The 129,350-nt window shown below is 40.6% G+C and overlaps 1 protein-coding gene and 1 pseudogene across 1 annotated transcript; both read right to left on the reverse strand.

Moving 5' to 3' along the window:
- Window positions 1-61,952: 61,952 nt before the first annotated feature.
- On the reverse strand, window positions 61,953-86,884 carry LOC135363360 (rho GTPase-activating protein 20-like). Its single transcript, XM_064583903.1, has 10 exons — window positions 86,841-86,884; window positions 85,653-85,820; window positions 79,077-79,226; window positions 76,567-76,608; window positions 75,845-75,929; window positions 71,406-71,483; window positions 68,899-68,965; window positions 65,836-66,024; window positions 62,337-62,546; window positions 61,953-61,999 (listed from the first exon to the last, which is right to left on the reverse strand). Exons 1-10 carry the CDS (start codon window positions 86,882-86,884, stop codon window positions 61,953-61,955), a joined length of 1,080 nt encoding a protein of 359 aa, XP_064439973.1.
- Window positions 86,885-98,615: 11,731 nt separating this feature from the next.
- LOC135363359 (mitotic spindle assembly checkpoint protein MAD2A-like) lies at window positions 98,616-119,977 on the reverse strand (annotated as a pseudogene).
- Between the last annotated feature and the right edge of the window lie 9,373 nt (window positions 119,978-129,350).

A 129,350-nucleotide genomic window follows, 5' to 3' on the forward strand; every position in this document is an offset into this window, starting at 1 on the left:
CGGGGAATGGGCTTGGGCTTCTCCCTCTCCCTCTCCCTCTTCTTCTGCCCCTGCCCCGCTCACGCTCTCTCTTTCCCTCTCTCAAATAAATACATATCAAAAAATAAATGAAACAAGGATAATTTTCAAAGTAGCCTACCTTATTAAAGTTTACTTATTTTTTGCTTTTAAATTTTGTTTCCAGTTTTACTGAGCTGTAACTGATGTATACCATCTTATGAAACTTTATAAAGTATGAACAAAAACTTAAGAAAACCATTTCTTAAATGAACAAGTATCACAAAGCTGGGAAGCAGGGATTTTGGTGGGGTTGTGAGGGAAAACCCACACAGCTGGAGAGAAAACGTATCTGTCTGTCTAACTTCAGTCCCTTCTCACGCATTGCTTTGCCTCATGCTCGCTCTCTCTGGGTGAGCTTGGGGAAGACCTGTCATCTTATTAGGATAGTCTGGAATCTCTTGCTAGTTTCCATATGACGTAGCAGAGGTGAAATAGTAGCTGAGTACTTTTCTAGATGAGCCACAATTGGCAGAGGAAGGCCAATGTGTTTGGAGGCATGGGGGCTCATATTGCCCAGGCCACCCAGGATGTGCCAGTGATGACCGGAGGAGCTGGCTGTTGTCGCCATTGTGTAGTGAGGAAACCATGGCTTTGCCCAAGGTTACGAGTCCCTCAGGGATTAGGCTGAGAGTTGAACCTTGACCGGTGAAGCTCCAAAGCCCAGGTTCTTTCCTATCGTATCACACGACTCTTCTCTCTCTCTCGTTTAGTCAGTCTAGTGTTTAGTCTCCTGGAGGGGGAAGAAGTGACTCGACTGCTCCGAGTTTCCCGTTTAACGACACCCCTTCCCAGACCCCGCCAGAGTAGCATAAAGAACTCTGCCACTCCACAGGGGCCTAATGAAAATGTGCACTTCACAAAGTTCCTTCTGTCAGAGTTACTACTGCACATGTCCGGTTCAAAGTAGGGATTCTACCCCCTGGGGGACAAAAATGAGAGCTCTCATTACCTTTCTTATCAAGTTTTCTTCCAATTCCAAGGGGCCGGAATCAGGTGGGTAAAGAACGCTTGGGACTATACAGACGGATAAATTATAAGCTGTCATCTGATTGGATGAGGAATGTTGCTCAATGTTGTATAGCACTCCAAAAAGGTATCGCAAGAGAACAACATTTGCTCTTGGCAGCTGGGCTAAAAGCCTAAGGTCAAAAAAACACACTTTTAAATTAGGCAAGTGATTCCACTTAGGAGGTTGGAAAAACAGAGACAGGGAACAGGATACATCCTTGTATATCTAGCACACAACCCGCTCTAGCAGAGTTCCAGGCATGAATGTAGACAAAATCGTTGCACTGAATTCAGTTCCTGAGCCAGATAAACACTTCTCTGGTTAGTTCAATGTCTGACAGACTTTTAAGGTCATAGCCCTGGCAGTTGTTGCTCTTGATCTGTCTTGGACCAGGGAATTTTGTCTACCGGTTTCAAGGATCCACAAGGTGTAAAACGGCCAAGGAGTCCACATTAATAAGATCAGGAGAAGAACAATAATAGCCCTAAAGCGTGCCTCTATTCTGAAGCTGGGCCCCATGGGTGTGAAGACTTGAAACTCTTTGGCGTTGGTCATGATTATAGTGGGCAAAGCTGGAAAACGTAAGCCAATGTTTTCCTCATAGTATGTTGGGTGTATTTTGGAGATGTGACCAGAGTAGAGTAATTATTGCATCGTTACCTCCGAGCTGCAGTTATCATCTCCTCTTCGTTGCCTTGATCAATAACACCGAGCCATTTGTCATAGAGATCAGATAAAAATACACTTCCTGGTATATTTCTTAGAAAGTCCTTAGGGAGATAAAAAAAATATGTGTATATATTATAGAAAATATGTATTGGAAATATTCCAGAGAAAATATGTAGTTAAAAAATTCAGTTCAGCCCCCACTTCCTTTACAGATACCCAAACTGGGACCCACACGGAGCTCGGCTCTGACTCTCCATTGACTTGCACACGCAGGAGCAGGTGCTTGGATTTTCTCCCGCTAAAACTTAGAGGCATAAAAGCAGAGCTTAGCCTGTGGTGGCAATGAAGATAAAGGTCCCTTCTATCATCTGGAACTTATTTTGTGTGTGTGCTTTTTTTTTTTTTTGCAAAGTACCACAAACTGACAGGGTCTGGCTGTAGACCATCCTAAATCCTATTAGCTTCCTGGACAGAAATACACATACCCATGTTGCTTGTTTTAGACAAGGTGCTAGCTCTTAACTCTAGCAAGAAAAGGCCTGAAACAATCAAAACACAAACAGGTGGGCTCTTGCACACATATTAGGAAAGAACTAGGTCTTCTCACTCGGGGTATGTGTGCTCCCTGGAAGAAAGCTACTCGCACAATTGCTTCATTCTTCCTTTTCTTAACTGTCTAAAAGTCGAGAGTCTAAAGGCAGACTCACTGTGGTCCTGAGGATAGATTCATTTCTAGTTTAGGCCAATTGTCCAGTTAGTTTGCCATGATATTATCAAGGCCAAGGTCGCAGAGTCTGATTCTCCACCAAGATCCGTCAACTTCAGGAAGAGAAAACTTTAGAAATGTCTAAGCACTCTCCCCACAAGTGCTCACCCTCTTCCTAGTCGGTGCTTATAACACGGAATCAGGAAAGAACCTCCTAACTCTTGCTAGAAAATCGATTCCATGTGTGCACCTTACAGAGGGCAACACTCATCTTGCTACCTAGTGTATCATCATTCTTCTCCTGTCTCCTGATGCCTGTATGTATATTACTACTGGATATCACTATGGCCCCAGTGTAGGAGTGGTTACCTAAGACATTTCTGGACCTTGCTATTGATCCCATCTTCGAACATTAACGGGGGACAAGGGAAGACCAAATGTGACTGAGATTCTACGACTGTAGTCATTACTACGTTAACATAGGGTTGTTCAGAGCTGTTCATAAGTGCCAAGGTGGATGGATTAAATTCTTTCCCTGTTCTATTTCTTTGGGAAAGTTTGCCTTCATTAGGAGGGTGGTGAGGATGTTTTCATGGGTAAACTGTGTGTATGTATCGGTGCGTATTTCGAAATTTATTATCATGACTAGTAGTCATTTCAGTATTAGTATTTTGCATGGAGTCTTCAGGAGTGAAGGTGGGGAGGGCGGTGTGTAGTGAAAACAGAAAGTATTTCTAACACATGGGGCTTTTAACTCCTAAAGTAGCTTCCTTACATTTTGATTTTGTCAAGCGTTTTTCAGCTTGTCAGGTTCTTAATCTATTATGCCCGTTATGGTTCTTGAGCAGTCATGATGAAGGACACCAATCATAGCTTCAGTTACTCGTGTGTGGATAATGCTAGAACCTTCCCTACCTTTAAGACGGTTGCGACCACATGAACAGATTCGCTGTACGGGTTCACTTTGACGCCAGAATTTAGTTTCTCCTTTAGGACATGGCAGGATTTTATATCGGCTGAGTCTCTGAATATGCCTACTGTGAGGGGCCCTTTTTGATTAATAAAGGAAAGCATACCCTGTAGGAAGAAAAGAAAAGTATATGGCATCTCATATCCACAAACGCAGAGCACAAGCTTGCCTCCGTTTTGAAAGAGGAGGGGAATGTACTGGTACACTGTTTTAGAGCGGGAAGGACCAAAGTCAATTTAGATTGGTTTTTTTGTTTTTTTTTTTTTTTCAGTGTCTCTCTCTATACTTTCTACCCAAATATCCATTTTACAGTCATACACTGAAACATTTTAAACACTTCTTTTAATCAGATTTTCCTTTCCATTGAGTTTCCTCTCTTAAATCAAACTTCTCTGCTCCAAGGCCTTTGCGGAATCACCGTCTGTTTCCTACTTTACCATTCTTTTCTCATTATTCCCCTACGTAGATGCTCTTCCCCAAGTATGGAAGTCTATTTAGGGAATACTCATTTCCCATTTGTTTATTTCTCTTTAAGTGACTGTATACTCCTTTCCTACTTGTTCTATTTCCTTCCCTCTTTTAAAGCCAGGCTCAGAAACTCTCTTGTCCTTCTCTGATTACCCTCCCTTCTCATGAGTCTTAAATTGTCTTTTGCTCTATCTTCATGTCCTCTCTCTGCTGTGTAGAATCTTAATAAGGGCTGGACTCAGGGAATCCAACGGATCTGAAGTCTATTATGCTCCTTATCTATTGTGTGAGCTGGGGCACATACATCCTGTACTGAGGCTTCTCTGATTCGGTTAGGAAGTGTGGAGGATGATAATCCTAGCTAGCCCCTAAATTTGCTGTGATGCAAGGACCTGGGGTAGTAGCTAGCAGGTAACAAAGTAGCTAATAGGATACATTTCTTCATAGCTAGCAGAACGTTCCCTACATCCCGGACAGTGCTTGCAGAGACACCGAATACTCAGTGAATGTCCACACTGACAATTCACTACAGCAGCTTGAGATAACACAGGCCAAACTCTGTGGCTTTCATTTGACATATTCTGTTAGGATTAACAGATTCCTATTTGCCAGAGGATGAGTCTATGCTCGTGTCAGATGTTTGCAGTTGTTAGACTGAGTAGACTCCGTTGAAGGAGACTTGAGACTCATGTGAGTGCAGGAAGGCAATGAAGGGAGAGTGTGAAGATGAGGTGGACTCTCAGAGACTCACATACACAGAGTCATTTTGACTGATCTGAACAGGCCTCGGTGGGTCTTTGCGGAAACAAGACCCAAGTGGAATGGACAAGAATGTCTTTTCCTGTTGTATTTGCCTCATGACTCTGCTGGACCTAAGTCAGATTCTGTTCCTTGAAATAACAGTAACAGAGCTTCTCAGCCAAAGCCAGGGGCTGTCTAATGACTTCTCCATTTGGGGATAGATTTGGATGAGGACACGTGGCCTCTCAGAGTGTCCCCTCCTCAGGAGGGCTCTAGAAGACCAAAAGGAGATGACCTACCAGAATTGGGAAGGGCAGGTTGTCTTTATCACACACATCCATGAGGGGAACTCCAAAGAGCTGTCCTGGCTTTGCGGAAGGTGGGGCTGTGCACTGGTTGTGCTGACAAGTGCTGGAACCCTGACAAAAGGCCCTGTCACTGAGAAAACGGCGTGTCACAGTCTTCCGGCCGGAGTCTAAGGAAGAAGAGAGAGTACTAGTAGTAGTAGTTGTTGTTTAATACGCTGAACCTTCCTTTTCCTTTTTTTTTTTTTTTTTTTTTTTTACAGATTTTATTTATATTTTGACAGAGGGAGAGAGACAGCGAGAGAGGGAACACAAGCAGGGGGAGGGGGAGAGGGAGAAGCAGGCTTCCCTCGGAGCAGGGAGCCCGATGCGGGGCTCGATCCCAGGACCCCGGGATCATGACCTGAGCTGAAGGCAGACGCTGAATGACTGAGCCACCCAGGCGCCCCAGACACGTCTTAATTCCTGATGACTTGTATTTTCCTAAAGATTTCCTCAAAGCAATGTGGTAAGCATCATAAAACCAAGAAATGTCAGAAATATGGAGGGATTGATGATACGTGTCTCCAGGTTCTGAATCGAAAGTCTACCTTCTAAGGTGGACTGCTGCCAGGTAGCTGTGATTAGCTAGGCTCAAATCGTACTAGGTCTAGTCTCAGGGGCACTTCTCCTAGTCCTATTAATGGCTTTTTTTGGATTCCATCCATCATCGTATTTAGTGTTTACCACAATTCTAAGATTTAGACATTATTTTTATCCACATTTTAGAGATGAATAAACTGATGCTGAGCTAGAAAAACCGATCAAAGGTAATATAGCTGGTAAATGGGGGCACAGGACTTTACACTCTGGAGAGGTTTTTTGACATCAAGTCAAGTCCTTTTTTCTCAATGATGCCAGTTCTTTTCAACCTGTTTCAAAGGGCACTGGAATCCTGTGGTGCCTCAAGAGCCCCTGAGCCAAAAGAGGAGGGAGGGGAAGAAAGGCCCCTTGCTCTGGCTTCAACCAGAGCACATCTAATATACATAAATATATATACTATGGTTATATTTATATAGTATAAGTATCTAATTATATATTATATATATATATATATATAACTACATATATATGTATGATGTTGTATATATATATATAGATAGATATATAGCACCCACTTAGAATTTTGTTAGAAAAAATTCCCAAACACTGTAGCATACCATGATGAGTCCTAATGCCCTTATGATCTACACTAGAAACTTCTTGAAGTCAGAGACCTCATCTTATCCTTTCTTTGGTCTCACAACAGTGTGGAACCTCCCTTGACCTGTGAGCCAGCCTTCGGAAGAAGGAGCCCATGGAAATCCTTGCCCTGGCGATGCTCTGGGCTCCAGAACAGCTCTGTCTAAGCATCTCCCATGACCCCTGGCAACCTTGCTGTCTGCTTCTCACTAAAGCCAATTAAATTACTCCCAGTACCTGCAGCCTTCTCGCTGTTACCACGACTCATTGAGTTCTCGCCCAAGAGGGAAGTGATGTCTTCTCCAAATATCCTGAGGCAATTTTCAATGAGAAATTCTACAAGACAAATCTGTAACACAAAAAGACAAGAATGGGGTGCTCTTTTCCATAGGGCATAGTTATAAATCACATTTTGTATACAGACCTTGGATCTAAGAAAAAATGGGAAGGACTTCTCAGAAAAATTCAGAGTTGATAAAAATATGTAGAAACCAGGGGCGCCTGGGTGGCTCAGTCGGTTAAGCGTCTGCGTTCGGCTCAGGTCATAATCCCAGGGTGCTGGGATCAGCCCTACATCGCGCTCCCTGCTAAGCGCGAAGCCTGCATCTCCCTCTCCCACTCCCCCTGCTTGTGTTCGCTCTCTCGCTGTGTCTCTCTCAGTCAAGTAAATAAATAAGAGTTTAAAAAAAACACACAAAAAAACAGAAACACATAGAAACCAGAGTTCGCTCAGAAATAACTTAGAAAGAGTGATACTTGCCCGTGTACTTTGGGTACACATTTTAAAATACTGCCCATCCGTGGGCTAAAGTCATAATGCGTGGCCTAGTTTAAGAGCTAACATTTTGGGATCAGTGGTTACGTCTTTAAGCCCAGGATAAATTTCGGGGCCCCTCTGTTGGGCGTCTGACCCTTGATTTCGGCGCAGATCACGATCTCATGGTGGTGCGATGCAGCCCCACATGGAGCCAACTTTGGGCTCCGTGCTCAGCGGGGAATGGGCTTGGGCTTCTCCCTCTCCCTCTCCCTCTTCTTCTGCCCCTGCCCCGCTCACGCTCTCTCTTTCCCTCTCTCAAATAAATACATATCAAAAAATAAATGAAACAAGGATAATTTTCAAAGTAGCCTACCTTATTAAAGTTTACTTATTTTTTGCTTTTAAATTTTGTTTCCAGTTTTACTGAGCTGTAACTGATGTATACCATCTTATGAAACTTTATAAAGTATGAACAAAAACTTAAGAAAACCATTTCTTAAATGAACAAGTATCACAAAGCTGGGAAGCAGGGATTTTGGTGGGGTTGTGAGGGAAAACCCACACAGCTGGAGAGAAAACGTATCTGTCTGTCTAACTTCAGTCCCTTCTCACGCATTGCTTTGCCTCATGCTCGCTCTCTCTGGGTGAGCTTGGGGAAGACCTGTCATCTTATTAGGATAGTCTGGAATCTCTTGCTAGTTTCCATATGACGTAGCAGAGGTGAAATAGTAGCTGAGTACTTTTCTAGATGAGCCACAATTGGCAGAGGAAGGCCAATGTGTTTGGAGGCATGGGGGCTCATATTGCCCAGGCCACCCAGGATGTGCCAGTGATGACCGGAGGAGCTGGCTGTTGTCGCCATTGTGTAGTGAGGAAACCATGGCTTTGCCCAAGGTTACGAGTCCCTCAGGGATTAGGCTGAGAGTTGAACCTTGACCGGTGAAGCTCCAAAGCCCAGGTTCTTTCCTATCGTATCACACGACTCTTCTCTCTCTCTCGTTTAGTCAGTCTAGTGTTTAGTCTCCTGGAGGGGGAAGAAGTGACTCGACTGCTCCGAGTTTCCCGTTTAACGACACCCCTTCCCAGACCCCGCCAGAGTAGCATAAAGAACTCTGCCACTCCACAGGGGCCTAATGAAAATGTGCACTTCACAAAGTTCCTTCTGTCAGAGTTACTACTGCACATGTCCGGTTCAAAGTAGGGATTCTACCCCCTGGGGGACAAAAATGAGAGCTCTCATTACCTTTCTTATCAAGTTTTCTTCCAATTCCAAGGGGCCGGAATCAGGTGGGTAAAGAACGCTTGGGACTATACAGACGGATAAATTATAAGCTGTCATCTGATTGGATGAGGAATGTTGCTCAATGTTGTATAGCACTCCAAAAAGGTATCGCAAGAGAACAACATTTGCTCTTGGCAGCTGGGCTAAAAGCCTAAGGTCAAAAAAACACACTTTTAAATTAGGCAAGTGATTCCACTTAGGAGGTTGGAAAAACAGAGACAGGGAACAGGATACATCCTTGTATATCTAGCACACAACCCGCTCTAGCAGAGTTCCAGGCATGAATGTAGACAAAATCGTTGCACTGAATTCAGTTCCTGAGCCAGATAAACACTTCTCTGGTTAGTTCAATGTCTGACAGACTTTTAAGGTCATAGCCCTGGCAGTTGTTGCTCTTGATCTGTCTTGGACCAGGGAATTTTGTCTACCGGTTTCAAGGATCCACAAGGTGTAAAACGGCCAAGGAGTCCACATTAATAAGATCAGGAGAAGAACAATAATAGCCCTAAAGCGTGCCTCTATTCTGAAGCTGGGCCCCATGGGTGTGAAGACTTGAAACTCTTTGGCGTTGGTCATGATTATAGTGGGCAAAGCTGGAAAACGTAAGCCAATGTTTTCCTCATAGTATGTTGGGTGTATTTTGGAGATGTGACCAGAGTAGAGTAATTATTGCATCGTTACCTCCGAGCTGCAGTTATCATCTCCTCTTCGTTGCCTTGGTCAATAACACCGAGCCATTTGTCATAGAGATCAGATAAAAATACACTTCCTGGTATATTTCTTAGAAAGTCCTTAGGGAGATAAAAAAAATATGTGTATATATTATAGAAAATATGTATTGGAAATATTCCAGAGAAAATATGTAGTTAAAAAATTCAGTTCAGCCCCCACTTCCTTTACAGATACCCAAACTGGGACCCACACGGAGCTCGGCTCTGACTCTCCATTGACTTGCACACGCAGGAGCAGGTGCTTGGATTTTCTCCCGCTAAAACTTAGAGGCATAAAAGCAGAGCTTAGCCTGTGGTGGCAATGAAGATAAAGGTCCCTTCTATCATCTGGAACTTATTTTGTGTGTGTGCTTTTTTTTTTTTTTTGCAAAGTACCACAAACTGACAGGGTCTGGCTGTAGACCATCCTAAATCCTATTAGCTTCCTGGACAGAAATACACATACCCATGTTGCTTGTTTTAGACAAGGTGCTAGCTCTTAACTCTAGCAAGAAAAGGCCTGAAACAATCAAAACACAAACAGGTGGGCTCTTGCACACATATTAGGAAAGAACTAGGTCTTCTCACTCGGGGTATGTGTGCTCCCTGGAAGAAAGCTACTCGCACAATTGCTTCATTCTTCCTTTTCTTAACTGTCTAAAAGTCGAGAGTCTAAAGGCAGACTCACTGTGGTCCTGAGGATAGATTCATTTCTAGTTTAGGCCAATTGTCCAGTTAGTTTGCCATGATATTATCAAGGCCAAGGTCGCAGAGTCTGATTCTCCACCAAGATCCGTCAACTTCAGGAAGAGAAAACTTTAGAAATGTCTAAGCACTCTCCCCACAAGTGCTCACCCTCTTCCTAGTCGGTGCTTATAACACGGAATCAGGAAAGAACCTCCTAACTCTTGCTAGAAAATCGATTCCATGTGTGCACCTTACAGAGGGCAACACTCATCTTGCTACCTAGTGTATCATCATTCTTCTCCTGTCTCCTGATGCCTGTATGTATATTACTACTGGATATCACTATGGCCCCAGTGTAGGAGTGGTTACCTAAGACATTTCTGGACCTTGCTATTGATCCCATCTTCGAACATTAACGGGGGACAAGGGAAGACCAAATGTGACTGAGATTCTACGACTGTAGTCATTACTACGTTAACATAGGGTTGTTCAGAGCTGTTCATAAGTGCCAAGGTGGATGGATTAAATTCTTTCCCTGTTCTATTTCTTTGGGAAAGTTTGCCTTCATTAGGAGGGTGGTGAGGATGTTTTCATGGGTAAACTGTGTGTATGTATCGGTGCGTATTTCGAAATTTATTATCATGACTAGTAGTCATTTCAGTATTAGTATTTTGCATGGAGTCTTCAGGAGTGAAGGTGGGGAGGGCGGTGTGTAGTGAAAACAGAAAGTATTTCTAACACATGGGGCTTTTAACTCCTAAAGTAGCTTCCTTACATTTTGATTTTGTCAAGCGTTTTTCAGCTTGTCAGGTTCTTAATCTATTATGCCCGTTATGGTTCTTGAGCAGTCATGATGAAGGACACCAATCATAGCTTCAGTTACTCGTGTGTGGATAATGCTAGAACCTTCCCTACCTTTAAGACGGTTGCGACCACATGAACAGATTCGCTGTACGGGTTCACTTTGACGCCAGAATTTAGTTTCTCCTTTAGGACATGGCAGGATTTTATATCGGCTGAGTCTCTGAATATGCCTACTGTGAGGGGCCCTTTTTGATTAATAAAGGAAAGCATACCCTGTAGGAAGAAAAGAAAAGTATATGGCATCTCATATCCACAAACGCAGAGCACAAGCTTGCCTCCGTTTTGAAAGAGGAGGGGAATGTACTGGTACACTGTTTTAGAGCGGGAAGGACCAAAGTCAATTTAGATTGGTTTTTTTGTTTTTTTTTTTTTTTTCAGTGTCTCTCTCTATACTTTCTACCCAAATATCCATTTTACAGTCATACACTGAAACATTTTAAACACTTCTTTTAATCAGATTTTCCTTTCCATTGAGTTTCCTCTCTTAAATCAAACTTCTCTGCTCCAAGGCCTTTGCGGAATCACCGTCTGTTTCCTACTTTACCATTCTTTTCTCATTATTCCCCTACGTAGATGCTCTTCCCCAAGTATGGAAGTCTATTTAGGGAATACTCATTTCCCATTTGTTTATTTCTCTTTAAGTGACTGTATACTCCTTTCCTACTTGTTCTATTTCCTTCCCTCTTTTAAAGCCAGGCTCAGAAACTCTCTTGTCCTTCTCTGATTACCCTCCCTTCTCATGAGTCTTAAATTGTCTTTTGCTCTATCTTCATGTCCTCTCTCTGCTGTGTAGAATCTTAATAAGGGCTGGACTCAGGGAATCCAACGGATCTGAAGTCTATTATGCTCCTTATCTATTGTGTGAGCTGGGGCACATACATCCTGTACTGAGGCTTCTCTGATTCGGTTAGGAAGTGTGGAGGATGATAATCCTAGCTAGCCCCTAAATTTGCTGTGATGCAAGGACCTGGGGTAGTAGCTAGCAGGTAACAAAGTAGCTAATAGGATACATTTCTTCATAGCTAGCAGAACGTTCCCTACATCCCGGACAGTGCTTGCAGAGACACCGAATACTCAGTGAATGTCCACACTGACAATTCACTACAGCAGCTTGAGATAACACAGGCCAAACTCTGTGGCTTTCATTTGACATATTCTGTTAGGATTAACAGATTCCTATTTGCCAGAGGATGAGTCTATGCTCGTGTCAGATGTTTGCAGTTGTTAGACTGAGTAGACTCCGTTGAAGGAGACTTGAGACTCATGTGAGTGCAGGAAGGCAATGAAGGGAGAGTGTGAAGATGAGGTGGACTCTCAGAGACTCACATACACAGAGTCATTTTGACTGATCTGAACAGGCCTCGGTGGGTCTTTGCGGAAACAAGACCCAAGTGGAATGGACAAGAATGTCTTTTCCTGTTGTATTTGCCTCATGACTCTGCTGGACCTAAGTCAGATTCTGTTCCTTGAAATAACAGTAACAGAGCTTCTCAGCCAAAGCCAGGGGCTGTCTAATGACTTCTCCATTTGGGGATAGATTTGGATGAGGACACGTGGCCTCTCAGAGTGTCCCCTCCTCAGGAGGGCTCTAGAAGACCAAAAGGAGATGACCTACCAGAATTGGGAAGGGCAGGTTGTCTTTATCACACACATCCATGAGGGGAACTCCAAAGAGCTGTCCTGGCTTTGCGGAAGGTGGGGCTGTGCACTGGTTGTGCTGACAAGTGCTGGAACCCTGACAAAAGGCCCTGTCACTGAGAAAACGGCTTGTCACAGTCTTCCGGCCGGAGTCTAAGGAAGAAGAGAGAGTACTAGTAGTAGTAGTTGTTGTTTAATACGCTGAACCTTCCTTTTCCTTTTTTTTTTTTTTTTTTTTTTACAGATTTTATTTATATTTTGACAGAGGGAGAGAGACAGCGAGAGAGGGAACACAAGCAGGGGGAGGGGGAGAGGGAGAAGCAGGCTTCCCTCGGAGCAGGGAGCCCGATGCGGGGCTCGATCCCAGGACCCCGGGATCATGACCTGAGCTGAAGGCAGACGCTGAATGACTGAGCCACCCAGGCGCCCCAGACACGTCTTAATTCCTGATGACTTGTATTTTCCTAAAGATTTCCTCAAAGCAATGTGGTAAGCATCATAAAACCAAGAAATGTCAGAAATATGGAGGGATTGATGATACGTGTCTCCAGGTTCTGAATCGAAAGTCTACCTTCTAAGGTGGACTGCTGCCAGGTAGCTGTGATTAGCTAGGCTCAAATCGTACTAGGTCTAGTCTCAGGGGCACTTCTCCTAGTCCTATTAATGGCTTTTTTTGGATTCCATCCATCATCGTATTTAGTGTTTACCACAATTCTAAGATTTAGACATTATTTTTATCCACATTTTAGAGATGAATAAACTGATGCTGAGCTAGAAAAACCGATCAAAGGTAATATAGCTGGTAAATGGGGGCACAGGACTTTACACTCTGGAGAGGTTTTTTGACATCAAGTCAAGTCCTTTTTTCTCAATGATGCCAGTTCTTTTCAACCTGTTTCAAAGGGCACTGGAATCCTGTGGTGCCTCAAGAGCCCCTGAGCCAAAAGAGGAGGGAGGGGAAGAAAGGCCCCTTGCTCTGGCTTCAACCAGAGCACATCTAATATACATAAATATATATACTATGGTTATATTTATATAGTATAAGTATCTAATTATATATTATATATATATATATATATAACTACATATATATGTATGATGTTGTATATATATATATATATAGATATATAGCACCCACTTAGAATTTTGTTAGAAAAAATTCCCAAACACTGTAGCATACCATGATGAGTCCTAATGCCCTTATGATCTACACTAGAAACTTCTTGAAGTCAGAGACCTCATCTTATCCTTTCTTTGGTCTCACAACAGTGTGGAACCTCCCTTGACCTGTGAGCCAGCCTTCGGAAGAAGGAGCCCATGGAAATCCTTGCCCTGGCGATGCTCTGGGCTCCAGAACAGCTCTGTCTAAGCATCTCCCATGACCCCTGGCAACCTTGCTGTCTGCTTCTCACTAAAGCCAATTAAATTACTCCCAGTACCTGCAGCCTTCTCGCTGTTACCACGACTCATTGAGTTCTCGCCCAAGAGGGAAGTGATGTCTTCTCCAAATATCCTGAGGCAATTTTCAATGAGAAATTCTACAAGACAAATCTGTAACACAAAAAGACAAGAATGGGGTGCTCTTTTCCATAGGGCATAGTTATAAATCACATTTTGTATACAGACCTTGGATCTAAGAAAAAATGGGAAGGACTTCTCAGAAAAATTCAGAGTTGATAAAAATATGTAGAAACCAGGGGCGCCTGGGTGGCTCAGTCGGTTAAGCGTCTGCGTTCGGCTCAGGTCATAATCCCAGGGTGCTGGGATCAGCCCTACATCGCGCTCCCTGCTAAGCGCGAAGCCTGCATCTCCCTCTCCCACTCCCCCTGCTTGTGTTCGCTCTCTCGCTGTGTCTCTCTCAGTCAAGTAAATAAATAAGAGTTTAAAAAAAACACACAAAAAAACAGAAACACATAGAAACCAGAGTTCGCTCAGAAATAACTTAGAAAGAGTGATACTTGCCCGTGTACTTTGGGTACACATTTTAAAATACTGCCCATCCGTGGGCTAAAGTCATAATGCGTGGCCTAGTTTAAGAGCTAACATTTTGGGATCAGTGGTTACGTCTTTAAGCCCAGGATAAATTTCGGGGCCCCTCTGTTGGGCGTCTGACCCTTGATTTCGGCGCAGATCACGATCTCATGGTGGTGCGATGCAGCCCCACATGGAGCCAACTTTGGGCTCCGTGCTCAGCGGGGAATGGGCTTGGGCTTCTCCCTCTCCCTCTCCCTCTTCTTCTGCCCCTGCCCCGCTCACGCTCTCTCTTTCCCTCTCTCAAATAAATACATATCAAAAAATAAATGAAACAAGGATAATTTTCAAAGTAGCCTACCTTATTAAAGTTTACTTATTTTTTGCTTTTAAATTTTGTTTCCAGTTTTACTGAGCTGTAACTGATGTATACCATCTTATGAAACTTTATAAAGTATGAACAAAAACTTAAGAAAACCATTTCTTAAATGAACAAGTATCACAAAGCTGGGAAGCAGGGATTTTGGTGGGGTTGTGAGGGAAAACCCACACAGCTGGAGAGAAAACGTATCTGTCTGTCTAACTTCAGTCCCTTCTCACGCATTGCTTTGCCTCATGCTCGCTCTCTCTGGGTGAGCTTGGGGAAGACCTGTCATCTTATTAGGATAGTCTGGAATCTCTTGCTAGTTTCCATATGACGTAGCAGAGGTGAAATAGTAGCTGAGTACTTTTCTAGATGAGCCACAATTGGCAGAGGAAGGCCAATGTGTTTGGAGGCATGGGGGCTCATATTGCCCAGGCCACCCAGGATGTGCCAGTGATGACCGGAGGAGCTGGCTGTTGTCGCCATTGTGTAGTGAGGAAACCATGGCTTTGCCCAAGGTTACGAGTCCCTCAGGGATTAGGCTGAGAGTTGAACCTTGACCGGTGAAGCTCCAAAGCCCAGGTTCTTTCCTATCGTATCACACGACTCTTCTCTCTCTCTCGTTTAGTCAGTCTAGTGTTTAGTCTCCTGGAGGGGGAAGAAGTGACTCGACTGCTCCGAGTTTCCCGTTTAACGACACCCCTTCCCAGACCCCGCCAGAGTAGCATAAAGAACTCTGCCACTCCACAGGGGCCTAATGAAAATGTGCACTTCACAAAGTTCCTTCTGTCAGAGTTACTACTGCACATGTCCGGTTCAAAGTAGGGATTCTACCCCCTGGGGGACAAAAATGAGAGCTCTCATTACCTTTCTTATCAAGTTTTCTTCCAATTCCAAGGGGCCGGAATCAGGTGGGTAAAGAACGCTTGGGACTATACAGACGGATAAATTATAAGCTATCATCTGATTGGATGAGGAATGTTGCTCAATGTTGTATAGCACTCCAAAAAGGTATCGCAAGAGAACAACATTTGCTCTTGGCAGCTGGGCTAAAAGCCTAAGGTCAAAAAAACACACTTTTAAATTAGGCAAGTGATTCCACTTAGGAGGTTGGAAAAACAGAGACAGGGAACAGGATACATCCTTGTATATCTAGCACACAACCCGCTCTAGCAGAGTTCCAGGCATGAATGTAGACAAAATCGTTGCACTGAATTCAGTTCCTGAGCCAGATAAACACTTCTCTGGTTAGTTCAATGTCTGACAGACTTTTAAGGTCATAGCCCTGGCAGTTGTTGCTCTTGATCTGTCTTGGACCAGGGAATTTTGTCTACCGGTTTCAAGGATCCACAAGGTGTAAAACGGCCAAGGAGTCCACATTAATAAGATCAGGAGAAGAACAATAATAGCCCTAAAGCGTGCCTCTATTCTGAAGCTGGGCCCCATGGGTGTGAAGACTTGAAACTCTTTGGCGTTGGTCATGATTATAGTGGGCAAAGCTGGAAAACGTAAGCCAATGTTTTCCTCATAGTATGTTGGGTGTATTTTGGAGATGTGACCAGAGTAGAGTAATTATTGCATCGTTACCTCCGAGCTGCAGTTATCATCTCCTCTTCGTTGCCTTGATCAATAACACCGAGCCATTTGTCATAGAGATCAGATAAAAATACACTTCCTGGTATATTTCTTAGAAAGTCCTTAGGGAGATAAAAAAAATATGTGTATATATTATAGAAAATATGTATTGGAAATATTCCAGAGAAAATATGTAGTTAAAAAATTCAGTTCAGCCCCCACTTCCTTTACAGATACCCAAACTGGGACCCACACGGAGCTCGGCTCTGACTCTCCATTGACTTGCACACGCAGGAGCAGGTGCTTGGATTTTCTCCCGCTAAAACTTAGAGGCATAAAAGCAGAGCTTAGCCTGTGGTGGCAATGAAGATAAAGGTCCCTTCTATCATCTGGAACTTATTTTGTGTGTGTGCTTTTTTTTTTTTTTGCAAAGTACCACAAACTGACAGGGTCTGGCTGTAGACCATCCTAAATCCTATTAGCTTCCTGGACAGAAATACACATACCCATGTTGCTTGTTTTAGACAAGGTGCTAGCTCTTAACTCTAGCAAGAAAAGGCCTGAAACAATCAAAACACAAACAGGTGGGCTCTTGCACACATATTAGGAAAGAACTAGGTCTTCTCACTCGGGGTATGTGTGCTCCCTGGAAGAAAGCTACTCGCACAATTGCTTCATTCTTCCTTTTCTTAACTGTCTAAAAGTCGAGAGTCTAAAGGCAGACTCACTGTGGTCCTGAGGATAGATTCATTTCTAGTTTAGGCCAATTGTCCAGTTAGTTTGCCATGATATTATCAAGGCCAAGGTCGCAGAGTCTGATTCTCCACCAAGATCCGTCAACTTCAGGAAGAGAAAACTTTAGAAATGTCTAAGCACTCTCCCCACAAGTGCTCACCCTCTTCCTAGTCGGTGCTTATAACACGGAATCAGGAAAGAACCTCCTAACTCTTGCTAGAAAATCGATTCCATGTGTGCACCTTACAGAGGGCAACACTCATCTTGCTACCTAGTGTATCATCATTCTTCTCCTGTCTCCTGATGCCTGTATGTATATTACTACTGGATATCACTATGGCCCCAGTGTAGGAGTGGTTACCTAAGACATTTCTGGACCTTGCTATTGATCCCATCTTCGAACATTAACGGGGGACAAGGGAAGACCAAATGTGACTGAGATTCTACGACTGTAGTCATTACTACGTTAACATAGGGTTGTTCAGAGCTGTTCATAAGTGCCAAGGTGGATGGATTAAATTCTTTCCCTGTTCTATTTCTTTGGGAAAGTTTGCCTTCATTAGGAGGGTGGTGAGGATGTTTTCATGGGTAAACTGTGTGTATGTATCGGTGCGTATTTCGAAATTTATTATCATGACTAGTAGTCATTTCAGTATTAGTATTTTGCATGGAGTCTTCAGGAGTGAAGGTGGGGAGGGCGGTGTGTAGTGAAAACAGAAAGTATTTCTAACACATGGGGCTTTTAACTCCTAAAGTAGCTTCCTTACATTTTGATTTTGTCAAGCGTTTTTCAGCTTGTCAGGTTCTTAATCTATTATGCCCGTTATGGTTCTTGAGCAGTCATGATGAAGGACACCAATCATAGCTTCAGTTACTCGTGTGTGGATAATGCTAGAACCTTCCCTACCTTTAAGACGGTTGCGACCACATGAACAGATTCGCTGTACGGGTTCACTTTGACGCCAGAATTTAGTTTCTCCTTTAGGACATGGCAGGATTTTATATCGGCTGAGTCTCTGAATATGCCTACTGTGAGGGGCCCTTTTTGATTAATAAAGGAAAGCATACCCTGTAGGAAGAAAAGAAAAGTATATGGCATCTCATATCCACAAACGCAGAGCACAAGCTTGCCTCCGTTTTGAAAGAGGAGGGGAATGTACTGGTACACTGTTTTAGAGCGGGAAGGACCAAAGTCAATTTAGATTGGTTTTTTTGTTTTTTTTTTTTTTTCAGTGTCTCTCTCTATACTTTCTACCCAAATATCCATTTTACAGTCATACACTGAAACATTTTAAACACTTCTTTTAATCAGATTTTCCTTTCCATTGAGTTTCCTCTCTTAAATCAAACTTCTCTGCTCCAAGGCCTTTGCGGAATCACCGTCTGTTTCCTACTTTACCATTCTTTTCTCATTATTCCCCTACGTAGATGCTCTTCCCCAAGTATGGAAGTCTATTTAGGGAATACTCATTTCCCATTTGTTTATTTCTCTTTAAGTGACTGTATACTCCTTTCCTACTTGTTCTATTTCCTTCCCTCTTTTAAAGCCAGGCTCAGAAACTCTCTTGTCCTTCTCTGATTACCCTCCCTTCTCATGAGTCTTAAATTGTCTTTTGCTCTATCTTCATGTCCTCTCTCTGCTGTGTAGAATCTTAATAAGGGCTGGACTCAGGGAATCCAACGGATCTGAAGTCTATTATGCTCCTTATCTATTGTGTGAGCTGGGGCACATACATCCTGTACTGAGGCTTCTCTGATTCGGTTAGGAAGTGTGGAGGATGATAATCCTAGCTAGCCCCTAAATTTGCTGTGATGCAAGGACCTGGGGTAGTAGCTAGCAGGTAACAAAGTAGCTAATAGGATACATTTCTTCATAGCTAGCAGAACGTTCCCTACATCCCGGACAGTGCTTGCAGAGACACCGAATACTCAGTGAATGTCCACACTGACAATTCACTACAGCAGCTTGAGATAACACAGGCCAAACTCTGTGGCTTTCATTTGACATATTCTGTTAGGATTAACAGATTCCTATTTGCCAGAGGATGAGTCTATGCTCGTGTCAGATGTTTGCAGTTGTTAGACTGAGTAGACTCCGTTGAAGGAGACTTGAGACTCATGTGAGTGCAGGAAGGCAATGAAGGGAGAGTGTGAAGATGAGGTGGACTCTCAGAGACTCACATACACAGAGTCATTTTGACTGATCTGAACAGGCCTCGGTGGGTCTTTGCGGAAACAAGACCCAAGTGGAATGGACAAGAATGTCTTTTCCTGTTGTATTTGCCTCATGACTCTGCTGGACCTAAGTCAGATTCTGTTCCTTGAAATAACAGTAACAGAGCTTCTCAGCCAAAGCCAGGGGCTGTCTAATGACTTCTCCATTTGGGGATAGATTTGGATGAGGACACGTGGCCTCTCAGAGTGTCCCCTCCTCAGGAGGGCTCTAGAAGACCAAAAGGAGATGACCTACCAGAATTGGGAAGGGCAGGTTGTCTTTATCACACACATCCATGAGGGGAACTCCAAAGAGCTGTCCTGGCTTTGCGGAAGGTGGGGCTGTGCACTGGTTGTGCTGACAAGTGCTGGAACCCTGACAAAAGGCCCTGTCACTGAGAAAACGGCTTGTCACAGTCTTCCGGCCGGAGTCTAAGGAAGAAGAGAGAGTACTAGTAGTAGTAGTTGTTGTTTAATACGCTGAACCTTCCTTTTCCTTTTTTTTTTTTTTTTTTTTTTACAGATTTTATTTATATTTTGACAGAGGGAGAGAGACAGCGAGAGAGGGAACACAAGCAGGGGGAGGGGGAGAGGGAGAAGCAGGCTTCCCTCGGAGCAGGGAGCCCGATGCGGGGCTCGATCCCAGGACCCCGGGATCATGACCTGAGCTGAAGGCAGACGCTGAATGACTGAGCCACCCAGGCGCCCCAGACACGTCTTAATTCCTGATGACTTGTATTTTCCTAAAGATTTCCTCAAAGCAATGTGGTAAGCATCATAAAACCAAGAAATGTCAGAAATATGGAGGGATTGATGATACGTGTCTCCAGGTTCTGAATCGAAAGTCTACCTTCTAAGGTGGACTGCTGCCAGGTAGCTGTGATTAGCTAGGCTCAAATCGTACTAGGTCTAGTCTCAGGGGCACTTCTCCTAGTCCTATTAATGGCTTTTTTTGGATTCCATCCATCATCGTATTTAGTGTTTACCACAATTCTAAGATTTAGACATTATTTTTATCCACATTTTAGAGATGAATAAACTGATGCTGAGCTAGAAAAACCGATCAAAGGTAATATAGCTGGTAAATGGGGGCACAGGACTTTACACTCTGGAGAGGTTTTTTGACATCAAGTCAAGTCCTTTTTTCTCAATGATGCCAGTTCTTTTCAACCTGTTTCAAAGGGCACTGGAATCCTGTGGTGCCTCAAGAGCCCCTGAGCCAAAAGAGGAGGGAGGGGAAGAAAGGCCCCTTGCTCTGGCTTCAACCAGAGCACATCTAATATACATAAATATATATACTATGGTTATATTTATATAGTATAAGTATCTAATTATATATTATATATATATATATATATAACTACATATATATGTATGATGTTGTATATATATATAGATATAGATATATAGCACCCACTTAGAATTTTGTTAGAAAAAATTCCCAAACACTGTAGCATACCATGATGAGTCCTAATGCCCTTATGATCTACACTAGAAACTTCTTGAAGTCAGAGACCTCATCTTATCCTTTCTTTGGTCTCACAACAGTGTGGAACCTCCCTTGACCTGTGAGCCAGCCTTCGGAAGAAGGAGCCCATGGAAATCCTTGCCCTGGCGATGCTCTGGGCTCCAGAACAGCTCTGTCTAAGCATCTCCCATGACCCCTGGCAACCTTGCTGTCTGCTTCTCACTAAAGCCAATTAAATTACTCCCAGTACCTGCAGCCTTCTCGCTGTTACCACGACTCATTGAGTTCTCGCCCAAGAGGGAAGTGATGTCTTCTCCAAATATCCTGAGGCAATTTTCAATGAGAAATTCTACAAGACAAATCTGTAACACAAAAAGACAAGAATGGGGTGCTCTTTTCCATAGGGCATAGTTATAAATCACATTTTGTATACAGACCTTGGATCTAAGAAAAAATGGGAAGGACTTCTCAGAAAAATTCAGAGTTGATAAAAATATGTAGAAACCAGGGGCGCCTGGGTGGCTCAGTCGGTTAAGCGTCTGCGTTCGGCTCAGGTCATAATCCCAGGGTGCTGGGATCAGCCCTACATCGCGCTCCCTGCTAAGCGCGAAGCCTGCATCTCCCTCTCCCACTCCCCCTGCTTGTGTTCGCTCTCTCGCTGTGTCTCTCTCAGTCAAGTAAATAAATAAGAGTTTAAAAAAAACACACAAAAAAACAGAAACACATAGAAACCAGAGTTCGCTCAGAAATAACTTAGAAAGAGTGATACTTGCCCGTGTACTTTGGGTACACATTTTAAAATACTGCCCATCCGTGGGCTAAAGTCATAATGCGTGGCCTAGTTTAAGAGCTAACATTTTGGGATCAGTGGTTACGTCTTTAAGCCCAGGATAAATTTCGGGGCCCCTCTGTTGGGCGTCTGACCCTTGATTTCGGCGCAGATCACGATCTCATGGTGGTGCGATGCAGCCCCACATGGAGCCAACTTTGGGCTCCGTGCTCAGCGGGGAATGGGCTTGGGCTTCTCCCTCTCCCTCTCCCTCTTCTTCTGCCCCTGCCCCGCTCACGCTCTCTCTTTCCCTCTCTCAAATAAATACATATCAAAAAATAAATGAAACAAGGATAATTTTCAAAGTAGCCTACCTTATTAAAGTTTACTTATTTTTTGCTTTTAAATTTTGTTTCCAGTTTTACTGAGCTGTAACTGATGTATACCATCTTATGAAACTTTATAAAGTATGAACAAAAACTTAAGAAAACCATTTCTTAAATGAACAAGTATCACAAAGCTGGGAAGCAGGGATTTTGGTGGGGTTGTGAGGGAAAACCCACACAGCTGGAGAGAAAACGTATCTGTCTGTCTAACTTCAGTCCCTTCTCACGCATTGCTTTGCCTCATGCTCGCTCTCTCTGGGTGAGCTTGGGGAAGACCTGTCATCTTATTAGGATAGTCTGGAATCTCTTGCTAGTTTCCATATGACGTAGCAGAGGTGAAATAGTAGCTGAGTACTTTTCTAGATGAGCCACAATTGGCAGAGGAAGGCCAATGTGTTTGGAGGCATGGGGGCTCATATTGCCCAGGCCACCCAGGATGTGCCAGTGATGACCGGAGGAGCTGGCTGTTGTCGCCATTGTGTAGTGAGGAAACCATGGCTTTGCCCAAGGTTACGAGTCCCTCAGGGATTAGGCTGAGAGTTGAACCTTGACCGGTGAAGCTCCAAAGCCCAGGTTCTTTCCTATCGTATCACACGACTCTTCTCTCTCTCTCGTTTAGTCAGTCTAGTGTTTAGTCTCCTGGAGGGGGAAGAAGTGACTCGACTGCTCCGAGTTTCCCGTTTAACGACACCCCTTCCCAGACCCCGCCAGAGTAGCATAAAGAACTCTGCCACTCCACAGGGGCCTAATGAAAATGTGCACTTCACAAAGTTCCTTCTGTCAGAGTTACTACTGCACATGTCCGGTTCAAAGTAGGGATTCTACCCCCTGGGGGACAAAAATGAGAGCTCTCATTACCTTTCTTATCAAGTTTTCTTCCAATTCCAAGGGGCCGGAATCAGGTGGGTAAAGAACGCTTGGGACTATACAGACGGATAAATTATAAGCTATCATCTGATTGGATGAGGAATGTTGCTCAATGTTGTATAGCACTCCAAAAAGGTATCGCAAGAGAACAACATTTGCTCTTGGCAGCTGGGCTAAAAGCCTAAGGTCAAAAAAACACACTTTTAAATTAGGCAAGTGATTCCACTTAGGAGGTTGGAAAAACAGAGACAGGGAACAGGATACATCCTTGTATATCTAGCACACAACCCGCTCTAGCAGAGTTCCAGGCATGAATGTAGACAAAATCGTTGCACTGAATTCAGTTCCTGAGCCAGATAAACACTTCTCTGGTTAGTTCAATGTCTGACAGACTTTTAAGGTCATAGCCCTGGCAGTTGTTGCTCTTGATCTGTCTTGGACCAGGGAATTTTGTCTACCGGTTTCAAGGATCCACAAGGTGTAAAACGGCCAAGGAGTCCACATTAATAAGATCAGGAGAAGAACAATAATAGCCCTAAAGCGTGCCTCTATTCTGAAGCTGGGCCCCATGGGTGTGAAGACTTGAAACTCTTTGGCGTTGGTCATGATTATAGTGGGCAAAGCTGGAAAACGTAAGCCAATGTTTTCCTCATAGTATGTTGGGTGTATTTTGGAGATGTGACCAGAGTAGAGTAATTATTGCATCGTTACCTCCGAGCTGCAGTTATCATCTCCTCTTCGTTGCCTTGATCAATAACACCGAGCCATTTGTCATAGAGATCAGATAAAAATACACTTCCTGGTATATTTCTTAGAAAGTCCTTAGGGAGATAAAAAAAATATGTGTATATATTATAGAAAATATGTATTGGAAATATTCCAGAGAAAATATGTAGTTAAAAAATTCAGTTCAGCCCCCACTTCCTTTACAGATACCCAAACTGGGACCCACACGGAGCTCGGCTCTGACTCTCCATTGACTTGCACACGCAGGAGCAGGTGCTTGGATTTTCTCCCGCTAAAACTTAGAGGCATAAAAGCAGAGCTTAGCCTGTGGTGGCAATGAAGATAAAGGTCCCTTCTATCATCTGGAACTTATTTTGTGTGTGTGCTTTTTTTTTTTTTTGCAAAGTACCACAAACTGACAGGGTCTGGCTGTAGACCATCCTAAATCCTATTAGCTTCCTGGACAGAAATACACATACCCATGTTGCTTGTTTTAGACAAGGTGCTAGCTCTTAACTCTAGCAAGAAAAGGCCTGAAACAATCAAAACACAAACAGGTGGGCTCTTGCACACATATTAGGAAAGAACTAGGTCTTCTCACTCGGGGTATGTGTGCTCCCTGGAAGAAAGCTACTCGCACAATTGCTTCATTCTTCCTTTTCTTAACTGTCTAAAAGTCGAGAGTCTAAAGGCAGACTCACTGTGGTCCTGAGGATAGATTCATTTCTAGTTTAGGCCAATTGTCCAGTTAGTTTGCCATGATATTATCAAGGCCAAGGTCGCAGAGTCTGATTCTCCACCAAGATCCGTCAACTTCAGGAAGAGAAAACTTTAGAAATGTCTAAGCACTCTCCCCACAAGTGCTCACCCTCTTCCTAGTCGGTGCTTATAACACGGAATCAGGAAAGAACCTCCTAACTCTTGCTAGAAAATCGATTCCATGTGTGCACCTTACAGAGGGCAACACTCATCTTGCTACCTAGTGTATCATCATTCTTCTCCTGTCTCCTGATGCCTGTATGTATATTACTACTGGATATCACTATGGCCCCAGTGTAGGAGTGGTTACCTAAGACATTTCTGGACCTTGCTATTGATCCCATCTTCGAACATTAACGGGGGACAAGGGAAGACCAAATGTGACTGAGATTCTACGACTGTAGTCATTACTACGTTAACATAGGGTTGTTCAGAGCTGTTCATAAGTGCCAAGGTGGATGGATTAAATTCTTTCCCTGTTCTATTTCTTTGGGAAAGTTTGCCTTCATTAGGAGGGTGGTGAGGATGTTTTCATGGGTAAACTGTGTGTATGTATCGGTGCGTATTTCGAAATTTATTATCATGACTAGTAGTCATTTCAGTATTAGTATTTTGCATGGAGTCTTCAGGAGTGAAGGTGGGGAGGGCGGTGTGTAGTGAAAACAGAAAGTATTTCTAACACATGGGGCTTTTAACTCCTAAAGTAGCTTCCTTACATTTTGATTTTGTCAAGCGTTTTTCAGCTTGTCAGGTTCTTAATCTATTATGCCCGTTATGGTTCTTGAGCAGTCATGATGAAGGACACCAATCATAGCTTCAGTTACTCGTGTGTGGATAATGCTAGAACCTTCCCTACCTTTAAGACGGTTGCGACCACATGAACAGATTCGCTGTACGGGTTCACTTTGACGCCAGAATTTAGTTTCTCCTTTAGGACATGGCAGGATTTTATATCGGCTGAGTCTCTGAATATGCCTACTGTGAGGGGCCCTTTTTGATTAATAAAGGAAAGCATACCCTGTAGGAAGAAAAGAAAAGTATATGGCATCTCATATCCACAAACGCAGAGCACAAGCTTGCCTCCGTTTTGAAAGAGGAGGGGAATGTACTGGTACACTGTTTTAGAGCGGGAAGGACCAAAGTCAATTTAGATTGGTTTTTTTTTTTTTTTTTTTTTTTTTTCAGTGTCTCTCTCTATACTTTCTACCCAAATATCCATTTTACAGTCATACACTGAAACATTTTAAACACTTCTTTTAATCAGATTTTCCTTTCCATTGAGTTTCCTCTCTTAAATCAAACTTCTCTGCTCCAAGGCCTTTGCGGAATCACCGTCTGTTTCCTACTTTACCATTCTTTTCTCATTATTCCCCTACGTAGATGCTCTTCCCCAAGTATGGAAGTCTATTGAGGGAATACTCATTTCCCATTTGTTTATTTCTCTTTAAGTGACTGTATACTCCTTTCCTACTTGTTCTATTTCCTTCCCTCTTTTAAAGCCAGGCTCAGAAACTCTCTTGTCCTTCTCTGATTACCCTCCCTTCTCATGAGTCTTAAATTGTCTTTTGCTCTATCTTCATGTCCTCTCTCTGCTGTGTAGAATCTTAATAAGGGCTGGACTCAGGGAATCCAACGGATCTGAAGTCTATTATGCTCCTTACCTATTGTGTGAGCTGGGGCACATACATCCTGTACTGAGGCTTCTCTGATTCGGTTAGGAAGTGTGGAGGATGATAATCCTAGCTAGCCCCTAAATTTGCTGTGATGCAAGGACCTGGGGTAGTAGCTAGCAGGTAACAAAGTAGCTAATAGGATACATTTCTTCATAGCTAGCAGAACGTTCCCTACATCCCGGACAGTGCTTGCAGAGACACCGAATACTCAGTGAATGTCCACACTGACAATTCACTACAGCAGCTTGAGATAACACAGGCCAAACTCTGTGGCTTTCATTTGACATATTCTGTTAGGATTAACAGATTCCTATTTGCCAGAGGATGAGTCTATGCTCGTGTCAGATGTTTGCAGTTGTTAGACTGAGTAGACTCCGTTGAAGGAGACTTGAGACTCATGTGAGTGCAGGAAGGCAATGAAGGGAGAGTGTGAAGATGAGGTGGACTCTCAGAGACTCACATACACAGAGTCATTTTGACTGATCTGAACAGGCCTCGGTGGGTCTTTGCGGAAACAAGACCCAAGTGGAATGGACAAGAATGTCTTTTCCTGTTGTATTTGCCTCATGACTCTGCTGGACCTAAGTCAGATTCTGTTCCTTGAAATAACAGTAACAGAGCTTCTCAGCCAAAGCCAGGGGCTGTCTAATGACTTCTCCATTTGGGGATAGATTTGGATGAGGACACGTGGCCTCTCAGAGTGTCCCCTCCTCAGGAGGGCTCTAGAAGACCAAAAGGAGATGACCTACCAGAATTGGGAAGGGCAGGTTGTCTTTATCACACACATCCATGAGGGGAACTCCAAAGAGCTGTCCTGGCTTTGCGGAAGGTGGGGCTGTGCACTGGTTGTGCTGACAAGTGCTGGAACCCTGACAAAAGGCCCTGTCACTGAGAAAACGGCTTGTCACAGTCTTCCGGCCGGAGTCTAAGGAAGAAGAGAGAGTACTAGTAGTAGTAGTTGTTGTTTAATACGCTGAACCTTCCTTTTCCTTTTTTTTTTTTTTTTTTTTTACAGATTTTATTTATATTTTGACAGAGGGAGAGAGACAGCGAGAGAGGGAACACAAGCAGGGGGAGGGGGAGAGGGAGAAGCAGGCTTCCCTCGGAGCAGGGAGCCCGATGCGGGGCTCGATCCCAGGACCCCGGGATCATGACCTGAGCTGAAGGCAGACGCTGAATGACTGAGCCACCCAGGCGCCCCAGACACGTCTTAATTCCTGATGACTTGTATTTTCCTAAAGATTTCCTCAAAGCAATGTGGTAAGCATCATAAAACCAAGAAATGTCAGAAATATGGAGGGATTGATGATACGTGTCTCCAGGTTCTGAATCGAAAGTCTACCTTCTAAGGTGGACTGCTGCCAGGTAGCTGTGATTAGCTAGGCTCAAATCGTACTAGGTCTAGTCTCAGGGGCACTTCTCCTAGTCCTATTAATGGCTTTTTTTGGATTCCATCCATCATCGTATTTAGTGTTTACCACAATTCTAAGATTTAGACATTATTTTTATCCACATTTTAGAGATGAATAAACTGATGCTGAGCTAGAAAAACCGATCAAAGGTAATATAGCTGGTAAATGGGGGCACAGGACTTTACACTCTGGAGAGGTTTTTTGACATCAAGTCAAGTCCTTTTTTCTCAATGATGCCAGTTCTTTTCAACCTGTTTCAAAGGGCACTGGAATCCTGTGGTGCCTCAAGAGCCCCTGAGCCAAAAGAGGAGGGAGGGGAAGAAAGGCCCCTTGCTCTGGCTTCAACCAGAGCACATCTAATATACATAAATATATATACTATGGTTATATTTATATAGTATAAGTATCTAATTATATATTATATATATATATATAACTACATATATATGTATGATGTTGTATATATATATATATATAGATATATAGCACCCACTTAGAATTTTGTTAGAAAAAATTCCCAAACACTGTAGCATACCATGATGAGTCCTAATGCCCTTATGATCTACACTAGAAACTTCTTGAAGTCAGAGACCTCATCTTATCCTTTCTTTGGTCTCACAACAGTGTGGAACCTCCCTTGACCTGTGAGCCAGCCTTCGGAAGAAGGAGCCCATGGAAATCCTTGCCCTGGCGATGCTCTGGGCTCCAGAACAGCTCTGTCTAAGCATCTCCCATGACCCCTGGCAACCTTGCTGTCTGCTTCTCACTAAAGCCAATTAAATTACTCCCAGTACCTGCAGCCTTCTCGCTGTTACCACGACTCATTGAGTTCTCGCCCAAGAGGGAAGTGATGTCTTCTCCAAATATCCTGAGGCAATTTTCAATGAGAAATTCTACAAGACAAATCTGTAACACAAAAAGACAAGAATGGGGTGCTCTTTTCCATAGGGCATAGTTATAAATCACATTTTGTATACAGACCTTGGATCTAAGAAAAAATGGGAAGGACTTCTCAGAAAAATTCAGAGTTGATAAAAATATGTAGAAACCAGGGGCGCCTGGGTGGCTCAGTCGGTTAAGCGTCTGCGTTCGGCTCAGGTCATAATCCCAGGGTGCTGGGATCAGCCCTACATCGCGCTCCCTGCTAAGCGCGAAGCCTGCATCTCCCTCTCCCACTCCCCCTGCTTGTGTTCGCTCTCTCGCTGTGTCTCTCTCAGTCAAGTAAATAAATAAGAGTTTAAAAAAAACACACAAAAAAACAGAAACACATAGAAACCAGAGTTCGCTCAGAAATAACTTAGAAAGAGTGATACTTGCCCATGTACTTTGGGTACACATTTTAAAATACTGCCCATCCGTGGGCTAAAGTCATAATGCGTGGCCTAGTTTAAGAGCTAACATTTTGGGATCAGTGGTTACGTCTTTAAGCCCAGGATAAATTTCGGGGCCCCTCTGTTGGGCGTCTGACCCTTGATTTCGGCGCAGATCACGATCTCATGGTGGTGCGATGCAGCCCCACATGGAGCCAACTTTGGGCTCCGTGCTCAGCGGGGAATGGGCTTGGGCTTCTCCCTCTCCCTCTCCCTCTTCTTCTGCCCCTGCCCCGCTCACGCTCTCTCTTTCCCTCTCTCAAATAAATACATATCAAAAAATAAATGAAACAAGGATAATTTTCAAAGTAGCCTACCTTATTAAAGTTTACTTATTTTTTGCTTTTAAATTTTGTTTCCAGTTTTACTGAGCTGTAACTGATGTATACCATCTTATGAAACTTTATAAAGTATGAACAAAAACTTAAGAAAACCATTTCTTAAATGAACAAGTATCACAAAGCTGGGAAGCAGGGATTTTGGTGGGGTTGTGAGGGAAAACCCACACAGCTGGAGAGAAAACGTATCTGTCTGTCTAACTTCAGTCCCTTCTCACGCATTGCTTTGCCTCATGCTCGCTCTCTCTGGGTGAGCTTGGGGAAGACCTGTCATCTTATTAGGATAGTCTGGAATCTCTTGCTAGTTTCCATATGACGTAGCAGAGGTGAAATAGTAGCTGAGTACTTTTCTAGATGAGCCACAATTGGCAGAGGAAGGCCAATGTGTTTGGAGGCATGGGGGCTCATATTGCCCAGGCCACCCAGGATGTGCCAGTGATGACCGGAGGAGCTGGCTGTTGTCGCCATTGTGTAGTGAGGAAACCATGGCTTTGCCCAAGGTTACGAGTCCCTCAGGGATTAGGCTGAGAGTTGAACCTTGACCGGTGAAGCTCCAAAGCCCAGGTTCTTTCCTATCGTATCACACGACTCTTCTCTCTCTCTCGTTTAGTCAGTCTAGTGTTTAGTCTCCTGGAGGGGGAAGAAGTGACTCGACTGCTCCGAGTTTCCCGTTTAACGACACCCCTTCCCAGACCCCGCCAGAGTAGCATAAAGAACTCTGCCACTCCACAGGGGCCTAATGAAAATGTGCACTTCACAAAGTTCCTTCTGTCAGAGTTACTACTGCACATGTCCGGTTCAAAGTAGGGATTCTACCCCCTGGGGGACAAAAATGAGAGCTCTCATTACCTTTCTTATCAAGTTTTCTTCCAATTCCAAGGGGCCGGAATCAGGTGGGTAAAGAACGCTTGGGACTATACAGACGGATAAATTATAAGCTATCATCTGATTGGATGAGGAATGTTGCTCAATGTTGTATAGCACTCCAAAAAGGTATCGCAAGAGAACAACATTTGCTCTTGGCAGCTGGGCTAAAAGCCTAAGGTCAAAAAAACACACTTTTAAATTAGGCAAGTGATTCCACTTAGGAGGTTGGAAAAACAGAGACAGGGAACAGGATACATCCTTGTATATCTAGCACACAACCCGCTCTAGCAGAGTTCCAGGCATGAATGTAGACAAAATCGTTGCACTGAATTCAGTTCCTGAGCCAGATAAACACTTCTCTGGTTAGTTCAATGTCTGACAGACTTTTAAGGTCATAGCCCTGGCAGTTGTTGCTCTTGATCTGTCTTGGACCAGGGAATTTTGTCTACCGGTTTCAAGGATCCACAAGGTGTAAAACGGCCAAGGAGTCCACATTAATAAGATCAGGAGAAGAACAATAATAGCCCTAAAGCGTGCCTCTATTCTGAAGCTGGGCCCCATGGGTGTGAAGACTTGAAACTCTTTGGCGTTGGTCATGATTATAGTGGGCAAAGCTGGAAAACGTAAGCCAATGTTTTCCTCATAGTATGTTGGGTGTATTTTGGAGATGTGACCAGAGTAGAGTAATTATTGCATCGTTACCTCCGAGCTGCAGTTATCATCTCCTCTTCGTTGCCTTGATCAATAACACCGAGCCATTTGTCATAGAGATCAGATAAAAATACACTTCCTGGTATATTTCTTAGAAAGTCCTTAGGGAGATAAAAAAAATATGTGTATATATTATAGAAAATATGTATTGGAAATATTCCAGAGAAAATATGTAGTTAAAAAATTCAGTTCAGCCCCCACTTCCTTTACAGATACCCAAACTGGGACCCACACGGAGCTCGGCTCTGACTCTCCATTGACTTGCACACGCAGGAGCAGGTGCTTGGATTTTCTCCCGCTAAAACTTAGAGGCATAAAAGCAGAGCTTAGCCTGTGGTGGCAATGAAGATAAAGGTCCCTTCTATCATCTGGAACTTATTTTGTGTGTGTGCTTTTTTTTTTTTTTGCAAAGTACCACAAACTGACAGGGTCTGGCTGTAGACCATCCTAAATCCTATTAGCTTCCTGGACAGAAATACACATACCCATGTTGCTTGTTTTAGACAAGGTGCTAGCTCTTAACTCTAGCAAGAAAAGGCCTGAAACAATCAAAACACAAACAGGTGGGCTCTTGCACACATATTAGGAAAGAACTAGGTCTTCTCACTCGGGGTATGTGTGCTCCCTGGAAGAAAGCTACTCGCACAATTGCTTCATTCTTCCTTTTCTTAACTGTCTAAAAGTCGAGAGTCTAAAGGCAGACTCACTGTGGTCCTGAGGATAGATTCATTTCTAGTTTAGGCCAATTGTCCAGTTAGTTTGCCATGATATTATCAAGGCCAAGGTCGCAGAGTCTGATTCTCCACCAAGATCCGTCAACTTCAGGAAGAGAAAACTTTAGAAATGTCTAAGCACTCTCCCCACAAGTGCTCACCCTCTTCCTAGTCGGTGCTTATAACACGGAATCAGGAAAGAACCTCCTAACTCTTGCTAGAAAATCGATTCCATGTGTGCACCTTACAGAGGGCAACACTCATCTTGCTACCTAGTGTATCATCATTCTTCTCCTGTCTCCTGATGCCTGTATGTATATTACTACTGGATATCACTATGGCCCCAGTGTAGGAGTGGTTACCTAAGACATTTCTGGACCTTGCTATTGATCCCATCTTCGAACATTAACGGGGGACAAGGGAAGACCAAATGTGACTGAGATTCTACGACTGTAGTCATTACTACGTTAACATAGGGTTGTTCAGAGCTGTTCATAAGTGCCAAGGTGGATGGATTAAATTCTTTCCCTGTTCTATTTCTTTGGGAAAGTTTGCCTTCATTAGGAGGGTGGTGAGGATGTTTTCATGGGTAAACTGTGTGTATGTATCGGTGCGTATTTCGAAATTTATTATCATGACTAGTAGTCATTTCAGTATTAGTATTTTGCATGGAGTCTTCAGGAGTGAAGGTGGGGAGGGCGGTGTGTAGTGAAAACAGAAAGTATTTCTAACACATGGGGCTTTTAACTCCTAAAGTAGCTTCCTTACATTTTGATTTTGTCAAGCGTTTTTCAGCTTGTCAGGTTCTTAATCTATTATGCCCGTTATGGTTCTTGAGCAGTCATGATGAAGGACACCAATCATAGCTTCAGTTACTCGTGTGTGGATAATGCTAGAACCTTCCCTACCTTTAAGACGGTTGCGACCACATGAACAGATTCGCTGTACGGGTTCACTTTGATGCCAGAATTTAGTTTCTCCTTTAGGACATGGCAGGATTTTATATCGGCTGAGTCTCTGAATATGCCTACTGTGAGGGGCCCTTTTTGATTAATAAAGGAAAGCATACCCTGTAGGAAGAAAAGAAAAGTATATGGCATCTCATATCCACAAACGCAGAGCACAAGCTTGCCTCCGTTTTGAAAGAGGAGGGGAATGTACTGGTACACTGTTTTAGAGCGGGAAGGACCAAAGTCAATTTAGATTGGTTTTTTTTTTTTTTTTTTTTTTTTTTCAGTGTCTCTCTCTATACTTTCTACCCAAATATCCATTTTACAGTCATACACTGAAACATTTTAAACACTTCTTTTAATCAGATTTTCCTTTCCATTGAGTTTCCTCTCTTAAATCAAACTTCTCTGCTCCAAGGCCTTTGCGGAATCACCGTCTGTTTCCTACTTTACCATTCTTTTCTCATTATTCCCCTACGTAGATGCTCTTCCCCAAGTATGGAAGTCTATTTAGGGAATACTCATTTCCCATTTGTTTATTTCTCTTTAAGTGACTGTATACTCCTTTCCTACTTGTTCTATTTCCTTCCCTCTTTTAAAGCCAGGCTCAGAAACTCTCTTGTCCTTCTCTGATTACCCTCCCTTCTCATGAGTCTTAAATTGTCTTTTGCTCTATCTTCATGTCCTCTCTCTGCTGTGTAGAATCTTAATAAGGGCTGGACTCAGGGAATCCAACGGATCTGAAGTCTATTATGCTCCTTACCTATTGTGTGAGCTGGGGCACATACATCCTGTACTGAGGCTTCTCTGATTCGGTTAGGAAGTGTGGAGGATGATAATCCTAGCTAGCCCCTAAATTTGCTGTGATGCAAGGACCTGGGGTAGTAGCTAGCAGGTAACAAAGTAGCTAATAGGATACATTTCTTCATAGCTAGCAGAACGTTCCCTACATCCCGGACAGTGCTTGCAGAGACACCGAATACTCAGTGAATGTCCACACTGACAATTCACTACAGCAGCTTGAGATAACACAGGCCAAACTCTGTGGCTTTCATTTGACATATTCTGTTAGGATTAACAGATTCCTATTTGCCAGAGGATGAGTCTATGCTCGTGTCAGATGTTTGCAGTTGTTAGACTGAGTAGACTCCGTTGAAGGAGACTTGAGACTCATGTGAGTGCAGGAAGGCAATGAAGGGAGAGTGTGAAGATGAGGTGGACTCTCAGAGACTCACATACACAGAGTCATTTTGACTGATCTGAACAGGCCTCGGTGGGTCTTTGCGGAAACAAGACCCAAGTGGAATGGACAAGAATGTCTTTTCCTGTTGTATTTGCCTCATGACTCTGCTGGACCTAAGTCAGATTCTGTTCCTTGAAATAACAGTAACAGAGCTTCTCAGCCAAAGCCAGGGGCTGTCTAATGACTTCTCCATTTGGGGATAGATTTGGATGAGGACACGTGGCCTCTCAGAGTGTCCCCTCCTCAGGAGGGCTCTAGAAGACCAAAAGGAGATGACCTACCAGAATTGGGAAGGGCAGGTTGTCTTTATCACACACATCCATGAGGGGAACTCCAAAGAGCTGTCCTGGCTTTGCGGAAGGTGGGGCTGTGCACTGGTTGTGCTGACAAGTGCTGGAACCCTGACAAAAGGCCCTGTCACTGAGAAAACGGCTTGTCACAGTCTTCCGGCCGGAGTCTAAGGAAGAAGAGAGAGTACTAGTAGTAGTAGTTGTTGTTTAATACGCTGAACCTTCCTTTTCCTTTTTTTTTTTTTTTTTTTTTACAGATTTTATTTATATTTTGACAGAGGGAGAGAGACAGCGAGAGAGGGAACACAAGCAGGGGGAGGGGGAGAGGGAGAAGCAGGCTTCCCTCGGAGCAGGGAGCCCGATGCGGGGCTCGATCCCAGGACCCCGGGATCATGACCTGAGCTGAAGGCAGACGCTGAATGACTGAGCCACCCAGGCGCCCCAGACACGTCTTAATTCCTGATGACTTGTATTTTCCTAAAGATTTCCTCAAAGCAATGTGGTAAGCATCATAAAACCAAGAAATGTCAGAAATATGGAGGGATTGATGATACGTGTCTCCAGGTTCTGAATCGAAAGTCTACCTTCTAAGGTGGACTGCTGCCAGGTAGCTGTGATTAGCTAGGCTCAAATCGTACTAGGTCTAGTCTCAGGGGCACTTCTCCTAGTCCTATTAATGGCTTTTTTTGGATTCCATCCATCATCGTATTTAGTGTTTACCACAATTCTAAGATTTAGACATTATTTTTATCCACATTTTAGAGATGAATAAACTGATGCTGAGCTAGAAAAACCGATCAAAGGTAATATAGCTGGTAAATGGGGGCACAGGACTTTACACTCTGGAGAGGTTTTTTGACATCAAGTCAAGTCCTTTTTTCTCAATGATGCCAGTTCTTTTCAACCTGTTTCAAAGGGCACTGGAATCCTGTGGTGCCTCAAGAGCCCCTGAGCCAAAAGAGGAGGGAGGGGAAGAAAGGCCCCTTGCTCTGGCTTCAACCAGAGCACATCTAATATACATAAATATATATACTATGGTTATATTTATATAGTATAAGTATCTAATTATATATTATATATATATATATAACTACATATATATGTATGATGTTGTATATATATATATATATAGATATATAGCACCCACTTAGAATTTTGTTAGAAAAAATTCCCAAACACTGTAGCATACCATGATGAGTCCTAATGCCCTTATGATCTACACTAGAAACTTCTTGAAGTCAGAGACCTCATCTTATCCTTTCTTTGGTCTCACAACAGTGTGGAACCTCCCTTGACCTGTGAGCCAGCCTTCGGAAGAAGGAGCCCATGGAAATCCTTGCCCTGGCGATGCTCTGGGCTCCAGAACAGCTCTGTCTAAGCATCTCCCATGACCCCTGGCAACCTTGCTGTCTGCTTCTCACTAAAGCCAATTAAATTACTCCCAGTACCTGCAGCCTTCTCGCTGTTACCACGACTCATTGAGTTCTCGCCCAAGAGGGAAGTGATGTCTTCTCCAAATATCCTGAGGCAATTTTCAATGAGAAATTCTACAAGACAAATCTGTAACACAAAAAGACAAGAATGGGGTGCTCTTTTCCATAGGGCATAGTTATAAATCACATTTTGTATACAGACCTTGGATCTAAGAAAAAATGGGAAGGACTTCTCAGAAAAATTCAGAGTTGATAAAAATATGTAGAAACCAGGGGCGCCTGGGTGGCTCAGTCGGTTAAGCGTCTGCGTTCGGCTCAGGTCATAATCCCAGGGTGCTGGGATCAGCCCTACATCGCGCTCCCTGCTAAGCGCGAAGCCTGCATCTCCCTCTCCCACTCCCCCTGCTTGTGTTCGCTCTCTCGCTGTGTCTCTCTCAGTCAAGTAAATAAATAAGAGTTTAAAAAAAACACACAAAAAAACAGAAACACATAGAAACCAGAGTTCGCTCAGAAATAACTTAGAAAGAGTGATACTTGCCCGTGTACTTTGGGTACACATTTTAAAATACTGCCCATCCGTGGGCTAAAGTCATAATGCGTGGCCTAGTTTAAGAGCTAACATTTTGGGATCAGTGGTTACGTCTTTAAGCCCAGGATAAATTTCGGGGCCCCTCTGTTGGGCGTCTGACCCTTGATTTCGGCGCAGATCACGATCTCATGGTGGTGCGATGCAGCCCCACATGGAGCCAACTTTGGGCTCCGTGCTCAGCGGGGAATGGGCTTGGGCTTCTCCCTCTCCCTCTCCCTCTTCTTCTGCCCCTGCCCCGCTCACGCTCTCTCTTTCCCTCTCTCAAATAAATACATATCAAAAAATAAATGAAACAAGGATAATTTTCAAAGTAGCCTACCTTATTAAAGTTTACTTATTTTTTGCTTTTAAATTTTGTTTCCAGTTTTACTGAGCTGTAACTGATGTATACCATCTTATGAAACTTTATAAAGTATGAACAAAAACTTAAGAAAACCATTTCTTAAATGAACAAGTATCACAAAGCTGGGAAGCAGGGATTTTGGTGGGGTTGTGAGGGAAAACCCACACAGCTGGAGAGAAAACGTATCTGTCTGTCTAACTTCAGTCCCTTCTCACGCATTGCTTTGCCTCATGCTCGCTCTCTCTGGGTGAGCTTGGGGAAGACCTGTCATCTTATTAGGATAGTCTGGAATCTCTTGCTAGTTTCCATATGACGTAGCAGAGGTGAAATAGTAGCTGAGTACTTTTCTAGATGAGCCACAATTGGCAGAGGAAGGCCAATGTGTTTGGAGGCATGGGGGCTCATATTGCCCAGGCCACCCAGGATGTGCCAGTGATGACCGGAGGAGCTGGCTGTTGTCGCCATTGTGTAGTGAGGAAACCATGGCTTTGCCCAAGGTTACGAGTCCCTCAGGGATTAGGCTGAGAGTTGAACCTTGACCGGTGAAGCTCCAAAGCCCAGGTTCTTTCCTATCGTATCACACGACTCTTCTCTCTCTCTCGTTTAGTCAGTCTAGTGTTTAGTCTCCTGGAGGGGGAAGAAGTGACTCGACTGCTCCGAGTTTCCCGTTTAACGACACCCCTTCCCAGACCCCGCCAGAGTAGCATAAAGAACTCTGCCACTCCACAGGGGCCTAATGAAAATGTGCACTTCACAAAGTTCCTTCTGTCAGAGTTACTACTGCACATGTCCGGTTCAAAGTAGGGATTCTACCCCCTGGGGGACAAAAATGAGAGCTCTCATTACCTTTCTTATCAAGTTTTCTTCCAATTCCAAGGGGCCGGAATCAGGTGGGTAAAGAACGCTTGGGACTATACAGACGGATAAATTATAAGCTATCATCTGATTGGATGAGGAATGTTGCTCAATGTTGTATAGCACTCCAAAAAGGTATCGCAAGAGAACAACATTTGCTCTTGGCAGCTGGGCTAAAAGCCTAAGGTCAAAAAAACACACTTTTAAATTAGGCAAGTGATTCCACTTAGGAGGTTGGAAAAACAGAGACAGGGAACAGGATACATCCTTGTATATCTAGCACACAACCCGCTCTAGCAGAGTTCCAGGCATGAATGTAGACAAAATCGTTGCACTGAATTCAGTTCCTGAGCCAGATAAACACTTCTCTGGTTAGTTCAATGTCTGACAGACTTTTAAGGTCATAGCCCTGGCAGTTGTTGCTCTTGATCTGTCTTGGACCAGGGAATTTTGTCTACCGGTTTCAAGGATCCACAAGGTGTAAAACGGCCAAGGAGTCCACATTAATAAGATCAGGAGAAGAACAATAATAGCCCTAAAGCGTGCCTCTATTCTGAAGCTGGGCCCCATGGGTGTGAAGACTTGAAACTCTTTGGCGTTGGTCATGATTATAGTGGGCAAAGCTGGAAAACGTAAGCCAATGTTTTCCTCATAGTATGTTGGGTGTATTTTGGAGATGTGACCAGAGTAGAGTAATTATTGCATCGTTACCTCCGAGCTGCAGTTATCATCTCCTCTTCGTTGCCTTGATCAATAACACCGAGCCATTTGTCATAGAGATCAGATAAAAATACACTTCCTGGTATATTTCTTAGAAAGTCCTTAGGGAGATAAAAAAAATATGTGTATATATTATAGAAAATATGTATTGGAAATATTCCAGAGAAAATATGTAGTTAAAAAATTCAGTTCAGCCCCCACTTCCTTTACAGATACCCAAACTGGGACCCACATGGAGCTCGGCTCTGACTCTCCATTGACTTGCACACGCAGGAGCAGGTGCTTGGATTTTCTCCCGCTAAAACTTAGAGGCATAAAAGCAGAGCTTAGCCTGTGGTGGCAATGAAGATAAAGGTCCCTTCTATCATCTGGAACTTATTTTGTGTGTGTGCTTTTTTTTTTTTTTGCAAAGTACCACAAACTGACAGGGTCTGGCTGTAGACCATCCTAAATCCTATTAGCTTCCTGGACAGAAATACACATACCCATGTTGCTTGTTTTAGACAAGGTGCTAGCTCTTAACTCTAGCAAGAAAAGGCCTGAAACAATCAAAACACAAACAGGTGGGCTCTTGCACACATATTAGGAAAGAACTAGGTCTTCTCACTCGGGGTATGTGTGCTCCCTGGAAGAAAGCTACTCGCACAATTGCTTCATTCTTCCTTTTCTTAACTGTCTAAAAGTCGAGAGTCTAAAGGCAGACTCACTGTGGTCCTGAGGATAGATTCATTTCTAGTTTAGGCCAATTGTCCAGTTAGTTTGCCATGATATTATCAAGGCCAAGGTCGCAGAGTCTGATTCTCCACCAAGATCCGTCAACTTCAGGAAGAGAAAACTTTAGAAATGTCTAAGCACTCTCCCCACAAGTGCTCACCCTCTTCCTAGTCGGTGCTTATAACACGGAATCAGGAAAGAACCTCCTAACTCTTGCTAGAAAATCGATTCCATGTGTGCACCTTACAGAGGGCAACACTCATCTTGCTACCTAGTGTATCATCATTCTTCTCCTGTCTCCTGATGCCTGTATGTATATTACTACTGGATATCACTATGGCCCCAGTGTAGGAGTGGTTACCTAAGACATTTCTGGACCTTGCTATTGATCCCATCTTCGAACATTAACGGGGGACAAGGGAAGACCAAATGTGACTGAGATTCTACGACTGTAGTCATTACTACGTTAACATAGGGTTGTTCAGAGCTGTTCATAAGTGCCAAGGTGGATGGATTAAATTCTTTCCCTGTTCTATTTCTTTGGGAAAGTTTGCCTTCATTAGGAGGGTGGTGAGGATGTTTTCATGGGTAAACTGTGTGTATGTATCGGTGCGTATTTCGAAATTTATTATCATGACTAGTAGTCATTTCAGTATTAGTATTTTGCATGGAGTCTTCAGGAGTGAAGGTGGGGAGGGCGGTGTGTAGTGAAAACAGAAAGTATTTCTAACACATGGGGCTTTTAACTCCTAAAGTAGCTTCCTTACATTTTGATTTTGTCAAGCGTTTTTCAGCTTGTCAGGTTCTTAATCTATTATGCCCGTTATGGTTCTTGAGCAGTCATGATGAAGGACACCAATCATAGCTTCAGTTACTCGTGTGTGGATAATGCTAGAACCTTCCCTACCTTTAAGACGGTTGCGACCACATGAACAGATTCGCTGTACGGGTTCACTTTGATGCCAGAATTTAGTTTCTCCTTTAGGACATGGCAGGATTTTATATCGGCTGAGTCTCTGAATATGCCTACTGTGAGGGGCCCTTTTTGATTAATAAAGGAAAGCATACCCTGTAGGAAGAAAAGAAAAGTATATGGCATCTCATATCCACAAACGCAGAGCACAAGCTTGCCTCCGTTTTGAAAGAGGAGGGGAATGTACTGGTACACTGTTTTAGAGCGGGAAGGACCAAAGTCAATTTAGATTGGTTTTTTTGTTTTTTTTTTTTTTTCAGTGTCTCTCTCTATACTTTCTACCCAAATATCCATTTTACAGTCATACACTGAAACATTTTAAACACTTCTTTTAATCAGATTTTCCTTTCCATTGAGTTTCCTCTCTTAAATCAAACTTCTCTGCTCCAAGGCCTTTGCGGAATCACCGTCTGTTTCCTACTTTACCATTCTTTTCTCATTATTCCCCTACGTAGATGCTCTTCCCCAAGTATGGAAGTCTATTTAGGGAATACTCATTTCCCATTTGTTTATTTCTCTTTAAGTGACTGTATACTCCTTTCCTACTTGTTCTATTTCCTTCCCTCTTTTAAAGCCAGGCTCAGAAACTCTCTTGTCCTTCTCTGATTACCCTCCCTTCTCATGAGTCTTAAATTGTCTTTTGCTCTATCTTCATGTCCTCTCTCTGCTGTGTAGAATCTTAATAAGGGCTGGACTCAGGGAATCCAACGGATCTGAAGTCTATTATGCTCCTTATCTATTGTGTGAGCTGGGGCACATACATCCTGTACTGAGGCTTCTCTGATTCGGTTAGGAAGTGTGGAGGATGATAATCCTAGCTAGCCCCTAAATTTGCTGTGATGCAAGGACCTGGGGTAGTAGCTAGCAGGTAACAAAGTAGCTAATAGGATACATTTCTTCATAGCTAGCAGAACGTTCCCTACATCCCGGACAGTGCTTGCAGAGACACCGAATACTCAGTGAATGTCCACACTGACAATTCACTACAGCAGCTTGAGATAACACAGGCCAAACTCTGTGGCTTTCATTTGACATATTCTGTTAGGATTAACAGATTCCTATTTGCCAGAGGATGAGTCTATGCTCGTGTCAGATGTTTGCAGTTGTTAGACTGAGTAGACTCCGTTGAAGGAGACTTGAGACTCATGTGAGTGCAGGAAGGCAATGAAGGGAGAGTGTGAAGATGAGGTGGACTCTCAGAGACTCACATACACAGAGTCATTTTGACTGATCTGAACAGGCCTCGGTGGGTCTTTGCGGAAACAAGACCCAAGTGGAATGGACAAGAATGTCTTTTCCTGTTGTATTTGCCTCATGACTCTGCTGGACCTAAGTCAGATTCTGTTCCTTGAAATAACAGTAACAGAGCTTCTCAGCCAAAGCCAGGGGCTGTCTAATGACTTCTCCATTTGGGGATAGATTTGGATGAGGACACGTGGCCTCTCAGAGTGTCCCCTCCTCAGGAGGGCTCTAGAAGACCAAAAGGAGATGACCTACCAGAATTGGGAAGGGCAGGTTGTCTTTATCACACACATCCATGAGGGGAACTCCAAAGAGCTGTCCTGGCTTTGCGGAAGGTGGGGCTGTGCACTGGTTGTGCTGACAAGTGCTGGAACCCTGACAAAAGGCCCTGTCACTGAGAAAACGGCTTGTCACAGTCTTCCGGCCGGAGTCTAAGGAAGAAGAGAGAGTACTAGTAGTAGTAGTTGTTGTTTAATACGCTGAACCTTCCTTTTCCTTTTTTTTTTTTTTTTTTTTTACAGATTTTATTTATATTTTGACAGAGGGAGAGAGACAGCGAGAGAGGGAACACAAGCAGGGGGAGGGGGAGAGGGAGAAGCAGGCTTCCCTCGGAGCAGGGAGCCCGATGCGGGGCTCGATCCCAGGACCCCGGGATCATGACCTGAGCTGAAGGCAGACGCTGAATGACTGAGCCACCCAGGCGCCCCAGACACGTCTTAATTCCTGATGACTTGTATTTTCCTAAAGATTTCCTCAAAGCAATGTGGTAAGCATCATAAAACCAAGAAATGTCAGAAATATGGAGGGATTGATGATACGTGTCTCCAGGTTCTGAATCAAAAGTCTACCTTCTAAGGTGGACTGCTGCCAGGTAGCTGTGATTAGCTAGGCTCAAATCGTACTAGGTCTAGTCTCAGGGGCACTTCTCCTAGTCCTATTAATGGCTTTTTTTGGATTCCATCCATCATCGTATTTAGTGTTTACCACAATTCTAAGATTTAGCCATTATTTTTATCCACATTTTAGAGATGAATAAACTGATGCTGAGCTAGAAAAACCGATCAAAGGTAACATAGCTGGTAAATGGGGGCACAGGACTTTACACTCTGGAGAGGTTTTTTGACATCAAGTCAAGTCCTTTTTTCTCAATGATGCCAGTTCTTTTCAACCTGTTTCAAAGGGCACTGGAATCCTGTGGTGCCTCAAGAGCCCCTGAGCCAAAAGAGGAGGGAGGGGAAGAAAGGCCCCTTGCTCTGGCTTCAACCAGAGCACATCTAATATACATAAATATATATACTATGGTTATATTTATATAGTATAAGTATCTAATTATATATTTTATATATATATATATATATATATATATATATGTATGATATTGTATATATATATATAGATATATAGCACCCACTTAGAATTTTGTTAGAAAAAATTCCCAAACACTGTAGCATACCATGATGAGTCCTAATGCCCTTATGATCTACACTAGAAACTTCTTGAAGTCAGAGACCTCATCTTATCCTTTCTTTGGTCTCACAACAGTGTGGAACCTCCCTTGACCTGTGAGCCAGCCTTCGGAAGAAGGAGCCCATGGAAATCCTTGCCCTGGCGATGCTCTGGGCTCCAGAACAGCTCTGTCTAAGCATCTCCCATGACCCCTGGCAACCTTGCTGTCCGCTTCTCACTAAAGCCAATTAAATTACTCCCGGTACCTGCAGCCTTCTCGCTGTTACCACGACTCATTGAGTTCTCGCCCAAGAGGGAAGTGATGTCTTCTCCAAATATCCTGAGGCAATTTTCAATGAGAAATTCTACAAGACAAATCTGTAACACAAAAAGACAAGAATGGGGTGCTCTTTTCCATAGGGCATAGTTATAAATCACATTTTGTATACAGACCTTGGATCTAAGAAAAAATGGGAAGGACTTCTCAGAAAAATTCAGAGTTGATAAAAATATGTAGAAACCAGGGGCGCCTGGGTGGCTCAGTCGGTTAAGCGTCTGCGTTCGGCTCAGGTCATAATCCCAGGGTGCTGGGATCAGCCCTACATCGCGCTCCCTGCTAAGCGCGAAGCCTGCATCTCCCTCTCCCACTCCCCCTGCTTGTGTTCCCTCTCTCGCTGTGTCTCTCTCAGTCAAGTAAATAAATAAGAGTTTAAAAAAAACACACAAAAAAACAGAAACACATAGAAACCAGAGTTCGCTCAGAAATAACTTAGAAAGAGTGATACTTGCCCGTGTACTTTGGGTACACATTTTAAAATACTGCCCATCCGTGGGCTAAAGTCATAATGCGTGGCCTAGTTTAAGAGCTAACATTTTGGGATCAGTGGTTACGTCTTTAAGCCCAGGATAAATTTCGGGGCCCCTCTGTTGGGCGTCTGACTCTTGATTTCGGCGCAGATCACGATCTCATGGTGGTGCGATGCAGCCCCACATGGAGCCAACTTTGGGCTCCGTGCTCAGCGGGGAATGGGCTTGGGCTTCTCCCTCTCCCTCTCCCTCTTCTTCTGCCCCTGCCCCGCTCACGCTCTCTCTTTCCCTCTCTCAAATAAATACATATCAAAAAATAAATGAAACAAGGATAATTTTCAAAGTAGCCTACCTTATTAAAGTTTACTTATTTTTTGCTTTTAAATTTTGTTTCCAGTTTTACTGAGCTGTAACTGATGTATACCATCTTATGAAACTTTATAAAGTATGAACAAAAACTTAAGAAAACCATTTCTTAAATGAACAAGTATCACAAAGCTGGGAAGCAGGGATTTTGGTGGGGTTGTGAGGGAAAACCCACACAGCTGGAGAGAAAACGTATCTGTCTGTCTAACTTCAGTCCCTTCTCACGCATTGCTTTGCCTCATGCTCGCTCTCTCTGGGTGAGCTTGGGGAAGACCTGTCATCTTATTAGGATATTCTGGAATCTCTTGCTAGTTTCCATATGACGTAGCAGAGGTGAAATAGTAGCTGAGTACTTTTCTAGATGAGCCACAATTGGCAGAGGAAGGCCAATGTGTTTGGAGGCATGGGGGCTCATATTGCCCAGGCCACCCAGGATGTGCCAGTGATGACCGGAGGAGCTGGCTGTTGTCGCCATTGTGTAGTGAGGAAACCATGGCTTTGCCCAAGGTTACGAGTCCCTCAGGGATTAGGCTGAGAGTTGAACCTTGACCGGTGAAGCTCCAAAGCCCAGGTTCTTTCCTATCGTATCACACGACTCTTCTCTCTCTCTCGTTTAGTCAGTCTAGTGTTTAGTCTCCTGGAGGGGGAAGAAGTGACTCGACTGCTCCGAGTTTCCCGTTTAACGACACCCCTTCCCAGACCCCGCCAGAGTAGCATAAAGAACTCTGCCACTCCACAGGGGCCTAATGAAAATGTGCACTTCACAAAGTTCCTTCTGTCAGAGTTACTACTGCACATGTCCGGTTCAAAGTAGGGATTCTACCCCCTGGGGGACAAAAATGAGAGCTCTCATTACCTTTCTTATCAAGTTTTCTTCCAATTCCAAGGGGCCGGAATCAGGTGGGTAAAGAACGCTTGGGACTATACAAACGGATAAATTATAAGCTGTCATCTGATTGGATGAGGAATGTTGCTCAATGTTGTATAGCACTCCAAAAAGGTATCGCAAGAGAACAACATTTGCTCTTGGCAGCTGGGCTAAAAGCCTAAGGTCAAAAAAACACACTTTTAAATTAGGCAAGTGATTCCACTTAGGAGGTTGGAAAAACAGAGACAGGGAACAGGATACATCCTTGTATATCTAGCACACAACCCGCTCTAGCAGAGTTCCAGGCATGAATGTAGACAAAATCGTTGCACTGAATTCAGTTCCTGAGCCAGATAAACACTTCTCTGGTTAGTTCAATGTCTGACAGACTTTTAAGGTCATAGCCCTGGCAGTTGTTGCTCTTGATCTGTCTTGGACCAGGGAATTTTGTCTACCGGTTTCAAGGATCCACAAGGTGTAAAACGGCCAAGGAGTCCACATTAATAAGATCAGGAGAAGAACAATAATAGCCCTAAAGCGTGCCTCTATTCTGAAGCTGGGCCCCATGGGTGTGAAGACTTGAAACTCTTTGGCGTTGGTCATGATTATAGTGGGCAAAGCTGGAAAACGTAAGCCAATGTTTTCCTCATAGTATGTTGGGTGTATTTTGGAGATGTGACCAGAGTAGAGTAATTATTGCATCGTTACCTCCGAGCTGCAGTTATCATCTCCTCTTCGTTGCCTTGATCAATAACACCGAGCCATTTGTCATAGAGATCAGATAAAAATACACTTCCTGGTATATTTCTTAGAAAGTCCTTAGGGAGATAAAAAAATATGTGTATATATTATAGAAAATATGTATTGGAAATATTCCAGAGAAAATATGTAGTTAAAAAATTCCGTTCAGCCCCCACTTCCTTTACAGATACCCAAACTGGGACCCACACGGAGCTCGGCTCTGACTCTCCTTTGACTTGCACACGCAGGAGCAGGTGCTTGGATTTTCTCCCGCTAAAACTTAGAGGCATAAAAGCAGAGCTTAGCCTGTGGTGGCAATGAAGATAGAGCTCCCTTCTATCATCTGGACTTATTTTGTGTGTTTGCTTTTTTTTTGCAAAGTACCACAAACTGACAGGGTCTGGCTGTAGACCATCCTAAATCCTATTAGCTTCCTGGACAGAAATACACATACCCATGTTGCTTGTTTTAGACAACGTGCTAGCTCTTAACTCTAGCAAGAAAAGGCCTGAAATAATCAAAACACAAGCAGGTGGGCTCTTGCACACATATTAGGAAAGAACTAGGTCTTCTCACTCGGGGTATGTGTGCTCCCTGGAAGAAAGCTACTCGCATAATTGCTTCATTCTTCCTTTTCTTAACTGTCTAAAAGTCGAGAGTCTAAAGGCAGACTCACTGTGGTCCTGAGGATAGATTCATTTCTAGTTTAGGCCAATTGTCCAGTTAGTTTGCCATGATATTATCAAGGCCAAGGTCGCAGAGTCTGATTCTCCACCAAGATCCGTCAACTTCAGGAAGAGAAAACTTTAGAAATGTCTAAGCACTCTCCCCACAAGTGCTCACCCTCTTCCTAGTCGGTGCTTATAACACGGAATCAGGAAAGAACCTCCTAACTCTTGCTAGAAAATCGATTCCATGTGTGCACCTTACAGAGGGCAACACTCATCTTGCTACCTAGTGTATCATCATTCTTCTCCTGTCTCCTGATGCCTGTATGTATATTACTACTGGATATCACTATGGCCCCAGTGTAGGAGTGGTTACCTAAGACATTTCTGGACCTTGCTATTGATCCCATCTTCGAACATTAACGGGGGACAAGGGAAGACCAAATGTGACTGAGATTCTACGACTGTAGTCATTACTACGTTAACATAGGGTTGTTCAGAGCTGTTCATAAGTGCCAAGGTGGATGGATTAAATTCTTTCCCTGTTCTATTTCTTTGGGAAAGTTTGCCTTCATTAGGAGGGTGGTGAGGATGTTTTCATGGGTAAACTGTGTGTATGTATCGGTGCGTATTTCGAAATTTATTATCATGACTAGTAGTCATTTCAGTATTAGTATTTTGCATGGAGTCTTCAGGAGTGAAGGTGGGGAGGGCGGTAGTGAAAACAGAAAGTATTTCTAACACATGGGGCTTTTAACTCCTAAAGTAGCTTCCTTACATTTTGATTTTGTCAAGCGTTTTTCAGCTTGTCAGGTTCTTAATCTATTATGCCCGTTATGGTTCTTGAGCAGTCATGATGAAGGACACCAATCATAGCTTCAGTTACTCGTGTGTGGATAATGCTAGAACCTTCCCTACCTTTAAGACGGATGCGACCACATGAACAGATTCGCTGTACGGGTTCACTTTGACGCCAGAATTTAGTTTCTCCTTTAGGACATGGCAGGATTTTATATCGGCTGATTTTCTGAAGATGCCTTTTGTGAGTGGCCCTTTTTGATCAATAAAGGAAAGCATACCCTGTAGGAAGAAAAGAAAAGTATATGGTATCTCATATCCACAAACGCAGAGCACAAGCTTGCCTCCGTTTTGAAAGAGGAGGGGAATGTACTGGTACACTGTTTTAGAGCGGGAAGGACCAAAGTCAATTTAGATTTTTTTTTTTTTTTAAGTGTCTCTCTCTATACTTTCTACCCAAATATCCATTTTACAGTCATACACTGAAACATTTTAAACACTTCTTTTAATCAGATTTTCCTTTCCATTGAGTTTCCACTCTTAAATCAAACTTCTCTGCTTCAAGGCCTTTGCGGAATCACCGTCTGTTTCCTACTTTACCATTCTTTTCTCATTATTCCCCTACGTACATGCTCTTCCCCAAGTATGGAAGTCTATTTAGGGAATACTCATTTCCCATTTGTTTATTTCTCTTTAAGTGACTGTATACTCCTTTCCTACTTGTTCTATTTCCTTCCCTTCATTTAAAGTCAGGCTCAGAAACTCTCTTCCCCTTCTCTGATTACCCTCCCTTCTCATGAGTCTTTCATTGTCTTTTGCTCTATCTTCATGTCCTCTCTCTGCTGCGTAGAATCTTAATAAGGGCTGGACTCAGGGAATCCAACGGATCTGAAGTCTATTATGCTACTTATCTATTGTGTGAGCTGGGACACAGACATCCTGTACTGAGGCTTTTCTGAGTCGTTTAGGCAGTGCGGAGGATCATAACCCTAGCTAGCCCCTAAATTTCTGTGATGCAAGGCACTGGGGTAGTAGCTACCAGGTAACATGCTAGCTAATACGATACATTTCTTCATAGCTAGCAGAACGTTCCCTACATCCCGGACAGTGCTTGCAGAGACACCGAGTACTCAGTGAACGTCCACACTGACAATTCACTACAGCAGCTTGAGATAACACAGGCCAAACTCTGTGGCTTTCATTTGCCATATTCTGTTAGGATTAACAGATTCCTATTTGCCAAAGGATGAGTCTATGCTCGTGTCAGATGTTTGCAGTTGTTAGACTGAGTAGACTCCGTTGAAGGAGACTTGAGACTCATGTGAGTGCAGGAAGGCAATGAAGGGGGAGTGTGAAGATAAGGTGGACTCTCAGAGACTCACATACACAGAGTCCATTCTGACTGATCTGAACAAGCCTCCGCATGTCTTTGTGGAAACAAGACCCAAGTGGAATGGACAAGAATGTCTTTTCCTGTTGTATTTGCCTCATGACTCTGCTGGACCTATGTCAGATTCTGTTCCTTGAAATAACAGTAACAGAGCTTCTGAGCCAAAGCCAGGGGCTGTCTAATGACTTCTCCATTTGGAGATAGATTTGGATGAGGACACGTGGCCTCTCAGAGTTTCCCCACCTCAGAAGAGCTATAGAAGACCAAAACGAGATGACCTACCAGAATTGGGAAGGCCAGGTTGTCTTTATAACACACAACCATGAGGCAAACTGCAAAGAGCTGTCCTGGCTTTGCAGAATGTGGGGCTGTGTACTGGTTTTGCAGGCAAGTGCTGGAGCCCCAACAAAAGGCCCTGTCTCTGAAAGAACGGCTTTTCACAGTTTTTTGGCCGGAGTCTAAGGAAGAAGAGAGAATACTAGTAGTAGTAGTTGTTGTTTAATACGCTGAAACTTCCTTTTCCTTTTTTTTTTTTTTTTTACAGATTTTATTTATATTTTGATAGAGGGAGAGAGACAGCGAGAGAGGGAACAGAAGCAGGGGGACGGGGAGAGGGAGAAACAGGCTTCCCTCAGAGCAGGGAGCCCGATGCGGGGCTCGATCCCAGGACCCCGGGATCATGACCTGAGCTGAAGGCAGTTACTTAACGACTGAGCCACCCAGGCGCCCCAGACTCATCTTAATTCCTGATGACTTGTATTTTCCTAAAGATTTCCTCAAATCAATGTTGTAAGCATCATAAAACCAAGAAATGTCAGAAATATGGAGGGATTGATGATATGTGTCTCCAGGTTCTGAATCGAAAGTCTACCTTCCAAGGTGGACTGCTGACAGCTGTTATTAGCTAGGCTCAAAACATACTAGCTTTAGTCTCAGGGGCACTTCTCCTAGTCTTATTAATGGCTTTTTTTAGATTACATCCATCATCTTATTTATTCTACACAACAATTCTAAGATTTAGACATTATTTTTATCCATATTTAGAGATGAATTAACTGATGCTGATCTGGTATAACTGCCCAAAGATAATATAGGTGGTAAATGCGGGCACAGGAATTTACACTCTGGAGAGGTAGTTTGACATCAAGTCAAGTCCTTTTTTCTCAATGATGCCAGTTCTTTTCAACCCATTTTAAAGGCCACTGGAATCCTGTGGTGCCTCAAGAGCCCCTGAGCCAAAAGAGGACGGAGGGGAAGAAAGGCCCCTTGCTCTGGCTTCAACCAGAGCACTTCTAATATACATAAATATATATATTATGATAATATATTTATATAGTATAAGTGTCTAATTATATATTAAAGATAACTACATACATATGTATGATGTGTTTTACATATATATATATATATGTAGATACAAATATATACATACATATACATACATCCTCTACTGAGGCTTTTCTGATTCGTTATTACATATATACATATATATATACAAATATATATGTATATATGTATAGCACCCTTTTAGAATTTTGTTAGAAAAAATTCCCAAACACTATAGCATACCATGATGAGTCGTAATGCCTTTATGATCTACACTAGAAACTTCTTGAAGTCAGAGACCTCATCTTATCCTTTCTTTGGTCTAACAACAGTATGGACCTCCCTTGACCTGTGAGCCAGCCTTTGGAAGAAGGAGCACATGGAAATCATTGCCCTGGCGATGCGCTGGGCTCCAGAACAGCACTGTCTATGCATCTCCCATGACCCTTGGCAGTCTTGCTGTCTGCATCTCACTAAAGCCAATTAAATTATTCCCGGTACCTGCAGTCTTCCTGCTCTTACCACGACTCATTGAGTTCTCTCCCAAGAAGGAAGTGAGGTCTCCAAATATCCTGAGGCAATTTTCAAGGAGAAATTGTACAAGAGAAATCTGTAACACAAAAAGACAAAAATGGGGTGTTCTTTTCCATAGGCCATAGTTAGAAAACACATTTTGTATATAGACCTTGGATCTAAGAAAAAACGTGAAGGACTTGTCAGAAAAATTCAGAGTTGATAAAAATACGTAGAAACCAGGGGCACCTGGGTGGCTCAGTCAGTTACGCGTCTCCCTTCAGCTCAGCTCATGATCTCAGGGTGCTGGGATCAGCCCTGTATCTGGCTCCCTGCTCAGCGGGAAGCCTGCTTCTTCCCCTCCCACTCTCCGTGCTTGAGTTCCCTCTCTGTCAAGTAAATAAATAAAATCTTAAAAAAAAAAAACCCAAAAAACATAGAGACCAGAGTTCTCTAGGAAATAAGTTAGAATGACTGATGCTTTCCCGTGTACTTTGGGTACACATTTTGAAATACTGCTCATCTGTGGGCTAAAGTTTTAATGCGTGGCCTAGTTTCATAGCTAACATTTTGGGATCAGTGGTTATATCTTTAAGCCTAGGATAAATTTCGGGGCCCCTCAGTTGAGCGTCTGACTCTTGATTTCGGCTCAGATCACAATCTCATGGTGGTGAGATCCAGCCCCACATGGAGCCAACTTTCGGCTCTGGGCTCAGCAGGGAATCGGCTTGGGCTTCTCCCTCTCCCTCTTCTTCTGCCCCTGCCCCGCTCACGCTCTCTTTCTCTCTCTCAAAGAAATAAATATCAAAAAATAAATAAAACTAGAATAATTTTCAAAGTAGCCTACCTTATTAAAGTTTACCTGTTTTTTGTTTTTAAATTTTGTTTCCAGTTCTATTGAGCTGTAACTGATGTATAACATCTTATGAAACTTTATAAAGTATAAACAAAAACTTAAGAAAACCATTTCTTAAATGAAGAAGAATCTTAAAGTTGAGAAGCAGAGATTTTGGTGGGGTTGTGAGGGAAAACCCACATAGCTGGAGAGAAAATGTATCTTTCTGTCTAAGTTCAGTACCTTCTCACGCATTAGTATGCCTCATGCTGGCGCTCTCTGTGTGAGCTTGGGGAAGACCTGTCATCCTGTTAGGATGGTCTGGAATCTTTTGCTAGTTTCCATAAGATGCAGCAGAGGTGAAAAAGTAGTCGAGTACTTTTCTAGATGAGCCACAATTGGCAGAGGAAGGCCAATGTGTTTGGAGCCATGGGGACTCATATTGCCCAAGCCACCCAGGATGTGCCAGTGATGACCGGAGGAGCTGGCTGTTGTCGCCATTGTGTAGTGAGGAAACCATGGCTTTGCCCAAGGTTACGAGTCCCTCAGGGATTAGGCTGAGAGTTGAACCTTGACTGGTGAAGCTCCAAAGCCCAAGTTCCTTTCTATTGTATCACACGACTCTTTTCTCTCTCGTTTAGGCACTCTAGTGTTTAGTCTCCTGGAGGGGGAAGAAGTGACTCGACTGCTCCGAGTTTCCCATTTAACGACACCCCTTCCCAGACCCCGCCAGAGTAGCATAAAGAACTCTGCCACTCCACAGGGGCCTAATGAAAATGTGCACTTCACAAAGTTCCATCCGTCAGAGTTACTACTGCACATGTCCGGTTCAAAGTAGGGATTCTACCCCCTGGGGAACAAGAATGAGACCTCTCATTACCTTTTTTATCAAGTTGTCTTCCAATTCCAAGGTGCCGGAATCAGGTGGGTAAAGAACGCTTGGGGCTATACAAACAGATAAATTATAAGCTGTCATCTGATTGGATGAGGAATGTTGCTCAATGTTGTATAGCACTCCAAAAAGGTATCGCAAGAGAACAACATTTGCTCTTGGCAGCTGGGGTAAAAGCCTAAGGTCAGAAAAATACACATTTAAATTAGGCAAGTGATTCCACTTAGGAGGTTGGAAAAAAAAGACAGGGAACAGGATACATCCTTGTATATCTAGCACACAACCCGCTGTAGCAGAGTTCCAGGCATGAATGTAGACAAAATTGTTGCCCTGAATTCAGTTCATGCACCAGATAAAATCTTCTCTGATTAGTGAAATGTTTGACAGACCTTTAAGGTCATAGCCCTGGCAATTGATGTTCTTGCATCTGTCTTGGACCAGGGGATTTCCACTAACAGTTTCATGTATCCAAAAGATGTAAAACGGCCAAGGATTCCACATTAATAAGATCAGGAGAAGAACGATAATAGCCCTAAAGTGTGTCTCCATTATGAACCTGGCCCCCGTGGGTGTGAAGAATTGAAACTCTTTGGCATTGGTCATGATTATAGTGAGCAAAGCTGCAAAACGTAAGCCAATGTTTTCCTAATAGTATGTTGGCTGTATTTTGGAGATGTGACCAGAGTAGAGTAATTATTGCATCATTACCTCTGGGCTGCAGTTATATTCTCCTCTTCGTTGCCTTGATCAATAACACCGAGCCATTTGTCATAGAGATCAGATAAAAATATACTTCCGTGGGTATTTCTAAGAAAATCCTTAGGGAGATAAAAAAAAAAACTATGTATATATATTATAGAAAATATGTAATGGAAATATTCCAGAGAAAATATGTAGTTAAAAAATTCAGTTCAGCCCCCACTTCCTTCACAGATACGCAAACTGTGACCCACACGGTGCTTGGCTCTGACTCTCCATTGACTTGCACACGCAGCAGCAGATGCTTGGATTTTCTCCCACTAAAACTTAGAGGCATAAAAGCAGAGCTTAGCCTGTGGTGGAAATGAAGACAAAGCTCCCTTCTATCATCTGGAACTTATTTTTTGTGTGTGCTTTTTTTGCAAAGTACCACAAACTGACAGGGTCTGGCTATAGACCATCCTAAATCCTATTAGCCTCTTGGACAGAAATACACATACCCATGTTGCTTGTTTTAGACACAGTGCTAGCTCTTAATTCTAGCAAGAAAAGGCCTGAAACAATCAAAACACAAACAGGTGGGCTCTTGCACATACATTAGGCAAGAAGTAGGTCTTCTCATTCGGGGTATGTGTGCTCCCTGGAAGAAAGCTACTCTCACAATTGCTTCATTCTTCCTTTTCTTAACTGTCTAAAAGTCGAGAGTCTAATGGCAGACTCACTGTGGTCCTGAGGATAGATTCATTTCTAGTTTAGGACAATTGTCCAGTTAGTTTGCCATGATATTATCAAGGCCAAGGTTGCAGAGTCTGATTCTCCACCAAGATCTGTCAACTTCAGGAGGAGAAAACTTTAGAAATGTCTAAGCACTATACCCAGAAGTGCTCACGCTCCTCCTAGTCAGTGCTTATAACACAGATCAGGAAAGAACCTACCAACTCTTGCTAGAAAATAGATTCCATGTGTGCACCTTACAGAGGGCAACACTCATCTTGCTACCTAGTGTATTATCATTCTTCTCCTGTCTCCTGATGCCTATATGTATATTACTACTGGATATCACTATGGCCCCAGTGTAGGAGTGGTTACCTAAGTCATTTCTGGACTTTGCTATTGATCCCATCTTCGAACATTAATGGGGGACAAGGGAAGACCAAATGTGACTGAGATTCTAAGACTGTAGTCAGTACTACATTAACATAGGGTTGTTCAGAGCTGTTCATAAGTGCCAAGCTGCATGGATTAAATTCTTTCCCTGTTCTATTTCTTTTTTTTTTTTTTCTTATTCATTTGAGACACAGAGATAGAGAGAGAGAGCATGAGGAGGGAGAGAGGCAGAGGGAGAGGGAGAAACAGGCTCCCTGCTGAGCAGGAAGCCCTATGCGGCGCTCGATCCCAGGACACTGGGATCATGACCTGACCCGAAGGCAGACGCTTAACCATCTGAGCCACCCAGGCACCCCTCCCTGTTCTATTTCTTTTGGATAGTTTGCCTTCATTAGGAGGGTGGTGAGGATGTCTGCTTCGGTAAACATTGTGTTTGTGTCAGTGCGTATTTTGAAATTTATTATCATGACTGTAGTCTTTTCACTATTAGTATTTTGCATGGAGTCTTCAGGAGTGAAGGTGCGGAGGGCCGTGTGTGGTGAAAACAGAAAGTATTTCTAACACATGGAGCTTTTAACTCCTAAAGTAGCTTCCTTAAATTTTGATTTTGTCAAGCGTTTTTTAGCTTGTCTGGTTCTTAGTCTACTTTGCCTGTTATGGTTCTTGAGCAGTCATGATGAAGGACACCAATCATCGCTTCAGTTACTCACGTGTGGATAATGCTAGAACCTTCCCTACCTTTAAGACGGATGTGAACACATGAATAGATTCCCTGTACGGGTTCACTTTGATCCCAGAATTTAGTTTCTCCATTAGGACTCTGCGGGATTTTATATTGGCTGAGTTTCTGAAGACGCCTTCTGTGAGTGGCCCTTTTTGATTAATAAAGGAAAGCATACCGTGTAGGAAGAAAAGAAAAGTATATGGCATCTCATATCCACAAACGCAGAGCACAAGCTTGCCTCCGTTTTGAAAAGAAAAGGGGAATGTAATGGTACAATGTTTTAGAGCGGGAAGGACTAAAGTCAATTTAGATTGCTGTTTTTTCAGTGTCTCTCTATATAATTTCTACCCATATATCCATTTTACAGTCATACACTGAAACATTTTAAACACTTCTTTTAATCAGATTTTCCACTAAGTTTACACTTTTAAATCAAAATTCTCTGTCTCAAGGCCTTTGGGCAATCACCGTCTGTTTCCTACTTTACCATTCTTTTCACATTTTTCCCTTACATACATGCTCTTCCGCAAGTTGGAAGTCTATTTAGGAAATACTCATTTCCCATTTGTTTATTTCTCTTTAAGTGACTGTATACTCCATTCCTACTTGTTCTATTTCCTTCCCTCTTTTAAAGTCAGGCTCAGAAACTCTCTCCTCCTTCTCTGATTACCCTCCCTTCTCATGAGTCTTTCATTGTCTTTTGCTGTATCTTCATGTCCTCTCCCTGCTGTGTAGAAATTTAATAAGGGCTGGACTCAGGGAATCCAACGGATCTGAAGTCTATTATGCTCCTTATCTATTGTGTGAGCTGGGGCACATACATCCTGTACTGAGGCTTCTCTGATTCGGTTAGGCAGTGCGGAGGATGATAATCCTAGCTAGCCCCTAAATTTGCTGTGATGCAAGGACCTGGGGTAGTAGCTAGCAGGTAACATGCTAGCTAAGATGATACATTTCTTCATAGCTAGCAGAACGTTCCCTACATCCCGGACAGTGCTTGCAGAGACACCGAATACTCAGTGAATGTCCACACTGACAATTCACTACAGCAGCTTGAGATAACACAGGCCAAACTCTGTGGCTTTCATTTGACATATTCTGTTAGGATTAACACATTCCTATTTGCCAGAGGATGAGTCTATGCTCGTGTCAGATGTTTACAATTGTTAGACTGAGTAGACTCCGCTGAAGGAGACTTGAGACTCATGTGAGTGCAGGAAGGCAATGAAGGGAGAGTATGAAGATGAGGTGGACTCTCAGAGACTCACATACACAGAGTCCATTTTGACTGATCTGAACAAGCCTCCGCATGTCTTTGTGGAAACAAGACCCAAGTGGAATGGAGAAGAATGACTTTTCCTGTTGTATTTGCCTCATGACTCTGCAGGACCTAAATCAGATTCTATTCTTTGAAATAACAGTAACAGAGCTTCTCAGCCAAAGCCAGGGGCTGTCTAATGACTTCTTCATTTGGGGATAGATTTGGATGAGGACGCTTGGCCTCTCAGAGTTTCCCCTTCTCAGGAGGGCTATTGAAGACCAAAATGAGATGACCTACCAGAATTGGGAAGGACAAGTTGTCTTTATCACACACATCCATGAGGGAAACTCCAAAGAGCTGTCCTGGCTTTGCGGAAGGTGGGGCTGTGCACTGGTTGTGCTGGGCAGTGCTGGAACCCCGACAAAACGCCCTGTCTCTGAAAGAACGGGTTTTCACAGTCTTCAGGCTGGAGTCTAAGGAAGAAGTGAGAGTACTCGTAGTAGTAGTTGTTGTTTAATATGTTGAACCTTCTTTTTCCTTTTTTTTTTTTTTTTACAGATTTTATTTATATTTTGACACAGAGAGAGAGACAGCAAGAGAGGGAACACAAGTAGAGGGAGGGGGAGAGGGAGAAGCAGGCTTCCCTTGGAGGAGGGAGCCCGATTCGGGGCTCGGTACCAAGACCCCAGGATAATGACCTGAGCTGAAGGCAGATGTTTAACGACTGAGCCACCCAGGTGCCTCAGACTCATCTTAATTCCTGATGACTTGTATTTTCCTAAAACTTTCCTTAAAGCATGTGGTACGTGTCATGAAAACAAGAAATGTCAAAAATATGGAGGGATTGATGATACGTGTCTCCAGGTTCTGAATCGAAAGTCTACCTTCTAAGGTGGACTGCTGCCAGGTAGCTGTGATTAGCTAGGCTCAAATCATACTACCTCTAGTGTCAGGGGCACTTCTCCTAGTGCTATTAATGGCTTTTTTTGGATTACATCCATCATCTTATTTATTCGACACAACAATTCTAAAATTTAGACATTATTTTTATCCACATTTTAGAGATGAATAAACTGATGCTGAGCTGGTATAACTGGCCAAAGATAATATAGCTGGTAAATGGGGGTAGAGGAATTTATACTCTGGAGAGGTTGTTTGACATCAAGTCAAGTTCTTTTTTCTCAAAGATGCCAATTCTTTTCAACCCGTTTCAAAGGGCACTGGAATCCTGTGGTGCCTCAAGAGCCCCTGAGCCAAAAGAGGAGGGAGGGGAAGAAAAGCCCCTTTCTCTGGCTTCAACCAGCGCACATGTAATATACATAAATATATACATTATGTTTATATATTTATATAGTATCAGTATATAATTATGTAATATATATAACTACATAGATATATATATAGCACCCGTTTAAATTTTGTGAGAAAAAGTTCCCAAACACTATGGCATACCATGATGAGTCCTAATTCCGTTATGATCTACACTAGAAACTTCTTGAAGTCAGAGACCTCATTTTATCCTTTCTTTGGTCTCACAACAGTGTGGAACCTCCCTTGACCTGTGAGCCAGCCTTCGGAAGAAGGAGCCCATGGAAATCCTTGCCCTGGCGATGCTCTGGGCTCCAGAACAGCTCTGTCTAAGCATCTCCCATGACCCCTGGCAGCCTTGCTGTCTGCTTCTCACTAAAGCCAATTAAATTATTCCCGGTACCTGCAGCCTGCTCGCTGTTACCACGACTCATTGAGTTCTCTCCCAAGAGGGAAGTGATGTCTTCTCCAAATATTTTAAGGCAATTTTCAATGAGAAATTGTACAAGAGAAATCTGTAACACAAAAAGACAAAAATGGGGTGCTCTTTTCCATAGGGCATAGTTATAAATCACATTATATATATAGACCTTGGATCTAAGAAAGAATGTGAAAGATTTCCCAGAAAAATTCAGAATTGATAAAAATACATAGAGACCAGGAGCGCCTGGGTGGCTCAATCGGTCAAGCGTCTGCCTTCAGCTCAGCTCATGATCCCAGGGTGCTGCGATCAGCCCTACATCGGGCTCCCTGTTCAGCGGGAGGCCTGATTCTCCCTCTCCCACTCCCCCTGCTTGTGTTCCCTCTCTCGCTGTGTCTGCCTCTGTCAAGAAAATAAATATAATCTTAAAAAATAATAATAAAATAAAAAACAGAGACCAGAATTCTCTAAGAAATAACTTAGGAAGAGTGATACTTTTCCGTGTACTTTGGGTACACATTTTAAAATACTGCTAATCAGTAGGCTAAAGTTTTAATATGTGGCCTAGTTTCATAGCTAACATTTTGGTATCAGTGGTTACATCATTAAGCCTAGGATAATTTTGGGTGCCCCTCAGTTGAGCATCTGACTCTTGATTTTGGTTCAGATCACTATCTCATGATGGTGAGATCCAGCCCCACATGGAGCCAACTTTGGGCTCTGTGCTCAGCAGGGAATCGGCTTGGGCTTCTCCCTCTCCCTCTCCCTCTTCTTCTGCCCCTGCCCCGCTCACGCTCTCTCTTTCCCTCTCTCAAATAAATACATATCAAAAAATAAATAAAACTAGGATAATTTTCAAAGTAGCCTACCTTATTAAAGTTTACTTATTTTTTGTTTTTAAATTTTGTTTCCAGTTTTACTGAGCTGTAACTGATGTATACCATCTTATGAAACTTTATAAAGTATGAACAAAAACTTAAGAAAACCATTTCTTAAATGAAGAAGTATCTTAAAGTTGGGAAGCAGGGATTTTGGTGGGGTTGTGAGGGAAAACCCACACAGCTGGAGAGAAAATGTATCTGTCTGTCTAACTTCAGTCCCTTCTCACTCATTGCTTTGCCTCATGCTGGCTCTCTCTGTGTGAGCTTGGGGAAGACCTGTCATCTTATTAGGATATTCTGGAATCTCTTGCTAGTTTCCATATGACGTAGCAGAGGTGAAATAGTAGCTGAGTACTTTTCTAGATGAGCCACAATTGGCAGAGGAAGGCCAATGTGTTTGGAGCCATGGGGGCTCATATTGCCCAAGCCACCCAGGATGTGCCAGTGATGACCGGAGGAGCTGGCTGTTGTCGCCATTGTGTAGTGAGGAAACCATGGCTTTGCCCAAGGTTACGAGTCCCTCAGGGATTAGGCTGAGAGTTGAACCTTGACCGGTGAAGCTCCAAAGCCCAGGTTCTTTCCTATCGTATCACACGACATTTCTCTCTCTCGTTTAGGCACTCTAGTGTTTAGTCTCCTGGAGGGGGAAGAAGTGACTCGACTGCTCCGAGTTTCCTGTTTAACGACACCCCTTCCCAGACCCTGCCAGAGTAGGATAAAGAACTCTGCCACTCCACAGGGGCCTAATGAAAATGTGCACTTCACAAAGTTCCATCCGTCAGAGTTACTACTGCACATGTCCGGTTCAAAGTAGGGATTCTACCCCCTGGGGGACAAAAATGAGAGCTCTCATTACCTTTTTTATCAAGTTGTCTTCCAATTCCAAGGTGCTGGAATCAGGTGGGTAAAGAACGTTTGGGGCTATACAAACGGATAAATTATAAGCTGTCATCTGATTGGATGAGGAATGTTGCTCAATGTTGTATAGCACTCCAAAAAGGTATCGCAAGAGAACAACATTTGCTCTTGGCAGCTGGGCTAAAAGCCTAAGGTCAGAAAAACACACTTTAAATTAGGCAAATGATTCCACCTAGGAGGTTGGAAAAACAGAGACAGGGAAAAGGATACATCCTTGTATATCTAGCACACAACCCGCTCTAGCAGAGTTCCAGGCATGAATGTAGACAAAATTGTTGCACTGAATTCAGTCCCTGAGCCAGATAAACACTTCTCTGGTTAGTTAAATGTTTGACAGACTTTAAGGTGAGAGCCCTGGCAGTTGATGCTCTTGCATGTGTCTTGATCCAGGGAATTTCGTCTACAAGTTTCATGGATCCAGAAGGTGTCAAAAGGCCAAGGAGTCCACCTTAATAAGATCAGGAGAAGAACAATAATAGCCCTAAAGCGTGTCTCTATTCTGAAGCTGACCCCCGTGGCTGTGAAGAATTGAAACTCTTTGACGTTGTTCATGATTATAGTGGGCAAAGCAGCAAAACGTAAGCCAATGTTTTCCTAATAGTATGTTGGCTGTATTTTGGAGATGTGACCAGAGTAGAGTAATTATTGCATCGTTACCTCCGCGCTGCAGTCATCTTCTCCTCTTCGTTCCCTTGATCAATAACACCGAGCCATTTGTCATAGAGATCAGACAAAAATATACTTCTTGGGATATTTCTTAGGAAATCCTTGTGGAGATAAAAATAAATATGTATATATATTACAGAAAATATGTATTGGAAATATTACAGAGAAAATATGTAGTTAAAAAATTCAGTTCAGCCCCCACTTCCTTCACAGATACCCAAACTGGGACCCACACGGAGCTTGGCTCTGACTCTCCATTGACTTGCACACGCAGCATCAGGTGCTTGGATTTTCTCCCCCTAAATCTTAGAGGCATAAAAGTAGAGCTTAGGCTGTGGTAGAAATGAAGATAAAGCTCCCTTCTATCATCTGGAACTTATTTTCTTTGTGTGCTTTTTTTGCAAAGTACCACAAACTGACAGGGTCTGGCTATAGACCATCCTAAATCCTATTCGCTTCTTGGACAGAAATACGCTTACCCATGTTGCTTGTTTTAGACACAGTGCTAGCTCTTAACTCTAGCAAGAAAAGGCCTGAAACAATCGAAACACAAACAGGTGGGCTCTTGCACACATATTAGGAAAGAACTAGGTCTTCTCACTCGGTCTATGTGTGCTCCTTGGAAGAAAACTACTCTCATAATTCCTTCATTCTTCCTTTTCTTAACTGTCTAAAAGTCGAGAGTCTAATAGTAGACTCACTGAGGTCCTGAGGATAGATTCATTTCTAGATTAGGTCCATTCCCAGTTTTTTGACATGATATTATCAAGGCCAAAGTTGCAGAGTCTGTTTCTCCACCAAGATCCGTCAACTTCAGGAAGACACAACTTTAGAAATGTCTAAGCACTATACCCACATGTGCATACCCTCTTCCTAGTCGGTGCTTATAACACCGAATCAGGCAGGAACCTCCTAACTCTTTTTTTTTTTTTTTAAAGATTTTATTTATTTATTTATTTAAGAGAGAGAGAGAGAGAGAGAGAAACAGCATGAGAGGGGATAGGGTCAGAGGGAGAAGCAGGCTCCCTGTGAGCCAGGAGCCCGATGTGGGACTCGATCCCAGGACTCCGGGATCATGACCTGAGCCGAAGGCAGTCGCTTAAGCAACTGAGCCACCCAGGCGCCCGGAACCTCCTAAGTCTTGCTAGAAAATCGATTCCATGTGCTCACCTTACAGAGGGCAACACTCATCTTCCTACGTAATGTATCAGCATTCTTCTCCTGTCTCCTGATGCCTATATGTATATTACTACTGGATATCACTATAGCCCCAGTGTAGGAGTGGTTACCTAAGTCATTTCTGGACTTTGCTATTGATCCCATCTTCGAACATTAATGGGGGACAAGGGAAGACCAAATGTGACTGAGATTCTAAGACTGTAGTCATTACTACGTTAACATAGGGTTGTTCAGAGCTGTTCATAAGTGCCAAGGTGGATGGATTAAATTCTTTCCCTGTTCTATTTCTTTTGGAAACTTTGCCTTCACTAGGAGGGTGGTGAGGATGTTTGCATGGGTAAACAGTGTGTATGTGTCAGTGCGTATTTTGAAATTTATTATCATGATTAGTAGTCATTTCAGTATTAGTATTTTGCATGGCGACTTCAGGAGTGAAGGCAGGGTAGGCGGTGTGTGGTGAAAACAGAAAGTATTTCTAACATATGGGGCTTTTAACTCCTAAAGTAGCTTCCTTAAATTTTGATTTTGTCAAGCGTTTTTCAGCTTGTCAGGTTCTTAATCTGTTATGCCCATTATGGTTCTTGAGCAGTCATGATGAAGGACACCAATCATAGCTTCACTTACTCGTGTGTGGATAATGCTAGAACCTTCCCTACCTTTAAGACGGATGCGACCACATGAACAGATTCGCTGTACAGGTCCACTTTGACCCCAGAATTTAGTTTCTCCTTTAGGACCCTGGTTGATTTTATATTGGGTGATTTGCTGAAGATGCATTCTGTGAGTGGCCCTTTTTGATTAATAAAGGAAAGCATATCCTGTAGGAAGAAAAGAAAATTATATTGCATCTCATACCCCAAACGCAGAGCTCAAGCTTGCCTCCGTTTTGAAAGAGGAGGGGAATGCAATGGTACACTGTTTTCGAGCTGAAAGGACTAAAGTCAATTTAGATTGTTTTTTTTCAGTGTCTCTCTATATACTTTCTACCCATATATCCATTTTACAGTCATACACTGAAACATTTTAAACACTTCTTTTAAGCAGATTTTCCTTTCCATTGAGTTTCCACTCTTAAATCAAACTTCTCTGCTTCAAGGCCTTTGCACAATCACCGTGTTTCCTACTTTACCATTCTTTTCTCATTATTCCCTTACATAGATGCTCTCCCCCAAGTATGGAAGTCTATTTAGGAAATACACATTTCCCATTTGTTTATTTCTCTTTAAGTGACTGTATACTCCATTCCTACTTGTTCTATTTCCTTCCCTCTTTTAAAGTCAGGCTCAGAAACTCTCTCCTCCTTCTCTGATTACCCTCCCTTCTCATGAGTCTTTCATTGTCTTTTGCTGTATCTTCATGTCCTCTCCCTGCTGTGTAGAATCTTAATAAGGGCTGGACTCAGGGAATAAAATGGATCTGAAGTCTATTATGCTACTTATCTATTGTGTGAGCTGGGGCACATACATACTGTACTGAGGCTTTTCCGATTCGTTTAAGAAGTGTGGAGGATGATAATCCTAGCTACCCCCTAAATTTGCTGTGATGCAAGGACCTGGGGTAGTAGCTAGCAGGTAACATGCTAGCTAAGATGATTCATTTCTTCATAGCTAGCAGAACGTTCCCTACATCCCGGACAGTGCTTGCAGAGACACCGAATACTCAGTGAACGTCCACACTGACAATTCACTAGAGCAGTTTGAGATAACACAGGCCAAACTCTGTGGCTTACATTTGACATATTCTGTTAGGATTAATAGTTTCCTATTTGCCAGAGGATGAGTCTATGCTCGTGTCAGATGTTTACAGTTGTTAGACTGAGTAGACTCCGCTGAAGGAGTCTTGAGACTCACATGAGTTCAGGAAGACAATGAGGGGAGAGTGTGAAGATGAGGTGGACTCTCAGAGACTCACACACAGAGTCCATTTTGACTGATCTGAACAAGCCTCCGCATGTCTTTGTGGAAACAAGACCCAAGTGGAATGGACAAGAATGTCTTTTCCTGTTGTATTTGCCTCATGACTCTGCTGGACCTAAGTCAGATTCTGTTCCTTGAAATAACAGTAACAGAGCTTCTCAGCCAAAGCCAGGGGCTGTCTAATCACTTCTCCATTTGGGAATAGATTTGGATGAGGACACGTGGCCTCTCAGAGTTTCCCCTCCTCAGAAGGGCTATAGAAGACCAAAAGGAGATGACCTACCAGGATTGGGAAGGGCAAGTTGTCTTTATTACACACATCCATGAGGGAAACTCCAAAGAGCTGTCCTGGCTTTGAAGAAGGTGGGGTTGTGCACTGGCTGTCCTGGCTAGTGCTGGAGCCCAGACAACAGGCCCAGTCTCTGAAAAAACCGCTTTTAACTGTCTTCTGCCTGTAATCTAAGGAAGAAGTGAGATTAGTAGTAGTAGTTGTTGTTTTATTTGCTTAACCTTCTTTTTTTTTTTTTCTAAAGATTTTATTTATTTTTTGATAGAGAGCCAGTGAGAGATGGAACACAAGCAGGGGGAGCGGGAGAGGGAAAAGTAGGCTTCCCACCCAGCATGGAGCCTAATGCAGGGCTCAATCCCAGGACACGGGGATCATGACTTGAGCCCAAGGCAGACGCTTAACAACTGAGCCACCCAGGCACCCCGCTTAACCTTATTTTCACCATTCCCATTCTACGGTACATTCACTGCAATGGCTAGAAGAGGGAAACTGAGGCATTTTTTGTGTAGAATTCTCCATGTTTTGAAATTGGCCAATAGCATTCTTATGGTGTTAACAGTTGTTCCCCAGATCCTGCAAACTGATGGTTAAACCTAGAGACTTGATCAGACTTAGTGTCAATGCTTTCAATCCCATCTACTGCCCGTTGTGCTTTATCATGAGGCACTTAACTTGTTGTTTGTTTCCTATTGGTAAGTATGATTAGTGGATTCATCCAGTGTCAGATCTGATTTTAAAAGCTCAAAAGATCTGGTATTCAAATCAAGCTGAGTTTGTTAATCATCTGCTTTCACAGTGAGTCTCCTTCCAGTCTTAAGTTTCCTCTTTGGCTTTCTGAGTGCTCAACTTTTTTTTTTTTTTTTTTTTAAGATTTTATTTATTTATTTGGCAGAGAGAGACAACGAGAGAGGGAACACAAGCAGGGGGGGATTGGGAGAGGGAGAAGCAGACTCCCACTGAGCAGGGAGCCCGATGCAGGGCTAGATCCCAGGACCCTGGGATCATGACCTGAGCTGAAGGCAGACGCTTAACGACTGAGCCACCCAGGTGCCCCTGAGTGCTCATCTTTCTATGATCAAAAGGATCTGCCTTTCATGACATGATCCGCCTGACCCCACTTCTCAGGCAGCCTCTGGTGTCTCTGCTCTGGGCCATCCCCAAGGATGACTTCCTGCAGTCAGGGTTCTTGGGAAATAGTCATTACATGCTGGCTATGTGGTAAGATTCCAGGTGACTGTGTTTTCTTGTGATACCCCACCAAGCTACCCAGAGATGACTTTTTTTTTTTGTAAATTATGTTTGATATTTATGGAAAAGAGTCTGATCCACAATGAATTGCACCCAATTCCTCACACATACTCAAACATACATGTATATACACCATACCAGTACAAGGCTTGAAAGAAAACATACAAAAAGAAAAACAATGAGAGATTATGAATGCCTGATTTATCCCCAATTTCCAGAGATGATTTTGAATTACCCAACATTCCCTATCAAAGGAATGCAGAAGAAGAGCTTTACAAAGAAAAGGTGATCTGCAGTGAAAAGCTGAGTTGAAAGTTTCTACTGCTCAGCTATGAATGTTTTCCTTATAAGATACCTTAACATTTGCTTCCAAAATCTGCTTAAATAACTGAATTCTTTAAAAGTCCACAGAGGAGCCAAGCTGTAGAAGGATAAACAAATGAGCAACATTTCACCAAACACCCATAAACACCTGTCCACTGGGCTTTTCTGGGATGTAGTGAGTGCATCACCGTATCCACTCACGTGGGTGGCAACACTCATGGCACTTGACCAGAGAGACCAGGATCTAAGAACCAGAAGCATCCTGGTTCTGCCACCTAGTTAGATTACTCAAAAATTCTTAAGCTTTGGTTTGCTTAACTTTAACATAAATGCTGCTGCCTACAACTCGTTGAACTAAATGTAATGTACTACTCAGCACAAGGCATGGCTCGTGGCAGCCTTGATAAAAGTAATTTCCTTGCTCAGAAGGCCTCAGGCAGTCTAGACATCAGTCTCTTCCCCCTCCAAAGCAGACATCACTCCCATTCTCTATTTGATTTTGCAACCTCTAGAAGGTAGGCAATCATGAAGGATGGCTACCACTTTACTTAACTAAGGCTCTTTCTTCCTGCCCTGAAATTGATACCGCTACCATTTTAAAAGGAGAGAAGAAAGAAAGCAAACACATTCTTAAATCCAGGAGGAGATTCCTGTACATCAAAATGTATGCATTTGCTGAAGATACGTGTTAATATGTAAGTTGAGTTGTTGTATGCAACCTGGGTTCCCTACTCTTCCCCTAGTTTTATTATTTCTAAAACTACCCAAATATATTCCATTCTTCAGCTTTAATAAGAAGAATGCTCTTAAGAAGAATGTTGTATCCCTTGGTACAAAGCTATATATCTAGCTACTCTATGAGTATACAGAAAATAAGTACACATTGAGTCCTATACTTTCTCCAAGGTATTTTCAGGCTTAGCTGGATGTTTCATAATGTACATTATTTGCTGTTAGAGGTCATGTTGCCTCTATTACTAATAAAAATATATGCTATAGCCATGAAAAATATAGGAATGATTAAACAAGCTAACTTTATGGAAACCTATTCTTTCTTAAACAGTCCTGGCAAGATTTGGGTTAATGTTTCCTAATGCTTGCATTAGGTTATGAATATTAAAAAATAAAATTTTTGAAACTTTGTGCTTATAGAATAACAATCATAACAATAAAATACTTTCTATTTTGGCCCAATACTTCTCAGATGAATAACACATTTTCATCAGAGAAAAAAATATCAATGGGAGAATACTGGAATGGTAGGGAAAAAAATAGCAAGAAGGAAGATGAAAAAGCCCTGACCATAAACATTCAGTCTAGCTCCAGCCTTGACCTGTGTCTGAAGCAGACATGGAAAGTGGGGGCAGAATTGAGACTTGAATTCTAACTGTAAGCCCAAGGCCACTTCAGCCTAAGCCCAGAATAAATCCAATTCAGTTCCATAACTCTTTACTCCACTGGAGTTCTTCCATTCCAGGTGCGTCTAAGCCATGCAGTCATTTGATTCCATCCTGTGATGGCCTGAGATACTAGATAAAACCCTGGAATAGGGAAGACCTGTTTCCAGGCCACAAACAGCTTGTGCTCTAAGAAGACACACAGATGTGTACTCACATAATTATATGTAGAAAGTGTTCTGGGGATACAGAGAAAGGAGCTAACAGTCTACCTAGGAGAATTAAAACAAGCACACAACCTTCCTCGAAGTGAGTTGGGTCCTAAGACCTTTGGGTTTCTCTAAGCTCGATTCTGTGCAGTTTTGGGGTTCTTGCCTCTACTGTTCCTCCCCACCCCCCACAGAGAGAGTGAGCTCTGTGTCCTCAATTTGTGGGCAAGAGTGGAGACATGAGCCAAGAGGAGACACCTGAAGAAAGGGAAGGGGCTCACCTCTCCCTTGCTCATTCTGCGCCGGGTGCCTGGGCTTCAGGATGAACCGGCCTTGCATCTCTGCGAACCCCTGCTCCAGAAGGAGGGACTCCTGGAGGGTGGAAGGAGAGATGGAGTCCTCTGGTGTCTGCGGCAGCAGTGTGGTAGATGGAAGATGGCTCATTTTAATTCCATAGGGATGTTTATGTCCTATATGGAAAAAATATAGATTCAGGCTGATGGTGATGGCTCTGATCAAATCCCCCTTCCCATGAGTGTATGCATCACACTGGTATATGCTGCTATTCTCCTGGGGCTTCTGGCACTCACTCTGTGCCTCCTGAGTGAGCATCATATTCGCTCTTGTTGGAGACACCCTGCAGAAAGCAGGTGCCCAAGGAAAAGATTTTAAAAAGAGAAAAAAAATGTAAAGCATGTTACTTTACTTGGAATACAAAGATTCATCAGTGCATTGCACAATGCTGACTTTTGCTGTGTTTCCATCTGAGAATATTTAAGGCCTTCTAGTTTCTGCCTTGACACTAACGAGATCTGCACATCTTAGGCAAATTACTTGACCCCTCTGAGCCTTACATGCATCCTTTGAAATGCTTGCCCTCACACAAACTTATAAGGATCAGAGTAAATATATTAATATGCATTGGTGGGTAATATTTTTTAAATAATTGAACATATATATTAAGAATTGCTATTCTCTCTCACATAATGTCAGTTGAGCAGATTTTTTTTTCATTTCCTTTTGTCAATTTCTAGAGGCAGAGCTACTCAAGGGCAGTGGGATGGGTTGCCTTTATGCTTTATACTTCCCTCCCACTGCTGCCCTTCCTCCAAGGGGAGTCCTGCCAGGTGATGATCAGAGGGAAGGCTGAACAGTGTTGGGAACCCAGAAGCAAAGTGCAAAACGATGTTTACAGAGTGGAAAACTGCACCCAGAGTCAGTGAGAGTTGCCTGCCAAGTGATTTGTTTTGTTCTTGTATGCTTTAAATTGTTTCCTCTCTATAGAATTCTCAAAGACCCTGTGCTATAGGATATGGATCTCATTTTTTAAGAACAGAATGGAAGTTCTCTTTCTGTCATTTCTGATTTATTATTGAATGTAACTTGGGGAGCTTTTGCTGTTCCTTCTCATCTGTCATAGATGCAGTGTCAGTGATGTGTTCACAAGAATCACAGTGACTTCCCTCTTTTAAGGAAAAAGAAGCTTCTACGACAGCAATACAACCAAATCACAAAGATAACCAGGAGATAATCCGCAATTGAGAATTGAGAGCATTGGTAAAAAATGCATTTTGAATGCTGCCAATGGATCATCATGAATGACAGGCTCTCCGGATTCCTTAGAGCTGCCTTGGTGTGTGAAGCTGCTCAAAGTCTAAAAAGTTATCTGTACCTCTGAAACAAATAATGCAATATATGTTAAGAAAAAAAAAAAAAAAGAAGAAGAAGAAGAAGGTAGCGGGAGGGGAAGAATGAAGCGGGGAAAATCGGAGGGGTAGACGAACCATGAGAGACGATAGACTGAAAAACAAACTGAGGGTTCTAGAGGGGAGGGGGGTGGGAGGATGGGTTAGCCTGGTGGTGGGTATTGAGGAGGGCACATTCTGCATGGAGCACTGGGTGTTGTGCACAAACAATGAATCATGGAACACTTCATCTAAAACTAATGATGTAATGTATGGGGATTAACATAAGAATAAAAAAAATTAATTCATAAAAAAAAGTTATCATCTATATTGTTTTACCTAAATTAATGCACTTTATTAAAATAAATATATTTAAGTATTTGACTTTTTCCTTTTTGTGGTTGGCCGACTTTTACAGAGATGTCAATATTAATATGAAACATGAAATGGTGGGGGGGATTTTTTTCCTCAGCTATGCCCTTAGTGACTCTCTGTATTCTAAGACTGGGAATATACATTTCGTAGAAAGAAATTGGTTATTTAGATTTCCAGATCACTTGAAAATATTCTTTAGATAACTTGAAAAAGAGTAATAGCCTCACAGGATTATTTTCTTTTTAAGATTTTATTTATTTATTTGTCAGAGAGAGAGAGAGAGAGAGCACAAGTAGGGGGAGCGGCAGGTCAAGGGAGAAGCAGCTCCCCACTGAGCAAGGAGCCCAGGACCCTGGGATCATGACCTGAGCAAAAGGCAGACACTTAACTGAGCCACCCAGGCATCCCGCCTCACAGGATTACTAAAAAGATTTTGAAAAAGGTATGTAAGAAGGAATGCTCTAAGATTTCTAGCAGAAATCATTGTCACCATTACCATACATTACTATACTTCAAGGTCTGCTACAGATCCTCTCTTTTTTCTCTGTTTTTTTAATCCTTCTATTTCTGGTAAGCACTGAACAATTTTGCTAATCCAAAGATTTTTTTTTTAGAGAACTTGTGCTAATAACTATTTTAGGAGAGGTGTAATCTGTTTATCAATAACCTTAAGAACAGTGATGGAAAAAGCCTGAGAAACAGCAAAGTGCAGGTAGTTTAGTCAGTGAAGACTTGAGGAGTTTAAATGTGATTATCTCATTTTCTTTATGATGCTGAGAAAACTTCTGGGCACAGAGCAGGTGTTAAATACATACCTATACCTGGATTCAGAGACATGATTGGATTTTAGCGGATTCTCACAAAATAGAGGCTATTTAGTTGTTAGGAACTGGAATTCAAGACTGGAATATGAAAAATAAATGTATGGGAAAAAGAAATTCCACTTCTTTGCTTTCATACCTAAGTGAGTAAATAAGTAAGTAAACAATAAACAAAAAAAATTTTAAGACAGCTCTGTTTGTCAGGTAAAATGAAGTAGAAACGAAAAATTTACATTTCTCTCCCTAACTAGACCTTAAGCTGATGAATGAAGAGATGTCCTCAGTGCCTGGGAAAAAGTAAGCACCTGGTAATTAATTCTTTAATAAACGTGAGAGTGAATATTGCATGTGATTTTCACTTTTAAGGGTATTTAAGCTGAAGACAGAACAACCATTACTTTGAGATGTAGAGTTACAATTTTGAACCTAATCAATCCCATCTTAGATTTTCCCTGACACTTACCAGTGAGTGGGTGTGGGGACGCTTCCTTGCCAGCACTCACCCACAGCTGGTAGTCTTTCTCAGAGCCCTTGGAAACAAAAAGAACTATGCATCATAACAAATCTTTCACAGTACTTGAAGAACACATTTCCTTTGCATTTCTCTGTTTCCAGAAAGAAAGAATTGGGGCCAGTATAAATGCCATTTGGTCCATGGAGGTAGCTACAGTACTTGTTAACTTGTTCCCTCATAGCCTCCAGTGGACCGTCCCAGGTTCTTGTCATTTTTTTTTCTTTTTTTTTTTTTTAAGATTTTATTTATTTATTTGAGAGAGAGAGAGCACATGAGAGGGGGGAGGGTCAGAGGGAGCAGCAGACCCCCCGCCGAGCAAGGAGCCCGATATGGGACTCGATCCCGGGACTCCAGGATCATGACCCGAGCCGAAGGCAGTCGCTTAACCAACTGAGCCACCCAGGCGCCCCGGTTCTTGTCATTTTTGATAAAGGCCAGGAAACCACAGTACAATCAGCCCCTCACGGTGTGGGTGGCCCATGGCCTAAGAAATCACAGTTGTGCCCCTTCGCTAAGGAGGAAACTTCTAATCTCAGAGTCCTGCCTTCTGCTGTCTCTAGATTCCTTGGATAATGCTGGCTTTTGTTGCCAAATGTCCCTGCCCTGACATGCATATTGTCCAGAGAGCCATATACCCTGCTATGACTATTCCTGAGCAAAGTAACTTGAAAGGCATCAATAGCTCAGCAGCCCTGGGCAAAAGGAGACAAACGCCCAAGAGGCCTTGAGGAGATAGTGGACTGAAGTCAGCCACTGGCTTTGGTGCAGGCAAGCCCCACTTCAGGGAGAGAAAGAACAAGGACTCTAACCTAGACAACATATCAGATGCAGAAAACAATTACTCCCAGCAGAATTACCGCCCAGTAAACCTGGAAGTCCTACTTGAAACAAACACATCTAAATTATAAAGATCGCTGAACTATTTTAGAGAGTCTTCCAGGAGACTAAAGCAAAAAATGTTTGACATGGAGTTGTTGGTGATAGGTACTATGCTTGCCCTGGACTCCTGATTAAAAATCATGGTCTTGCCCTTATGAAGAAAGGTCATAGGTATGGACACAGACACACACACAGACACACGCAGACACACAGACACACACACATAGCTAAATCTGCTCAAAATTGTATTGCAAATAACTCGTGAGAGCTAGTAAGGTAGGGTAGGGTTTGGAAATGCTATGCTGGAATCCCTTAAATCAGGTATACATAAAGCCAAATAACCCCAATTCTTCATTAAAACAGAAATTCTTTGTGTGGTGAGATTGATCACTTTATGCAAAGGAAAATCACAAACATGAAATAAAATGAGCTTCATCATTAATCAATCTCCTCAACTTCATCCCTAAAACCACTCACTCTCTTTCTAAGACTTAATTCCTATTTAGGGTATATATATCATACAGGTTAGAAATCAATGTAGATATGTGCTTTACTCAGTACATATAAATTCAATTTTATTTCAGATATATTATTAAATTTTGTTTGTACAGAAATCATTGATTTCTTATGCTAAATTCCAGTTGCTCTGAATTTTTAAGGGGCTTTATTATACCATTGGGTCAGACAGAATTTAAGTAAGAATCTTGTAATTATGTCATGTCATAATAGCAAGACATTTTTGCATTTATAGAGGATTTTATATAAGAAGCTGTGCTTTACAAGTGCTCCCTTCAGTTCTGTCCATCTGACTATCACTCTCCCTCTCTTTTCCCTTAGAAAACCTCATCCTCAAATATGTCCATGTCTTTCATCAAAAAAAAAAAAGAAAAAAATCCAGCAACTCACACCAGCACCATCAAAACATAAAGGAACAGGCCGTTAAAACCAAAACAAGATGAAAGTGATATGTACGCAACTGCCCCCAGATCATGGTCTTATTCAGAACTTGTCCTCTTTACCAGTTCATAAGGGGTGTGAGCCGCCTCATCCCAAGGAACTGCATCAAGAGGAGGTAGCTTCTAGCCATGTGGTCTTTATGTCAAAATGTACAACAAAACATATAATTTAGGATTCATCTAACTGGGATTGAGTCCTTGGGTGATGACCAGGGTAAACAGGGATGGAGTGGAATCAGGAATGAAGACACAGACAGAAGAGTCCAATAGAGGAGGAAATATTTAGAAACTTAGAAATATTTTATTGTCTGTGTATAAAATATATACAATAAACTGCATGTTGTTATTAGCACTCTAAAATTATAGCCCAATTTTATGCTATGATTTTGAATTCGCAGAAAATTTAAAATGGGAAGACAAGAAGAGCACCCATGTATAGGCTAATAATATAGCTTTGCTGCCTTCAATTTCTAAATCTGGGGGACAAAATATGACTATGATATGTATAATAATCAGCTGTCTTATAACGGGAGGTACACAACACACACACACACACACACACACAAATCTCAAAAGTAAAAGATTGTTTTTAAATTAAAAATAGTTTGCAAGGGAACTTACAGTTATTCCTAGCATTGGTAGTGACATGTTGATAATGTCATTCACTGTGTCTGAATTTGTTACTGTTACAGTTACAGACTGTAAAAAAGAAATAAGAAAAATTCCTATAAATTTTTAAAAATTTAAAGCAGGTGACCAAATAATTATTGTCAAATTATTATCCATACTCTAAAGGCAAAGCTTGTTTTCAGTTAATGACAAAGTAAAGCATATGTAGAGCACACACCCTTGATTACAATATTTTCATTTCTTTACATAACATGAAGCTAGTAGGAAACATTTCAGTGAAACATATATTTCCCTTCAAGGATTTGTGGCTTACAAAATATAGCAGCTTAAGCAAGAAAGAGAAAAACAGAATTCCACGAGGGGACATGAACTGACCCTCAGTTCCATAAGGCTATTCCCAAAATAGAGAGGGGAGATAGTTTAAAAAGGAGGAGCTAGATACTTTTCTCTCTTCGCAATTACATACTCAGTTTCAGCAAAATCAGAATAAGAACCGTCTGTGACAGACATTTAAAAAAAAAAAAAAACTACTATTTAGTCAGTACTTTCTTTGTGTCATCATGGTTACTAAGATTTCCATTGTTGAAATCTGTTGAGACAAATAAAACCAATGAGTCTAGGAAATGAGACTGAAAATTTTAGAAGTTTATATTCCATTCGCAACTCTGACAGTGAGTAGTTACTTATAATATCTCTCTATCACACCTTATATTGAGAAACTGCTCCATACAACAAGGAAAACAGTTATTGAAAATTATCTGAAAGGGATGGATAGGAATCTGAGATGATATCGATAAAACTACCCGAATTCCAAAAGACATTTTAAAATAGGACAATATGTAACCAACCACGCATACACTTTTTATAACATTAGGCAATGAGGCCTGTGTTCTTTGAGAAACAGTGCATGAAGAAGACAAGCAACAGAAGTGGACACTCACAGTCCTTAAAAATATTAAAAACAAAGTTAAAAGAAACTTGTTCTTTCATTGTATTTTTCTTCTTATGAATTGAAATACAATTGCTTGATATGACAGATGGCCCAAAAGTTGTTTGATAATCGAACTTTTATAAACAAAAGTGTTCATTGATTTCAAACTACTTGAGCTTTAAGGATTATAAAAAAAAGTGTTCAGAACCTAGCAGTAGGACTCAGAGCACCCAAACTCAAGGATATCCTATGTTAAATTGTCTAGGAGGGGCTTCCTATGTTAAATTGTCTAGAGGATTCAAGACTGGGTCTTAGCTTGAAATTTAGTTAGAAGTAATGGCTCTGCTATTTTTTTTAAGATGTCTGAAAGCCTTTCAGTACAACTTAAAAACTTTCCCACAAATTTTTTTTTTTTTTTAAGATTTTTGTTTATTTATTTGTCAGAGAGAGAGCACAAGCAGGGGGAGCCACAGGCAGAGAAGGCAGAGGGAGAAGCAGGCTCCCCTCTGAGCAGGGAACCTGATGCAAGACTCCATCCCCCAGGACCCTGGGATCATAACCTGAGTCGAAGGCAGATGCATAACTGACTGAGCCACCCAGGCATCCCTCCCATGAAATCTTTTTAAAGAAAAAAAAATCTCTTTTGAAATACTAATAATCACTTTTTAATTTATCTGGTCTGCAAGATAATGGTTTTCATGGTATAAGGAACATACTATGTTCAAAATAATAATTCCAGAGATGTATGTATATTTTCCTGCATGTTGTAGGTTCTCCAAAACAGATAAATTCCAGTAGATAGAGCTCTCTGTAAACAAATGACTTCAGAAAAATAAGCTGCTTTTTGAAATAATTTAAAAGGAAAAGAAATGTTACTTTTTTTTATATGAGTCAAAGTGTTACTTAATATATGAAGAACAAGGAATATGTGATCAATTCTCAAGAGCTGAAGCCAACCCTGAGATGATCTAGATGTTCAGACTGTTAGCCAAAAACAGCTATTACAATAATGCTCAATGATACAAATGAAAATATGCTCACAATAAACGAAAGAGGCATCTTAGCATAGAAACTAAAAATATTTAAAAACAGAAATTTTTTATCTGAAAAATATCTTAAAGAAAAAATTTACTGACTAGGCTACATTGCATAATGGAGATGACAAAAAGAAGTCAGTGATTTGAAAATAGATAATAGAAATTATCCTGTCTGAAGAAGAAAAGGGGAAAAAAAGATTGAAAAAATTAAGAGTCTGAGGGATCTATGAACAATATGAAAGGGTCTAATATACATATAACTGGACTCTCAGGAGGAGAGGAGAGAGAAAATGGGGAAGAAAATATTTGAGGTAATCATGATTAAAATTTCCCAAATTTGGTGAAATTAAATTTATAAATTCAAGAAGTTCAGAATATGCCAAATAGGACAGATTCAAAGAAAACCATGCTTTGATACTTCATAGCCACACTGCTAAAAACCAAAAATAAAGAGAAACTCTTGAAAGCAGCTAGAGAAAAATGACAAATCACCTACAGGGGATTAATGTTTGATTGATCACAGACTACTCATCAGAAAGCACAAAGACAAAAAGACAGTGGAACATCTTTAAAGAGCTGAAAGGAAAAAGTTTGCGAACAAAATTCTACATCCCTCAAAATATCCTTCAAGAGTGAGTGTGAAATAAAGCCATATTCAGATAAGAGAAATTAAGAAAATCTGTTTGCACCAGGTCTGCACAAGAAATGCTAAGGATCATCTCTCTAGGATGAAATGAAAACAGTGTTAGAGGGAAACTTGGATGTTCAGGAACAAGTGAAGAACATTAGAAATGCTTATTTTGTGTAAATTATACATAAATAAAGTTGATTTTTAAAGATTTCAAGGTAATTTTCCATGGAAAATTCTGAGTGTAACCCACTGCCACAGCTGAAATCAAAGCAGGCAGAGACAAGAGTGTGCTCTGCTGCTAGAGAACCCTCTGGCCTTATCTCCTTCATGCAATGCATCTACCTGGTGCTTAGAAACCAATCAAAATATTTGCATGGCTTTTGCTTTGGCCAGGAATAACTACCACTTTTTCCACCTTCAAATACTATTTTGTGTGATCTACAGCTACTGTAAAGTATAACAGGAAAAAAAAAATGTCACTTAAAGATACCCAAAGTATCTTGTTCATCATTGCAAATGTCTTGGCTACTGCACTACAATTTCGGAAATCAAATTTTATACCAAGAATGGGCAACTGGTTTGATTTTTTCCCCCCAACAGCCAAAAGAAAATGAGATAGAAATATGCTGATCCCGGGGCGCCTGGGTGGCTCAGTTGGTTAAGCGACTGCCTTCGGCTCAGGTCATGATCCTGGAGTCCCGGGATCGAGTCCCGCATCAGGCTCCCTGCTCGGCAGGGAGTCTGCTTCTCCCTCTGACCCTCCTCCCTCTCATGCTCTCTGTCTCTCATTCTCTCTCTCTCAAAGAAAGAAAGAAAGAAAGAAAGAAAGAAAGAAAGAAAGAAAGAAAGAAAGAAAGAAAGAAAGAAATATGCTGATCCCTTAAAAGTGTCATCCCTCTGAGCTCAATTCAACCCTGATATTCCTTGGATCAAAAGACCTTTCAAAACCCCTCTGCAGTTGATATAGCTACTAAGTGAAATACCTGACCCTTGAGTAGATCCTGTACTGGAAAGGAGACATTATTGAGGTCAACTGACAAAATGGGAACATGGAAGGCAGAGTAAAGTATTACACCGATGTTAAATTTACTAAAGGTGTTAACTGTGTGATGGTGATATAAGAGGATATCTTTATTCTTGGGAAATACCTAGGTTTAAGGATAAAGGGCCATGGCATTTGTATGACCCTCAAAAATAAGTATAACATACACATAATAGGGACAGAGAAAGAAAATAAATGATAAAGCAAGTGGAGTAAAATGTTACTAATAGCTGAATCTAGGTAAAGGGTGCATGGGGTGTTTTTTGTTTTATTTTTATACCTACAACTTTTCTGTGAGTTTACAGTTATACCAAATAAAGCGTCAATGGGGGGAGGGTGGAGAACTGTGGAAACAATCCAAACCATTCTGTACATAAGTAGTAACCATTGGGAAAAAATGTTTACTTCTAGTAGGAAATACCTGCATGTGAAAATCACCTTATTACAAGCCAGTGATGTTGCTATTAGAAAGAGCCAGGGAAATATTATGGATATTTAACATGCAATATTCTTTCCATGCTTAAGTACTGTGGCATGGATTCCTCTCGCTTCATATTACCTAGGATGCACTCTTTATGTATACAAAGACACATGTAGACAGGAAAATACATTTTCCCACATGGTACTTTTCTAAATACTCTCTCTCTTCTTATCTCTTGCTCTCTCCTTCCTACCTCCCCATCTCTCCCTCCCTCCCTCCCGCTCTCTATCTCCATCTCCATCTCCATCTCTTTCATTCTATCTGAATCAGGAACATGGAATTTAATTTTTGGTCTTAAAAACACTTACACTGGCACAGTTCTTGATGTCCTCAGTGAAGATTCTGAGAGGAATGCTTTTGGGCTGGTCCTTCTCTTTGGCCAGATTGATATACCTAATCAAATTCAATAATAACCCCAAATAGAGTAGGATGAATTAGCTATTAGCTTACTTTCAAATTGATCTATGTGGCTAAAATTTTCAACATACTCTGTTATTTTTAAATGCATGTAAATAAACTCAGCAACATCAAATTATGGGTTGGAAGAAAACATGCAAAACTATTTCAGGAAAATAAGACATGACTCAGAAAACAACAGGTTGCTCTCGTCATGTAAGATGTGAGTAGCAGATCCAGTCATCAAAGCTTTCCTGCCTAGACTGGAGGGCCCAGCACCTTCAAGGGTAGGAATGAGAAGGTGCTTTGAGCATCACTCAGGAGAGTAAATTGCACTTAAGAAAATTTAATATGTATCTTTTGAGAATAATGTTAGCTCCAATCATTAGGTCTGAGAGAAGGGGAAGATGAGAGTGATAACCAGAATTTCATCAAAAATAAGCAATATGTGCATGTAAATAAGAGCAGATTATTTGCAGTAGCAGCCAGGGTACATCTAAATAAGAAATTATTTGAGGATAGTCTAACAATTTCTACTAAGTAGGGGAAGCATAGTGTGTGGGGGCACTGCTTTGAAGAGATTTATTCTTTTCTCATGGGTTAAAGATGTATAATATGTATAGTGACAAGATACCTTTGAAGGAAAGAATGCCATTTTTCCTTTTGTTCCGAAGAACTGCAATTTAAAAAAAATGGGAAGAAAAAATTAAGATACATACAATACTTATACTAGCAAAATAAGATCACCATTCCAGAAAAAAATAGCAGCAGCCAGTTGTTAAGGATGTGGATGCATGTGTTAATATCATACTGTCCTCATAGTTGCGCTTTGGAGGGACCCCACTCTTTTATGAGCGTATTAAAGCAATGGGAAGTAGATCCTAAAGTGGGAGAAAAGTTGGTTTTGAATCTGAACACTTAATTGTAACTATGTGATGCAAGCTATGTGATCAGGGGCACTTTGCTTAACTGCGCTGATCTTCAGTTTCCAGAACTGGAAAAGGGTTAATTATACCCCGAGTGTTCCTGCAGCTGCAAGTGCTATTCAGATATAAAGAACATTATTATTCAAATTAAATCATACTTAAGGAATTTGGCATTTGGATGGAACTATCTTGGCCCAGAAACAAGAATATCTTTTTAGGAAGAAACACCTGTAATATTTTTATTTCTTTATACACATAGCAGATTGGAATGTGTTAAATTAGTTTCTAGAAAACATTCTTCGTTACTGTGATCCTCTGAGCAAGATCGATCCAGCTAGTGCTAAACTACTAAAGGTTAGTCTTTTCTCAACTAAAGTTTTCACAGCATTTAGTACCCAAAGTTGCGAATGTTTTAAGCCTCATGCATACATGGCCTTACCACTTACTAGCGTTTTTTTACCGTGGTAAACTACACAAAATAAAATTGACCATTAGTGACCTTTAGTACATTCACAGTTTTGTGCAACTACCGTGACTGTTTAGTTCTGGAACATTTTTTCACCCAAAAGCAAACCTGTGTCCACGAAGCAGTCACTCTTCCTTCCTTCCTGTTTCTAGCTCCTGTACCATATTTTGTGTATTTGTTGATAAACACGTGGGTTGTTTCTACTTTTGTTTGTTTGTTTGTTTTTTGGCTATTGTCGACAATGCTGCTATGAACGTTTGTGTATCAATTTTTGTGTGGACCTACGTTTCTCTTGGGTATCTATCTGGGGGTGGCATTGCTGGGTCGTATAGTAATTCTGTTTGACTTACTGAGGAACCATCAAACTGTCCACAGTGGCTGCCACATTTTATACTCCTCCCAGCAACACTGCTCCCCAACCCCTCCATCGCTGTTTCAGGATTTGTCCCATCTGGAAAATGGAACGCCCACTTAGCGTCCCAGCCTGCCTATGCGCATGGACACAGCTTCTAGTTAGCCATGCTGATCTGCAGAACAGTAATAACCACAAATAGCAAAAGCACTAGGTGCCAGGAATTGTTATAAATGCCTTCTATATGTTTACACAGCTTTTTAACTAATATAACATGTATAAGCCTGGCTTCCACATTGTCCTCCTTGTTAGGGAAAAAAAGTCTCTTGGAAACTCCCCTGTCAAAGACTTTATACATTCCCAATTGAAACTGTTTCCTTCCATTTGCATCATGGAGAAGACAGGAAGCAAGAGGAACTGAGAATCTTTACAGAAATGCGTCGTGGAAGAGAAGACATGCGGAGAGCATATAAATACATATTTCTTCCCAATAAGCTTTGACAATTTCTCCTTAAGTCAACGCTGCATTATAGGGCTTAATAAATTAACAACTTGTAAACATTTTCGTTGTCTTCCCTTTGTGATGACGTGGGACATTTTGGTGGAGTGGGGTGAGGAGAAGAAAGAAGGGTGTTAAGTGCATGTGATGAACACTCATTGTGCAACACAAGAATGAGACTTGGGGTGTGGTTGTTTCAAACAGCAGATGTAAGTGTTGCACCACCCCTGTAAACTCAGGAGTGTCTGCTCAGGATGTCCGGGGTAGAGAGTCACATTCCCCATCCTCGTGTCAGCCTAAGAATGTGTCTTGCACAACTAACCTCTACTCAATGCAATCATACTTTTGTTTTAGATGGTCACCTCTCTAGAGACACCAACTAAGATAATCAGTACACAGCAATTCAGGCAACCTCATATTCAATGACATGATTAATTTATTTGTATAATTCCATACTATTTTTAAAGGAATGACCTTGGGAGTATAAGAGCAATTTTTCAAATTTAATTGGACTCTTTAATAGTACTTGCTCAAGAAAAATATGCCAGTGATTTAGAAACACACATACCCCCTGGGAATTAGGGGGCAGGATATTGGAGAGGGGTTCTAGAACCTCACTCTCTTGATTCTCCTTCCATACGCCTAAAACACCCAATTCCTCAAGTGGCTCCTAGAGCCCATGGGAAAAACCACTGATCAAAACCAAAAGAAATTACTCCAATAGTTCCCACTCTATGTTATCTACTTGCTCCCATTTGTACCTACCTTTTGGGGGGAAGTACAAGGCAAATGAGTGTCATTATGGGAAGTCAAAAAGGGAGTCACTGGCTTGACATATAATCAGATTAAAATGTTTTTCTTTTTATCCCATGTAAATACAAGACCAAACGGTCGGTCTTACCCGAAGGTGGCCACAAAGGTCACCGTGGGCCAGCCCAGGATAAAGGACCTCCCAGCACAGATGTTGGCATCCTCCACTCTGTCCATACAGTTGGCAGTCCACATGGTGTTCAGTGGTATTTTCTTTTTTATCTTAAGTTTTTTCTTATACCTAGAAAGATACCCAAACAAGACCTCTGTTAGTTTGTTTCATAAATGTTATGGGAACAGCTGTGCTCATCAGAGACCAGTTCTCACTGCTCCAGGGCACAGCATGCCTCCCTTGTCTCTATTACCCTCTGTGCCCAGCACAGCAAATGGTGACATGACCTTTACAAAGTGTGTGTTGAGCGAAGTCTGGCCCTAGGAAGGCCCTGAAAACACTTCCTCAAATGGCAGCAAGTGGCCATTTTTCTGAATGTTGAGTGTTGAGTAAAGACTATATATTCCAGAGCTTTTTAAGAAAACCATTAATTCATTTATTATTGTTAGAATTTTCTTATTATATATAGTTTTATGGTTATTATTATAGTTAATTATTCATTTATGACTTGCTTACTTCAAAAAGTATTTGAGGGGCTGAACAAAGCTACCTGATACACGATTTATAAAAATAGTCATACAATTTTTTGCTTAAGAGACACAAACCAGGGGGCGCGCCTGAGTGGCTCAGTCGGTTAAGCATCCAACTCTTGGTTTCGGCTCAGGTGGTGATCTCAGGGTCTTGAGATCGAGTCCCCATGTAAGGCTCCCCTCTCAGTGGGGAGTCTGCTTCCCCTCTCCCTTTGCCCCTCCCCCCGCTCACGCTCATTCTCTCTAAAATAAATAAATACATAAATAAATCTTCAAAAAAAAGAGAGAGAGAGAGACAAACCAAGAACAAAAAATAAACTTGGATCAGAAAGATTTTTTTTGGGGGGGGGGATCAGAAAGATTTAAAAGTTATTTTCAACCTTAATTTTAAAAAAATACTTTCTAGCCTTTAAAGCATAGGTTATTTTCAATTTCCCTTCTTAAAATTTTATCCATATCATTTTCCCTTAGATTCTGGCTAAAACTGAAAAACTGTTAGCCTACAGATTGAGCCCAATTTAAAAATCATCAATCCATCCATCAATCAATCCCAGATCAGCGGTCAGGAGGTCTTATATGTGAGTGATGGATACTTCCCATTTCTCTGAGGAGTCAGGTGATCAACTTTGTCAGTGGTGAAATTGCTTTTTGACAATTTCTGCCTAATCTTCTTTGATCTCTAACATGAAAACCACCATATTGATTGATTTGGTTAATTCACAACTTTAACTCTCAGGTGGGCTTGGGATTTAAATAGTTATAAGCCCTCTGAGGGATGCTTAGGGAACTTGGACACACCACTCTGGAACTCCTTACTATTCAGAAACACATGTGGAAACACTAAACTAAAATGAGATCAAAGACACCTCATGTGCAAAAATCCCTGTGACTCCAGTGATTCATGGAACAATTAAAGCTAAGACTCTCCAATGGGTTTTATGAAATAAAAATAATTTTGCTGGACGCACACTTGAAGGATAATCTAGATTCAAAGTTTATGACACAATGAATAAAGTCATCGGGTAAAATCATTATCGGATATCAGATGTCTGATTATCAGATAAAATCATTTTTCTAGATAGTAACTCCAAAGGCATTGTCAAGGTAAAAATATATGGCTAATGGGAAAGATAGACATATATCTGTTGGTTTTTAAGATTTTTTCTTTTTTTTTCTAATGTAGGTATCTGTGTGTATACAGACACCCAAGGTACTGTGTGGGAACTTCCAAATACATTGACCTGGAAAAAGGCATTTCAGTAATTCTCTCCTTAGTTCAAGAAAGCACCAAGATTATCTACTCCAAACCAAGGAGTTATCCCAAAGCCCAGAGCATGGTTTCGACTGTCCTATCACATTTGGAGCACTTATCATATGCCAAGCACTGTTCTAAATATTTTATAAATACAAATATAAAAAATGTAATCCTCAAACAACTACACTAGGTGGTCTTTATTAGCTCCATTTTACAAATAAGGAAACTCACAGAAAGGTCAACTAAATTGCCAAAGGCAAGAGAGTTTGAACCCAGACAGCCTAACTCATGAGCCCATGTTTGTAACCACTTGGCCTCTGTGGGTGCTGACCTATCGTTCCATGAACTACCCTTCTCATGTTTCCTACCCTCACTCAGCCTCACTTCGGTCCCCAGAGCCATCAGGCTTTCTCATTGGATTATCTGGGGAGTGAGAGGATAAATCTCAAGACATTATATTAACAAAGCTGGTTACTAGCTTGGAAATATTTAAAGTTTATTACAACAAAGCTTCATACTTCAGTGGATTCTTCTAGGGTCTTACTGCATTTCTTCACTCTCAATCACTGACCCAACTGGATTATCTCAGTAGAAATTAGAAAGTATTAATCTAATGTAAACTGACTTGAGGAGAAGAAAGAGGAGGAGAAAGAACTGTGGTTTTTATTTCTAAAAATAGTCCTTTATTATATTTGTATTAACATGATGGATATCACTCTTGCTTTCTGCTACCTCAACCTTTATACCAGAAGGGAAGCCCCAGTGCACTGTGGAAATTTACAGGATTCTAGGGGGATTTCCCCTGTTCTAAGAGAGGGGTATCCTTTTACAGATGTTGGGAGTGGGGGTCATGTTATATTCTGTAAGTAATTCTTTGTAATTTCACGGATAATGAGTTAATAGTCATCTTCATCTTTTGACCTAATTTAAATTCACTTTTTGTTTCATTTTATATTCTTTAATAACTACATATGAGGAATGTGATGTCTAAAGAACTAAGTTCAGTCCCTTCCTTTTTGTAAATTCTTCATGGGCCTCTACTAGTATTAATATCTTAATATTTATCAAGCAGATACTGTTCTTAAAAATAAAGTAATGATTTTCTTTGAAAAATAACTTATTTAGTATTCTAATGAATATCAAAAGTAATAAGGAAGGTTCCATCTGACCTCAATTCTTGAGAAATTTCTGAAGGTGTATGAAAAGAATCCCCAAACAATTTTCACTATTATTAACATCTTGTACGACTAGAGAAATATAATTTCTTTGTGAAGAAACAAACATTTAAATTCCTTTTATTATTACACACAAACTAAAATTCACTAATTTTGACAGAATACAGAGGTAGCAATTAGTCAACTACTTACCCAATTTGTGTTAATTTCTATAGCGTCAACCTAAAGATGAGAGTTTCCAGCTGAAGCCTGCAGGTGAGCTGAGGTAAAATAGAACCTGGGTCACCCCAACCCCTTCTTATGGCTAATTGGAAAACGTAGGCCCTAAATTCAGATGATTAATTTGAACAGATTGATTCAGGGCATAACACAATCCTCCAAGAACAAGGATGACAGGGATGAAACAAGGTTGTTAATGCAGGAGCTATTTCTTTTTAGTTGTTTCCTTCTAGAAAAAAAAAAAATGTAAACTTGTCCAATATTCACAGTGATCATAAATATACCCAAATGTTTACTATGGGAATGTTCTCATGGTCGTTTTCTAAAAACTGTGGCAAAAACTTGTACGCGGCCACAGCATGAAGTGCTGCTCGTGACTGCTAGGGACAGAATTGTGTCCCCTCCCCCACTGCTCCCCACAGTCTTACCGTGAAGCCCTCTCTGCCAATATGACCATGTTTGAAGAGAGAGCTTTTAAGCGGTAACTAAGTGTAAATGGGGCCATCAGGGTAAGGGCTTAATCCAGTAGGATTGGTGCCCTTGTAAGAAGAGGGAGAGAGAGCTCTGTGTGTGTGTGTGTACATGCAGGCGCTGAGGAAACCCCACAGGGCATAGGCGAGAGGGCAGCCATCTGCAAGCAGAAAGACAGCTCTCGCGGGAACCTGACCCTGATGGTGTCCCGAACTTGGACTTCCAAAAATCTGTGTTCTCTCTCTGTCAAGGGCCTTGGTTTTAGAAGCCAAATTCAAGTGCCTGAGATCACTTACATTTTCTAATATTCCAAATGGATGTAAAAAGTATATAAGATAATCTTTCAGGAGCTGAGTCTCTTAAAGAGAACATTATTAAATACATTGATGTAGATTTTGTCACATCATAAAAACCCTTGCGTAGACACAAAGACCTATCTCAAAAGCAATATGTGAAGAGGAAAAATGTTGCACTTCTTTTGTAATAGTGAACCAATCAAAATAAAAAATTCAGCTCTTAAAAGGATGCAGTTCTCTCATGGGGAAAGAACACTGCCTTTATATAAAATCTTTTCAGCAGAACACCGTAGGTTCTGTAAAACCTGCTGAGAGGTAAGCAGTATCCAGGACAATAAATGGCTCTAGTAAGAAAAGAAAGGTCTTCTCCTCTCCCTAAGTGCTATAATAATTACAAAGATGAAAACAAAGTGAAGGACAACCTGTTCCCCTTATAAATCGAATGTGAGTGGTCTGCAAGGTCCCAAGGAGCAGGAAAGGAGTTTGCTGTTTGTTAGCGTGTCTCGGGCTGAGCATGCAAGAGTAGGTGTGGCATGGTGTGGCAGGAAGAGTGTGGCCTTGGGATGAAGGCAGGCCTGGCTTGGAGTCTCTCCCACCATTTCCCTGTGGATGACAGGTCCATTCCTGAGACTTCCTCCATCCCCACTTTCATTTCTGCAGTCGGTGGATGGTAACAATACTGGCCTTGGAGGGCTGTGGGGAAATTACACGAGGAATCTGTAATGCTCCTCGTGTGGTCCCCAGCATGCATCCCACACATTTTAGTCTCCTGTACTCACCTTGGTTAAATAAAGAGAATGGTAACTAGTCTGCTTTTTTAAAAATAATGATGTGGCCCTCTATCAGGAGGAGCAGAGTGCATCATACGGACCTCATGCCAGGACCTGGACAGTCTTTTTCTCTCTGTCCTCCTCATGACATCACCACCTCCAAAGCTACATCTGTAGGCAATATCACTCATCTCAAATATATTTTACTATTTCTGTCTTTGCCTCTGATTTTTATTTATTTATTTATTTTTTTTTGGACAGCTACACTACCTTCATTTCTCAGTTCACTAAGCATTCTGACCTATTTCTTACCAGATACCAAGCAGATTGGAGTTGTTTACTCAACATAAAGGAAAGGTTGATTTCAATAATGAGAGAGAATCTAGGTGTTCATGGAATGTTGTATGAAATTCAGAAAAATAGAAATAATAGAAACAGCAGCACCACACGTAGAATAAAAGCCTGTACTTTGAAAGAAACGGACCTAATTTCAAATGTAGACTCTACTCATCACTAATATGGTGACCTGGGCAAAACCTTCAGACCTCTGATTTTCAGAGGTCTTCTCTAAAATAAAAATAATCCCATCTCACAGGGTAGTTGTAAGGTTGGAGAAGATTGCATACATGAAGTTCTTAGCATAACACCTGTCATGTAGTAAGCCCCTGATAAATTATCATTAATGTCACTCAGATTGAGTACAGCATTTTGCCAAATTAGTACTTGCATGTCTTACTAATGGCATGGCATAACTGGGAGCTGGTGAGGGCAGCAAAATAAAGGGGGCGTAGTTTTTTTTCTGGTGACTAAAAAGCTTCTTGATATTTGGTTTGTTGGAATAGTCTTTGTCTTTCATGATGTTTTGTGAATAATGAAAACAGAGACAGAGCAAGTAAACAGCTGACCTCCCATCCACCTGCTTTTGGACATTTATTGAGCAATCATCAGGTTCCAGGCTGGCTATCAGTTACCTTTGTGTTCAGGGTTGAGAGGAAAGTGCACGCAGTTAGTTCTGTCTCCAGCATATATTCCCAACCTGTCTGCTGCCTCCTTCCTTTTTACTGCACTCCTATCCTGGAGCCCTTGAGAGCAGGCATCAGGACTACTGCCTCCCCTAACCAGTCTCCCTGCTCCCACTCTTGCTCAACCATCCATCCATTACCTACCAACAGTCAGAAAAATTTGCGAGAGCTATAAATCAGATTCAGTCAGTCCTAGTTAAAAAGGCTTTGGCAAAATATTTCCACTTTTCACCATGGCCTGTGAAGACCGTGTGTGACTGGACCCCGAGCGCAGTTTCACATCTGATCGCATGCCCCATGCTTTCGGCTCCCATCAAATCAGCCTTCCTGAGCCCCTCCCCCCAGGGGTCAGGTTGCACCCACGTAGCCTGCCGGTCCCTCAGCCTAGAAGGTTCAGGCACCTTGTCTAGGACTGTGGCTGCTTCTCATCCCATAGATCTAGTTTCAGTGCTGCCACCTAGGAGAGGCCCTCCTGGACTACCCCTCTCTCATACGTTCCATCATCTCCACACGGCCCCCTGTCTACTTTCTATCAGAAGCACTAATCACAATCTATAATTACCCCTCTTATTTTTGTCATTTGTAAGTTCCAGGCAAGAGACACACTGCTTGTCACATTCTCTATTGTATTCTCTGCAGGCGGGGGGGGAGGGGGGCATGGCACAAAACAAGACCTCCATAAGTACTTGTTGAATGAATGAAGGATCCAAACATGGGCAAAAACAAAAGAAAAAAAATGTCATGTCTTCTTATGGTAAGGGTTAATGGAAATGTAACTTTGTGATCATCACAAGGGCACGTTGCTTAGTATACATACTTGGTATCGGACACCAGCAAGAAATCGCTGAATAAGAAGAGGTGCCGCTTCTGCCTCCTCCAGCCTCTCTTGAGCTCGACGGGGCCATGGATAAGCAGGGTATCGGCGGCACCCTCAGATGATGTAGTGCTTTTGCTGCAGGCATCCACCTCAACAGAAGAGCTCTTCCTGCAACCCACCAAACACCACGGAGCAGCTAGTTACTAGTCAAATATACAATAGAGTTTTATGCTAAATGTCAAGGTTCGCATAACACTAAAATTTAGTCTCAACCCCGAAAGCAGAGCTCCAGAGCTCACATTCAGGGATCGCTGAGTTATAGAAAGCTATTGAAAGAGATGAGGTCGGACGTCTGGGTGGCTCAGTCGGTTAAGCGTCTGCCTTCAGCTCAGGTCATGATCCCAGGGTCCTGGGATCGAGTCCCACGTCGGGCTCCCTGCTCAGTGGGGAGCCTGCTTCTCCCTCTGCCTCTACCCCTCCACCCTGTTTGAGCTCTCTCTCTCTCTCTCTCACATGCTCTCTTTCTCAAATAAATAAACAAAATATTTTAAAAAAGGAGAGAGAGATGAGGTCACTTGGTGAATTGATGCAGATGGAGAACAGTTTCAAGGACAAAGCCCTTGGGCATGCCAACACTTAGACGTGGGGTGGAGAAAGCAGCAAAGCTAATCATGAGCTTTTAGGAAGGGGAGGATCAAGAGGTAGAGTGTATTACAAGAAGGCAAACAAACAACAACAACAAACAGGACAATTGGTGGCCTAATATAAAACAAAATGATATGGTGTGTGTGTGAAGAATTAATTACAATTTGCTTTCATGTTAAGATAAAAATGAAGACAACTGAAGATTCTGGAAATTTACTTATCTAAATCTATCTAAATCTTATCTAAATCAATATTCAAACTTGGGGGAAAAATTCTCAAAGATCGGCAAAAATACTGGAAACATCAAAAAGTTTCTAAACACAAGAGTTTAGCTATTACTTGGCTGAGCTCTGACTGAGCTCTGATAGGACTTTCTGGTCATCATAGGTAAAACAGCTAAATTGAACAGAATGCAAAAGTTCTTTCATAAATAGGACAGATATTTTCATAGACCTGGGAAAATTCTCTCTCGTGGAGCCAAGAAAGTGTCTCCTCCGAGAATGTAAACCCTGCTCTCTTCAGCTCAGCAGCACTGAATCTTACGAACCTGAGTAGCCTTTCACGAAGCTGGTGCTGAAGTTACTCATTAGTGTACACGTATTAGAAGAAACAAGAGAGAACAACACTTCCTGTTATTGTCAGTCTGTTTTGAGGCTCAAAAATAGTATATCAAAAGACTACCTTCTGCAGTGAAGCCTTGAATGACCACCTATAAGTTCTGCATACTTTCTGAATGATGTGAACATCCTTTTGTCTTCAGTTCTCAGGACTGAAAATCAAGTGAGTCTACAGCACTAGGCAGAGTACTGTAAAATGCTTGAAGCCTGAGGATTCCATAGTAACCTGAGATCACTACCATTATGATGTCACGGATCTAAGGCTCATGTCGTAACTGCCAAACTGACATACTTGTTTCCCTGATTTGGCCTGCACGTTTTGATTTTTTAAAAGTAATCTTTTTTATTTTGAGATAACTATAGATTCATATGTATCTGTAAGAAATAATACAGAGAGATTACATCAATTTTCTACAGACAGAGACTTCCAGACACTTCCATCACCACAAGGATCCTTCCTATTACCCTTTTACAACCACACAAACTTCCTTCCACCTCCCCCACCTCTTTAATCCCTGGCAATCACGAATCTGTTCTCCATGTGTATAATTTTGACATTTCAAGAATGGTATACAGAGGGGATCATATAGTATGTAACATTTTTGTGATTTGCTTTTTTCCACTCAACATAACGGGAGAGTCATCCGGATTGCCACAGGTGCTCACGGTTCATTTCTCTGTGTCTCTTAGTAGTATGCCAGGATATGGCTGTATCACAGTTTGCTTCACCACCTGCTGAAGGAATTCTGGATTGTCTGCAGGCTTGGGCGTTCACTAATAAAGCTGCTGTAAACATCTGTGTACAGGCTTTTGTGTCAGCGTCGGTCTTCTCTCCTCTGGGCTAAATGCCCAGGAGTCCAATTGCCAGGTCCTAGGGTAGCTGCTCTGTTTTGTTTTTTAAGACACTAACTGTTTTCCAGAATGGCTCTGCCATTTCACATTCTCACCAGTACTGTGGGAGTGATTCAGTTTCCCCACATCCACACTAGCATCCACACTGGCAACTAGTGTTGTCATTTTTTATTTTAGCTGTTCTGATAGCTGTGTCATGATATCTCACTGTGGATTTAACGTGCATTTCCCCAATGGTTAGTGATGCTAAACATCTGTTTGCCGTGCGGACATCTTCTTCAGTGTGACGGAACCTACAGTAGTCTGTTAAAAACATTTTCCGTGGAGACGGTGTTCCCTGTCCACTAGAAAACTGACCATTTTACAGATGAGGAGGTGCTTCACGGACAGGTTAGACGCTTTCAATTCAAGCAGCTGCGACATAACATGAAGGATTCAAATCCAGCTGACTCAGGAGGTCACTCAGCTTCCTGTGAGGGCCCCCCACTCTTCTCACACGGACAGTGTCTTTCCTTTGACAACAGTGGAGGACTGAAATTTGATCCTACTAACAAAGTTCATGGTTTCCCTTATAGGCACCTCGAACAGGTATGTGAATCCCTCTCTTTTATTCCCCACTCGACTCTATGGGCCTCAAGGAAAAAGTCTATGTCTGATTTATCATTTTAATTCTCACAAACATTGGCACATTGGAGGAATTCAAAAATTCTCTTGAATGGGTGAGTGAAATAGTTTTCTGGCATGGATGGATGGGGAAAAGGCATGACCTAAACTAGTCTCTCTCTCATTTACTTCATTCATTCAACAGATAGTGTTTGAACCTGTACTAGGAGAAAGACACTTGCTAGGTCTGGGCAACAGAGAGCCAGGCCCAACTCTCACAAAACCAGGATTTAAATGGGGGGGGGGCGCGGCAGAAATTAAACAAAGAGTGTCATCAATAACTGTGTAACACCAGACTCTGGAAAGTACTGCAGAGAAAAATTAAAGAGTGAGATGAGAAATTAAAAGAGGGACCTGACACCTGATTTCAGTTGTGAAGAAGTCTCCTTTGAAGAGCTCCTTTAAAATGAGCTTTAAAGAATAATTAGGGATTGATTAGAGAGAGGAGAGAAAAGAGGAAGGCAGAGGGAAGGGACAAGAAGAGAAGTGTATTGGAAGGGAAGATACATTTTTCAGCTGAAGGGACAGAATGCGAATATGTGACGTTTCAGAGACATGGAAGAGTTTGCTAGTTTGGAGATACAGGCAGAAGGTACAGGAGCATGAAATATGCCTGAAAAAGTAGGTAGAGGCAAGAGCACAAGTCCTGGTAGACCTTTTAGACTTTACTGAGGCCTCTCATCTTAAAACCAAACTAGCACAGAAGTGACATGTAGATAGTGGCCTTCAGACTTTTCACCACTTTTATTTTTTTTTAAGATTTTATTTATTTATTTGGGTGGGGGGTAGCAGAGGGAGAGGGACAAGCACAAACAGTGCTGAGAGTGGAGCCTGACCTGGGGCTCACTCTCACAGCCCTGAGATCATGACCTGAACCAAGATCACGACCTGAGCCGAGATCAAGAGTCAGAAGCTTAACCGACTGAGCCACCCAGATGCCCCTTCTCACCACTTTTAAAGGGACAAGTGCTAGTCTGGACATGTTTGATTGTATTAGAACCATGGAGGCTCATGGGGCAACACTTTCTGGCCTCCCATCAAGCATCTGTCAACAGTTATTTAATGTAAAAATGTAGGCAAACTTATCTCTGCACCTTCCCCAATTCCCAGATTATGTCCCATTTCTCTGCCTCTCCCTTCAGAGAGGTTAGAGATTTAGAGACCAGGAAAACTCTCCTTCTAGAATCTAGTATCTGCTTATCAATACTGATATGCATCAGTCTCACTTGGGGGAGTTTTCAGGCACTCCCTCTCTAACCCCTAGAGGTTCTGATTCATCAGATCCAGAAAACCTGTATTTTGAAAAATTTTTTGAGTGATTCTTGTATGTAACCAGGATTGTGAGTTACTAATCTTCAGGAATTAATTGAGAAAGATGTAGTGTTCTGATTCTATCTTCCCCTTGTAGTAAAGCCAAGGAGAGAAAAGTTTTCTTAGAAAGATAAAGGGAGCTTTCCTTAGTCATGTAATAGTTACATTTACAGTAATAGCTAAAGCTTATTTTCTTCTAAAATACCATTGCTACTTATTTTAACTTGATGAATGAGCTCTAAATAGAATCACAGTGATAGGGTTTGTTTTCATCTATTTCATTGAACACTTAACTTTTCACCCTAAATATCAAATAGAAGAGATAGTATAAGGTGATCCTATGCCCATAATATCAATATTTTTAAGCATGTTGCAAAGACAAGACTATTTAAAAAATTTTTTTTGAAGATGTTATTTATTTGAGAGAGAAGTGAGAGAGAGAGAGAGCATGAGCAGGGAGGGGGGTGGGGGGGAGGGGGGGAAGCAGACTCCCCTATGAGCAGGGAGCCCGATGTGGGGCTTGATCCCAGGACCCTGAGATCACGACCTGAGCCGAAGGCAGATGCTTAACTGAATGAGCCATGCAGGTGCCCCTAGACTATTTTCTTAATTCAATTTCTTTCTTTTATTTTTTTATATTTATTTTATTTCAATTCCAGTATAATTGTTATTATTAGTTTCAGGTGTACAATATAGTGATTCGATAATTCTATACATTACTCAGTGCTCATCATAAGTGTACTCTTAATCCCCATCACCTACCATCCATCCCCCCACCCACCTTCCTTCTGATAACTATCAGTTTGTTTTCTATAGCTAAGAGTCTGTCTTTTGGTTTATCTCTTTTTTATTTGTTTTGTTTCTTAAATTCCACATATAAGTGAAATCATATGGTATTTGTCTTTCTCTGACTTATTTCACTTAGCATTATACCCTCTAAATCCATCCATGTTGTTGCAAATGGCAAGACTTCATCTTTTTTATTGCTGAATAATATTCCATTGTGTGTGTATGTGTGTGTGTATATATATATATATACATATATCACATCTTCTTCATCCATTCATCTATCAGTGGACACTTGGGCTTGCTCCATAATTTGGCTACTGTAAATAATGTTGCAACAAACATAGGGGTGCATATATCTTTTTAAATTAGTGTTTTTCTTTTTTTAAAGATTTTATTTATTTATTTATTTATTTATTTATTTATTTATTTATTTAAGAAGGAGAGAGGGTGAGCAGACAGGTGGGGGCAGGGGCAGAGGAAGAGGGAGAGGGAATCTCAAGCAGACTCTGTGCTGAGCGCAGAACCCAATGTGGGGTTCGATCCCACGATCCCGAGATTATGACCTGAGCTGAAACCATGAGCTAGATGCTTAACCGACTGAGCCACCCAGACACCCCACAAATTAGTGTTTTTCTATTTGGGGGGTAAATACTCAGTTATGGATCATATAGCAATTCTACCTTTAATTTTTTGAGGAACCTCCATATTGTTTTCCACAGGGGGCTGCACCAGTTGGCATTCCCACCAACAGTGCACAAGAGTTCCTTTTTCTCCACAATCTTGCCAAAACCTGTTGTTTCTTGTGTTGTTGATTTTAGCCATTTGGACAGGTATGAGGTGATAGCTCATTGTGGTTTTCATTTGCATTTCCCTGATGATGAGTGATTTGAGCATCTTTTCGTGTCTGTTGGCCATCTGTGTCTTCTTTGGAGAAATGTCTGTTGATGTCTTCCGCCTATTTTTAAATTGGATCATTTGGTTTTTTGGTGTTGAGTTGTATAAGTTCTTTATATATTTTGGATACTAACCTTTCATATCATTTGCAAATATCTTCTCCCATTCAGTAACTTGTCCTCTCATTTTATTGGTGGTTTTCTTTGCTGTGCAGAAGCCTTTTATTTTGATGTAGTCCCAATAATTTATTTTTGCTTTTGTCTCCCTTGCCTCAGGGGACATATCTAGAAAGATGTTGTTACAACCAGTGTCTGAGAAATTACTATCTGTGCTCTCTGCTCGGACTTTTTTGGTTTCAAGTCTTACATTTAGGTCTTTAATCCATTTTGAATTTTATTTTTGTGTATAGTGTAAGAGAGTGGTCCAGTTTCATTCTTTTGGATGTACCTGTCCAGTTTTCCCAACACCAGTTTTTGAAGAGACTATCTTTTTCCCATTGTATATTCTTGCCTCCCTGCTTGTACATAAAATCATGGGTTTATTTCTGGATTCTCTATTCTGTTCCGTTGATCTATTGTCTACTTTTCCGTCAGTACCATACTGTTTGGATTATTACAGCTTTGTGATATACCCTGAAATCTGGGATTGTGATACCTCCAATTTTGTTCTTTCTCAAGATTGTTTTGGCTATTTGGGGCCTTTTGTGGTACCATACATATTTTAGAATTATTTGTTCTAGTTCTGTGAAAAATGCTATTGGTGTTTTGATAGGGATTGCATTAAATCTGTAGATCATTTTGGGTATGGGACATTTTAAAATATTTGTTCTTCCATCAATAAGCATAGAATATTTTTCCATTCATGTTGTCTTCAATTTTTTTTCATCAGTGTTTTATAGTTTTCAGAATATAGGTCTTTCACTTCCTTGTTTAAGTTTATTCCTAGGTAGTTTATTATTTTTGGTATAATTGTGAATGGGACTGTTTCTTAATTTCTCTTTCTGCTTCTTCATTATTAGTGTATAAAAATGCAGATTTCTGTATATTGATTTTGTATCCTGTGATTTTCCTGAACGCATTTATCAGTTCTAGTCTATTTTTGGTGGAGTCTGGAGGGTTTTCTGTATATAGAGTATCATGTCACCTGCAAATAGTGAAAGTTTTACTTCTTCCTTACCCATTTGGATGCCACTTATTTCTTTTTCTTGTCTTATTCCCGGGGCTAGGACTTCCAGTACTATGTTGAATACAAGTAGTGAGAATGGACACCCCTGTCTTGCTCTTGATCTTGGGGAAAAGCTTTTAGTTTTTCACCATTGAGTATGATTTTAGCTGTAGGTTTTTATATGGTCTTTATTATATTGAAATATGTTCCCTCTAAATCTACTTCGTTGAGAGTTTTTATCATGAATGGATATTGTACTTTGTCAAATGCTTTTCTGCATCTATTAAAATAATCATGTGCTTTTTATCCTTTCTCTTGTTGACGTGATGTATGATGTTAATTGATTTGTGAATACTGAATCACGTTTGCATCCTAGGAATAAATCCCACTTGATCACGGTGAATGATTTTATAATGTATTGTTCGATTTGGTTGGCTATTATTTTGTTGAGGATTTTTGCATCTGTGTTCATCAGAGATATTGGCCTGTAGTTCTCTCTTTTTTAAAAAAAGATTTTATTTATTTGCGGTAGAGCAAGAGTGAGAGAGCGAGAGCGCACAAGCAGGGGGAGTGGTAGAGGGAGAAGCAAGCTCCCCGCTGAGCCAGGAGCCCGATGGGGGACTCAATCCCAGGACTCTGGGATCATGACCAGAGCTGAAGGCAGACGCTTAACTGACTGAACCACCCAGCTGTCCTTTTTTTTTTTTTTTTTTTTTTTTTAAGTGTCTTTACCTGGTTTTGGTATCAGGGTAATGCTGGCCTCACAGAATGAATTTGTGATTTTGGAAGCTTTCCTTCTAACTCTTCTTTAAATGTTCGGTAAAATCCACCTGTGAAGCCATCTGCTCCTGGACTTTTGTTTGTTGGGAGTTTTCTGATTACTGATTCAATTTCATTCCTGGTAATCAGTCTGTTCAAGTTTTCTATTTCTTCCTGATTCAGTTTTGGGAGGTTATATGTTTCTAGGGATTTATCATTTCTTCTAGGTTGTTCAATTTGTTTGCATACAATTTTTCATAATATTCTTATAATCCTTCATATTTCTGTGGTGTTGGTTGTCCTTTCTCCTCTTTCCCTTCTGATTTTGTTTATTTGAGTCCTCTCTCTCTCTCTCTCCTTTATGAGTGTGGCTAAAAGTTTATCAATTTGGTTGATCTTTTCAAAGAACCAGCTCCTGGTTTCATTGATCTGCTCTACTGGGTTTTTTTTAGTTTCTATTTCATTTATTTCTGCTCTAATCTTTATTATTTTCTTCCTTCTTTAGGTTTTGGGTTTTGTTTGTTCTTTTTCTAGCTTCTGTAGGTGTAAGTTTAGGTTGTTTCTTCAATATTTTTCTTGCTTCTTGAGGTAGGCCTTGATTGCTATAAACTTCCCTCATAGAACAGCTTTTGCTGGATTCTAAAGTTTTTGGACCATGGTGTTTTCATTTTCATTTGTCTCCATGTATTTTTTAATTTCTTCTCTGATTTATTCCCTTACAATTTTAAATCTTTGATTAAATGTGTATATTGGAAAACATTATGTAGTGTCGAGAGCATGAGCTCTGGAATCCAATTACCTAGTTTTAATCCTTCCTTATGATTTACTACCTACGTGACACTGGGTAAACCAGTTATACTTCTAAAGCCTCAATGTCCTTATCTGCAAAATCAAAATGATGATAAAAGCATCTGCTTCATAGGGTTGTTGTGAGAATTAAATGAGATCATACTGCAGAAATGTTAGTATGGTACCTAACAGATTAATCCTTCAAATAATTTAGTTATGCTTACAGGAGACAATGAGACTTTTTATTCAAAAATAGCAACAATATAATGGGTATTCCCCCCATGAATAAAGACAGGGAGAGAGAACAGGTAGTAATGCCAATTGAGTAACTACAAATTGCCAAGTTCTTTGCCAGGCAGTTTATGGACATCATCTCATTTGCTTGCAGCAGATTTGTGAGGTAAGAATCATTATTTCCATTTTATAGATGGAGAAACTGAAGCTCAATAAAGTGAAGTAACTGAGAACCACATACCAAATAATCTGCAGAGTCAAGTTTGTCTAATTTCAAAGTCATATAGTTTTTCCTCACCTAAACAATGTTTTCCTTCTGGAGGAGGAAAGAAAATATATTTTAAGCCACATCCCATTTAGGTTGGCTCCCAAATTATTTAACTGACACATATGTGAGTGTTTTCATCAGCTGTCAGTGTTTGCCTATGGTGCCCCTATCCCACTCAGTCTCTCCTCCCTGAAATGGCTGGTTGAGGAACACTTAGCCACTGCTGGTACCATGTCCTAACTCTCAGTCAGGAAGTTTGCATCAGCTCCCAAGATGGACAGGAGACTCCTGTTATTTTACGGAGCCAGATCTGAGGTTTTAGACAGGCAGGGAGTAGGAGGAGTCAGGACTGGGAAAGTCGAATGATTCCCCTCCTGATGTCTAGTGGTTCACTTCACTAAGATAGATACCAGGCTGTGAATTGTGCCTCCTCAGCTGATCCCCATTCTGGATCAGTATCCCTATGAGTAATTTCTCTCCTGATTCTGGCACTCTGGACTTTCTACTACCACTGATGGATTTTTATCTCTATAGAGGGAAAAAAGGGATGCCCAGGCCTTGGCTGCGAGTGCTCACTCCACTACCCTTTGCTGCCCTCTACTGACCATACCTGGAAAGTACATTTAACCTTTCAGGCCCTTGGCCCAAATAGATACTACAGTGAGTGAAACCAGGCACACAAAATTTGAGGTGCACCAAAAAACTAAGTAAATAAGATATGATATTTTAATTTTAATGTAGTATTTTAAAAAGTCAATTTTCAAAAAATACATGGTGAACAAAATATCTAAATGTACCCTAAAACAGTACTACTAGCTTATATGTACACAGAACCTGCCATCCATCTTTTCATTCAAGAAAGAGGTCTAATACCGCAGTGGCAAATCACGCTATCAATACTGGTCAACCTTTTTCATCACTCACATATATGGGGGAAAAAAACCCAGAAAATTTAGAGTAAGTGAAAAACAAAAATGAGAAGGTCCAAGTGGAACAGATATTGTAACAGTCGAATCCTAAAGAAAACAAGTAAGAGAACAGGGAAAAAAAAAAAAAAAAACTGATTAAGAAAACAAAACCAACTAACATCTTCAGAGTCAAGAAGCCAAAGAATGGGTGGCTATAAAATAAGAACAAAGAAACAGATTTTTTGGAAATTAAAGATATCATCGACCAAATTAAATGTACTAGAAAGTCTTAAAGATTGAGTTTAAGGAATCCCACTTGACTTTGACACTTGGAACATTCATCTTTCAGTTTTAATGACATAAGATTACCCTTTCTTTCTCAGTAAGTAGAGCTATTTGGTCCTTCGGTAAGGAGTAATTTAATCATTGGAATAATGGAAATGCTATTTGAATTTGTAGAATCAACGTATAAACAAAACTTGGAAGACAACAACTGTAAAAGAATCTGACTAATACTAACATTGATAATATAAAAAAAATGGAAGTCTGAATATTAAGGCAGCAGAGACGTGGAAGAGATAATGTCACAGATCTTTTTCACCTATTTATTTATATAGCAAAAAATCAAGATACACTGTCTAAAATTGATGTAACAAAATACAGACGTAAGCATACTCTTTAAAATGGTAATAACCAGAAAAACCAAAACAATGTAACTGGAAAATGTAGAAGCAGATGGATAAAAGAAATAAGTTTCTCATCTTTCAATAGATGCTATTTCAAGTTCATAAAACAAGAAATGAAAGTATTAACATAGGTTTCAGAGGTATTGTGATAACCACCAGCAGAACAGAAAATATTTAAAAATAGGGAGCTGGAAATGAGGAGTTGGGGAACAGGTTCAGGCAGGGAATTTACTTTTCATTTGGTACCACTCTGTACTGCTTGTTTTTTAAAATGTGTGTATGTATTAATTTTACACTATAAAAGTTAAAAAAAAAAAAAAAAAACCCTCTTTGCAGCTGCAGCTCTTGGCATCATTTCCTTCCCAGCTGCAGTCTCTTTCCTTACACCAGTGGTCAGATCCTACTGAGACAGGAAGGAGTAAGAGAGAAAAGAAAAGTTTCTGCCCTTAATTTAAGTGTCTTGGAATCTTTTTTATTTGTTTGTGCTTGTGTTCTGTCTTTTCAAATGGCGCCACTCTTTGGAATACTAACTTTTGACTACTTTCATCTGTGATATCTAGAATCTTCTTAAAGTCTTGCTAAACTTTGGTATCCTTCTGTTCCTTCTTGACAAAGAGTAATCCTGACTCATTGGCTCTTACTGTGACCGTGGTATTTTATTTTCTTAGAATCTTGGTTCTGGTCAACTACTTCCTAGCCAGGTCCAACTCAGCCTGCCTAGGTAGGAATGAAGTCTATGGAAGAGTGATGACAATTACTACTATCAGAACAAGTAAGACGTGGCATATTAGTAAGTTAAACATAGTGCTAAGGGAGCAGGGTGACGTTCATTACCCCATTCCTCATGCACTGACAGAGGAGAATGTGTTTCACTCCACTGTTCTGGAGAGAACACACTCGGAGGAATTTGGGAGTAGACGTTTTCTCTAGACCACAATCTTGCACCAAAGTGCCAAAAGCATGGGACACGAGACACAAGGAAATGAAACCAGAATATCTAAATTTTCGAAGAAGGCAATAATGTCTCAGGGTCACTCTCCAAATTTGAGAAACAAGGCAGAGGATCATAGGGGAAGGGAGAGAAAAATGAAACAAGATGAAACCAGAGGGAGACAAACCATAAGAGACTCTCAATCTCAGGAAATAAACTGAGGGTTGCTGGAGTGGTGGGGGGTGGGAGGGATGACGTGGCTGGGTGATAGACATTGGGGCGGGTATGTGCTATGGTGAGCGCTGTGAATTGTGGAAGACTGATGAATCACAGACCTGTACCCCTGAAACAAATAATACGTTATATGTTAATAGAAAGAAAAAAAAAAAAAGAAAAGGTCACTCCCTGAAAGTAGGCAATATATATGGGAGATAACTACACACGAGTCACCAAAACAAAACAGTAACAACAACAAACACAAAGAAATACACACACATATTAAACATAAACCGTTGTGGAAGCACAACGTTTGCTGGGCGCTGTGTGCTCAGTGAATACGGACTCACAGGCTGTGGACTCAAGGCGGGTGCCTCTGGCTGGCTTGCCGTGGGACTGAAACCCAACAGTTCCCAGGTCCTCGCTGTCTCCAATAGAGGGAGCACTAAGTTACCTGCCACGCCATTACCTATTCACTTAATTGGGGGACCACAGTTTTGTTTGTGACAACTTTTTTTTTTTTTAAAGATTTTATTTATTTATTTGAGAGAGAGAATGAAAGAGAGAGAGAACATGAGAGGGGGGAGCGTCAGAGGGAGAAGCAGACTCCCTGCCGAGCAGGGAGCCCAATGCGGGACTCGATCCCGGGACTCCAGGATCATGACCTGAGCCGAAGGCAGTCGCTTAACCAACTGAGCCACCCAGGCGCCCCTGTTTGTGACAACTTCTATAGGGGAGATGCAGTTTCTTTGGTGACTGCTGACCCCTTGGAGACTAGAACTAATTCGAGGTTCGAACCAACTTTGAAGAGGCTGAAGAAGCTACGCCCATTCCTGTGAAATCCCCGGACACCGCTACAGCTACCGGAACCCAGGCTCTGCGTAAAAGCCTCTGGCTGACACTGAGCCAACTGTATACGATTGAGAATGAAGGCACTTGGACTTTAATTTCTATGGGCTTTTGTGAGGGGATTTAGTTTGGGGGGAAGTGGAGTCATAAACAAAGAGTGTCCTAGTGTTCAAATCTGGGACATTTTCATGTGGATACAGTCTCTGTGCTCATTTCATCAAAGGCTGGTGAGCCCCTTTGGACAACATGACTGGACCTAATTAGTGATACGAAATGGAACGGCGAGTTAACTTTCAGCTTAGGGCGCTGCATGGCGTTCTACCGGACTCATGGGGCCGGAGTCTTTTGTGGGCAGAAAGCAAGATGCCCTTCAGCAGTTCCCGAAGGACTCTGTGGGGAGGAGGCGAGTTCAGGCGTGTGTGAGCGCAGCAGTAGCGGGAGCAGGCGCGGCTCCGCTAAGGGGACTGCTGCCCTGGCTCCCTTCGGAGGCTGGAGCACCATGGGCTACGACACTGCTTCGCAGCCTTCCATCATGAGTGCGCGGCCTTCTTCCCTTGTCTACATTTGCATCATCCATACAAAACACTGATCGGTTTTTCTTTAAATATTCAGAGTGGACTGTAGAATCTTCGCTCATGGTAACGTGTTAGAACATGTTATACGTTTTTCTGAATACAGACTAAAATACATAGCTACTAAAATTAAAAAAAAAATGCCCGTGAGCATGCTACCTAAAGCAACTCACAGGACGCCTGTGGAACGCACAGTGTAATACACTAAAAAGCTTAAAAAGCTGGCAAATATTCAACGAGAGGGATGCATGCTACTCCACTCTCCGGGTCTCCACTCCAATCCTGATGACAGAAGGTGGTGTTGGGCAGAGATTTGGGGCCCCTCTCTCCACTTTCTCTCTCACACCATCCCAAGCAACAGAGAAAAGACCTTTCTAAGACTTATAGGAGTTCGAGTCAAGTGCTTTCTTATTGTGCCCTTGGCGTTCAGGACGCAGGGCTTCTTGCTCCCACGTTGGAGTGGGCTTGCGCGAGGATGCCTGCAGTTGCCTGGCCATTCCCGGCTCATTTCTGGAGGTGTAGTAGCAAACCCTGTTTCTGCTTGAGATCTAAGCCTCACTCTACCCAGCTTTGCTAGGGAACCCCATGATTTGGATGATAACATACATCTCAATCGCCTTCTGTCTCCTCTTTCTCACTCGTTCAAATTCCAACACAGCATGTAGTTACAAAAACAAGTGAAAGAATGAGAGAAGAAACTGTTGATGGAAGAAGATGCATGCAGCTATCGTACAGCAAAATACTGTGTGTATATAAACATCTAATGATCGCTTGTTATGAAAAAGTGTTTTTTAAAAAATTAATGAAACTTGATACTCAAATACTGTTGAGTTCTCCTTCCCCAACTTGGGGTTAGAGTCATGTAGCAGTCTAGTCTTTTTGGCTGAGTCTGTGCACACTGGAGCAGGGGCACCCTCCTTTGTTCCCTAGTCTCTGAGAAGCAATGAGATATACTAGAAAGAATATTGGCCTTGGGGGCGGGCCTGGGGACAGATTCTGGATGTTTGAAGTTGGGCAAATTACCTAGGCTCCCTGAATCTCAGGCTTTACGTGTGTAAAATGGCAACAATAACCCTCCTAGGGTTGTTGTGAGGATTAAAGGAAATGAGTGTGAGTCAGTGAGACTGCCATTCAGAAAGAAATTCACATCCATGTCTAGGTATCCACTGGGCATGTCCATATCTAGATAGCTTTTAAAGAGGTTTGACATCTTTCCCCTGCATGGAAGTGGAGCCTGAGCGGTCGTGCTTATATTCAGAGGCCTTTTTCAGCACAGATAAAATGCCAAAACAATAAAGATTTTGATAGGATGTGTACCTTTGTGCAAACAAGCTTACCTAACAAAATGGTGCAGATAAACGCAGATGACAATGGACTTTATACAAATAAATGAAATTATGTTTCTCTAGTATAAAAATAGATCAAATGGTAAGAGCACAAAAATAGGTGAAATGGTAACATAAACTGACTTGTGTAATCAGAGGGTCAACTCTTGACATTTTTCTCTCTAGGCCTTTTCTAATAGTTTTGTTGCTAAGGCTACAGTGTTTTTGCCAGATTGGAACAGCATTGTCCACTCTAATGAAGCTTAAGTAGCTTTCCCAACTAGATTTTTTTTAATAAGCATCAGTTAATACTGCTGGCTTTCAAAGCCATGTTCGTGATGAATGGAAAGATCTTTAAAGATCTGTTCTTAGAAAATGTAGCTCATAAAATTTGGAATTTAGCAGCATTTCTATTCCATAGTTATTCCAACACAAATTTTTATCACGGTTACACTGAACAAAATAACTTAAAATCTAATTTCACATATTTAATTAAAAAAAGAATAAGAAATTATTATTTACAACTTTAGCCAAAAATTAATTCCCTAAAGAGTAACTGAGGTTACTTAACGAACAATTCTTTTGACTAGTGGGTCAAGTGTCTCACAACTGCTCACAAATGCACACTTGATTTATTCTTTGCACAATATGGATAAGTTACAGGAAGTCATCTGAGGAAAGTGTAAATACAAATGCACCCAAAGAAACGTAGAGTTTTGTAAAGCGGAGTAAATGAAAACCAGTTTGCTCTGGACACTCAATTGCTAAGAGGATGTCAAAGGTAAGAGCCATTAGGAAACGGGTGAAGAAACACTCCTTTTGATGTGCTTGCTGAGGAGCCAGATGAGCTTCCTTGGTCATGGACAGAAGAGACCATCTAAACTCTAAAAAATGTAGTGCAGTTTGCATGCCCGCTGATTCCGCAATTCTACTTGTGCACTAAAGCATGAGAATTAAATTAAATAATTCATGTGAAGTGCTTAGCCAATTACAGATGCTGTATTTCCTTCCTTGGATGTCTATATTTTTGTAGCCAGAAATCCCACTGTTGATTTCCAATAAGAAAAGCTGAATATTACAGCCTTTAAAGTCAAAAGTTCACCTTAATTTGAATATTGCAGCATTAGTGACATCTGGTGGAAAATGAGTTACAATGCGGCATTATAGCTATTCTGATCTTTCCTGTCTAATAATAATATTATCACTTTCATCACATTTTCACATACCCCTTTCCCCAACTCCATGGGAGGAGTATACTTCCCTGCCCCACTGAAGTTTGGCTCAGCCACAAGACTTGGCCAAAATCAGTGGAATGTGGGCAAAAATGTCAGTGTCAAAGTTTGGAAACTAAGCTTTAAAAGTCCTGGCTAGCTATTGCCCCTTCAATGGTAGAATGAAACATGTGACCTGCAGATTTGCATGAGAATAAAACAAGCACCCCAGATAATCCACAGACTTACAGGAAAAAAAAAAAATGCTTACGGTTATTCTATGGTTGTTTGCTATGAAGCAAAAGCCAACTAAAACATGAGATCGTTATACCTCTGTGTAAAATTCCCATCAAGGCTTGACTTCTCTGTCCAATTGATGACACTGGGAGAAGAGTCCTGAAGACCGGGTGTGGTTCAGTCCCATCTGGGGCTCTGTTTCAGACCTCGACAGGCCCAATCGGAACATGTTGTTTTCATTCCTGTACCTACGGTAAGCAAAACCGAGTCAGAGTCCAGGCCAGGCCTATCAGAGGCCTATCAGACTCTCTTGGAATCTTGGCTTCTCTGTTTAACATGGTATGGAAGTCACGCACGTTTTGTTTTTGTTTTTTGTTTTCCTTCCAAATCTTTATTTAAATTCTACTTCATTAACATATACTGTAATATTAGTTTCAGGAGAATTTAGTGATTCATCACTTACACGTAACACCCAGTACTCATCGGTCATTCACAATTCTTGAACCTGTTGGTTTAAATAGCTCCCTCCTAAGGTGAGCTTCAGGTATAGGAAAGAAGGCAGGACAAGTTTAGTTGGAGCCATAGGCCAAAGCTTTTCCAATTGAGCTTTACCAACAAAGCTCATAGCTTTGTATTTGTATTTCTTAAATGATACATAATCTATAAGGGGGGGAAATTAGCAATGTTAGAAATCACAAATTAAAAGTGATAATATTAGGGTTATTTAATTTGGTAAATAAAAACACAAATGACAGAAATTTAAGTATTACCAATGATATATTAAGAAAGTTGCTACCAGTGAGCTTTTGTGGGGGAAGAACCACATTATTTCCGGCCATTTAGCAGAGGCATTGTGTTTCCTAAAGCAGTTACTGCTTTCTGAAAAGAATTTCAAACTTTTGTCCCAAAAGTAGTTCCAGAATTTTCAACTCTCTCCATATTTTTACTGAGCTTCCATTTCTGCTTTCTTTCTCAACCTAATGTGTCATGTTATGAAGGTTATGTACAGCCAAGAATGCAAATGTTTTAATCTTACTAGTGACCACTTTGTACTATATCTCATGTTGGAAAACCAGACTCTTGACCATACCTAATTCAAAATCATTTCCATTTCTGCATAACTACTTTTCTTATTCAGGCAAGAGTTGTGGGTGGACCTCTAAAATTAGATAGCTTCAACTCTCAAGGGAATGGGCTTTCGCAACAGCATTCACGACACCCATCATCAAATACGGGGACCTACACTTGTCTTGTAGTGAGAGAATTGCCCTTTATTCTTAACAAGCAGGCAACAGGATCAAACAGATCATTCAGGTGAAATAACAAAGACAAATACATATGTGATAAATCCGTGTAGTTACTTCTTGGAAGCTTGCCATGTATTTTCCTCTCCTTCATATCTCAAACTTCAGAAAGGCCAGGACCCTGTTTCATTCATCCCAATACTTGGCACGTTAACAGGTGTTCACTTTGTAATTTTTGAAGGAATGGATACAGGCTATGTGTTTTTACTTTATAGTGAAGATTAACGAGTTAATACATATAAAGAGCTTAGAACAGTGTCTGATACTAAGCACTTAATTATTACAAAATGAGATAAGATTTAGAACAGAGATTAGAAGAGACTTTTTAGAAGTCTGCCTTCAACTGACCTTGGCAAAATAAGGAAGACTAGGCTAGCAATAAGGCTAGGAGTATAGAAAAGTTCTACAGCCCAACATATGCTAAAATGAATTAATTCCAAATGACATGTATTATTTTATACAAAGAATGATGCTTATTTTAAGTCCACAGTTATAAGATTAAAGGGGTATAATCAAAGCTTGTCCATTAAATTGAAAGCACCTCCAGACTGACTCAAGTTTGTATTCTTAGGCCCTGGTAGGTACAAGATATTATTTGCTATACTGAATCCATCCTGCTATTTAACTGTGTTAATACCACACCAATATAAAAATATGTTAAGACAAATTAAAATATACATACTTAACTTTATTACATCATTTAAAGCTTGATTTTATAAAACATAAAAAAAATGTTTAAGTGTTCTGTATCACAGGAATTTAAACAGTGGCAATATACATAGCTTTGTAAGTTCAAGTTATATAAATTAAAATCAAATAATTGGAAATGCTTTTAATACGGAAAATATACAAATAAAATAAATGGCAAAAGGACCTAACAGGAGCAGTATTTCATTACTTACAGATTATCATTAGATAATTTCAGGATCTAAACAAAGACTCTGAATTTTCGGACTTCTTTTGCTGTATTTTATATTTAAATATCTCCCTACCTATATTCCGAATCAAGGTACTTGACCAAAAGGTTTAAGAAGGCATTTAGCTTTATGGCAAAAGCTTTCCATCTACAGTTACCACCTTTAAAGGAATTGACATTAACAATGCTGATGTAATCTGCTAGTTCCCTTCTGAACAATGTGCAATAATTTATACCAACCCTGTATAAAGTCATACGGGTACCAAAAAATGGAACAATTATGCACAGTTCAATAGAAGTATAATGTTAAGTTTTCCCCATCTAAAAATTAACCAGTGAAACAAAATGTATCAACTATAGTTGACTTGGTTTCAGGAAAACCACATCTGAGAGTTATAAGTACATCACTGTCCTTATCTTATCCTCAGTCATTGACAGGAATTTTGTAGGCCACCATGCTATTGACTTTGTGGATTGTAGTAGTAAATGAACGAAGGGACGGACTTCCTTAGAATTGGTAATAAACTGTGGTCCCGACTCTTCCCATTTTTCAGGTACAACCAAATCTTTGTCTGTATGTATCAGTAGATCAAATGAACCTAAATTGGGGATAAGATCATTAAAGTACAATTATTTTTTTCTAAAGTACAACCACCCTTCCTGTGTCTTTCACATTTGAACCATCTATAGTGTCAGAAAAGCTAGTTTACCTTGATCTCTAATCAATTATATTAACTAATTGCTTTTCCTCAATGGAAATTTTAGTACAGAAAATACTGTACTCCTTTTACTTTATGAAAAACTCAAGTTTTTTTTTTTAAAGAGAAAACCACTAAAAATATTTGCAGAAAGTATACAATTAATCATGAGACAGCATGAATCTAAGCCATAGAAAAGATAATACCTTGGTTCTGTGACAGCTGTATCCCAGTGCCCAGAACAGCATCTGGCATGTAGTAGGTATTTAGGATATATCTGATGAATGAAGGAGTAACTAAGAAAACAAAGACACAATTATAGCTATAAATCTTAATTATATACATAGAAATGTGTAGAAAATAAAAATAATGACAGAAATTACATCAAAATATTCAAGAGTGAGTACTGTAGAATACTTTCATTCCTTTCCTTTTCAGCACTTGTAAATAAAATGCAAATAGCATTACTTTAGCTTTATCACAGTTTTCTCATTCATATAACATGACATTTATAATTAAGAAAAAACTTAATGAGCGCATTAATTCTTAAAGTAGTAGCTTAGTCTTTTCCACAACAAATTTAAGCCAGTGTGAAGTTGTATAATACTTACAAGAAACTTCCAATAGTGGCAGAAATGTCACCGTAGCTGTGATCTGTCTGATCACTGAACGGATTTCATCTTGGATAGCTTTCTGAGACTTTTCTCTGGGTGCACTATCAAAGAAACCAATTAATTCATTTTAAGTTTTAACAAGTTATTTGAAACACAGGTAAGATTATTTATGTGATTAAATGCTTCCAAAATCAAATAAGTAATGCATTCAAAAGGAGGTTTTTTTTAAATGAAAATAAATATATGTCCTTAAGAAACTTAGTAGGCACAATATGTATCTCTATTATTTCATTTATCCTTCCAATCATTTTTTAGGGTTGTTCTTAGTATCAGGTCATTAAATAACAGATGACTAGAAAACCTGCCAAGTACTTCAAGTCAGGAAAGCTTCAGCATGTCTTAAAATAAAGATAACAAGCAGTATCTAAAATATTGAATCGGTATAATCATTTTGGCATTTTTAGTAATGCCTAAATGTCTAATTTCCTATTGCCTCAAATAAGATGTTACTCGTGTATGGCGTTAATAATTAAACATTTTCTAAAACAGACCAAAGGCTTCAGGAGCAAACTCCATCATTTCATTATGAGAGATAGTTCAGAGTTTACAGGTAAGCATGCCTAGGACAATGCTAGAAATTAGCATATAATGATGGGCATCTCCCATCCGGATAATCTAAAAACTTCAGTTTAATGTCTAAGGAGGGGCGCCTGGGTGGCTCAGTTAGTTAAGCGACTGCCTTTGGCTCAGGTCATGATTCCCGGGTCCTGGGATTGAGCCCCACATCGGGCTCCCTGCTTGGCGGGAAGCCTGCTTCTCCCTCTCCCACTCCCCGTTTATGTTCCCTCTCTCGCATGCTCTATTAAATAAATAAATAAAATCCTAAAAAAAAAAAAAAAGGGAATGTCTAAGAAGTCTGTAGCATTAAATGAAATACAGTAGAGCTGCACAGTAAGCTGGGAGAAAGTCTAGGATAATACTTCATGGTTAAAAGTACCTTTCTACAATTCATGAAATGGCCCACCTAGGACGGACACCATGGTAGCTTTACATATAGCATCATAAACACTAAAGTTTGAAATTTATGGATTTAGCCTAAGCGCAATTATGTTAAAAGTCCGTGATAGGCAAAATTCTTTCGTGAGCACAATTTGTGAGCCCAATCCTTCTCCACAGGAGATTAAAGATCACATCTAACATACTTAGAAACAAACTACTTTATGTGAAACTAGTTCAATATAAGTAGAACTCATCTAGTAAAAGAAAACAGTTTTGGAAAAAGATCTGTAAAAATGGAAGCAATTTACTTCATACTTACCTGTCATCTTTTGCAGTCTTGTCACACTCGATATCAAATTGCCACCTTTCAAGGACCTCACCACTTTCAATATTTGAGATGACAACCACCAGTTTCTGAACTGAACACTTGTATAACCAATCTGCAATACATAACAAGGAATCTTTTTTGTTTCACTGCATTACAAAACAACTCTCTTCCCAGGTCTCACTTTCTATCCTCAGCAAATTCCTACCGCTAGTATTTCGGAACTCTGCCAACCTGTACAGAAAACCTGCCCCACAATAACCTAGCTCCTGTTTTCAAATTCTCAGTATTTGTACCAGATATAGTACTGAGTGCTGAAGACAGAGTAGAAAACATGAAGTACACCCTAATCCAAGTAAGATGCAGGAGATGGCCATTAATCTAATCACTGCACCGATAAATATAAGATTATAATTGTGATAAACGCTATGAAGGTGCAGTATGTGACGCAATGAGAGCATAATAGAGGAAAACTGGACTCACTCAGGGAGTTCTCACTTGACTTCAGTTCTACAAATAAATTATCATTAAATATGCAAAATGATACAGAAAAGGGTACAGGTCTTAAATATTGAAAAGGGAAGAGCATCTGACCAGAGGATTGAAAGAAGGGTAATACAACTGCAGTAAAGAAAGGGGAGAATGAACAAGGTCAGTTTGTGTACGATACACAGGGGTCAGACCATGCAAGGCCATATGGGCCAAATTAAAGAAGTTACACTTCAAGAACCAGGGAAGTCATTACTGTATTTGAAGTATGGTATGATGTAATTAAATTTGTATTTCAGAACTATCCTTCTGGCTGTGATGTGGAAAGTAGAGTAGAGGTAAAGAGGGGATCTAGAGACACCAATTAATTAGCAATTCAAGCAAGAGGTAATGAAGGCTTAGAGAAGGATAAGCTGGTAGAGATGGATCAGTAGATAGATTCAAGAGATTTCATGGTTCAAACTGTTAGGATTTATTGACTACTTATGAGTAAGCAAGAAGAAAGACTGAGATAGCTCCCAACTTCCTAGTTTATATCACTAGTTGGATGGCTGATCCATTCACTGAGAAAAAGAATGCAAATGGGAGATGATGCTTAAGTTTTAAGATTTTATTTTTAAGTAATCTCCACACCCAACATGGGGCTGCAACTTCATATCTCGAGATCAAGAGTTGCATGCTCCATTGACTGAGCCAGCCAGGAGCGCCTTAAGTTTAGTTTTCAGGTATCACTGCGATAGCCAGATGAAGATATCAACGGAGCCACGAAATATATGAGCACAATTAGGAGAATTGGGTTGGATGTACAGTTGTGAGTCAACTACACCAAGGTTGTTAGTGAAGCTATGTACATGTCAGAGATCATCCTAGAGAGAGATTATAGTGAGAAGAGGGCCTCAGGACAAGCCCTGAATTAATCTTGGAAATTGGGATAGTATACTCAGGAATCTGTAGTGGTTTTTTTTCTTTTTTTAAGAGACAAAACAATTTTGTAATATTTAGGGCTTGTGGGCCACCTAGGTCTCTGTTGCATAGTCTTTAAAAAACAGCCCTTTAAAAATCTGAAAACAGGGCACCTGGGTGGCTCAGTTGGTTAAGCGACTGCCTTCGGCTCAGGTCATGATCCTGGAGTCCCGGGATCGAGTCCCGCATCGGGCTCCCTGCTCAGCAGGGAGTCTGCTTCTCCCTCTGACCCTCCCCCCTCTCATGCTCTATCTCATTCTCTCTCTCAAATAAATAAAATCTTAAAAAAAAAAAAAAAATCTGAAAACATTCTTAGTTTGCAGGCAGTACAAAAATAGCCACTTGCTAGACACGGGCTGTCGTATGTATCAACTTTTTCTTGACATATATCGATTTTTCTCAATTTAGCTCTGAAAAGGAAGAAATTGGGTAGTAACTTAAGGATTTGGGGTGGGTGGAAATTTTTTTCTTTTAAAACTGAAGAGAGATCAAAACAAAGAAATCAAAAATACCAGAGAAGAACTAGGATAAAATCCTTAAGGCTAGAGGAATGGGGATTCAGATTGAACAATTTGCCTCTAAGAAGAGCAATTCCTCCATTTTAACTAAAATAAAAGGGAGAAATTAAATAGGAAGGTCTGCATACATCCGAGGTGAAGAAATATCCTCAGTGTAGTCTTAAAGGAGACAACCCAAAAACCAGTAGCTTAGGTGGGGCTTGCTTCTCCATCAAATTAAGATGACATAGATTATTAGTTGCTTACTAATAATCTTACTTTTTAGCCCTGAATAAAAAAAAAAAAAACAATTAATCTAATTTTAAAAATAAAGCTACTTGATACAAAGAAATATATATGACTCATGAATTAAGAAAAAAAGATGACTAGTGTTTTTTGGAACTAGTTTTGGAAGATCAAATGGGGAGCTAGGGAGAAACATCCTACAACAGAAAAATTAGAAGTGGGAATCCTAAGTAGAGAAAAATATGAGGGGAAAAAGGAATAGATGGAGAACAAGTATTGATTCAATATAGTAATTTCTTGAGCTAAAGAAAAACAGTGAGTGCTCAGATAGAAAAGGCTTACTGATTAAAGGCAGGATTTTAAAAAAGACAAATGGAAATATATAAAAAATAAAACTCTACTGGGTGCTCTATTACTTAGTAGTTCTTTTCTTTAAGTTTAGTTTCCAGGTTGGATCCAATTTTATTTTCCTTTAAGTAATGATGGCTTTAAACTCTAGGCAGTTACAGAAAATATATGTTAAAAATATACAGTGGATTTTTCTCCAATAGTGAACACCATCATAAGGACAGAAAATTCCAACTTGTTCCATCTGGCTACATGAACTGCAAAAATCATTTCTAAGGAAGTTGATGGAGACAGTTTTGTGAAGCCATATCAGATTCCTAATATCAAAATATTCAACCCACTCAAACTGCAGTATGGGAAGGGTGGACTTTCTTTCAATTTATATATTATTTGCTTCCTTCCAATTAAGAATCACTATATTTGAGGTTGTAGTGTTTTATACCTTTTTGTACAGAGCTGAAAAATGACCACCAAGATGCCAGAAAATATGGGTTCTACAAGGCCTGCAAAACTCAAAATGGTTTGCAACAATTAAATACCTTTCAGCTGTTCCACCACATCATTTAGGTATTTTATGAGCTCAGGATCAGTTGTTACAAGCAAGGTGAGTCCATATTTCTGCACTCTAGTAAAGGTTTCAGATGGATATATGCCGCGCTGATATAAAATGCTGTTGATGCCAAATGCTGGAAACAAAAGGAATGTTAAAGAAAAGTCATTATCACTTTGTAACTCTGGAAAATAAAACATATTTAGATGTGGCTACGTTTCATTAATGGCATAAAACCATAAATGCCTTAACGTGTTTGTGGGTGTTTTGCTGAAAGCAGAGTAGGTAAAAAGTGGCATTAAACATTCTTAAAACCTTGCTTCTAATTAAGAGAGAACACGATACCTGCATTTCTGTGGCAAAAAAAGAGAAAAACGCCAAACTGCATTAATCTACTGTCAAAGTAGTACTACAACTCACTGTAATCCAAGTCCCAATTCAGATTATGTGGTTAGAGGGTGTCAAAATAGGCTTTTGCATCTCAGTTAGCAACTGATTAACTGTTCTCTGCAATGCTCTCAGCAAACCTTTCCCTCTTTTTCCTCCTTTTCTCCTCACAAGTCCTGCCAGATTCTATCAGAAGGCACAACTGTCCTGGTCCGGAATGGCGTTTCCTACATCTAGTCCATCACCGCCAATACCAGAATCAAAGAGGGGCCGAGGGGTTGTTAAAAATATACGTGGCCCCCACCCCGGTCCTACTCCGTCTGAAGTCGCGGAGGCTGGGGGCGGGCGGAAAGTGCCTGGCTCTGTAGTTGAAAGCAACGCTGCAGGTGGAGGGGCTACATCGCGCCGCAGGCCTCAGCAGCACCTAGGCCTCAAGCCCCACCATTAGCAAGGAGCCCGGAGGCGGCGTCTGCATCCGCTTCTTCCTAGATTCTCCCGCCGGGCAGGAGGCTGGGGCAGAGAGAGCTTAATTCGCGGCCTCGCGGCCTCCCCTCCACCCCCTCCCGCTTCCCCCGCCTCCGCGGCTGAGCCCCGGGCCTACCGGGCGGCCTGGCCTCAGTTCACCCCGCCCTCCGGCCTGCGCGAGGACGACTTACAGAAGAACTCGGCCACGATTTCGGCGCTCCCGCGCAGGGTGATGCCTTGCTCCCGGGAGAGCTGCAGCGCCATGGCCAGTCCTACAGACGAAGGAGTGCGCTTCCCCCCGGCAGAGAGCGACAGCAGAGACGCCCACAGCAGTTCCCCGCCACTCGTTTCAAAAGTAACGGCGCAGCACGCCCTCGGGCCTCGGCGCAGGCGCGATGAGCCTCTAGGCCCCGCCCCGTGGGGCGGGGCCTGCAGGTCCTCTGGGCGCTTTTCGGAGCTGGCCTGTCCGCAGGCGCAGGGGGTAGGCGTGGTCGCCCAGTTCTGGGTGGTCAAGCTCCGCAGGGTCCCGGCTGGGCCTGTGTAGTTGTGGTCTACTAGACCGGCCTGAGGGAAGAAGACGCCAAAACCTGGTGTGTTTTTTTGTTTTTTTAAAGATTTTATTTATTGGGGCGCCTGGGTGGCTCAGTCGTTGGGCGTCTGCCTTCAGCTCAGGTCGTGGTCCCAGGGTCTTGGGATCGAGCCCCGCATCGGGCTCCCTGCTCTGCGGGGGGCCTGCTTCTCCCTGTCCCACTCCCCCTGCTTGTGTTTCCTCTCTCATTGTCTCTCTCTGTCAAATAAATGGATAAAAATCTTAAAAAAAAAAAAAAAGATTTTATTTATTTATTTGAGAGAGAGCACATGATAGGGGGGAGGGTCAGAGGGAGAAGCAGACTCCCCGCCCAGCAGGGAGCCCGATGAGGGACTCGATCCAGGGAGTCCAGGATCATGACCTGAGCCGAAGGCAGTCGCTTTAACCAACTGAGCCACCCAGGCGCCCCAAAACCTGGTTTTAATGGCCGCTCCGTAGGCGTGCGGAGTGAGCGACCAAGGAGCACAATTTGTCAGTTTCAGAGCTGTTTTCAAGGTGATATGAACTGTCCGTCAGCTGCATCTTAAGTGGCCCCAGTGATCCCTAGATTGAAACTAGCGATTGAAACTTTTCCTAGATGCTTTGGGAGTCAGTAAAGAAACCGCGTGCGCGGTAGCCAAGCCACAGCTTGAGAGAGCCTGATTACTCTATGGAATCGCGGCTTTTCTTGAGAAATTGGGTTAGGCTTAAAGGGATGAGCCGCGGCCTTTTTTGTCCTGTGTTTTTGTCTATCCTGGGCTCAGCCTATTTCCACCCAGTTCCGCTGTGAGGCAGTCTGGAGCGGCAGGGACTGCAGTCGAACTTAGGCCTGGTCTACCCCGCGCGTACGCTGCACCCACAGACGCCGATGAGGAATAAGATCTCATTCATCAAAAAGGCCCACGTACCCTGAAGAACTTTTCAGGGAATTTTGACTCACAAACTCATTGACTTCCTGTTAGGATGAGAAGTACTAAAGGGCACAATTACTGTTCATGTCAATTACGGAACAACTTTATTCTTAAAGCAGCTAGAAAAATTATTTGTAAAATGAAGTCTCAAAAACTATGTACCAGCTATACTATTGAATTATATGAGAAATGCATTCGTGTTTTATTTTTCTATTAACAAATTACCACAAATTAATGGTTTAAAATAACACCCATTCATTATCTTAGTCATGTAGATCAGGAGTTCCTATGATATAGCTGGATGCTCTGCTTAAGAGTCTCCCATGGTTGAAATAAAGGTGTCTGCAAGTGGAATCTCATCGAAGATCTGGGGTTCTCTTCCAAGCCCCTTGGTTGTTGGCAGAATTAATATCCTTGTTTCTTGGACTGAGGTGGTTTTGCTAGTTGTTGGCCAGAGGCAAATTTTGTGCCTTTGCCAGGTAGTTCTTCCATAGGCCTTCTCATACTTTCAGTCTCTCAGACTTGATGGAGATCCCTTTTAAGGATTCATCTGATTAGGTTAGACCTAGTCAGATAATTTCCTCTTTGATGAATTTAATCCGGGAAGTGATATCCCATCATATTCACAGGTTCTGGCCACACTCAAGCAGAGATTATTTATATAAGATGTGCTCCTTAGAGGCCATGGATTTTGTGGCCATCTTAGAATGCTGCTTATGACAGTGTTACATATCAGATTTTGATCAGTTTGAAGAGTAAAACATAGGTAATAGGCCGAGTAATCCTAAAATATTTTCCTTACATCCTTTAGTCTCTTGTACCTGTGTGTTTGTGTGTTTGAATCACCATCTTTTCACTCCTTCCATCAGGAACTTAGCATCAGAATTCTGGCATCACACTGGTAGAGCATGATGCCCACCTTACTACAAATAAAAATTGTTTCTCTTTCTAAGGAACTTTATGTCAGTACAGAGCACTTCAGGAAAGACTTTCTTCAGTTTCATGGTAATATAGTTTTGAAATTACCTGAAGATACAAATAATTGTTAGTATAATTTTGGAGATTCTAGAGCTTAAAAGGCTGGCAAAATAGATGTTTTCCATATATAGAAGTATTAAATATTTTTTTTGTGCTCTGTGAGATGTAAGAAATAATTATGTTTAGAAGACCAAGTCTGTACTTTTTGAGGAGTTTGTAATCTAGTTTTGTTTAAATATGCATACTTGAGGGGCGCCTGGGTTGCTCAGTCTTCAGCGTCTGCCTTCGGCTCAGGTCATGATCCCAGGGTCCTGGGATGGGAACCCCATTGGGCTTCCTGCTCAGCGGGGGGCCTGCCTCTTCCTTTCCCACTCCCCCTGCTTGTGTTCCTGCTCTCACTCTCTCTCTGTCAAATAAATAAAATCTTTAAAAAAATAAATAAATATGCATACTTGAAAAAAAGAAAAATTGAAGTCTCATAATTTGGCCTTATCTGGCTTCTGCCTAACTCTTCGGCTGCCTTTCAGATTACTTTCCTAATCTGCCCGTTCCTTTAGTCATTTTTCCACCTCAGGGCTTTTCGTAATGTGCTTTTTTCTGCCTAGAAATTTCTATCCATTCAAATTGCTAATTATATTTATACTTTTTTTTTTTACTTAAATGTAACTGTATTCTAGAAATTTTCTTTGACCTCTCGGACTATAAAATCCTGCCCTATGCATTCTCATAGCATCTCAGAACACTATTTCAGAGCATTGTTTTCATTCTTACAATGAAAACAATGACATTGTAATAATTACGTCATGATTTGTGTTATATCTTCCTTGTCACCATGGAGGATCCATGATGACAGTGGCTAGTCCAACAATATTTGTTGAATGAATGATCATTTGAATACTTGCCTAGGAAAATTTCATGGAAGAACCCAAGACATTTTCAAATTGGAGAGCAGGTTGGATGGATGAGGTGAGGCCACATTTTGGGAGCTTTGAATATCCATCTGAAATAAGTTGGACGTACCAGGGATTTCTAGGCTCTTAGAATTGACATAATTAAAGGGGTATTTTTTTCAAGTGTAAATTCAGTAGTGGTTGTAGAATGGATCGTATATAGGACGGTCTCGAGTGGTGGTCCTCAAACTTGAGAGTGTGAAAGAATCACTTGGGTATTTTGCTATATGTAGATTCCTGACTTTTATTCTCCCTTCTCCAAATCTAATTCAGTCCAGTACCATAGCCACTAGCCACAGGTGGCTCTTAGGCACTTGAAATGTGCTTGTCTGAACTGAGATATGCTACAAGTATAAGAATACCAGATTTCAAAGACTTAGTATAAAAAAAAAAGAATGTAAAGTATCACAGTGATATGTCTTTCAATCGATTACATATTGAAATGATATTTTCACATGTATTGGATTTATTTCACTTGTTTCATTTTAGTTTTTTAATCTGACTACAAGAACATTTAAAATTACATGTGTGACTCATGTGAGATTTCTGTTGGACAGTGCTGGTCTACTTTATGGGGTCTAGGAGATGACATGTTTTAACCAGCATCCCAAATGATCCTTACATTACTTTTAGAAAAGCATTAGACCATAATGGATATTTTAGTATTGCAGGCCCAGGAGGGCCTAGGAGGTTGAGAACCTGGACTAGATGGATGCCAAAGAGTTGGAATAATGAATCATGGAACACTACATCAAAAACTAAAAAAAAAAAAAAAAGAAGGTATACATATACATATGTATATATATGAGAGCAAGCTATTTGGAGGCAAGAATTGAATCGATGACTTAAAAGGGAGAAGAATGTACTGGTAGTACAGATAAATCCAAGGTGGCAAGCCTGCACTACAGGCTAGTGTTGGTGAAGTCTATGGGTATGTTAGGAAGAACTGCCCAAACTCAGCCTATTTTATTTCTTACTTATCACATAAACACTTAAGTTTCCAGAAGCTTTGGAGAGATGTCTTTCCTATTAATTTTAATTGCTCCATTCGACATTGACCTATCTTATCTAAATCATCTTATCTTTATAGAATGTTTTTTAGAAACTTGTTTTCAGTTACTTGAGTTTAGATTTATTTATAATTCAGTGAAGTCCTTCTAATATTTGGGGGAAAGCTATTTGGACAGTGAGAAGTATAAATATAAATTAAGATTTATTTCTGAAGAAAATTCAAGCAGAGAGCATAACCAAACAAACCCATATCACCAAAAGAGATAACTATGAAAAAGTGTGTCATAAACAGGCTTAAATTCAATATTAGGATGCTAAAACCAGAAATGAAAATTTCTAAAGCTAGAATCAAATGGAATTTTAGACTGAAAGTAACTTAATTAATGACTTAGTAGAACAATCTTATAGTTGAGGAAACTGAGGTCCTGAGTGGATACATGGTTAGTCTAAGATTCAATATCTAGTTAGAAGATTTAATAGTAGAATCTAGAGTTTCTGACTTAGTCTCTTGTTGAATTTTATCAATTTGAAGACATGCTAATTAATGCTCTTGTTTTTAAAAAATCAACTGATTTTAGATTAAGGTTTTTTTTTTTTTTTTAAGATTTATTTATTTATTTTAGAGAGAGAGAGGAGCATGAGTGGGAAGGGAAGAGGGAGAGGGACAGAGAATCTCAAGCAGACTCTATGCTGAGCGAGGAGCCCCACATGGGGCTCAGTCCCAGGATCCTAAGATCATGATCTGAGCCAAAACCAAGTGTTGGACCCCTAACTGACTAAGCTACCCAGGTGCCCCAAGATTAAGGGTTTTTATTCAATAAACTGTACATATAACTTGTCAAGAAAACGGCAGTTACAATCCATAATGCATTTTATGTTAATACACAAATTGTTTCAACTGCGCCAGAAGATGGCGCTATTTACACGTGAAATAATACCTTTCAAAAATTCAGTGCATATGTTTCAATTTGTGCTTCAGTTCAAAGTAAAATTAAGGGAAAATGTCTTTAGTGGCTTCTAAGGTATCGGTATATGTGAAATACATCAGAATGAAAGATTGTTCATGATATACTACAGAATTCATATATTATAAACATTTAGTATATGGATGCTCACTATATTTACACTTAATTTACATATTGTTTTTTACATGGAAAAAGGAAACATTTTAGGTAGTTGAATCATTATTCTTGCAGACTTACGAAAGTTTTCCTTCAGATCACTAGGTGTTATTTTATTCTTGAGGCCAACATCTTGACATAAAGCAGTTTGTTCTAAATCTGTTAAAGCAGAGGGATAGTTTATGATAATTTTAATAAGGTGCATTTACTAAATTTTGAAAAAAATTACTGTGCACATAGGTAATAAATTAATTATTAATTATGTCAGTTTGCAGAATTTGCTTTTTTCTTTTAAAAAAAAGGATGTTGTCATAAAGACCTATTTTCCTCACATACTTTCCCGCTAAGGACTTTCTTTGATTGTTGGTCCACATGTTCAAAAAGATAGCACAACACATTTGAATCATGACATTGTATTAATAAGCAATGGCTTAATAGAGTGAACAAATATAACCCCATACTGGTGTAATTTATAATTTTTAATGATCCAGTTGATATACAGGATATTATAATCTTTTCTTTAGTAAAAATTGAGAAAATATTATTGAGAACCAAATATTATTGAGAACATAGTAATAATTCCATAAGTTCTTATAATGAAAAATATGGGCTGTTTCTTATCAGAAAGTATTACTGTGTTTTGTTATGATTTTGTTTTGATATTATAATTCTCTTATGATAATGGCATATAATCACTTAGAAGTCTTTTCATGGCTCAACCAGGATTAGGTGTCAAAGGTATAATTTTAAAGGCAGGTGATAGTCTTATGCATAGTTAATCCCCAGACTGATGGAATGTGTGTGTGTGTGTGTGTGTGTGTGTAACATATATATGAAGAATGGGTTCTGCAATCAGTTGGATTTGACAGCACGGTGTATTTTGAAATGTAATTGAAGCTCAAAACAACTTAGAACAGTTTCAGGTACAGAAACTATCAACACAAAGCCTCTATGAAGAATGAAAAAGCCATGGTTGCTATGAAATTAATAAAAATAGATTGAATTTCTTAAATGATTTTATAATTATATATTAAATCTCATCAAACATTCTATGCCTATCATACATTTTTTGTTTGTTGTTTCTGAATATTCTGTATATAGGGTTATTTTTATTATTGCCCATATGTAAGTAAAGGTGAATTAGTTCTGCTAAATCTGTCAACTAATAATTAGACCAAAATTGTATCTGAGTGAATAGAAAGATATTTTTTGAGGAGTTCTACAGACAAAATAAAATAAACCATAAATTTGGGTCTTTCTCAAATATTTGTGAATACCAACTTATAAAACACTCATGAGAAGACAAAGCTTTGTGAAAACATGGAAAATCACTTTACTTTAAATTTATATTTTTCTATTTAGATAAACTTGGTTCTGTCAACTGGAACTGTTCTCTTATAAGCTGCCTTGTGTTTATAGCTCATTCAAACAATATAGTAGTCAAGCCATATTTATCAGGTTACAGATCAGTCATGCACGTTAATTCTATTATTTCTGCTGGGATTTCCCACTTAAAAATTGATGATGACAGTGGTTTTTATTCTTGAGTAATGTACATAGTCTGTTTAACATCAACTGACAACAAAACGTCTTACTGAACCCTAGAGTTTTTGGTTTAGTGTTGGAGATCAAGTGGATTAAAAAATAAATGGTATCTTTTTATTATTGCTTAGTTTCGGTATAGTTGTAAATAAAGATGCTAACTTTTCACACTGAAATAGATGGCAATTATCTGTTGTAAGGCTGTCTTTTGGATGATCCAGAATATACCTTTTTAAGCCCGTGTTACATTCATATCAAAAGGAGACTTGAAATGAAGTTTCATTAATTTGTTTATCTCCAAGAATATTCTTGCAGACCCTTGTCTGAGAAACAGCAGGCCGTAGCATTCAGATATTCAAAATGTATTCACAGAATTTGGATATTCTTAAAAGTGAGGTGTGGTTATGAGTTTGTATAATTAAGAGTTATTGATGAGATGGGTTCCTTTTGGGGTTTGGAATTTTACATTAAGATTCTTATTAAATTTGAGTTATCTTTAGTTTCCATTGAATTAATAAGAAATTATAATATTTAACTCCTAAAGGCAGCCGAATATACTACTGTAACACTGTTAAGCGTCTTAGGGACTTAAAAAGTTCTGTGCTGCTCTCAGATGGCTGCCTGCCTGAGGAAAAAGATCAGGAGTGTGGGAAGGGCAGGCCATTACTTAATGCCTCAGGTCCCCCTGGACCTTGACGGAAGGTTATTTGAAGGACCCTGGAAATGTGTATACACCTTCCTCTTTTCTTTCTCAAAGATCTTGTTTAAAATAGTGTATCCCATTAGGAATAGAAAAAATGATGAATATACACCAATATAGGTTTATTTATCTCTAAATTATAAACTTTTCCAGACTATTAGGTACATGTAGTATATACTATATATTTATATATATTTAAAATATATAGGTATTTCAAATGTTATATTTTATATATGTTATATTTAAACATAATAAATATGTATATATTTAAAACATACACAAGTTAGAAATTAAAGAAAGATGAGATGAATGTTTCTTTCGTTTTTTTTTTTTTTTAATTTATTTATTTGAGAGAGAGAGAATGAGAGAGAGCACATGAAAGGGGGGAGGGTCAGAGGGAGAAGCAGACTCCCTGCCGAGCAGGGAGCCCGATGCGGGGCTCGATCCAGGGACTCCAGGATCATGGCCTGAGCCGAAGGCAGTCGCCCAACCAACTGAGCCACCCAGGCGCCCGAGATGAATGTTTCTTTTAAAAATGATACTTGTTGGAGCACCTGGGTGGCCCAGTAGGCTAAGCGTCTGACTCTTGGTTTCAGTTCAGGTCATGATCTCAGGGTTGTGAGATCGAGCCCCCACCTCTGGCTCTGAGCTCAGCTCAGCTCTGAGTCTGCTCCAGATTCTCTCTCCCTCTCCAGTCTCTCCCACTCTGTTCCTCCCCCCCACTCAGGCTCGCTCTCTTTCTCTCTAGAATAAATAAATAAAATCTTTAAAAATGATTCTTGTTATATCACTAGAAAATAATTTATTTTTATGTTCACTAAATGTATTAATAACTATTAAAATTTATGTGGTTAATATGCCTCATTTTAAAAAAAATTTGGTTTAATTATTTGTAAATGATTTAAAAGTCTGATACTGAGTTCAGTTTATTTTAATACTTGGGAGTTTTTTGGTTTGTTTTTGAAGTTTTTGTTTTTAGGAGGATACAAATGGAAGAAGTCCATTAATGACTTATTTATTTATATTTATCTGTATTTTTATAGTTTTAACAAATGGATCTAAAACCAAAGATTTAAGCAGTTTTCGCCCATTTCTTAAAAATATGAAAACACATCTTTCTATTAGTTTGGAATTAATTGTTCCCATCTTTTAATTGCCTTTGGAACTAATTTGTAATTTAGAAAAATTACAAATGGATTAGAAAAATTTGTTTCCAAGGTTTGTTTTCAATTGTACAGATGAAGTTTTTTTTAAAAAAATAATCGATACAAACATGCTGTCTCAGCAGCATGACTGTCTTTTGAAAAACATTTGCTCATTCATTTAAAAAAGTCACTTTTCCTTTTTAAGAACATATTGAGTGTTAATTTTTCTGAAATTCTTCTTAGATAGCACAGTACCGAGTGTTGCCTACATAGAGAAAGGGTGAGTAAATTTGAAACAGTTGACCTTCATTTCCTCAATCTACCAACAGTGACCTGTAACTTTCTGATAGGGTGCTGGTGTCAATCTATTTGTTACATTTTAGTACAGTTTAGTGTATTTTCTTAGATTAAAAAATCAATATAAGTAGACATTCTAACAGTTCTTCTTATACCCCCAAGGGACTATTTTGTGCACATATTCCACTTTGGAAACCATTAGTTAAAAGTATGTTTACAGGAAGGATAAGGTACCCTGAGTTGGGGACAGTAGTGTTCCCTCCTTGCCCCCCCTCTCAGGTACACATGGAATAGACAAATGTAGCTTGGATGACTGACTTGCCTGTGTGGAATGTGAGCTCTCATTCTCCATGCCAGCTTCTGCCAGATCAATCCTGTGAGGAAAAGACATTATTTTTATTGGGAAAAGGTGCCCCAGACTTTTGAACACCATTCATTTTCCACTTAAACCTGCTGAAGGCACAGAATAAAAACCCTCTTCGGAGTTTCAACAGATTCTTATATGGTAAAAGTCCACTTGGAACACATGAAAAAACTTTACTACTTGTAGCATAGAGGTGGAAGGTCATGGCATTGTCTAAGGAAGCAACAATGTCCAACCAATCTACCAGAAGCAGAGTTCACAGGCACATGTGCAAGTAAAAGGTGTCAGCCTCGCATGTTCTAGAGAAATATTTTAGAGGTGGAATATCTGGACAATTTAAGAAGAATTCTGTAAGGATATTTTTTCCCTCACCTGTAAAATGGAGGTAACGATAATACTTGTGACAAAATTTTTGTGAGGATTACAGGAGATAATACAACTGAAGCTTTGGTTTATTGTTAATATATTATTCTTGTTATTATAAATTATTGTTATTATTATTTAGATAGCTTTTCTTCCACTTTCCCAAGTACCTTTCCTGAGTCTGATACATGTGTAGTCTAGGATAACTAGAGGAGTCCTCAGGTAACGCAACTTCAGGAAAAAGATGAGGACAGACCCTGTCTTACCACTATGGTAAACAAAATACAATTATAATAGCTAGCATTTATTGAGCACTTCCTTTCTGCCAGACACTCTTCCAAGTGCTTTATGTGAATCTACTGACTTAATCCTTTCACAAGCACACAAGTTACGTACTTTAATTACCTGTGTTTTATAGCTAAGAAAACTAACTTATAGAAGGAAGTTGAATCATTTATCCAAGATCACCCAACTCAGAGAACTGAAGTCAAGTCCAAGCAATCCAGATGGTAGCAGGATATGAATCCTGAAAGTATGAAAGGTCTGGCTATATTTTAGATAATCTATCATGAGGTGATGCATAGTGGGTCCTTATGTCCTGTCCCTCCCTCCATTCTTGATGTGAAATATTAAGTGAAGTGAGGAATTACCTTCAGTTTCTCAGTGGAGGAGGAGGCAAGATAGGGGAGCGGGGGAGGGCAAAGATAGGCAGACAAGAAAAAAGGGTTGGAAAGATTCTGGGGGCAGCCATTGTGCGGAATGGGAAGAGAATTCAACCAAGAAGAAATAATAGTACAGAGCATTGTTCCTCGATAGATGTTTACTGAGTACTATTTATCTCATGATGTGGAGGTATATGGATGCAAAAAAAGAGCCTTTCTTTTCCAGGCAAATGTAGCTGGGGACCCAATATACCAAAACAGCTGCAGAGAAGGAGGGATAAGATAACAGCCAAGTGAATGTATGCAGTAAATGCAAAATGAATTCAAAAATAACTATGGGAATGTGTCTTGGAGGACATTGCAGTACTTGAAGAGTGTTTAGAACTTTAGCAGGCAAAGATGGGTGGCTGTTAGGGAAGGTTAAATTGAGAACAATTAAGTCTGGTGTGGGTCATAAAGAAAAGGTAGGACAATAACCTTTTTGGATGTAGACATAAAGGTAGGACATTACAGGCACAGAACTTAACATCAATAGACCAAAAGTATGGAAGCACCAAACCAGCTCACTTTTACCCACGACACAGTCTTGATGTAATTAGATCACATCTGGGTCCTTTTTCTAGAGAGCCTTTGTGTGGCAGGCTGAAAAGTTGGGACTTCTCCCAGGAGACATGAGGAAGCCATTGGAAGTTTGGGAACTTTGGAAGAATTTAATTATAGTGATGTTTTAGTAACATGATGGTAGCTGACATGAATTACAGGTTGGAAAGCTATGTAACAGTCCAGGCAAGAAGCACTCAAGACTGTTTCTTCACTGTTTAAATTGCAGCACGTGCTGTAATCATCAGGAGAATCCTTCCTTTGGCCTCATTATCATAGATTCATCAGTTTCCCCCCTTTTCTCCCTATCTTTGGTGTCTTTGATTTCTGGTTCTTTAATTCCTCCAAATTTTTACTCTTCTTCTTAGCTCCTACCCTTTCCTCTTGGCCTTGTTAACTTGTCTTCCACTGCTCTATGTGTATGAGCTGTTCTGCTCTGATCTGACTCGATTCAGAGAGTAGGCCTGCACATTTCAGCCCCACCACAGAGATTTCAATCAACTGAGGCCCTAACTCACTCCATTCCTTATGTTACTGCCATATCCCATAATATTTGCTTAGCTGTAATGGTTACTAATGTTTGATGTCATTTTATTATTTAAATTCAGTAAAATATTTCTGCCTTTTTTTCATGGGATTATGACTAACAGAGGAGCATGTTAAACTGTGTGAATAGAAGATAAGGATAGTAGCTCTAGTAACCCTGTATGTTTCTTATCATTTTATTAAGTTTTCACATAATTTTATTCAAATTTGAAAGTCTTTAAAATTAAAGACAGAAAATCATATACATTAACTTGATGTTCCCCTTAAAATACTAAAATATTGCCATTGGTTTCTATTGGTTACATTGTTTTTCTATTTAAGAAATTATCAGTTTCCGCCTTCTCTTACAGTGACTTAGTATCCAAAACATAGTGAACATTTAACTATATGAGGTGAAAATATATTAAAAAAAAAAATGAATGAAAATGAATAGAAAGAAGTCTTGAATCTAGAATATGGATATATCTACACACATACACAATATGTCCCTATGCCATTTGAATCCATAATAACCTTCCTTTAAAAGCATCATTGCAGGGGCGCCTGGGTGGCTCAGTTGGTTAAGCGACTGCCTTCGGCTCAGGTCATGATTCTGGAGTCCCGCATCGGGCTCCCTGCTGGGCAGGGAGTCTGCTTCTCCCTCTGATCCTCCCACCTCTCATGTGCTCTCTCTCTATCTCATTCACTCTCAAATAAATAAATAAAATCTTTAAAAAATAAAAATAAAAAAAATAAAAGCATCATTGCAGTAGTTTCTAAGTATCTCAAAATTATTTTTAAGTTAAGGCTTTAGGAAAGTAGTAATTTTGAGTAATTAATGCTTAATACAAATGTACCAAAGGCAATAAGAAAGCATTTATAAGATCAACTTTTTAATTATGAGATATTTTATAAATGATTCAGTCCTACACTTCTGCTTGCACAATTCCACATGAAACCTTTTTTCTTCTTTTTTTTTTTTTTAGTGGAAGAGGACAATCAAACTTGGTTTTATCTTGAGAGCTCAAGAAAGGGTAAAAAATGGGTAGCAAGAAGTCTTTTTTGTGGAAAATGAATCCATTTTGAAGTTCAATGGGAAGAAGCAATTTTTGAATTTTGTATAGAAAATTTATCTAACTTCATAATTAACTTGATTATTTGATTTATTATGTAAACAAAGTATAATGTTTCTTAAAGCCTACAAATAACCACTTTTTCTAACCATGAAAGATTAAGTGAAAACAAAGGGAGTGAACAAAAATGGGAGGGGGTCACAGATCTGTATCTGCATGGAGGAACAGGGCAGTACTTTGGGGGAGTGCAATTTACATGAGCATCTGGGTCTTTTGTCATGTTTTGGATGGATGACCTGAGTCTGATATATTGGTGAATAGCATTAAGAAAGGTCTGGTTGTCAAAGGCTAGAAAGAAAAATGCAATTAGCCACAGCAATGAGGTGATGTCTGTGTTTGGGGGAAAAAACTGACACCTAACTGGCAATAGAAAACACTGAAATGATAACATCAGTAGAAGGCCAGATTGTGTGTGTGTGTGTGTGTGTGTGTGTGTGTCTATTATATAATGATCTTAACTCAGTAGGATAGGACAAAAATGTCATTTTTTGGTACTATTTGGCTTATGTGATGAAAGTGAATGTGTACCTGTTACCAAAGAAATGACATGAACTCAATGCATTTTTCACTCATAACACACTGATTTCACCAACCTGACATTCGCAATACTGTTTGTTTCTATTAAAGAAAATTAGAAATAAATAAAAGTGCACTTGGAGTCTAAAAGAAGTTTGCTCTTTTTCGGTCTAATTTTTTTTTTCTTTATAAACCATGCCATCCATAGTAGAGAAGCATATCTAATCTCCCAATTAGGTCAGGCCCCAGGATAATCAATCTCTTTAACAGCAGATGCCTTGTTTTAGCAAATGAATGCTTGGTTTCAAAAGCAGTTTTGTGTTGAGAGAGGAGTGCAGTTGGCACGGGTGATTAGAACTCTTTTAAACCCTATAAAAAGCTTCTGTAGATTGTTTTATGCCCACACTTTGTGAACTGAAGTAAATGTTGTATATCTCCATCTTAAAATGAACATGGTGGGGACTTTATACAGTCTGTGAGAACATCTACATGCATATAAATGGAATTATTTGAAGTCCAACATTTTTATGGCCATTTGAATTAAACTGTGATTTCAATAACATCTAAAACTAGTGAATATGTTTTTAGTAAGTGCTCTTCATGTTAATTAAATATACTCCTTAACTAGTATAACTTAATTATTAGGTTAGCATTTTTTAAACTGAAAATACAATGGCAAGTTAACACGATTCTTACATTTATTGTTTGGCCTACATTTACATTAGTCTGTAAATGCCTTTCTTCGTGTCTGATGCCTTTTCAGTTCATAGTCACATCCATGTGTAAATGAGCAGTGTGCAAGCCAACTTTGAAATCAAGAAGAAATCATTTAACAGTAAAGTTTATAAACTGTATATTAAGTCAAAACTATAGATTGACTTTATTTTGCTCAAAACAACTCATTTAATATATGATAGACTGAAATATAGTGACATACCTTTCACTGTGGTATAACAAAAAAATCTCTAAGACTTCAGTAAATTATTTCAGATAATATTGTTCAAAATCTGATTGCTGGAACTCATCAGTAAGGCCTGAATGTGATACATAAAATAATTCAGAAGGCCACAGGAGTATGTATTTCCTTTTTTAAGAGAGTAGTCACATAATTAAAAGCATTGAGTTGAAACATTTGCAAGGTAGTTAAGAAAAAAAAGCATTCACCTGCATATTTGGGATGTTCTCATTTCAACTTTATTGTATAATGGTTTATTGTATAATGGTCAGTTCTACCAGTTTTTCTCCCCTCTTAAAAATTGCTTCAATCATGCCTAATCTGTGGAAAGTTAATATTTTCCATAGTGAAGGTGGATAGGACATCTGAGGAAAAATTAAAAGCAGATGGCCTTTAATTTAAGAAACATTTGATACTAATTACTTCCTACCTTTCACATGACTTAAATGTCGGTGAGTGTATAGGATTACATTACTTTTTTTAAGAAAGGTTTTAAGGCTAAATTTGGTAGATAAGGTAGAGATCCAGTGAGATGAGATTTTTAAAATACAGGCATTCTTTTTTTTTTTTTTTTTTAAATACAGGCCTTCTTAATAATACCAAATACCAGAACAGAACTGTGACAATTTACTTGTGCTTATTCTAACTCATAATAGCATTTTAATATGATTAGTAGAATGGCTTCTGCGTATTAAGATCCCTAAAGTTTTTAACTGGAAAACAGTTTAATGACCAATCTGTTACTCAGCTATATTTTATTTTTTTATTTTTTAGAAGATTTTATTTATTTATTTGTCAGAGAGAGAGAGAGAAAATGAGTTCTTGGAGGGAGAAACAGGCTCCCGCTGAGCAGGGAGCCTGACGTGGGGCTTGATACCAGGACCCTGGGATTATGACTTTAGCCGAAAGCAGATGCTTAACCAACTGAGCCACCCAGTCATTTCAACTCAGCTATATTTTAGATTTAAAACTTCATTTTATTGCTGTAGCATGTAAAGCAGTTTACATTTGATTTAGTGGAATTAACACTTAGCTTTATATGATAGCTTTCTTAGACCCCAATGATTTTCAGAATCCAGAGATTTCCAAGCTGAAACTTTTTCTGATCATAGAGCTTTCGTAGCTAAGTGTATACATGGATTATTTCTTCCTTAGACATGCACACACATTCACGCGCACACGCAAACACTATAATATAAAAAAAAAAACGTCAGAAAGAAAACATACCAAAATGTTAACACTATCTTTGGGTGATGGATAAATTTGGGGTTATTTATAGAATTGGCTTCCATTTTTAATGACTTTTTTTATACTTAGGAAGAAATGTAACTATTTTCAGTTTCAAATAACAGACATATTAGGATCCCAGCATAGGTAGTGTATAGTTTGACCATGATTTTCTCCGGTCCTCTGAAATCTCTGCAAGGGCAAATACCTGCAAGGGCAAGTACTCTGTTCTTTCCTTGGCACTACCACTTTGGCCGTGATGTTGAAGCAAACCACTCCGTGAAAGTTACAGTTTAATTCCAAAATGGAAGAAGTAGGTTGTGTTTAAAGCATCCCTGGAATGATCCAAAATAACAACTAGTAACCATGGTAAACAGGAATTGTACCTATTCAGGATCTCAGGAGCACTTTGCAGTTCTATTATTGAAGACCCCCAAAGACATTTTGTTGATATTATATCTATGGGTATTTATCACATTAGATATTAAATCTGAGCTATTTTTGAAATATGTATTAATTCATTTAAAATATCCATTTAATTCATTTAAAAATAACAGTGAATACGCGTTACATGTTAACACACATAATATAGTTTCTTGAAAACAAAGTAAAATATATTGAGAAGAACGGCACTATTTTCCATTTTTGTAAATGTCTTTTATGTATGTCTTAGCAGAAGACCGTTAGATTCTCTAACCCGCTTCTACATTCAATTTCTTAGAGTGTGGTATTTTGATTGAAGTATATGAAGAAAACTCGGCTTCATACAAATGTACAGGAGGAAAAGGGAGGGACATTTTACTAATTTTTTCAGATAAATGTGGGTATTCTTCTTTAATATTACTCCAAATCTCCACAAGTACTAGTTTGTTGAAGATCCCATGCAATGTGAAATCTGAAACTATATCAACAAACTTTTAATACCTTTGAAACTAGCCCCAAGAAGATTTCTAAAAGGAGTCTAATTTTTGCTTTAAAAAAATAAATTGTAATGTTGCAACAATAATAACACAACCCCAAGGTTAAGAGGGTAACATTTTAATATGCACCAAAGTTGTTTCCTAACAAACACTGCTCACATTTCTGAACCTGATTTCTTTTCTTTTTTTTTTTTTTTTAGATTCTATTTATTTGTCAGAGAGAGAGAGTGAGCACACAAGCCGGGGGAGCAGCAGACACAGAGAAGCAGGCTCCCCGCTGAGCAAGGAACCTGATTCAGGGCTCCATCCCAGGACCTTGGGATCATGACCAGAGCTAAAGGCAGACACTTGACCAACTGAGCCACACAGGCATCCCTGAACCTGATTTCTTAATTCTTTAGGTGAATCAACTTTCACGTTTACTTTTATTGCATGGATGAGGTCTTAATGCCTTCGCTTTTTATCTTTTTTTGAGATAACTTTATCTCTATGTATTAAACAGATATGAGCTGCATGGGAATATCAATAAATGTTTGATCAATGGTTGTTGGCATGGTGATCTACTTTCCCAGATTTCTGTCTTCACAGTCAGTATACAAGAAAATAATTTCCAAATAAAACCTTTGCTTGCGCCCTGAGAACCAAAATATTGATTTCCAAAAGAAAATATTTGTTTCAGTGGTGAATTTGTATTCCAGAAATCAAAGCCAAACTACACATTTCCTTTTATGGCACTCATATAATATGTCACATATTATTAAAAATAATTTAGAATGTTCCCACACATTGTTTTGATGATGTCTCTTTTCCTTGTAAACATTGGTACAAAATGTTCTAACAATGAACTAATTATAAAAAAAAAAATCTTTTTTTTCTTTAATCTTTAAAATCCCTTTTCTTTTAAAATTGATGTCTGTTTGTTTCCACTAGGAAATGCAGATGATACATTTTCATGTTTTGTTTTTTTTTTCAATGATGAAAACAGTAATGTCACTCTTTGCTTGTGAGTCCAATAGCCACGCTAGAGGATTTCTGCAGATGTGGCTATCAATATATTCAAGATCCAAAGAAACCATCTTTTACCTTTCATACTCTCCCAGAATAGATAAGGTTCCCCTATTGTGCAATCTCATTTCTACAGCCTTGGATTTCCACACACTGCGCTCATTGTAGTTGATAATTATTTATTTGTACAATCAGTTGATTTTTTTATGCCTAATTTTAGCTAGGTTTTTATTTTTTTATTTATTTTTATTTTTTATTTTTTATTATGTTCAGTTAGCCAACATATAATACATCATTAGTTTTTGATGTAGTATGCAAAGATTCATGAGTTGTGTATAACACCCAGTGCTCATCACAACACGTGCCCCCCTTAATACCCATCACCCTGTTACCCCATTCCCCACCCCCCTCCCTTCTGTAACCCTCAGTTTGTTTCCTGGAGTCCAGAATCTTTCATGGTTTGTCTCTCTCTCTGATTTCTTCCCATTCAGTTTTCCCTCCCTTCCCCTATGGTCCTCTGCACTATTCCTTATGTTCCACATAGGAGTGAAACCATATGATAATTGACTTTCTCTGCTTGACTTATTTCACTTAGCATAATCCCCTCAGTTCCATCCATGAGGCAAATGGTACGTATTCACCCTTTCTGATGGCTGAGTAATATTCCATTGTATATATGCAATCAGTTGATTAATAACTGTTTCTTTCACTACACTGTAAGCTCCAAGAAAGAAGGGTCTGAGCTGGCTTTTCTATTTTCTGCCCAGGACAAGGGCACAGTGTTGGGCACAGGTTAAGAACTCTGGAAAAGCTGCTGAATATATGACTAAATCAATGCTGTTGAACATTTGATGCACTTTAGATTCCCCAGAATATTTTCTTGAACCTTGTATATTTTGAGATTAGCCATCCTTCTTGAATTAGATTTTGTCATAAATCTCAGTTGCTTCTTTCTCACCTCCTTGACTATTCCTTTCTTATCTTCTTTCATGGTTTTATTCCCCTTATGTATATATTTTATTCTCTTTATTTTTTAAGTTTTTACTTAAATTTCAGTTAGCTAACATTCCGTGAATTATTAGTTTCAGGTGTACAATATAGTGGTTCAGCAATTCCATACATCACCCGGTGCTCAGCACGAGTACACTCTTTTCTCCCCATCACCTATTCCCCCCATCCCCCTGCCCCTCTGGGAACCATCAGTTTGTTCTTTATTATCAAGAGTCTGTTCCTTGGTTTGCATGGCTTTTTGTTTTAATTTCTAGCTCCTTAAGGTAAGCAGGAAGTTCTGTATTGTTCCTTACTATTTTTCTCTTTTTACCTACTTTCTCTCAATTAGCCATAACCTCCGTGATTCCCATAGTTAAATGTCCAATCCCAGTCTCTCCCTCAGACTGTGTTTCTGCATTTTCCAGGTATTCTCTGTACATTTCCAACCAGATGTCCATCTTTTTGCAGCTCACAGGCCTAGGACATCTTCCATA

This window comes from Mirounga angustirostris, unplaced genomic scaffold (genome assembly GCF_029215605.1).
Source record: "Mirounga angustirostris isolate CCGP_5_RB_7025 unplaced genomic scaffold, mMirAng1.0.hap1 SCAF_116, whole genome shotgun sequence".
In the NCBI taxonomy this organism is placed as follows: Eukaryota; Metazoa; Chordata; class Mammalia; order Carnivora; family Phocidae; genus Mirounga; species Mirounga angustirostris.

What these genes read in the sequence shown, in the direction of transcription:
- LOC135363360 (XM_064583903.1), bottom strand. Translation starts at nt 86,884, where the DNA reads ATGAGTAACTTCAGCACCAGCTTCGTGAAAGGCTACTCAGGTTC. An exon ending in TACCAATGCTAGGAATAACT is followed by an intron (nt 68,966 to 71,405) that starts GTAAGTTCCCTT and finishes TTTGTTTCCAAG; the next exon opens with GGCTCTGAGAAAGACTACCA. An exon ending in GCAGAATGAGCAAGGGAGAG is followed by an intron (nt 62,547 to 65,835) that starts GTGAGCCCCTTC and finishes CTTCTTCCTTAG; the next exon opens with ATTACAGGCAGAAGACAGTT.